Source organism: Rissa tridactyla, chromosome 3 (assembly GCF_028500815.1).
Source record: "Rissa tridactyla isolate bRisTri1 chromosome 3, bRisTri1.patW.cur.20221130, whole genome shotgun sequence".
Lineage (NCBI taxonomy): Eukaryota > Metazoa > Chordata > Aves > Charadriiformes > Laridae > Rissa > Rissa tridactyla.
Window position 1 is genome coordinate 78,668,759 of NC_071468.1, and position 122,212 is coordinate 78,790,970.

At 40.3% G+C, this 122,212-nt stretch overlaps 1 protein-coding gene across 2 annotated transcripts; it reads left to right on the plus strand.

The window, feature by feature from the left end:
- The first annotated feature begins 2,619 nt into the window (after positions 1–2,619).
- Positions 2,620–98,627, plus strand: PREP (prolyl endopeptidase). Of its 2 annotated transcripts, XM_054194061.1 has the most exons (15): positions 2,620–2,848; positions 4,148–4,222; positions 10,981–11,114; positions 14,091–14,221; positions 17,411–17,620; positions 18,730–18,851; positions 31,003–31,108; positions 48,321–48,512; positions 56,989–57,186; positions 60,834–60,937; positions 81,202–81,338; positions 87,350–87,444; positions 90,303–90,434; positions 95,026–95,182; positions 97,543–98,627. In XM_054194061.1, exons 1-15 carry the CDS (start codon positions 2,642–2,644, stop codon positions 97,835–97,837), a joined length of 2,295 nt encoding a protein of 764 aa, XP_054050036.1. In that variant the 5' UTR covers positions 2,620–2,641; the 3' UTR covers positions 97,838–98,627. The 2 variants fall into 2 exon arrangements, with proteins under 2 accessions (XP_054050036.1, XP_054050037.1); XM_054194062.1 differs by lacking the exons at positions 2,620–2,848; positions 4,148–4,222 and adding an exon at positions 10,107–10,128.
- The last annotated feature ends 23,585 nt before the right edge of the window (positions 98,628–122,212 follow it).

Sequence of the window (122,212 nt, forward strand, 5' to 3'; positions counted from 1 at the left end):
TAGGCCCAAGAAAACGCAAAATTTTAATAAAATTTTCTTGTTGCTACAACACTAAGTAATTAAGATAGGCTTCAAATTTTCAGTTACAGTACAGTCCTAACACTAAGCACTTTTAACTTTGTGTTAAACAACCATACTGAAAAAGGGAGAAGATTGCTACACCTTTCATAAAAAGTATTTCTGTTAACAGCCTGCACGCTGCACTCCCTTTCATTTGTACGGAGGCTGCATGGTCCCTGGTAAGAAAAACATGTTTTGGGCAGTGTTTTAGACACGATGTAATCTGTATTAACTGCTTTTCTGATAAGAAAAGTTCAGACAGCTTAGATTTGTTTCTTTTGCTGTTGTGCACATGTGATCCTTGCCTCCCCCCCCATCCCCGCCCCCCGCCATCCTCCTAAAGAAACAAAGGAGAAATTTACAGTGAAGAGAAAATTCACTTTCTGTCCCTGTTGCTCACCTTTGAAAGAAAATTACTGCTTGTAAAATATAGGCCCAAAGATCTTATCTTGGACAACCATGTACTTGGGTTTCTTTGTATATTCCCGCCTTCTCTGTATCCAGGATGAATTGGAAGGTATTGTAATGGATAATTACTGTGATTACTGGATGCTTGCCAGCCCATTCAGGAATTACAGTTCCCTGGATTGACAAGGTTGCCGAAGCCTGAAAAAATACGCGCGCCTGCAACCGTGGCGTGCAGTCAGGCTGCCCTCTCCCGGCAGATCACATCTCTTCGTAAAGCACATCGGCTCCAAACTTCCAGTACCCTTCAGCTTGGCTGCCTTTACAGCGGGAACCTGATCTGTGGAGAGGCTGCAGAAATGCCCAGGAAATATCTAGATGTACAGCTGCTCAGTCAAAGCTGCTTCCAAGTCTGACCGAGCTGCTAAACGTTCAGAAATTCTGCATAAATGTAAAATACATTCACCCCGGGCAACATCTTCAGGCTGAAAAAGAAGACATCTTCTTCCAGCAAACTGCAGCTCTGAATGAGAGGCAAGGCCTCTGCTGTGTATGAGATGAATTTGCAGTTGAGACTACTCCAAAGTCTCAGACATACAGTGCACATACAGCATGTTTGTGTAGCACAAAGCCACGTCAAATGCTTTACAGACATATTGAGCTGATTCTCCATATGATACCAATTCAGGTACACATGTACTTCTGTCCGGGAAGCTCTAGACAGAAATGTGGCAGCCTTTGCCTGCCAGTATTTACCTGAGCAAGTTGCTCAGATAATTAGCAAGCTTTTATCAGCATCGAGCATGTCAAGGCATTGCCATTAACCACCTTGCTGGTTCCAAGTTCTTGAATGCTGTAACAAAAGGTGTAGTGGGCAGCTGTGCTCCAGCCTTGCAAAGGGAGATTAATAGAGAAACAAGGTGAGAAGGAAAAATGACCAAAAGAGAAAGGACGAGAGACAAGAGGCTGTGTGGGTGTTGTTTAGCATGTAAATGAAGCTGAAGAACGCAGTTATGTCACTTAGTAACAGTGATCATTATGGGGTTGGCCTATTTCCTCATATGCATACAAGCCTCAACCTCCCCACAGGATGCCCAATTAGAAATGGCAACTCTTTTCATTAAGCATAAGCAATCAAGGCACATTTCTGAGCTGGTAACTATAAATGTTTGATGCCATTTCTGAAATGTTTTAGATCATTGTCATTCCAGGTGGTTACTTTATTTGCACCTGTGAACCCTCTTCGGGCTGATCAAACCTTTAAACACCGCTGTATGCAGGCTTCCTTATCTCCAGCTGGTGCCACACACCAGATGTACACACTGATTTACCTTGTATAAGCAGTGGTGACGTCCTCCCCAGGCTTGTGACAACGTGATGAGGGCTGCCGGTGGCAACGCTGAAGCAACAACCGCGTGGAAGAAAAGCAGTTCATCCACGTTGCTAGCCAAAGGACAACCCGTCCTCTGCACAGTGCCAGGATTTTCGTGATACAGGGGCCTACTGGGTCACTACCTGGAAGGAAAAATGGTTGTAAGATTTTCTGACCCAGACAACCCTATTGTAAAATAAAGGCCTGGCCTCACTCTAAAATAAAGCCTGAAGTCACCCACCTGAAACACCTCCAGTGGGTGCACTTTCATCCAACCCGGCTGTGCGGGTGGGGCGGGACTGGAGCCTGTGAGGCCGGCAGTGAGGGGGAAGAGTGCCAGCCAGGTGGGCCGGTGCACTGGAATGGCTGACCTCACCGGGCCTCATCGGCCAACATGGCCTTCGCTTTTCGGGTGTAGGGCAGCCTCCGGCAGCTTGTGGAGAGGCGTGTTTGACGGAAATTGCACTAAAGGTCTGGGTGGGCCCGGCCCCGACCCACGCAACAGCAGCTGTTTTCCAGTCAGGGCTGAGGGGAGCTCGGGCCGGAGCTCCTCCCCACACCCCGTGGGCGGGGGAGTCGAGAGGGGAAAAAAAATAATAATAAAACCCCACGATTTTTTTTTCTTTTAATGTTTTCCAATAAGACCCCTCCGCCGGAGGAGGGTGCGCCAAGAGGGGCGAGCGGAGCCGCCGGCCCGCCTCACCCGTCCCGTCCAGCCGGCGCCTGTGCCGGCGGCTCCCGGCAGGGGGCGCGGTGGGGCTGGTCCCGCCGCCGCCGGGCCGCTCTTGACTGTGGGCGGGTCGTATGGCGGCGCCGCTCCGCCTGGGCCGCGCCGCACGCCTGCTGCTGGTTGCCGCTACGGCCCCGGCCCCAGCTCCAGCCTTGCGGTTGCCTCTGCGTCTCGCTTCATCATCCTCCTCCTCCTTTTCTTCTTCTTCTTCCCGCCGCTCTCCACCGACGCCCGGCATGCAGGCCTTCCAGTACCCCGAGGTGTACCGCGACGAGACCGCTGTGAGTACGGCCCTCGCCGGGAGCGGCCCCGCCGGCGTGTGGCGGCCGCCGGGCCCCGCCGTGGCGGCGGCGGCGGCCTCTCTCGCCACGCTCTCGGTGCTGCGGGGGTGGTGGTGTGTGTGTTAGCGCTTTCTCGGGTTTCGGGGCTTTGTTTGGCTTCAGCCGTTAAAAGTGCAACGTTCTCCGTTTAAAGGTTGTGAACGTCCCGTGGGCCGCGGCGCGTGCTGGGGGCTTGTTAGAAGCCGGGTTTTTGGCCGTTGTGTCTGTGGGGGGGCCAGCACCGAGGGCCGGGGCCGGGCTGCTGCCGCCCGGCTGAGGCGGGGGGCCGCCGCGGGGAGCGGGTCTCGCCGCCGGGCCGGGCTGGGAGTGCGAAGCCCGGAGCTGCCGGTACTGCGGCGGGAAATGCAGGCCTCCACCGGGCTGGGGCGGCACAGGGGAACAAGCAGTCTTATTTTTTTGTGGCAGCACATCTGTGAGATCGGCTGTTTCCTTGCCTTCCAACCCGAACTCGGTAGGCAAGGGTTGCAGCGTAAGTTTGGCTGAAACGGGTGCGGTTTGCTTCTCCTTCCGCAAAGGACTGCACTTTAGGCGCCAGCCCAGGAGTTATTTACAGAACTAACATCGCTTTTAAACCAAAACGTTTGCCGACCTGAGCCAACACTGGAAAAAGTAAAGTATTTGCTTTTATAGTAAAATGAAAGGCTGAACTACGCAACTCCTAACAGCAGGTAGTCTTATTTTGCGTACCGGAGGAAGGAAGCAGATAAATTCAACCACGTGCGTTAGTCTTTTGTGTGTTTGTTGTTTTTTTGGTTTTTTTTTTTTTTTTTTTTTTAAATTTATATATGTACTATAAGCATGTGTTTGTGAGCAGCAATAGTAGGGAGGGCTAAACCAGAGACGGTTGTGTAGCCAAAAATTACATTTTGGGTGCGTCCAGTAATTGGGTTTTGTGATTTGACTTGAACACCTGGGTTTGGGGTTGTTTGCTTTTTGGGGGGTATTGTTTGTTGTTTGTGGGTTTTCTTATTATTATTTTACTAATCCGTTTTGTGGAAGGAATTTATGTTCATGTTCTGCATTTCTCTGGTGCTTTGTGTTTTTTCTGAGGGCAGCTCTGCTGCCTTGGTGCCATCACCAAAGAATGGTAATATTAGCAACTCACCTGGGAGCAAGGTGCTGCTTTTCTCTTTCTTTGCTTTTTAGCACTGATAACTATCATTCTTTAATAAATAGAGTTTGCTTGTGTGCATCTCTCTCTTTTTTTTTTTAATAAAGTATTTTCTTCTATAAATTCAGGTGTTGGATTACCATGGGTGTAAAATAAGCGACCCGTACTGCTGGCTTGAAGATCCCGATAGTGAACAGACAAAGGTAACCTTTCTTTGTACAGGAATGGCTGTTCTGACATGGTTCTGTTTTATAGACTAGGTGCATGGGTGCCCTGTTTTTGAAGGACCTGCCAATACTTTTTGAATACTTACATAGTGAGTGTAGGTGTAGTTCACATGATATCTTATGGCGCCAGCAGCAATGCTGTTATTTTGTACCTTTGTGTTACTGGGGGGAAGACCAGAAAACTTAGTATAACTTAGATCACAGAATTTGGAAAACTAAGGCCTTGTTTATTTTGCACACATTTTTCCTGGAGAATTTGAATGCTCAAGGAGGTGGTGTCACACTGAAGAGAAACACTCTGATTTTGGAGCACTGTATCTGTTGTCCTAAGTACATCTGAAATTGCCATAATAAAACAGTTAAGGGTAGAAAGAAAACTCATTTGGCTTGCTTTCTTTGTACAGTGACAAAGTGAGTGAATGCATCTTTGGGGGGGGGGGAAGACCCTTTTTTTTAAAAAAAAAAAACCAAACATTTTCCTCCTGAGGTTAGCCTTTGTTATTGGCTCTTGTTACAGATTGCAGATGTTGCAGGGTTTTCAGCCTGCAGTGTGGTATAACTAGACTGTTCTGCTGGAACCAGTCTCTTGCTGAGAGAGAATCCTGAAAAATAACGAAGTATGACTTGTGAGCTGCTTCCTCTGATATTCATGGCATAGGGAGTTGTGGGGGTGATGGCCAGAAAGTGGTAGGTGGCAGTGTGGAGGGGGGTTCCTCTGTAATGGATAATAACTTTGTGATAACTGTAATTCCAGATCTAAAACAGTGGTGTCTATGTAGACACCAGATTGTGTGACTGTGTCAGAAAAACGATGGAGGGCAGGGTCTCCATTTAAAAATAATCTTGCAGGGTGGCTTTCCATTCCTGAGATTCCTTCAAGGTTCTCTCATGTATGTGCCTATATAATACATCTTGATGAGCTAGAGGATGGTTGAATAGAACTTACTGTAATTGTCAAGAGCAAGATAAAACATGTACAGTTAGGATCCCATTCTCTAATTACAAATCTATGGGCATGTATAAAGGTACATGTGGATTAAAAAGGTTCATTTCAGATCAGGTTTTAATGAAAAACTCTGCCATGGGTGTTAACATTGAAAATTAGATATTTAGTAAATTGGGAGTATTTTTTTTTTCTTGATTCTGGCATCCTTAAGAAACGGTACACATAGGATAGTTTTGTGCCAAATTCAGAGGGATATATGCGTGGGGAGATACGGTTATGTCTTTCTTTTATAGAGGCCTTACAAATACCTATTAAAGTGGTTTTAAGGATCCTGTGGAAGAGCGGGGATTGAGGAAAATGCCAGGACTTGACCTTTTTGTTTCCCTGTGTTGAATGTTCTTGCCACATACTGTGAACAGGTTGGGTAAGAGCAATTGAAGGTGGGTGAATTTCATTCTCCAGAGGTTGTAGGCAAAATCAGGAATGTGGAATTAAAACATCCTCATAAAAATGCAGCAGCCCAGACACAAGATGTCACATTGGTGTAATGAAAATGCTGTTCAGTCTTGCCTACACTCTAAAAAACGCATGCCTTGGCAGAATTTTGCAGTGCAGTAGTAGTATGATGCAAAGAGTGTAGAGAGTTCCTGTGCATGTAAGTATGTGAGTATGCCATCTTTTTCCAAAGTTCCAGGGGTTACTGAACAAAGGGAATTAAAAATATTTTGCGGTTCTACCTGTTTCATAGAAGAGGTCAGAAAAAATTGGTCTTGAAGTGCTAAACTCCTTTCATCTGCTTTATCATTCAGTTTTTTGCTCTGCAGCAGAGGTTGCTGATGGCTGCTCTTTCTTGCTAGCTTTTCTTAATAGTTTTATCTCCAAGTTCTTGAGATAGTGTGCAGGACTCACGCAGAATAGCCATTCTGCACCAACTAGATCAAAGAATAACCAGACAGTGGTATAGAGGCGATTGAATGACTGTGCATGCTTCAGCGAGAATTTGGAGCGTGCTTTGTAGACTTTTCAAGCGTTCAAGTCACTGATCTTGAGACCTGTGTCCTTCCCATTCTTCCTCCAAGTTGCTCGCTCTCTATGTACTCCTTAATATCCCAAACCTCCATTTGTTTTGGGGAAAAAGTAAAAATATCCCATGTGCATCTCCAACAACAGGCTACCTTTAATTTTCTACGTATTAAGTACAGAACTAGAAGAATTCCTTGGGCACCCATGCTCATCTGAAGTGTAAGAGCCACTCTTCAGTTCCTGTTTACAACATGCTTAATCTAGGTCACCCCAAGGCCACATGATAGTTGAATCTAAGATGGTTCAAGAATGAAATCTTTCCTTTTCTAGCAGCCCATAGCCTAGTTTTAATTAGGTGAAAGTCAAATAGGTCTAGAAATTTTTCAGTTGGTTCACCAAGATGATCTTATTCCATATGCAGTGTATATATCTGCTGTAAAAAGGAGGTTATTGAAATCTGCAGGTGACTGAGCAGGACTGTTTCTTGTCAGATGTGCAGTCTTAGAGATGATTAAGCCCATCATCAAGCCCCATCCTCAGTCTCTCATGGAAAAGCAGTTGTTCAAGAAGTGTGCACTTCCATGTTCATGATCTATGTGCTTTACTATATGACTTTTTTCCCTGTGTGTGCTTGGAGAAGTCGTGCACAGCTATAAGCAAACGAAACTCCCTTCTCCAGGTACAAAAGTAAAAACTGAGCCTCTGGTCAGATGGGGAAGTTCCTACCTCATTTTGGAGAGAGAAAGTGCAGAAGCTGGGTCCCTGCTCTGCTACTGTTTGGCTGTTGACCTTTAAGACAGACTGAGGAAGCATCCCTGGCATAATTGAAATGTGCTACACCAGTGAAATGCTTCTGGTGATGACATAGGCCACAACTGCAAAACCACACTTCTACTGGCGTCATGGGCTTGGCATGGTTGGACTCCTCAGCTTCTTGGTTTGTTTTTACACCTTGTGGGAAATAAGCTCTTTTTTAGACTACAGGAAAGGCTTTTGCTACTGTAAGTCAGTCAGTATGTCAGTCATACGCGGTACCTTAACTCACTGGGAGTGCAGGCAGTAACGTGTAGCTTGTTGCAGACATGAGTGATGGACAAGGGATGAAAGACCAGGGATCATTTACGATACGCAGTTGAGTTGTGGTGTTAGGAATAGATGTATGTTTGGATTAAGGCTAGAACTGAAACTCTCAACTGCAATTAAGTGGATTTGTAGTTATAATAGATCAGTGTTTCATTCACATGTTTTGATAAATTTCCAATTGCACTTTGAATTTTTCTTTGATAAATATTAAGGTAAATGTTAAGAGGTAAGCCACCAGTTGTCTGCTCAGTTTTATTTTGTAATACTTAAAAATAATTAAAAAAAGCATGTGCCCTCTTACAGGAGTTGCACTGAACTACATTTTACTGAGAAGATATGTATGAAGATTTTGGGGGTAGCTATTAAACAAACTGTAAATACTTTACAGATTAATAACAAAGACTGGTAATGTTGAAACCATTTCTGTCCTAGGACTTCTTGGAAAGTATACTGTGAGTGGAAATCATTATCTTGAGAGAATAGCTTAGCGGCATGTAGAAAGCTGCTGTAACAAAGCATGGTTAAAAAATGTTGTGGCATGTGTGTTTTAGGTGAAACTTAGTTATACTTTTTTTTTTTTTAAATAGCAATTGGCCTGCTCAAATAATGGTCAGACACTTCAGCCTCAAGTAGAACGTCTCTAGTCTTAGTATAACACTTTAGAAATTCTTTTGCTTTTCAAATTACTGTATTTTTCTGAGATACCCATAAGCATGTGCCTTACTTGGGCCCTTATTCTATCTTTTCTTCTGCTAGCAAATTCTGGTCTGGTTCAAGGCTTATGATAGATTGTCACATGTACATTTCTACAGGTAAAATAAGAATCTTTCTTTATAGTCTCATCAAGACGTACAGAGTGGCATCTGTTCAGCTCAGTGTGGCGGATGGAGTTGTTTACCATGAGAGTTTCTGTTGACATCTGTTCCTGTACTTTACCTAGAGCAATATTTCAATTATTTATTGCTTTTTGAACATGAGTGCAACCTTGTGCTCAAAAGTTTAAGAACAGAGAGTTTCCAAACTGGACTGGATTCTTCTCGGTGGAACTCTTTCAAAAACCTGTAATTCCTACCTGCTTTTTCAGATAGCAGATAGGCATTCCCTTTTACAAATAGTCTTGGAATTTTTGGTGCATACTAAGTGGAAACGGGAAAGATATATTAAGTTCCCGCAAAAGCAAAATATTAGTGATTCAGCTGTGAGTGCAAGTTAGTATGTAAGCATCCTCTTGTGCAACTAATGCTTGTAAATAAAACTTTGTGTCTCCTCTTTGAATACCAGTAATGAAAGCAGATGTGGTAAGATGTGACTGCGCCGTTAAAAGTGAGTAATGCACAGTTCTAGTATACCCTCACTGCAACGTTACCATTTTGGCTGTGTTATTGATAGCTAAAACAAAGACGCGTGACAGTTTCTGTCCACTAAATGCAACTGAAAAGTGCTTTTGCCCATATAATACAATGGATTGTTTTATACATGTTTTTATAAGACATCTTTTCTCTGAAAATGTCACAGCACTTTGAGTAGTTAGTTTATTTGCATAGCATGTGCTGTCTAGATTTTTCTGTATGTGGTCTTTGAAATTCATGTATTTCCATTTAGAGAAAACAAAATTCAGATACACATAATTCTTGGGAAGATTTGATTTAAATTCTTTTCATCATTTGATGAGGGGGAACGATTATAGCGGTATGATGTGAAGGCTGCGTGGCATTTTGACTTGCCACTGGGATGTGCTGTGCTGCTGTGCTGGATGTTAAAGCTATCTGTGCCAGTATGATTCTCAAAGGGGGAACAGAAGCAAAAAATGGCCTTCCCTTGGCAATGCCTTCACCTCTTTCCCTTTTTTCATGGGATTGTTTCATGACTATGTATTCTTGGTGGTACATAGAGTCTAAAATTTTGAGTAAAGGTCCAGAAGTCGTCATTGTTAGCCTTCTGTATCTGTTCCTTTTTGGTGCTGTAGTGCTTGCTTTCTTGTGTCATCTTTGAGTGGTGACTTGTGTGTAACCAGCCCATGTGTTCTTAAACTAGTATGTTTCAGGACTTAGCGAAGTGTTCTTAGAGCATTACTAATTTTGCACTCAGATGTTTAAAGCTTATCAGTTTCTGCATGGTTTGTTAGGCATGAACAAATATTTCTTAAGTGGAGACTGACCATAATTAATGCTTTTTCTCCTTTACCTTTTGGCCTGACAAGTCTCTGAAAACACATTTTGGCAGGTAATGCAGCTCTTGGCTATGCACTGCTGTGTCAGCGACGCAAATGGGAGAGAGTGTGTGTCTCTACTTGCCCCATGTGCTCACTTCTCACCATGTGAAATGTCTGTAAAATGCTGCTGAAAGAGTTTTATGTTCTATTCTTTCCTCTTTTTCTGCTGAAGAATTAATAAATGAGTAAACATTGATAGCACTTGGTAAATGTGTGCCAGGTACTCTGTACAGCATCTGACTTTTCTGAAGAATTGTGAACAAGTTGCAAAATAGGGATTGTAGCCCTGCTTTTCCTGTGCATTGTGCCGTGTGGTGAAGTGTAGATGTTACCATGAGTCAATCTGTTTGCTGTGTGACAGATTCTGGACAGGTAGAAACAATAGCCTCTTTCAAAGCAACTGGGAAAGAGACCTGTGCAAGCAAGAGATGAGTGGACAGAGTTTCAAGCTGGAGGCGAGAGACTGGGGTCCGAGAGTGATACTGCAGCCATCGCTGCCGCATCTGGCTGTGAATTATGGCCACATACACTGTGTCCTGTCCGTCCTACTCCGTGTTAGAGACAGAAGAGCCTGCATGTCTGCTTTTTAGCAGCTGTGATTCATCTTAAGATGCTTAGGTATTAATTTTATGTTAATGTACTGTGCTATAAATAGGGATGGTGAAACACCAACAGAGCACCATTTTTTCCACGCATGCCGTGGCAGCGGCAGCCTCTGACAAACAGCTGGAGTGGTAATGGTTTTGGCCACTGTCCTTAAGTGTTTGTGACTGGGAGGTGGAGTGTTTTAAAGAAAACAGACTCCTCAAAGTTCTCTTCTCAGAGATTAGGTATTCTTGCCCTTTGTAACTAAGAACTGATCTGTGGACAGTTCTTTGTCCTTTCCAAGAAATACTGTCTGGGACTAATCCTGTGTGTTATGTTAATAGGATGAACAGATGGTGCACATGACGTTTTGTATCATCTTCCAGCCCTTCGCAGCGCCTGAAATGATAGTGCTGTCTGTGGGCAAAAGGGACTCTGTTCTTTATCCATTTCCTAATTTATTTATCATAGAGTACTGGAGTATCATGTAGGGAAGAAAGGGAAGATGGTATTTCCTAGGTATGTACTGTAAGTTAGCTTTTCTATGCCATTTAAGCAAGTATAAGGAGAGTTTTTAAAAGCATGAGGTTTGGGTTGTTTTTTTTTTAAGGGGAATGGCAGGAATCTGACTTGTCTTTGGCCAAACGGCAGGTTATCCCAACGTGTGCCCTGGAGAGACTTTATTCAAGAGATAATGTCAGTTTTTCTACAGTATTGTGGCATAATGCAAATAAGTATGTAAGACTCTTCAGGTGTGACACTACACAACCTGTATAGGGGGAAAGATGTTTGTGATGCATTGCTTCAGAAAATAGTGCTTCCTTTAGGAAATATGCATTCCTGATTGAGTTCATGTCTTTTTTGGGGGGTATTGTTTTCTTTCAGGCATTTGTGGAGGCCCAGAACAAGCTTACAGTACCCTTTCTCGAGCAGTGTCCAGTCAGAGGATTATTCAAAGAACGAATGACTGAACTCTACGATTATCCTAAGTACAGTTGCCACTTCAAGAAAGGAAAAAGGTATGTGTGGAATGCTGTTGTAGGTTGTGATGAATGTGAAGCAGGTCAAAAGCAACTACTAGTTAGGAAAATGAATTATAAATTATATTTGCATTTACTCCTTTATAGCTGGGAAGTAGGAAGGGTAAGCCAATGTTAATATGTATGGTTACATGATGCAGAGCACAAGGTGCTTGACTGTTTCCAGTTCCCATTCACATTATCTTCTTGTTCTTTTGTCTTTTCTTTTTGTAGGAAAAACTGTGAGTTTATCGAAACTCAGACAACTTTTGCAGAATAACTGTTGTAAAAGTAAAATTTTGAGAACATTCTTTCAGGCTTGGTCACTGTCAGTGTAGTTAAAGGCACCTCAGCCTGAAAATAGCACAAGTCTCTCCTGCATGTTGTTCTAAGTATTTGCTAAAATACTGCTCCTATGTTGGTTATACTTTGAGCACCTGGTAGGATTTTTGTTTAGTCATAGTCAGTGAAAAGCAGTGGGAATTCCCATGTGAAAAATGGTTCCTGTATATGCAGGGGATTGGGGAAAAATTATTTGGTGGACTTAAAGCAACTGATGCAAAAAGATATGTCTTCTAAGAAATAAAGAAATCCTGCTGTATGCTAATACCTAGCCTACTAGTATCCCTGTTTTAATTCTGTGGCTAGTAAAGAGGTGGTGCTTCTGTAGCTTACCCAATGTCTGGAGACTGCAGCTGCTACTCACTTCTATGTGACCTCTTTCAGAAATACAATCAATCCCCTAGAAAAAGGGAGTGAAGGGATGAAACTGCTGGTTAACTTAGTAACATCTAAAGATTAGTTTAGTAGTTGAAAAAGAGGTAGTGCAAACAACCACCCATTTTTAATCATGGGAAACGCAAATAGTCGTCTTCGGTATTTTCAATTTGTTTGGTCCTTATTGAGCAGGCACCCAGATATACCAGATATGTTTTTCACTGTCATCCACAGGAAAGAACAGAAGATGTCTCATTGCCTTAAGATTTCTGCACAGATATTGAGGGACATCTGCTACTCTTTAGTTATCTGTCTTGTGCTGTGAGGAGGGTGTGGATACTTGTTACTAAGAGGGGGAAAGTCTGTACTATGTGGGTTTTTGCAGAAGTATATTGTTGGGTGTGAACCCAAGCTGATGCTGATGTTGTCACTGATGTGGTACAGCACGTCATTGTATAGAGGCATGATGTTTAAGCCCAGAAGTAGTGGAGCTGTTTAGGATAGTGCTGCATCTGGGGAAATAAGACTTGTTGAGCAATTCAGGCAAAGCTTATTGGTTTGTATGTGATTCAGCTGTGCTGAATCTTATTCTGGAGCAGGCCTGGTCAGTGACTGCTCCGGATTCTCTGGTCCATTCTCCCTGTGCAGTGTATACTTGCCTGGTTGTGGTTATTTTCAATGCTGGTAAGGCTTGATGTTGCAGAAGTGCTTGTAGCACTCAGTCTCCACTAGAGATAAAAAGACTTGATTTGATGCAGCTGACTGTTCTCCAGGAAGAATATTTAAAGCTTAATGTGCTTTAAGTTATGACACTTTACTTTGATTTTTGATAGATGTCTTTTTAGTTTTTTCTGAGTGTTAACACTATTCCTTGGCATGTGCAGAACTTAAATCACAGTGGTTTAAAAATCATACCCCTCCCCCCCCATTTATTATGGCATTTGAGGAGAGCAGGAGGGCTCTACGAAGTAACACTTAGTAAAGAATGTGGGGTGCGGAAGCTCTTCTATTTGAAGAACTATCTAAACTTCCCATGACACTTAGAAATTCTTCAATTTCATTACTCCAGTTTTCTGCCGAAGAATAGCTGCTAAAGGACAGTGTCTGAAGAGCTGTTCTGTAGAATCTGCAGAAAGGAAGAGTGCCCAGGGAGGTGGTCTGCCACATTATTTGACCTTTGCTTCCCAGTTTATTGCCCAGCATTGCAGAGGTGAAATTGGCTAGAAAATGCATAGTCAAACGGAAAATTACAAATTTTTTTCTCCTGTTCCTTTGAATCGTTCGATTTTTGTCACTTACTGAATATTATCACAGTTTTTGAACATATTGCTACTTCAGATTGTTAGCCAGACCTTTGTGAGTATAGTTCGCTGTTCTGGGTTTACCAGGTTCCCATGCTTGTGTCCAAGTACTGGACAGCCTTAGGGAATATATGAACTTATGTTTAGGTTGAACATTACCCCATTAATTCCCCTGCCCCTCCAGGTGAAGCTGCTGTTTGATTTTTATAAGTCACGGGTTTGTGTAGTAAAACTTAGAAGTCCTGTGAAGGCTTATGAATTGCATAGAACAGAGTTATTAATTTCTTTGAGCTCTGTAGTGTCTTACGATGTGAAGAGTATCCCTTGCTAATGAGAATTCTGTAACTCCGTGTTCCTACATTTTCAAAACACACACAGTTTTAGGGACATTGTGAAATACAGTTGAACCTATTTCAGTTCTGTTTCATTTGAACATCTGTCTACCACCCGATACAGATTAAAAGCAGCTATGTGAATGACAAAGCTTGGAACATAAAGGATGAGAACCTGTGCCGATACTTGTAACAGAAAAATGCTAAGGCTGCCAGAGCTGTTTAACATAGACAGTTATGTAGAGTTTATAGTATACTTAGCTTTGCTTGAAATGCGCTGTGGCAAATGAAGCTTTTAGGTTTAAGAGATGTTTTGGATGCATTCTACAGTCTCTTCATTAAAATTTATATGATAGTGGGATGAGATTCCTCTCATTTCAGAGGCCTGGAAGTTTGTATCTGGGCTTGCTATGTATTAAGGGGGAGAGAATGGCACCTACAGAGGATAGTTAAGTCCCTGATGGCCACAGAGGAAGCCATGATTCCTACTCTAATGTGAAGCTTGTGTTTCCCTTACGTGTTTGTCTTTTATTCACTTCATGGCAGTCTCATACACGTTCTTTTTGCTTGTCTAACTGCAAATCTGAGTTCTTCCTACTTGTTTTTCCCTCTTGTGTGTGTTTTAGGTATTTTCACTTCTACAATACAGGACTGCAGAACCAGCGAGTTTTATATGTACAAGACTCCTTGGATGCTGATGCCAAAGTTTTTCTTGATCCAAATAAGCTTTCTGATGATGGCACCGTGGCTTTACGAGGTTAGTGAGACAGTAGTTCCTGCTCAATAAGTCTGGGTTTTCAGCAGAAGTTTAGAAGTGGTTTCCACTTTTCACCAGTAAAAGTATGGCTAGAGTGGCTTGTTTTAATCAAAGTCACAATAGCCATATGTGGATTTATATAGTGTTTCAGAAGAACACTTCTGAATCTACATTGTATTCACAATTAACTTGGTTCAGTTTCTCAGCATCTTTTTTCACAGCTCTGTAACAGGTTTCCACTGAAACATGAAGAGATCTTGAGGCTGTCCATAGCAACGAAAAAAAGTTTATGTATTTATATTCACTAATTATCTTAAAATTTTATTTTGCATCTTTAACACAAGCCAGCAAGTTAGAGACTGTGAAGAACATAGTTTTAACTTTTATGAGAAGCACAAAATTACTTCTGTTCACTAGGGCTTTAACTTGTGTTAGCTGTCCATTTTCCCACTCCATGTTGGCTTATTGTAGAAGTAAGACTCTTGGACCTCTAAGTCCTTTAACTCTGTTCAAGGCCAGTTAATAAAAACAGAGGACAGAATTAGTGGATGCTTCTTTAAATGTGACCTAGTCGAAAAGAATCGCTATGGCTTTTTTTAGTGAGAAGTCCTGCCTTAAACCGTGGATAAAAGCGATTTGGTTCATATAACCTCTCTGTATTTCTAAAAAACTTATGACAAAGTCTCTTTCCAAATGCACTTACAAAAACAGCAGCCATGGAACAAGAGGGGAAACACCTGATGTTGATAATTAGTTTAAAGGCAGGGACAGGAAATCACCAGTAGCATTCTGTGTGGGACTATGCTAGGACTTGCACTGCACAGTGTGTTCAGTACATTAGAAAAAGGAGTGAGCATTGAGGTAGCAGAGTTTGGTGACAGTACAAAGTTATTCCAGGTAAAGGCTGAAGAATGGCTGAAGAGCTGCAGGAAGACCTTGTTGATAGTGAGTGGGCAATAATTTAATGGATAAAAGTCTCTGTGCAGGTAAATTAAGTGATGCACAGGGGACAAACACTCCTAACCTCATTTGTAGAGGAATGGATGGAATGGTCTCTGAGCTAACCATGACCACTTGGGAGCAATTCTTAGGCTGTAATAGATAGTTCCAAGAAAACATCAGCGTGGTTCTTGGTAGCAGCCAAACAAGCACATTGAATATCTGAAACGATTAAGAAGAAAATAGAGAACTAAACAGAAAAACACCATTACATTACCAACCCAGGGGTTTATACAGTAGCATTGAATACTAAATATAGTTCCAGTACCCTCAGCTCAAAAGGGTCTCTGAAATATAGTTCAGAGGAGGGCAGTAGGAACAATGAGGGTTATGGAGCAAATGTCAGAAACAATTGAGTGTGCCCAGATCAATCAGCTTGGAAAATGGACAATTTAGCAGGGGTATAATAAAGGTCTACAGAATCATTTGTGGCATGCAGTCGCATGGAGAGAGCGAATAGGGGTTGGTTAGTCATCATTTTTTCTATTACAAGAATGAGGGGATATCAAATGAAGGCAGTGGGAGTTGAGTCCAAAGCAAACAAAAGAAGGTGATGGTTCATCCGTTAAGAAGTAGATTTGTAGAACCCCTTACCAGTGGATGTTGGTGGTGAAAAAAACTTACTGTTCAAAGGCGAGCTGGACGAGATTAAGGAGGAGGGAGGCATTGAAGATTATTAATGAACTACTTAATGGAAAAGAAGTCTCCTAAGCTAAAAATGGTCAGAGGTTGTAAGAATACTTGAAGGAACTGTTACATGTGCTTGTATTGTTCTTCTCCCTGTTGGCATCTTGTTGTGATTACTCCTGAGGACAGCTAGATGTAATCTTGTTCTGAATCAGAATGGCCACTCTTATGTTCTTATTGGGGAGACTATGTTAGGGTAGCATAGTGGTGCCTCTCACAGAATCACAGAATGGTAGGGGTTGGAAGGGACCTCTGGAGATCATCTAGTCTAACCCCCCTGCCAGAGCAGGGTCACCTAGAGCAGGTTGCACAGGAACGCGTCCAGGCAGGTTTTGAATGGGTCCAGAGATGGAGACTCCACCACCTCTCTGGGCAGCCTGTGCCAGTGCTCTGCCACCCTCAGAGTAAAGAAACTCCTTGTCCTGCTTAGGTGGAACTTCCTATGCTCAAGTTTGTGCCCGTTACCTCTTGTCTGATCACTGGGCACCACTGAAAAGAGCCTGGCCCCATCCTCCTGACACCCACCCTTTAAGTATTTATAAGTGTTGATAAGGTCCCCCCTCAGCCGTCTTTTTTCCAGACTGAAGAGACCCAAATCCCTCAGTCTTTCCTCATAAGAGAGATGTTCCAGTCCCCTAATCATCTTGGTAGTCCTTACCAAACCTGCAATTTCTACGAAATGCGACTTTTTTGTGTGTTTTTTTTCAGTAATTACTTTCAGGCCTATGATAATTCAGTCTATTCCTTGAGTTGACTTGCAAGAGTGAAATTGATCCTTATCAACTATGATGGAAGCTCTTCTGAATTTTTTTCAGAAGCATGTTTTCCTCACAGTTTGGGTAGAGTGACATAAATATCCAAGGTCTTAGCTGAGAGTGCTGGTGACTGATCCATTTGCATGATAGTGGGAAATTTTTCCTGTTACTTCAGTTTTCATGGCTTTGCAGGATCTAGTTTCAGTGACTCCAATGTTGAAATGGTGCTTGCTTTATTTCAGGATGCATTACTTGCATCTCAGTTTCTGTTGACTTCTTTGGTACTCTTTCTTTCTTAAAATCTCACTTTTAAGTTCTCTACCTGTGTGCATTGTCAGTCTCCACCTCTTCCCTCCAAACTTAGGGAAGTAGAAGAATTATTACTCAATTCATAATTCAGATGTTGAGCATAAGCAATGTTACTGAACATACTTCCTGAGTATACGTGCCTAAACTCAGATCTGTGAACTACTTGAGAAATCCACAGAGACTGGAGAAGTGCCGTGAATCCCAAATGATAGCAGGTGTTGTTGCTTGCACTGTCTTTTAGAAAATAAACCCTCTTCTCAGTGTTTAGCGAACATGGTTTTTCTAACTGCTTTCACAATTTCACCTCTCTTTTGGTGGGGCTTGACTAGTGTGTAGTAGATAATAAAAATCTGCATGGACAAATAACAAACACTGCTTTTGAAAATATTGATTCCTTGTGCTGGTTCTTACTTCATCTTGTTTGATTCCAATGTCCTAGGTTATGCATTCAGTGAAGATGGTGAATACTTTGCGTATGGCCTGAGTTCTAGTGGCTCTGATTGGGTTACTATCAAGTTTATGAAAGTAGAAGGTCCTGAAGATCTTCCAGATACACTGGAGAGAGTTAAATTCAGTTGCATGGCATGGACCCATGATGGAAAAGGCATGTTCTATAACTGCTATCCAAAACAGGATGGGAAAAGTGATGGTAAGTATAGCTGTACTAATTGCATGCTATGTGGAAGCAAAACAAGTAATTAGCTCTATTAGTTTATACTGAAATAACTAGCTATATTAGTTTATACAAACAGATACCAGATTATGTCTTGTATGATCAAAACCTATACTCAGTGTGAGTATCCTCATGTCCGCGTGTCCCTGTCTTTCTCTTAAAGGTTTGTTGCTCCTTTTCCTTATTTCTGCAATGATTTACTTAGCTTTCATACAGGGTGTTATTGGGTGAAATTTGGTGTCTGGTGACAGCTTACTTAGATCTCTTCCGCTTATGCATTTGTGTGGGCGTAGGTGAACTGGCTTGGGAGGCTGACCTGATGGATAGCAATCTGGGGCATATGTTTTTTGTTATTCAACCAGATTAATTCATCTGTGGTTCACAGCACAGCAACACAAAATGTTTATGCTAGCAAAACACAAGGAACAGCACACAAAGTGGAATAAATTGCTCAGGAGCGTCAGTAGGGAAGGAATTGAGCAGCTCTCAGTATAAGGCAGTGCCACTGAGAAGTTTCTTCTGGAGCTGTGCTCTTTGTTAAACCTTGGAAGGAGCCTGAATTTTGCCTCTGTATTTGCTTTTGCAGCCTGTCATTTTGCCAGACTTGCAAGTTAGATACCCACCTTGTGTTTTTTACTTTTAAACATGTTGGCAGTTCAGAAGCTGAAGTTTGGAAAATGTTGCAAGAAGAAAATTTTTTAAAAAATAAAAATCAAGTGGCACCTCATGCAGTCCTTTAAAATACTTTTTTTTTTTTTTTTCAGCAAATGGAAGTATGAAGGTTTCTAGGAATGATAATTAGCAATAAATCTCCCCTTAGTTGTCTGGGGTGAAACAGGAGTAAAAACATCATTAGAGGGTAGCAGGGATTGTTGCTTTTCTTTGCTTGCTTAGTATTTCTAGGAAGCAAAGCTTGAAAAGATAAATCTTCACATTTGAAGAATGTATTATTGACAATAAAAGAAAACGGTGAATTATTCTTCTCCCTTACATGCAAAGGGATACAGAAGTTTCTAAGGGTTTTAGTTAGTTGTTGTTGGATTTCTTTGAGATCTTAATTGGTTTAAATATCTGCATTTCACTAGGTACTGAGACCTCCACTAATCTGCACCAAAAACTGCATTATCATATATTAGGAACTAACCAGTCAGAAGATATCCTATGTGCTGAATTTCCCGATGAACCAAAATGGATGGGTGGAGCTGAGGTATGGTAAATATGGTAAACACCCTGAAGCTTGCCATCGTTATGTTCAGTTTTTCAGATTCTAACAACTGGTAGTAGGTATAAAGTGGAAAACATTTTGTTAAAAGAATGCTTTTTATTAGTGTTGCAGAGTTGACCATTGAACTAAGAATCATTGTTTAGGAATCACTGAAAGTAAGACTGTTTGCTTTGCTTTAAATCAGTCTTCAAGCCATAATGACACAATCACGTACCCTTTTTCTTCATTGAGGCCATTCTGCCTGATAAACATTCCAGGGCAGAGAAGGCTCATTTGATGGACAACGTGTCACTGTTCTTGTTTCTTCTTAGTTTTGAGCCCCAGCCTTCACTTCCTGTTGAAAAAGCTTATTCCGATAATCAGCATGTCTGGATATTCCCTGCCATGTATATATTTTGTTTATATTTATTTTCATGATGTCTTTCCTGAACATAAAATATGTCCATTCTATTTGAAGAATGGAGACATACAGGTTAAAATCTGTTAATGCTGTGTGCACAGTTGGAGACTCTTAAGTTTCCCTGCAACAAGTTTTATCAGAACAAGTATGGCCTGAACTGTGTTATTGGAGATGGAACAATTGACTGCCAGAATTGCTTTTCTTAAGTTTATTTTGTTGAACAACTACAACTATACTGTGCAAAGTCCCAGTGAACCAAAATGATAGGTAACCATGTTCTGTTCGTCCTTACATGAATGGTTCCGAAGACCCTGAGTTTTGTAATTAATGTGTGTTTTATTTTTCACATTCGATTTAACAGTGCTTGATTGAGTGCATTGTTCTAAGTGCTGTTGGAATGTAGCGGTGGTTGTTCTATCAGGGAACTGATGTTTTTCCAGCAGATAAAAACCTGTTGTAATTCTTTGTACTTTCCTATCTATGTGTTTGATCGGTACATCTTGTTTCTATAGAGAGTCTCTTTTGGTCTGACACTTCTGATAAATACGAAATGTTTTTACCCTGATTTGGGGTATTCAGTTCCTAGAACTACTTTTCCCTGACAGTACCTCTTTTTAAAAATTTGATCATCAGTCCGTGTCACTTCTCAACATCTCGACCCATGAGAATGGTGGGGTTTTGTTTTCTGTGGGCTCCCAGAAAAGAAAGAATCTTTCAAAGAATTTGAACACTGAGATTCAAAATGAGACAGTGAGCGAGAATGTGAAGGGCTCCCCAGCAAAGTGACCACACTGAGCTTTCTTTGTACAAATCAAACTTATCTGTAGGTTCTGTGAATAAACAGAACCTTTTTTACATAATCTTATCTATTCATGAAACATACCTTTAACTGACCTGAATATCAGTGTAAACTTGCAAATAGGGCTTTGGAATTTTTTTTACTGTTCAAAAACTAGTCAGTTCTGTTGAGTTTAACTGGCAATAACACAGAATTTGAAAATTGTTATCCTTATTTTTCCCTAGTTCCGTAAATAAATGGGCTTTCTGTTGGTGACAGATGTCTTGTAGTGATGTATCCACTGATTCACATGAGTGATGCATGTTGTTATTATTGCTTTGCAGTGTCATGAGCTAAACTACGCATGTTGTTGTGAAGGCAAATTCATTTTCCATGAGGGAAGGTGGTTGCAATCTGATTCATTGGACTATACAACATTTTAGGGTAGTGAAAGTTTGCGGTCTCAGATGGTATTAAATCTTGTGGAAATGATACCTTCTGTATTAGGTGTAGAGGTACACTTGTTTTATAGGTAGCAAAACCTTCTTTGAGATAATAGCACACTAACAGACCCTTTTCTTATCTAAATTGAAGAAGCAGGGCTGGAGCGTTTTAAGATCAGAAATACAGAACCGAATATGAGGAGGACCAAGGAAGACAATTCATAGCTCGGTGCTTGTAGCGAGCAGCAAAAAGTTTGCCTGGCCAGGGTGCAGAGAAGCAGCCAGCCTGCGTCTCCTGGCTCTTCTATTGTGAAAGAAAAGTGCGAGGCAGCCTTAAGTGTAAAAGAAGTATCTTTTTTTTCTGATACCAAATGTCTTAGGTATTTTTTGTAATTAAAGAGAATACATAGCTCTTATAGTAAATGATCAAAAGGTCTTTGGGGTGGGAAGAGGGGACTGGTAGTGGTAACTCTTGCTGTAGAATAGGAAAGTAACAGAATGTAGCACAGCTACTAGCTCTGAAACCACAAGAATTGAAACAGCCCCGTAAGTATTGGGAAAGTGGGGAGGGTGGTGAATAGAGAAACACCTCACTGCTGTGAGTTCTTGTTTAATAAATTTATGTGTCTGCTTATGACTTTTTTCTTGACCTCCAGGAGGCATAAACTTCCTAAATGCCTAAATAACAAGAGATGTTGGTATTTAAGAAGAAATGCTATTTTAAGGAGGACTGGTAAAGCAGAGATCCACCTTGGTAAATAATCATGAGCTTATCTACGTGAAAGTACTTTAAAACAGCTGATACTCTGGGGTTGTGCTGTGAGCTCCAGCTCAGAGAGCTGTGTGGCTCTGTCATCCTGATACTAATGAAAAATGGTTTTTAATGATCAGGAAAAAAAATATTCTGCCATTAAAAAACCAAACCAAAACAATGCAGTTGCAAACTGTGGTTTCATCCTTGTGCAATAGGTCAAAAATCTTCTTTTCAGGCCATTCAAACAAGTGTTCTGGGCAATTTTTTTGAGTGTGTGTTTGAGAAAGTGGAAGACCACAAAATAATGGGGGGAAAATTAAAATATCTTTAGTAAAAATCAAATTGTATGGCTTATTAGCACTGTCCTGAGTATTCTTACTTGGTGCTAATGTGCTGCCACAGATTTTATAATGCAGCTTTGCACAACTCAGCGTTTTATGAAAGTTCCCTTTCATGCATTCCTGTCAGAGTAATAAACAAATGTTTTTAATTTACAGGGCCTTGCTGGGGCAAATAGGTAGAGAGATTTGGGTTCTCTGATGTTTTACACAAGCTCCACTGAAGATAGTTGGATTATGGTGTGAGTGGTCCAGTTTCAACTACCAAACCTTCCTCTACAGCTGGGGTAGAGCTTGAACTTCCATACTCAGGTTTAGAGCAGAATTTGCAGGTCTCACAGCCGATGGGTTGAGGGAGAGAAATAACTTGCAAGTGAAAAGCACTGGACACGGAGATCCCTCAGAGACTGCAAAAGTAATAATGTTGCCATGATACCTCAAAAAAATGAGTAATCTTGCGTGCACGGTAGGGAGTCAGTGTGGTGTGTATTTTCAGTGGAGAGAAGAAGCTAGGTCACTCTTTAGGATAAAAGAGGGTTATGTAAAATTTCGTCAGCTTAATACATTTACAAGACAACATGCAAGAAAATAGTTTCAGGGTTTGTTTTTTTTTTCCTCGTTACACATTCAACACCAGCCCCAAGTATGCTTGATTTAAACAAAATCTGTGGTGCTGAAAATGGCGCTGGCATAGAAATATAGATGCATTTCCAACTCCTCACTTGAATGGATTGCTTGTGAGGGGAAAAAAAAAATCTGTTTGTTGTTAGTCAGATATGTAAGTTTTGAAAAAGCGGCTATCTTTTCATTAGTGTAGAGAAAGCATATGTATTTCTGGTACAGATTCAAGGATGGTGGGGGAGAGCAGGGATGGAGTTTATTTGAATAACATCCCAGTAGAGGGCAGCCTGGTATGAAGATTTTTAAAACCTTGGCAATGTCCTAGCTACTCTCGGAAAAGAGGAGCTTCCCATGCTTCTCTGTTTAAATGGCATGTTCTTGCTTCCTCTCAGAGCTTCTCTCTCTCTCTTGCAGCCAGACTGCTATTCTCAAAGTTAAACAATACAGTATATAAGAGCCTTTCAGAGTCGGTAGTGTTAAAAGTCCCTACGGTACCAGCAGGAAAGTAAACAGGACAGAAAGGGAGGGGGTGAGGGAAACCCTCCCATCCCAATTCTGCCGGCAGTAAAACAAGTACAGTTTTTCATGTTGCTGACAAACACTGTGCACAGTCCCCGAACTGACAATTTTTATTTCTTTTTTTAATTTTTTATGTTTAAAGCTGTCAGTTAACGTCAGTGGTTCTCAGCCAGGGAGGCGATCTTGGAAATGAAATTCAGAGCACAGAGGAGTAAGCTGTGCCAGATGTTTGGCTATGGTGTGTTTTCGCTGCAGGAATGTGGAAGTGCAGCATCCACACGGGAAGTGAGCAGCATGAAGGGGAAGGGCTCAAAATGTTGTCAGTTTGTTCAAGTGAGATACGCTGCTGGATAAAATAGGGCTGTGGGAATTTTTCTAAAGCGTTACACTGTCTTTATCAAGGATTAATCTGGAATAGAAGCCTACTATGAATATCTTCCTACAGCCCTGGCAATAGGTCTGGAGAATTTTACTATTAAGAAACAAGCAGGCAATCTTTCTGGCTGCATGTGGGGCTATGGTAGATGGCAGTCTCTTACATAGCCAGGTTCCTGATGCTTTGGTGTTTTTATTGCACTCAAAAGCAAGCTGAAAGCCACAGGAAAAATTGCGTGTGTGATGTTTGTCATGTCAGAAGGCTACTAATTTTACTCTGTGTTAGATTCAGGAAAGAGAAAGCATGTGAATATGCATGTATGTATCACTGTGTTCCTCTCCTGAACAAGGTTATCTGGTGTCCTGTTGCAGTTGAAACAGTTGTAAGGACAATGATCTACAGTCAAAAACCCAGTTCTCTGGCTTTGGTAGGTCTCCTTCAACGCCAGGCTTAGCAGAGGCTCAAAAGGGATATAGTCAGAAATGCTTTTTACATTAGCACATTGTATCTGAAATACAAGAATAAAAACTTGCCTGGAATAAGGAAATTGAATCAATGCCCAAAGCAATTTTTCTAACCTGGGGAATGGGTGGAAAGAACTTATCAGCATGATGTTTACATTTAACCAGCCCATGTCCTGTATACAGTATGTCAGGCCTGCTCCTCAGAATGTACTAAGTGGTTTCTGTTGGACCTGATCCTGAAATTATGCATTCCTGTGATCACCCATCATTAGGGCTTCCAAAATCTAGTTGATTGAACCAGTATGATGCAAATAGAGATCAAAACAAAGCGTTTGCAGCCTTAGAGTACCAGCTTTAGGAGCCTTGGATTGTGCAGACATTCCCAAGAGGTTGCTTAGTGAAATGGAGTTCTTTCCCCAATCCTCAAATTCTCAAAAGACTGCTAGACCATAAAATGTGATAGGAGCTATATGCAAGCTTCAGTGACTTTCTGACACCGCTGCAAAGATAATGTCAGAACATAGCTTTATGTTGCTTTCATTAGAAAAAAATCCCACCCACCTCCCTTAAAAACAACAGCCTTTCACAGTTGTTTTTTCTAATGAAAAAAACTGTTTCCTATTCTAGGAAAGGAAATAGTTTTGCTTTTTCTAATAGATAATAAAAGTGGAATTTGAAAGACTGAGAGATTACAGTGGGGTTCTTGATTTTGTCATTGTGCAAGCAGAACTTTGTGGCACCAGGATCATGCCCACATCTATGATGTTAGAACACTTGAGGCTGTTCAGACAGCGTAATTGCTCTGTTACTAACCAAATGTTTCAGCAAATTCTATATGAACTTTTACTATTTTCTCGGTAGAAGGCATGTGCTTTATTTTTTTTGTGTTAAGTATTTTACTTTACTCGCCTGATAGGAAGCTTTAAAATATTGTAAATAAGGCAAGGCAGGTAATTTCTGCATCAATCTGAAATGTCTCTTGCACACAGATTCCTCTTAGTCAAGTCATATTCAGGTTCAGTGGTGTTATGCAAAACTCTTTGTGTGGCATTTACCTGAAGTTTAGGAAGTAACCGCTGTCATCAGTATGTTTTACTGTAGTGACTGGGTACATTCCTAAATGAATATTTAAAAAAAAAAATAAATCTAGTCATCACTCTGCCTGGTTTTAAACTGTTACATACATAGTATATAGTGAATATTGTAGCAGTGTTAAAATGCAATTTATTGATGCGATAGGCTTTTAATTTCTACTTATTAATGCCATGTGTTGCATGGTTGCATTTTTATTACTGCCCATCTTGCCTTCTCCAGGTGGTTTGATCTTCCCATGACTGGGTACTTGGAGTCCAGTTACTAATTTGACCATTTGGCTTTGTTTGAAAGCTTTGATTCTGTCTGTGATTTTTGTGAGCTTTTTTTTTTTTTGATATGCGATTAATTTCTTCTTGATCCATTGGAAATGCATTGGATAGCAATGGCAGTTGCCTTGTTCCATATGCAAAGGGCACTAGTACGTGAGGAGCAGTAGTTTGTAAAATAACCGCAGATGCAGATCAGGTTGTCAGTTATGATAGTGTTAATATGTGCAGTTAAAGGAGAAGTCTGTTATCTTTTTCTCAACACAGGCATACTATCTAATAACTGAATTTTACTTATTTAATTTTTTTAATATCTTTTTATGCAGAAACAAATTATACTGTGATTAGTGATTAGGGTTTTTCCACCTTGATAACAAAAAGGGCAACGATGCTAAAACTTCTAATTGGTTAGCTTAAAAAGGAAGAGTGTGTATATATAATTGCCTTAATATAATACTATGCATTCAAAGACCCCCTATTTGTGAAATAAAAATAGAGAGCTCTTCCTTCTCCTGAATCTTGCAGTGGTGACTACCCAGGTAGTATTCAAAGAACTAGCATTAATATTTGCTGGGGTTTCTGTCATGCACTTCACTTGGAAGCAAAGCACTTTAATGTCTCTCCTATTGACGTTCAGTTGAGGAGTTATATGTAAAGCCAGGAAGTCTGAAAACCCAACAGCTTTCTCCTGTTCATTCTTTTTCTTTTTTTTTTCTTTCGTTTAATTATGTGTGAATTTTTGGCCTGAAATGTGCTGCTACTAGACAAAATATTTAACTTCACTTTTGCTGTGGATCCTCAAAGATGATTACTGCTATTATAAATGCAGAACACATAACCCTTTGGGGTTCCTTGTGTGGCTTGTACAAAGAATTAACTATATTTTGTAATGAAAGAAAAAAGTTAAGTAGATGGCAAACTCCTTTTACTAATTAGGCTTTAAATAATATTTTTCTTTTGATATCCATTGATTTATTGAAGTTACAGGTAAACCACTTAATCTCTTAAAGTTTTTCTAAGCAATGGTTACTCTTCATCGAACTGGAGAGAACAGGTAACATTGAAATAAAATTTCTAGTAAAAACCAAAAAATACTCCACTGTAAACCAAAACTTCTCTATAAAGATTTTAAATTAAAGAGTTTTATCCTTGGAAAGAATAAATAAAATAGTACTTGGGAGCGCAGCTATCATAATGACACTTCTGTATGTTTGTATCGTGTAAAGATGGCCACAGCAAATATTTCAGAATTAACAGATCTAATAAATTAAAAATTGCCAAGTGACTGAATGGCAGCAGTGAAACTACAAACTATATACCAACATCATCTCTTCGAAGTAATCCTTCCTTTTCTAGCACTGAGTTAGGGATTAGTGCTGTGTTATGCCAATAAAATCATTGTATGCTGAAGGCTTTTAAAAGCTCCAGTTGAAAGGCTACAGGATTTCTTCTGTCCTGCTTTGACAGGACCTAAAATTCATGTTAAGTTGTTCACTTGCTTTGCAACCTCCTTACCTTTTACCAGTGGATGTTGTTTGAAACGATAGAAATTATTTCAGTGAGAGAAATGTGCACTGACTAGCATTCCAGATATCTCAGAAATTCTTGAGATGTGTTTCCTTTTCTGCTTGGATGCGGGAAACCAGGAGAATTTACTTGTGATCCGAGCCATCAGTTCTGATGTTACAGCTGTCTCCCTTATGCTGAACCATGAATGTGTTCTAAAATTTGAGTGAAATACTGGTATAAAATTGCAGTTTGTAAGTTTGTGTGCCAAGAGCGTGGATTGCTGTTCAGCTCATAAAGATGGAGCAGAGTAGGAATAACCCAAATTATAGTTGGGAAATCCTATTTCCTTACGCCATTCTGAAACCCAGACTCTTGTCTGTTTACAGTATAGAAGAGTCGGTGGCATTCAGGCCATGATTATACATTTGTCAGTACTGCCATCTGAGCTGCCTTAAGCAATCTCTGCCCCTGTTATTCATGTTTACAGCTGCTTGGTGCAGTGTCTTAGCTCAACCATTTGTGCAACTGCACAGTGAACTGACCAAGATATTAAACTGGCAGAGGGACTTTTTCTTTTATTCTTTTTCTCTTTTATTGTGTTTTTTCTTTCTTTTTTTTTTCCCCTCCTGGATTCTTCTTTGTTGTTTTTTGTTTTGTTTTGTTTTTTTTCCCGGATTATTAGTCTTTCTTTTCTTTTCGTTTTTGTAATTGTTGTTTCTTTTATTTAATATGCCATTTTTTCAGGTGGATCAGCTCCCCAGTCTGGCTTACCACACAAGTGGTAAATGCTTGTACTGCCATGACTAGGGGAATGCAAACAACCATAGCAGTAGGAAGAGCTAGAGGTGGAGACAGCATAAACTGGTACCACTTCCAATATTTGCTCATCAAACTGTAACTTTGCAATGTCGATGTCTAAATCTGTGGTATAATACTAAGCATTTTAGCATGCTGCAGTCAACAGTGTCTTGTCCTGTTTCTGTCAAATTCCTTTGGGTTATAGAACTTACTGATGTAAGAATAGCTTTAGTGATAGAGACAGACCTAATTGGCATCCCACCAGCAATATGCTTTGGGAATTCCTACTTCAAATTAAGCATAAACTGCTATCAACTCTTCAGTAGTGCAACTGGGAATGGGGAAGGAACAACTCATTAGATGTACTCGGACTTGCTGTCAGCAGACATTCTGAATTGCCCTTGCAACAGCAACATCAGAAATTTGCAAGTAAGTTTTCTTTCTTGGGTAAAGCAAGCAGTCTTCTGTTAACTGTTAACTCGAAGCATCAAAGAATAAACTTATGTGGGTTCTGACTATGACTGAAAAAAATTTGTATGTCATACTCTTGAGTTTAACTGAAATTTTTATTTCTATATACTGCTTGCAATTATTTAACATGTTTTATGAGTTGCTGAGGAAGAGAAGGGAACTCGGTGCTTTTACAAGTATGAAACGGTTGTTTAAGCAGCATATTGCAGTCACCAGTTTAATTAAAACTGACACCTGCAGTTAACGTTTGTCTGAAAACACTGATGATGCTTCTTGCAAAAAAGATCACCTAATCTTGGTTTCCATTTCTGCATATGCTCTGCCATCTTGGAAGAAGGCAAAATGTCTAAATGTCTCAATTTTGCAGGCTGCCCTGTTAAAGCTATCTTAACTGTTTCATATAATGGTTTTTTTTTTGGTTGAGTAGGACTCTTAGGTGTTCTTTCCTATTTGCCTTGTGAGCTTTCAGCTCTATGGACTTTTTTTAGCAGTATAATTAGTTGTTGACAAAATGACAGTAAAAAATACAACTTGGAAACACTTATTTAGTTGGTGGTTTTTTTGTTTTTGGTTTTGAGGGGTCTTTGGCTGTTGGGGATTTTTTGTTAGCTTTCATATACTGAGATTTGGCTCTGTATTCTACTAAGTTCCCTTCTTGTGTCTTCAAAACTGTGGATCTCTGAATAGCAGTATAGTTAGGACCTAATTCTTCAGGAATTTATGTTGCATAACTAATTCTACAGATATTTTGCACAACTACTGTTAGGAATATTAACCAAAGTAAATCTAAGAAGTGATTACAATATATGAATAAGAATTTTCTTTTTAAGATGTGTTTAGGGCCAAGTGGAAAGTTTCCAGAACTCAGATGCGTTATTCTGTGACTAGGGGTTTAAATTTCCATTAGATATTGTCATATAAGAATGTGGACAGGAAAAAGCCTTCTGTATCAGCTGTTAATAAAACATCTAAATCTGGTAATTTTGGAATATGCTCAAAACAGCTCAGTCAGGCGAGGGAAGCTTAAGTTGAGGACTTCCTGTTACTTCCTGCCTTTCTTTGATGGACTTGCACTTTCAAAAGCTTTGCCAGGAAACAGAGTATGTTTGCAAAGCCTGAGTAGAAGGGATTCATTGGTGACTTTATGTCCCAGCAGATGCCATTTTGCAAACTTTATTCTGCGTTTACATGCATGTGCAAAAGCAAACCAAGAAGCTTCATCAGAAAATTTATTGGGTGGTTGTATCTTATAATGGTCATTTAACAGAAGCACTAGATTTTTGTGTGTGTAAACCTCATGAAATTGGCAAAAATGAAAACTCTGTAAGCATCATTTAATTTGCCACAATAAGCAAAAGTACCATTAAAATTACCAACTTGGATGATTTTGAAGAAATTTCATACTGCTTTGTGACAGAAAACACACCTTATTAATTCCATCACTTGAGAACTTGAGGGAAAATTTGCTGTGAATTAAATGACCGTAATTCAGACAGGCTAAGCTGCCAGTCTTTTTCTACCTCTGAGATGGACTTCTGGCAAATACCTTAAGGCAGCCAGAAATCCAAAGCTAACCTCTACCACTTGGGTGTTTTTTTCTGTTGTATGTCATACTGTAAATAACAGTATTAAGTAGGTGAGTATTCAGCCTTCGCTTTAAAATAAAATACGTTGACAGAGCAGCTATGCAGAGCAAGCATATTTGCTGTATGTCAAGTGTCGACTTGATGGTTTTCACTGCCCTGCCATTGTGAGCAACTAAATTTTGCTTTTCCCATTCAAACAACAGGTATTGTTCTGATTAAACTCTACTGCTCCCTGCATACTACTGTGGTGGCCTGCATAAAGGTGTGCATACATCAGTAAAATGATCTTAAAGGGCTTAATTCGCCAAGACAGTGAACCTAGAGTTGTTTGCTGAACCTGGATTTTGTCATATCTAGGATAGTCACAGGCTCAAACACTGACCGTGTTGGAGTTGCTGGAGAGAGGAAGCATGGTGAAGAGCCCTCCTTGTGCAGAGGAGGCGGCAGTCAGTTTACGTAGACTTGCAGGATGCACTGAGGGCCCATTTTAAGAAGCTGGCAAGAAACTTTTTTCTATAGGTTCAGTTTAGCTGACAGGTTACACAGTAAAAAAAGAGAGCTTACACTGGAATCAAAATGAAGACTTGACTTGAGATAAATGCCTCCTTCACTTAAATATTAGCAATTTCAGCAGCACGGTTTTTCCTTTGATTGATGAGCAAGTGCATTCCTGGCACATCTCTGCATCTTTTAAAATACCTGAGTTAATAAGTATATCCCAAATTACTGATTTTCAATGAGATATGTGTCACTGCAGGGCTCCATTTATTTCCATAGGATTTGGTGGAGGGGAGGTAAATTTCCTTTTGCATGGAATTGATATCTTGATAAAGGAACTTGAAAGTTCAGAAGTTTTGATGCCATCTTCACAATAAACTAGTTTAGGGGTTTGGTTTTGTTTTTTTTTTTTTTTTTTTTTTTTGGACAAAAGCCACTGGTCACTCCCTTGTGTATTTACAAGAATGCCTAAGTTAGGAAATACTTTTCTACAATTTAACGTTGGATTTGAATGCCGACATTATAATCGGTGACTAGACAGAAACTGGGCACCTGTATCACCAGATGTATTTTTTGAGAAATTTCTACTGAGCTACATAAAACTATGTTTTCATTGATGTAGGAGGGTTCTTTTTGAGCACTGTAGTTCAGTGAGAGCCTGGCAATCCAGTTGATCACAGGACTAAACAGTGCTTTATATTTAACACGGTGGATTCAGTTAAACTTCTCCATTTTGAAGGCGTTGACTGTGAGATATTTTTAATGTGGCTTGTGATTTTTGTTGGTTTTGTTGGGGTGGGTTTGTTTGTTTGTTTGTTTTTTCTTTCCTTCTTGCCAGCAGGTTGTAGTTTTAGACTGTTTATACTGAGTCCATTCTTAGTTACTGAAATTTCAGGTTAGGGCTGTTACATTAGTTGTTTTATTGTGTTTATGTGGCAAGGTAAACTTTGTTTTTTTAATTCATGGTGGAATTAAACAGATAATGCTGTTCAGTTTTGATCTCCTGAAATGTCAGCAAACTATAGTTATGTTATTTGTTGATGTAAGCAATGAATGTGGGTTCTTGGCGAGTTCTCATATTACATATGCATCTGTTCACTCAACTAACTGTAGCATCAATTTACTTTTTGCTAGGGGTTTAGGGATTAACTTTTCAAGTCGCATTTTTTTTTTTCCAGAGGATGAACTGTCTTTGATTTTTCTGTAACTTCGTACAGGTATCGGATGATGGTCGATATGTCTTGCTGTCTATTCGAGAAGGGTGTGATCCAGTGAACAGACTGTGGTACTGTGATCTACAGACAGAGTCTCAGGGTATATCAGGTATGTGTTCTCTTACTTTGTAAGTTTTGCTTAATTTTAAGATAGTGTAAGACTTGAAATACTATATTTATGCTTAAATATATATTTATTTAAATGTGTATTGATTAACCTCCTCTCTTTTTTTTTTTCTTCTAATGCAGAATTTATGGGATTAATTCTCCTTCCTTGCCTTCTAGTTGGATTAGCCTTTGGCTTTTGTGTGTTTGGCTTTTTAGCCTCAATGATGTGGGCTGAAAGTATGGTACTTTGGTCCATATGGCTGCTGTTAATGGTTGGCATAGTTCGTTGTTTTACTGATCGGTGATTTTTTTATTTCCAGAGTATTGGATTATTGAAATCTCTTCCTCAATGTGTGCTTTGTGTAGAACACCATTTAGCTCTTCTTGATGCTTTGCATCTTCTGTCTTCAAAAACTTCAGAAACAGAATAAATACCGCAGTAGCTCCTTTTTAAATAGTGGATCTCAAGAAACTTGTTCTCTTGCCCATAAACAGAATATTTTAGTTTTATGAGTGTGATGAGAACTGATAGCAGCTCTGCAACATGGGGTATATAGTTCTGTTTCTCCCTGCCCTTGTTACACTATGTGGTTGTGTGGTCTTTTAGTTCATCAACAAGCCTTAGTACAATATTTTGAATTTTGGTGAGTTAAGTGTTAGTGATGACAGTTAACACTTTTATACTCCTTTCTGAGGCATTATTACTTTTGTTTTGTGGACATGTCACTCTCTCCTTTTATAAAGGATGTTGCTTAGTTACTTCTAGACTTGTCTTGGACAACTGAGTAGTTGTTTAATGTTCTCTTGAATGCAGAAAATGGCAGGTCTGGTCAAAATTATTACACATGCTTTCCATGCAACTTTATTACAAACATAAAACTGTGTAGATCGAACTGTTTAGTACAGTGAAGCATTTTCATAAAAGATAAATTGCATTGTCATACAAGTTGACATTTTCCAGCTAGAGATAGAATACATAAAAAGCATAGCTTTCTTCCCATATTCACCCTCCCATTTATAGATACACTGGACAACCTTGAAGAGAATACTAGCATCGAGCCTTGAAAGACCATGGATGAGATAATGAAGCTTCTATTTTGTACTACCTGGTATAAGGTAAACCTACAGTTTAACCTTTTCCGGGCTTGGAAATGCTTCTTTAAAAAACTTTTTTCTCTGAACCAGTCTTTGACTTGCCTTCCTATTTGTTTGTTGTTGGGTGGGAGTTGTTCCATCCCTCCAAATTCTCCCTTTTTGCCTATAAGAGGAAAGATCTAGGTGTAAACATTTGCTTGCACAAATATTTAAAAACTTAGGAACTCTCCATATTTACCTCACTAAGTTGCCAAATGCATTTTTCAGTACAAAGACTCTTATCTTTACCCATGTCTTTCTACCTCCACGTTAATAAGCACAGGCCTAATGGTAAACATCCGGGATGTTTCCTAGTGTTGATCTTCCATGCAAAGATCCATGTAAGCACCCTGAACCACTGGTCCTTCAGCCTTTGGTGGTCAGAGGCAGTAAGTTGAGCAAGCAGTAATAGATGTATAAGCTTAATTCTTGGCTCTATCAGTCTAGACCGTGAGAGGTGTAATTTCAGTTCAACTTCTAATTTTCTGGGACAGCATGTATAGAAGAAGTTGCTTGTGAAGTTAGGACAAATGAATGACAAATTTCATTATTTAAACTATTAGACAAGTAAATATGCAACTTTAGAATAAAAGAGTTTAATGGCAAGTCTGTATCTTGACTTAAGACTTGTATTTGACTGCCAGTTTGTACAGACTGCTCAGTAATAGCTCAAGGTATGTTCAGATGCGTTAAGATTAAGTGATGCTTAGAGAATTATGTATAACAGAAGTACATTCTTAGCAAAACCATGAGATACAAAAATACTGGCTCATGTTATGCTGCCAGTAGAATGCAGTGTCCAGTACAAGGGTCTATGTAAGTATCAAACCATACCACTTGTTAGGAAGTGTTAAGAGAATCAAGTGTCTTGGAAAAGTATTTGTACTTCTGAAATATATTGCATTATCTTTCTGTCTTTTAGAACAGAAGACTTTGTTTCTGAGTAGACCTTACATCTTTGGTGACATCTAAGATACATCTTACTATTTTCCTCCTTCAGAACTATCGAATGTTTAATCTGAGCCTTTTTACTTGACTTGTTTACAATGATCTGTTTGTTCAAAAATCCATTCTAGTGTTCAGAATACCTCGTCTTAGTTTTGAAAAAAATTTAAAGGAAAGTAGGATAGCTAGTGTTTTTCCACTGTCCTAGATGGTACTTGATATAGATAAGTAATTAGATTTTCAGGCACGTTTTTTGTCTTCCTTACTTGCTCTTTTAATCCAGGCTGTCCAAGAATACACTAATTCTTTAGAAATATTTTTTTGTATGCTTTAGATCTTTCAAGTCTCAAATTCTCTGAACTTATTCAGAGGGCATCAAACACAAAAGGTAATGAGGCCTTTTTGAAAGGTAACAGGCAGTAATATCTTACATAGCATCCATTACTTATACCACATATTTTTTCGTGAGGGAGTAAATGCAACAGCTAAGCAAAAATTAATGTATGGGATTCTAATTCTTACGAAGTTTGTGGCAAAACCTTAATTATAGAATGACATGCTTCAACAGATTCTTTTTAAAGCTGTTCTATATCATATTCATATACTGTTTATAAAAATGTTTCAACCATGTAGTTATTGAACTGTGTAATTGTAAACTTCTAATTTTTTAAAATGCTTTGTCGGAAGGTAAACATACCACTACATAGTTTGAAATGCTACATGTGAGTTAACAAATTTTCTGTTACTCTAGAATTGCACAAAAATGCTAAGAACTGATTCTCATCTGTGACTTACTACCCGAAAAACCTATTTCAAAATGTCATATTAAATAACTTAGGGACACATTTCTTGATTTTTGATTCCTAGTAGTGCATTATTTTCCTTTGACAGGGGGAAATAAAATTTCTTAGTTGTTCAAACAATTTTAATTTAAAAAAACACATTCTCATAGTCGAGATATACAAGCACTGAGGAGTGAATTCCTTTTCTGTCTGATGTACTGAGGCCTTATCAAGTGAACTGTAGTTCTGTTACTGTCTCTTGGAGATGATGGTTACAATGATAAAGGCTGCTTGTTTGGCCCCCTTGCTAACAGATGGCCGTGAAGAAGTCATGAAGTTCAGTGTTGCAACCTCAGTACTGACTGCCAAAATGCCAGGTGGTTGTCTGCAGGAAAACTGCAGGGATGTCTGTGAAATGTGCAATTCCTTATGGTTATAGATGAATAGTTTATTCCCAAGATAGAGAAGTGTCGTGGTTTGGCCTCAGACGGCAACAAAGAACCATGTGCCGCTCACTCGGGCCTTCCCAATACGGGAAGAATCAGAAGAAAAAGGCAAAACTCTTGGATTGAGACAAAGGCAGTTTAACAGAACAACAAAGGGAACAAGCAAACAACAACAATAACACCGACAGAAGAATATAGAAGGAACTGCCAACCGCCACTCCCAGACGCCCCCTCCAAACAGCGACTTCCTGCTCCCTCCCCTGGCAGCTCAGGGCAGGCATGGCTCACATGGCATGGAATACCAGGAAAAATTAACCCTATCCCTGCCAGAACCAGGACAAGAAGCTTATCTTTTTGCTGGGAGATAATTATCCATATTTCATGATTTAAGAGAAGTAATGTAGGATAATTTGAGTTTTGAAAAACTAGTGCAATTACTGATTTACACCTGAGTATATTTTGGTGGTTCAAAAGCAAAGAAAATGAGTTATGAAAACTAAAAGTAAATGTTGTTATTAACACTTCCTGCTTCTGGAAAAGCAGAAGGAATTTCTTGGAGATGGGAGGTGTGAAAGCATCTCTCTTTCATGTTAGGAACTGTAATAGCCAAAAGCTAGAAGAGGAGAAAGTCCTGTAGGTTAGATGTAAATTTGTAGAGGAAAGGGTGAAAATAGCAGGGTACATTGAAAGAGTGGGTGTGTATGTATGTGTTCCCTAAAAAAACTTTATCTTCTTTTGTACTTGTGGCAAAGTTTGCATTAGAAAACTCTGCATAATGTGTCTTTCAGTAGAAAGGACGTCAGGACAAGATAACAAAATATGACCAAAAAGTTGCATCAGGCGTAGGTCCAAGTGTGTCCTGATCTACTATATTGAAAAATTGGTGGCTTATTTCTTGCCGCTAATAGAGGCTGGTCATAGGACTGTCCTTTTTCCTGTTAAATTTCTTTGAGATACATGAGAACTTAAATGCTGTTTGAGCAGCGGGTAAAAATAACTGCATGTGCGTGTACGTAAAGACTAAAGCCACGCTGTAGAAGCTCACATGCTCGATGTACTGAATATGTTGCTCTACGGCAGCATCCTGGCTGTAGCAGGGAGGATGAATAGGCAGATCTGACTTCTCTTGTCTAGCCGGGGCAAAAACAAAAGCTAGGCCTTCCCTTAACTACAAAGGGATCAAGGTATTAAACTATTCCTATCCCAAACATTTTATAGGCATATGTTGCTAGCTCTTCTCGTACTGAATAGTAATGTTCTGGTTTCTAGGTTGAGGCCCTTGTGTTAAGTGAAAGACATTTGTGTTGCCATGAAATGATTCATAGTTTGGATCCCTTTGATGGTGTGCTGTACAGCTTATTTAGAAATAGTAATTGTTTTTATCGTTCTCCTATTTTAAGAAGGCCTTAAGAAAAAAATTGGAAAATTCCATGCAACATGGCAGTATTACACTGGATATAATTGGGGGGGGGTGGGGGTGGCAGATTTCATATGAGTATATACAAATTTAAGTTTTCTCTGTCATGTGTAGAATATTTCAAGTCTTGTATCAACTAATTTCCCATACTTCTGAATTTATTTATGGTATAAAGTTATAGTTTAGAAACTTACACTGCAGTTTCTCATTGCAGTAGAGTAAATATGCTGTACTTAGGGAGGATCGTTAGAATTGAAGGTGGCCAGCTCATTTGTGGGATTTGTTTCTAACTTAGTGTATATATGAAATGTGGTATTTTGAATTTTTTTTACCTATACGTTAAGACATCTCCTTGCTCAGAGTAAAGTTTTGTTTTGTTGATCTGAAAGACAAAAAAAAAAAATAATTTTTTCCCTCAAGCAACACAGTATCTGGATGAATTATTTTGCTTAAATTTGCAGGATAGAGTGGAAAAGTAGGGCAGGGGGGATCTATCTGGGGAAAACAAAGAAGGGACAGGAATGCAAAATGAAACAGTATGTTTCATGTGTGGAAGTGAAAAACACTTATCAAATATCTGCCTGACAGAACTCAGAAGATGACTGTGAATTCAGGGATGAGTCAGCTACTGTGGGAATTATTGAGCAACACAATATAGCTCATAACAGGCTTACAGGAGTTCAGATATGTCTTTCCCCAGCAGATGGAAGGAATACGTAGTCTTCCTTTTTTACTTTTATTTACATGTAGAATGTTTTTATGGCAAGAACAAGACTTCCTTTTTAATTTCAAATTAAATTCATTAGTTTCTGGCTGTTTTGAAAAGATCAGTTGAATGGGATAAGCATATCCAATTGAAAAAAGAAAGCTCTAAAACCTTTTTTTGCCTCCTTAAATTCTGACCTCTTTCCATATTTATGCTCAATTACATGCCTATGCTGTTTTTATTGGATATCTTGACAACACAAATAAATAAGTACATCTGCAGCTTTTCCATCTTAGAGTCTGAAAGGGAAGACCCAGATTGTCCCACAGGAATTAGCAAGAACTGGAACAGAATGAAATGAAGTCACAGAATGGTTTGGGTTGGAAGGGACCTTAAAGATCATCTAGTCCCAACCCCCCTGTCATGGGCAGGGACACCTCCCACTAGACCAGGCTGCTCAAAGCCCCATCCAGCCTGGCCTTGAACACTTCGAGGGATGAGGCATCCACAGCTTCCCTGGGCAACCTGTTCCAGTGCCTCACCACCCTCACAGTAAAGAATTTCTTCCTGATATCCAATCTAATTCTCCCCTCTTTTAGTTTGAAGCTGTTACCCCTTGTCCTATCAGTATGCTCCCTGATAAAGAGTCCCTCCCCATCCTTCCTGTAGGCCCCCTTTAGGTACTGGAAGGCTGCTACAAGGTCTCCCCTTTCATGTTCACCCCTTTTTGCTAGCAATCTACAAGTAGTAGGCATAATGCCTTGCTTTCCAAAGCAGCAGTTGCTGTTCCTCTGTCTCTCATCCCAGACAGTGTTGGGATTTTTTTTGTGGCTGCTTTAAGCTTTTCTTTACCCCACTAGTCTTGTTTTCTGACCAAGAGCCTGGTAGGCAGTGATACTAAATCAAAATACCTTGTTGTTTTGAGGTGCCTGACTTAAGTTTTAGCTCACTTATCTTTAGTTATCTTTGTTTTAAATACTTTCCGTTTTTTCACTGATTGTGATGCTTCCATATGCAAGAATGGAAGTCATCTTCAATGATTATGCTAGTGAAGAAGGATTACTGTACTGGGCCTTACAAATAAGGAACATAATGTATATTTCCATGTTGTGTCCCATACTGGATGGATCTGTAATGTGATCTGGACATGACAACACTGAAATATTTCAATGTTTATCTTTCAGATTCTTTGCTACCGCATGGAACCTGCAGTCCTGAACTACATTTCCATTCTGTAAAATTCAAACAGAGACAGGGACCACAGAAAAGAATGCATGATAACCTGCCTACTGAGCTTCTGAAATTAAGAAATAGGCAGTGTTGAGGTGAGAGGGACAAGGTTTTCGAAACTACATGGGGTGTAGGCACTCTGTGTTCAATAGGTAACCACCTCTTGAGGCATCATGAAATATGCAGGGAGGTGGTGTTTTTCCATGATGTCATAGTGTGGAGAACACATACCGTCTGTGCTTTGATTGTGGACGTTGTCTTTTGGGATGAGACTCTGTATTCACTCCATACTTTGCCTTCGGCTGAGCTTTTAACTTAGATATTATATATTTTAATCAAACTAGAATCTAAAAAGTAGGGAAAACATCTGCTGGGATCTCTGTCACTTCTCTGCATTTCAGTACAGTATTCTAGGTGTCAGCCAATCCAAAGTAAATTCCTTTGATGTAGACAGAACCTTTGGCTTAACTTTCTCACAAGTTATCTTTTGTGAAACATGGTTTGACCAGTATTTGCTACTTTATCGTTGCTTTTGTAATGTTGACTTAATGCATTTCATTAACATCCTGCACAGCGTGAGTTGTGGCTTCTCTTTGCCTGTACTCCCTTTAAGTGGTTAAGTGAGGAGATAATGATATTATTAAAAACTCTGTGCAAGCATGACATTTTATTAGTTCTGTTGTACTGAGGGCAGTCGTATCTTGCGCATTCATTGGTTATTGATAGAGTTTCAGTAACTATGGACGAGTGGAAGTTAACTTGCCGGTGCTGGGCAGGAAATCACCTTGACTCTGAGTGGAGATCACAGCTAATAAACGAGAGTGGACTATTTCTAAATGGTTAAGAAATTTAAAGGATTTGACTTGCTTATTTCTAACTTGAAACTTTGTGTCAGCTCTTCCCCCTTGATGTGATTACTCATGATATTTTGTCAACAGCCATAGGTTAATTGAATTTGCAATGCAATCTTCTGTAATAATCCTTGTCAGTTTGTTTTCCCTAGAAGATAATCTACACAGTAGTGTTTCTGTTTCTTTCCATGAACATTAAAGGGAGCATCTGACTATCTCTTCTGCTTCCCAGGTTAGCTAAAATGTTCTTCATGCTTCCCTTCCCCCTTTCACAATCTTTTTACTGTATATACAGACAGAGTCATTTTCTTCCTCAAATATTCAAGTTGTTTGCTAGGTTTTTAAGTGGGCCATTGTGGGCTATTTGTGCCAAGAATGCTTCTTTTTAGAATAGAATGGAATTTCAGTAGCAGAGATGTAGGGCTGTACATTGTGTCAGGAAGGACAGCACTGTGGGTTCATGTCCAGAAGGTCATCCCTCATTCAGGACTCCAGATTTCCCTACTTATCTTGCCAAACTGCAAGTAGGATTTTCAAGCTTTGATTTTTATAACAAATATTTAAAAGTGATCTAATGCTAAGTATTTCTTTAAAAACAAACACACATTTTCCCAATAGCTGAGCATTGTAAGGCACAATGTTTAGTAGCTATTTTATCAAACTCGTCTTCCAGAATACAGACACCACTCAAGTTTGCTTGTATGTTGAACCAGTCAAACAAGAAAACATCTCTTACTAATCTTTTTGCTTAACTGTTGTTCTTCGTGTATGGGAAAATGCCTCATATCAGCAAAATAGCTGGATACGCATTATCCATTTTGTATTAGCAAACCATGTTGTACGCCTTACAAAAAAAAAAAAAACCCACACATAAAAAAACCCCAACACCAAATGAAAAAACAGCAATGTTTTTTCTGTATCATGTCTCTTTCTGTTTCTGTGCCTGGTAATAATTTTGTTTTTTCCATTTCTTGAGAAATGAGATTGTTTCCTTTTGATTGGATTGTCAGCCTTGACTATTTATTCTTTTGAACATGTGGTTTGTTGCAGGGAAGAGGGGATTTAGCACAAATCCATTGGTGTGCAACAAAAAATAAATGAAAGCTCTTTAATCAGCCTTGGCTACGGACTTAAACAACATGACATGGCCAATTGGTCTTGTTGAAGTTGTTCTTAATACTGACCTTTTTCTTTATTTTGTATTATGGTAGCAGCTGGGAAGCCTAATAAGAAAATCAGAGTCCTCTTGTTGTGAGGAGCGTAGAGCTGATTTATGAGTCACTGACTTAGAGCTCTGGGCAGAGCCCCACTTTCCTTTTCCTGGGGGAGCTGAAGTATGAGAAAGGAGGGGAAAAAGGAGGGATATAAAGCAGGATGGGGAGCAGAAGAGGTAGCTGTCATTATAACCTCTGGGCATGTGGAAACTGTGAAAGGTGGCTGTGACTTCTGGAATGCAAAAACTTGAGAGGGATGGCTAGTTAGAAAGCACACCTGGGTTGGAAGGGATTGCACTGACTTGAAGCTACACACAGGTTTGTGTAAGTTGGAAGTACCGAGGAGTATGAGGAGAGAGGACAGTGGTGGGGGCTCTTATGCCTGCGTGCTGGGCTGCTTGGAGACTGGCAGTTTGTGTCTGGTGGGAACAGTGGGAGGTGGTGGGAGGACACATATACAGGAAGAGGAGCTAGTGTAAAATGTTTGAGAACCACTGGCTTGGAAAGATGCAATAGAAATTGAGCAAAAACTGAAGTTCACAGCTTGCTGATTGCTTAGTCATTGTCAGCTGGAAATGCTTTGTACTAGACTGGCAGAGACAGGTTGCAAGAAGGAATTTAAAAGCAGAGTTATCAACCGTAAGAATCTTTATTTTGTTCCTTTGTTGTTCTTTTTTTCCATACACTGAAGAAAGCATGTATGTGACTTGAAGGCAGGTGGAAAAACAAAGGTGGTGTTTGTCCACTTCCTGTAGAAAACAGGATTACCTGGCCTCTTGTATTTTAGTTTACTCTGGCAATTTATAAGGCTCTCTTAAAAAACAAACAAAAAACAAAAAAAAAACCAAACCAAAACAAAAAAACCCCAAACAACAATGAACAGTGCTATATACAGTAACATCAAAGGGATGAGTCAGTATGTGCTGCGTAGCCTGAAAAAGTGAATCAAAACCTTTGTAATGAAAACGAACAAGAGAAAAAGGATTGCAAGGAGACGGTAGACATCAGCAAGACAGTGGAATGTGGTGGGAGGGAGAAAGCTTTCCTTTTCTGAAAGACTTTTCTGTGACTGAAGTAACTTTAAAAGAGAAAAACACTTTCAGATATCAATATTGAAACAAGGACATTATATCCTAGTTCCCTGACAAAGAGGGAGAAAAAAATCAGTTGAGTCTTGGAAAATTTGTGGAAGCCTCAACAATAGAGTGTTTACTTTAAGAAAACAGTTTCATATCCCTTAAATGACAATTCCAAAGAGTTTTTCTTTCAAAGTAATTTTTTTTTTTAATTGGAGGCAAATCATTAGCAATAAAATGAAATAATAAAATAGCTTGCTATTAATTTGAGCAAGGAGATCTTCATGCTGCTACTGTCTGACTGGACATTGCCTTTATAAATAGTATTCACAATTAAGTTATTTTTTAGATTATGTATTTATCCTTTTCTTTGTGTATATCAGAGAAAGCGTCACATGAGAGGGAGATCACCTTTGGTTCCTGTTTTTCTGTTGCTGTGTTCTGCTGCATGAGGACATAAGCTATAACTCTCTCAAAGCATATATATTCTCTTCTCCTGTCTTTTGAGTGATCATCCAAATGGAAGTAAAATAGAAGCCTTGAAACTGATAGAGAAATCTCTGCTCATAAAAGTCCTTTATTTCTTTCTTCTGGGCTAATCTTTGATATATCTTGACGTGTCTGAACTTTTTAACTCAAAGGAATAAATATTGCCTCCTTCCTTTTATTTATTTTTTAAATTGCAAATACATCAGCTTTCCATTATTATTGAGTAGTCATCATCCATCATCTGCAGCATGAGTGGTACTGAGAGCCTTCTCAGTACAAACACAACAAAGTTGTATTCCTTTCAGGGATATCGTAATATCTCCTCTCCAGTATTCCCTCTCTCAGACATTCATAAGTGAAGAGATTAAGAGATCTTACTTTCAAAGAGAGTCCAAATTGTTTGAAAAAACTCTCTTGCCTTTGGAGATTAGAGTGACACTTAAATATTTGTGGCTGTGAAGAAGAAAAAGGGAAAAAAAACCCTGAGTTCTTTTCAGTAGCTGCCTGTCTAAGAGCAAGAGCTTGAGAGCAAGCTGAGTATTGCATGATTCAAAAAGAAATTAGATTCTGATGTGGAAGTAGATGTCTGCGTGAAGGTCTGTGCTCTGCCATTCATTTCCCAGGGCAGGTTATGAACATACCACTGGGGCCCTGAAACAGTCTTTTCCAGTTTGAAGCACGCTGTGTACCATGAGATTATCTGTCTTCTATTGAACATAAAAACTATTGTGGATTAGTACTGTGACAAGCTCCAGAGTAAATGCCTAGTTTTCAAAATCTCTTCTTGTAGAGGGTATTTGAAATTTGGAAGCTCTTGAGTATATGCATTTTCAGCGTCTGAGGAGTCTCTTAAATAGAAGTCCGATGGATCTGACTTTCTTTAGTGAGCCAGTATTCAGCAATGAAAACATGCTTCTCCCATGCTGGTAGTACTGAATGCATTGATCATTCAAGTTTAAGAGGTGGAAGTGTTTATAATTCTAATGTAAAGGATACATAAAAACCATATGCTCTGAAGTTAGTTTTGCACGTAGATACTCATTGTGGGTATTACTATATATATATGGAATCACAAAACCAAAATTACACTGGTTTTTCTGTGAGCAGATTAGATTTAAGGGCATTTTTGTTCTGATTTTTGTTTTTACTTTGTTTAAAAAAATCTTCCATATTGAAATGATCCAGCAAATTATGATCTTAACCTGAAAGGCAAACTGAATTCCAAATAACTGATGAACAGCTACCAAAATTAATTCAATTTAGAAAGTCATACCTGTAGCTAAGTTGGAGGCCTAGTTGTTAAGGCTGAAGATGACTAGCTGGGTTTGTTGGGTTTTTCAGGTCTTGTTAACATTCCAATTATGATTTGGAGACAAACACGTTATGCGCTTATCTTCTAGTACCTCCCTGAAAAATCAATTCGAAGTAAAATCTGAGTTGAAAAATCATGATCTTTCCTTGAGTAGCAGTTTACCTGCTTAATCTCTGTATCATCATGAAATTTGGCATGCCTGTTTCGGGTAGAAAGCCTGTCCCATCATTATGAGACAACCCTCTTGGTTGCTGAGCATTCTCAGCGCTGCCCCATTCCAGAAAAACTGTCTTGCAAAAAAACTTAACTGACAAGTTAGAATGGAATATGAATTTATGGAGATTAACATTTATATCTTCACCTGATAATTTTGACTGCTAGAGAACATGGGAAGAAGCTGAATAAGAGTATTTACGTTGTGCAAACTTTTTTTCACAACATTACATAAAAAAAACCCCTACCATTTATTGATCACTAAGCCCTGTCTCTCCACCCAGCATGGTCAAGAGGTTATTTGCCACAAATGGATTGTTTGGCCTTTCCATGAAACATGAAATATAGAAGGAAATACTGAGCACATTTCGTGAACTGATAAACAGTGACTCCCAGCCACTCTATCCTTTCTGTCTGAAAGAAGGTTGATAACAAGCTTTCAGTGATCATTCTTGCTGTTATCATCAGTTTGTTCAAATTAGCTTTTTCTTCTGCTGTAGTTGTCATTGTTCAGCTAGAAACTTGCTTCATCACACACAGAGCTCTCAGCAGACCAATGAATGTTTTGCTATGTTCAGAGGCCAGGACAACATTGAGGGCTTAATCTGTGATCCTTACTGATATAATTATAATCAAATCCCATAGAATTTGATATTCTATGGATCCAAAAATTCTGTTTAAAAATTCTGTCTGTACATTCTATGTTGCTTTTGTCCTAAACATTGCAGAAGGGCCAGCTCTCTAGGATTATGATTTTCTGTTGTGTGGCATGGCTTTATTGTCCATTGAATAAAGGTTATAAATCCTCTACCTGCAGTTCCTATTGTAATGCAATCACATGATGGTGGATAACTGGCGGGTATAAAGTATATAGGCAAAAGCATCTATAGCTCTTCAACAATGTGTTTTAGTGGAAGGACGGACAGAGGAAAGGATTAGGTTATAGCAGCGGTATACAGTAAGCTATCAAGATCTTCAACCTCATGCTTTTCTCATGTATAATAAATCTGTCTCATTATATTCTTATGTGGAAGTCTTCAGTGGCTCTGGTGTTAAGGATAAGGGATCCTGGACTACAAATGCCACTTCTCAATGGCTTTCCTCAAAGACGCATGTTCTCAGACGGCTGGTTAAATGTGCAAATCTCTATCAAGATCCAGTTATCCGCCCCTGCAGTGCCCTTTTCAGATGCCTGTTGTCGTAGTGAAACCACATAGTTCGTATCTGTATTTCCTTAGCAATATACACTTAAGTAAGGCATCTGCTTTTTTTAACTATGGCTGTATATTCGTTGATGCCGTCACTGACTTTCTCGTGTCCCTTGGGAATGGGTGCATGTGACTTTGTGTTGCAACAAGTTACTTGGGAGGCATTATGTTGTTCCATCTAGGTGGGATATCTTTATTATTCTTCCAGAAGATACAGTGTGGGTCCTTCATGACCAAGTACACTTTCCCATATCTATGCTGCATGCTAAACCACTTTTTTGCTTACCACTGGTCACTGGAACATCCTCTTCTGATGCTTAGACAACAGCTCTCAGCCTGGCTCATTCAGCTTCTGCAAGAGTGTGCTCTGTTACACGTGTACAGAGAACATGCTGCAAGTAAGTGAGCACTGCTTGGGGCCCTCGGTACGTAGTTCCCCATGCTTTTGAACGTCTAACCAGTTACTGCAGAATCATCCATCCTACATTCAGGCCAGGTGAAAGCTGCACGCATATACCTTCCGTAATACTTGGTAGTCATACATGTAAACAAAAGACAGACATGAAGAAACAGAAGAGTTATGCTTAATCTACATACACAGAGTTTGGATTGGAAATGCATGTCCATATGTCTGGCCAGACAGACTTGTAGATGTATTCATCACACTTTCAGGAAGACAGAATCTTTGCCGAGATATGCTTTACTCTTCAAATTGTGTTCATTCAAGCAAACTCTCCTCCTGGTGTAAAGTGCTGTCTTTAATAAAAATCTGCCTTGCCCATTCCCCTGGGCATTTTGAGTACTGGAGGGAGTAGTTTGATGAGACCAGTGGAGCTAGACTAAGCAGCTGCAGTCATGGAAAGGGTAGATGTCCCATCAGATAGGTATCTCATGCTCCTGGATTACCAAACACTGACCCTCCTGTTGGATCAGTCAGCATCTTCGTTTGTCTGACCCTGTGGTTAAGTAATTGTACTCGCTAATTTGTAACGGGGCGGGGGGGATGGTGAGCTTGTAAAATAGGGAGAAACTAGTTTTCTTCTACATTAATTAATTTAAGCAGCTTTACTAGTCACTCAGGCAAATACCAAACCAAGCATGAAGGTGGAGACATGCTGATGGAGGAGGAGGGAGAAATGGGAGGGTGCAGTTTTACTGCGGTCAAGCTTATCTTATGGCTCATTGCTAATGAAAAATGTTGTTGCTCCTCTTAAGCCTCCCTCTCTGCTGCTGCCTTGTACGTAGCGGCACTCCTCTGCCTGCACAGTGAGCTTGTTCAGGCAGTGAAAGAGAAAACCTTATTTTGCAGCACAACTATTTATATTTTTTTAGTCATTTAACTCATTGAACGAGCTTGCAACTAGCAAAACAAGAAGCAACAGGCAAGGAGTAATGTGATGAAGGACGACAAGTCTTTGGTGATGATTAGGTGTTAGCTCAACTCAGCAACAAGGCCAGAGTGCTTGACAAAGGGACCAGTACCACGTTAGTAAGCTGCATGGTCCTCTCCCTCCCTTGTGCTGCCAGTGGTGTGACCTGGGGGAAGATGGTGTGCCCTTCGCCCCGCAATTAGTTTTCAGCTGTAATAGTGCCCAGTGAGCTGTCTGTGCTGGTCACCAGGCTGTTACTGCTATCCCAAAGGAGAGAGCTAAGCAGGGTGATCTAAGGCAGCACTAGAACATCGCTTTCAGTTGTGGGACACAACTGGGTCAGCTGCAGCCAGACATAAAGATGCATCCTCTTATATCTGATATCTGTCTCATTGCAAAGAGTTTCTTCCTCTCCCTGGAAAACTACAGCACATACTCCCTACAGTGGCGAACGCATCTAAGGTAACAGTCTCTTTCAGCTGCCTGTAATTGCCTCGTTACCACCTCTTAACTTAGACTAGATATTGGCCTATTTAACCACTTCAGTGAGACAATGGTTTAGAGGTAATTTCATCTGCAATATTTGTCTTCCAAGGACTATATAACATCCACTTTAACACGATGAATGCTCTTGATTTTGTAGAAACAACTTAGTGTATTCCTGTAGAATATCAACCTTCTTGCTGTTTTACTAGCTGTTCATTTGGGAGTGGATGAATGGGTTGCAAGGCAGCAATGTAAATCCCTAATATCACAAAATTGTCCTTTTTTTCCACGGAATCCAGCTTTTGTTGCAGTCATGGAGACTAGTTATTGTGCACATTTGCCATTTAAAAAAATGGGGTTTTTTTCAACAGTCTGGGGATTTCTTTTTATGAAGTCTTGTTCTTCTTTAGTAGGATGGTTTCATTCTGTCAGATACTAAAATACAAATGTTCCAATATTGTTATGGTGTTATACTGAAGCTAAGTTTTTATTTACTAAAACGCTTGTGCGTGAGATCTTAAAACAGTTTCACTGGTGTATGCCAGAGTTCACTGTAGGCTGGATATTCTTTGTTTTACCGGGCATCAAAACAGGTTTTCTCTATAGAACTCTGAGCAACTGGAGGGACTGAGCAGGATTTTTCTTCAATGTGAAATCCCTTGAGAAGGACAAAACTTTGGACCTCCACGAAAATCAAGATTTTACGTGCCATTGGTTCACTTAGAGACAGGATACTAAGTTGACTGGATTGTCTGGGAAGTCTGTATTACAGCAGTATGAAAGGTAGAATTTAATTGGCTAATCTGTCGCTTTGCTTGAAGAGACAGGGAAGTTTTCCTTAAACGAAAACAGCAATTAAGAGATATGAGCTTTATGAATGTACTAGGCCCAACTATACTCTGTTATTACGTTTAATGGGTTAAAATGACCGTAGCCATCTCACTGCTTTCTCAATTACTCTTTTCTTTTTTTAAACTTACAGTAATAACAGCTTAGCTATGATCTACTTCCATTATTTTGCTCAGCTTTTAATATTATAAAATAAGCTGATGTGCTGTTTTATTTGAACAAACATTCTATTACAGAGTTTCATGAACAAATGTATGCACAGCTTATTTGTTTATACTTAAAAGCAAAGACCCAACCTTTAGTTTTAGGAAAGAGGCAGAGAGCGTGCTAAATTTTTTTTAAGATATAAAAGCTTTTATTTCGCAGATCAGTAAGGATTCTGGTTTTTCAGCATAGCTAATAGAGGATGCTTGTAATAGTAAGTTCAGTTGATACATATAACAAGTATATTACATACCTGATCTAGCCCTGCTGCTTTTTCTCTAAACCTACTGCAAAACGGTAAAATGTGCCTAAAAAAAATATGGAGTCTTTCAGTCCCAGCTCCAAGTTGAGTCAATAATAAGACTGTGGTACAGAGTGAGTAAGCTGAGGCAATTCATGTTTGAGAAGTGCACTGCTATTAGCAAGTGTGATATTCTAGAAGGTTAATAAGGAAAATGCAGTTTTATTCTTCACAAACTCAGAAGTTAACGTTTTAGTTAACTAACTGTCTGTGGTTGTCCTCTGGTGGTGACAAGCTTCTGCAGAGCGACACTTCAGGAATGTTATTTCTGAATTGACAGGGAGATTCCTGATACCGAAGTTTATTGTACTCATTCAAATAGCGTCATTTATATTCTGTGGGAAGTTCCAGGCTTTTAAGGAGCATGGAAAACTTTCCACTTTAAGAAAAAGTAACTTTCTTTGCAAAAAGTGAAAAAACACAAACGACCCAAGAATTTATTTTATAATTAAATAGTAATTAGAAAAAAACACTATTAAAAATAAGATTGAGTTTGAAAGCTTAGCACAGACTCAGCTCTGACTCGCCACTCTAAGAAGTCTGTAGAAGTGGGGGTTTGTGAGCTCCATTGGCAAGAACCTGATGTGCTCGGTAGCGTTGGCTCCACGGCAGTCAGTGTGGTAGAAGCACCTCTGTAACAAACATCTGAGCTTTCCAGCAGCCCCTAAGGAAAGCTAGTGAAACACTAGCCATGGTTCTGTCAGTGTTCTGCATGTATTTTGCTAGAAATTCCTCAAAACCAGTATGTTAAAATGTCCATGAACTTGCATTTTTCCACTGTAGCCTATTAATCTGGAGCATTCTTTATAAAGTCTTGATATTTAGTACATATTCGGCCCTTTCCATAGCTGTACCTCTTGTGGTCACTGCTGTTGTTCAAGGAAGAGCATATAGCAATTGTCAGGAAGACCTTGCACTCAGGTGTTAAAAAATTTTGTTTCAGGAGGTGAAGAATTTACTTTATATGTTTGGTCTTGCAGGAATTCTTAAATGGGTGAAGCTGATAGATAACTTTGAGGCTGAGTACGAGTATGTCACCAATGAAGGAACAGTGTTCACTTTCAAGACAAACCGCCATTCTCCAAATTACCGGTTAATCAACATTGACTTCAGTGACCCAGACGAATCCAAATGGAAAGTTCTCGTCCCTGAACATGAAAGAGATGTTCTAGGTAAGAGTTCATGTCAAGTAAAAGGTTTTCGATTCTTTTTTTTTTTTTAAATTAATTCAGTAATTAGTCTATTGAACGATCTTGTACAGACCTTCTTCATTTCTTCCCGCGCTTAAACTTTGTTTAGGATTTGCAATTGAAAGACTTGAGACTCAAGAGATCCAGGATACATTTCTCTCTCTCTCTCTCTCTCTCTCTCTCTCTCTCTCTCTCTCTCTCTCGTTCTCTCGTTCTAACGTCCTGTGTGGCCGTAGTGAAGTTGCTTCGTCTGTCCTCGTTTTAATTCTGTGTTTGTAGGAAATGAGGGGAAAGTATTTTCCTGCTTCATGTCAGTGCAGTAAACATCTACTAGACAGTCAGGGATTACAGCAAGAGGGATTTTGTAATCAGAAAGAAGGGAAAGAGCAAACCTAGCAGTAGTGCAGGCATTGTTATGAACAGAGTTGGTCAGAGTTTGAGATAGGATTTTCTGTTGTTCCTGGGATAAGAAGAGTAGACAACACTTGAAAAAAGCCTCGGGGAAAGTTGAAGGACATGGAAATCTCTTAAGTATAAAAGCGAGTTCAAAACATAAATCTTTGGGTTTGATATAATTACAATAAAGGTGTATTTTTTTAATCCCATCATTTTTGGGAAAGTTCTGTTAAAACTTAGAATTAGTTTCAGGAAATACAGAAAAACCTCCTCTGAGCCGGTTTTTTGACAGGTGCTTTGTGTACATTTGTATAATCGGTTCTCCATACAGTACAAGATACAATTATGATTTATCTGACTAGCATAATTATAGCTATTAAAAAAGACTGCTTTTTTTTTTTATTAATCCATCTTTATACAAATTCATTCATATTTGCTACTTTTCTGGTGAAGAGCTGCTTTGTAGAATGGGGAGAATTCTCTGTGTGTGTGTGATTTGATATGTAAATACAGTAACTTCTGTCTTTCCCCACTAAGCCAAACTTATTTGACTACTGTTTCAAATTCCTCTTAAGATCTTGCTTTTCAAGATACCTAAAATAAAAACTTAATTTCTGTCTGCATTTCACAATGTGCCCCACATGATTTCTGCCACAGTCTAGACAAGGTATGTCACCAGTATGACATAAATGGTGACTTTGAGCACGCCCAGAATTGTAGTGATGGTGCAAAGGACCGGGGTCTAGAATATTGCAAGAATTTTGGTAAACAAATTTCTACAAAAGTAGAAAATCAGAGCTTGGTGAGACACAAATCTTTTTCTTAAGATTGGGAACTCTTTGAATCATCGTAAATGCATCTTATATGAAGTACCTTTTAAGTCCTAAGCAGGCAATAAATAATAGGTGTAAGTGAAAAATGGCTTGCAAGGCTTAATTTCTGATTGTGTGCAAATTTGCTGACAGCCTGTGAAGCCATGCTTAAGTTACGAAGAACTGCAGTTTATAAAGTGGGACCAAGTTGAAGAATTGACTTAGAGGTGGTGAATGTTCAAATAGAACGGGACAGAAACATGTGATTGACATGAAATGTGGTTACCATGTATGGATTTACCTCAGATGTGGTCTAGGCAGCCAAAGGAGCTTTGACCAGTGGCAATATAGGCACTGGCTATATATTCCTTCCCATTAAGATAAAGGCCACATCTGCTCTTCACTACATTGCAGTATTTAGCTCAACTCTATTTTGGTTTCATTTTAAAGGCAAAGTTGTGCTAAGTTTATGTTTGTGCACGTAAAAAAAAAATAATTGATGCATGGAACACTCCTTTAATGGCTTATACATGACAGCGTTGACTATACAAACATAACAAGAACTGCATTTAGAAAACTGAAAGTTCAGATAAATGGGTTTGCTGTGGGCACTGGCCTTCAGACTGTAAACACAACAGGCATTCAGCTCCTAAGCACTTAAAGGCAAACCTAATTTGTCATAGGAAACCATCAGAGTAACTTTCAGGAGTCTGTTGTGTGTCATTAGGCTTCTACTGTATTTGAATGTGACGCCAGAGTAGGCAATCGTATGTCCACTTCTCTCTCTAGCTCTTTGGAGAGGTATGTGGATGAATTGGATTAAATTAACAAATGAAAGTGTTTCCATAAGGTGAGTTACAAGTAGATCTTAGTGCTACAGTAAAGTAAGTTTGAATTGTTCCATTGCTTCTTTGTGTCAGCCGCTTTCAAATTAATGTTGCATCATCAGTGCTAAGATAAGGGAGTTTTATCAGGAGATTGTAGCCTGGAATAAATAAAAAAAACACTCCTTCATTTGATGAAGCCAGCAAACAAGCCAGTCTCTATGTCATGTTGTTTTAATCATTCCAAGATTTGGTTTAGAAAGACATAAATATAGCAGAAGGTAATTAATAATTCATTGTCTTGAAAACCTTGCAGTCAAGTGAATTTGATTTTATGTGATCCAGAGATGACAATGTAATGAAAAGCCTTCTGCAGAAGCTAGGACAGCAGTGATTCAAAGGGTAAATGAATATTGTTGCTTGTCCAATTTTACATATGTGTGGGAGAGACTCTTTATCAAGATGTAATTAGCTGTATTAGAATTTCTTTATAAACATTATAGTCAGTGATGCTCTAGGTCACAAATGTGTTTTACTGGCATATATAGATACTCAGCTCAAAAGTCTCCCGCTCTGGTGTGATCTGCCTGGTAGCCATAGCCCTCTTTATTTCTATATGTTAACTTAGATTCAGTTTCATAAAAGCCGCACCATGCACATATAGAAATAGATTTATTTATGAATAATAAATTCAAGATTAAGAATTATGAAGCTCTGCCAGTGTCCATCAATGGCAAAAAGAGAAATTCCACAAAGTATCACAATGCATTCTTAGGGAAGACGCTGTAGCTAATATAATATAACCAAGAAATAAACACATATGCCTACAAGGCGGTGTGAATGTCATTTGGTTTCTTCAACATATTCTTCAAGATAGACTTTTTTATTGGCTTTGACTTTTTTGTTTTCAGAACTGTTTATAAATAAGCCAATTTGGGAAATACAGGGCAAAAAAACCCAAGCATGTTCCTGCAATGAGATTGTACACACACCACATTTTACAACTCTCAGCAGGGGTTTCACACAGAGTTGAGGTAAATTTAGATCTCTGCTCTGTGAGCTGAGAGGAAGAAATAAATGACAGCTATTTTAAAACTAAATTTAAGGGGGGGCCTCAGAACATATTGAAGTGTGATGAGACTCATTTCCTCCCCTTTGGAGTTTGTTTATAAAGTGTTACTTTTAATTTTCAGGGAGTCTTAAAATAGAACCACAGGGGAGATTCACATCTTAATGTTGAACTAGTGCTTTAAATGACCACATGGCTGCAAGTAGGTGTGCTGAATTAGTTAAAAGGCAGCCTAGTTCTAAGGCATAGGATAAACTTGCTGTCTTTGGAAGGTTAAATAATTAATTTTGAGTACTGTGACACTCCCCACCCCCGAAAGTGCCCAATACTGGTAGAGCAGGGCGTCTTGAGAGTAGCAGTTATATCCAGCCCTGTACACGTGACAACAAAAAGAAAAACAGAATAGATCTCGTGAGTAAGGAGGGCTGAGAAATAAAACATATTGCTGAATGTGTCATAGATGAGGTGAGTGTTCTTGAGCAGTTTCTTGAATCTCAGTTGGACATTTAACAAGCAGGGGCAAAGCTTCTGTACCTTGTACACATCTGCACACCTAAACTCAGTGCTTGTAAAATGTTTCCTTTCCCTCAGCTGGAATGTGCGCTCCAAGTCAAAAATAGTGTTTTTCTTCATACCTTTAACCTGCTAGCTTATTCATAAACGCTTCAGAGTTTGGGGAGGGGAGTTACTGCAACCGAAATGTATCCTTTGGCACTGTAGTCAAATCAGGAGGGAAAGTCTGGAATGAGTACCAGGAAATTGTTGATCCTGAATGACAAGGATGTGCATGGCTGTGAGTAATCCCTCATGTTCATCTCGGCTGTCAGGAAGCTTGTGCACTCCGTTACACTGTGGTGTTTTTTAGAGTACCCACAGCTTTACGCATTTGGGAGTTCCGCTTGCAGAGCGGGTGCCTGAAGGATTGTGTGACTCTTCTGAGGAGCTGTCGTGTGACCTTGTGTGTATAGCCCAGAGGAGGTGCCCTGCAGAGATGGCTACTACAGAAGTGTGGCAGAGAGGAGGAAATTGGCTGCAATGCAAATGACCAGATTGATAAGCTTCTACTGTGAAACTGGGGGGGGGGGGGGGCAAAAAAACCCAACAAACAACAAACCAGCTGGGATGTGGCTTAGCTCCAGTGTTTCCCAGCAACAAAAAGCACCCCCTAAGATCTGGGCAAGGCAGATACAGTCCCTCAGTCACTGGGGATGTGGGGAGAGGATATGGTCCAGATGCGTGTCCCTGACTGAAAGTTTTATTGTGCTCCCCTGGAAGGGCTTTTGTGGCTCTGTTTAACTCTGTTTAGCATGGAAAACCTGCATCAGTCATAGGTGACTAAAGCCTGTAGCTTACTTAGGGAAGCGTTACTCCTGATGTTTGCAGCTTCAGAAGAGCTTTGCCTCCCACACGCTCTGTCTCTTGTTTGTATGTCTCGTGCTGATAGGATGTGGGGTATAAAATTCTTGTCTTGTTGAGATTGATTGGAGCTTTTCCATTAACTTAAACATGGCAGGCTGTGACTGAGGATGGTGTCCCAGAGAGAAGACATATGCGTTTTCATATGTTGTGAGGGCTCATCAGTGTTTACTCACATGTTTCAGAATGATTCATGTTTTATTCTGTAAATTTCTCATGCTTTGCTTGCAAGTCTACCCATAAGTAGCCTTGAGTAGTAGTTACGGGTCATTTTAATTGAGATCAGTGTTAATACCTGTTAATCTGCAGACACTGAAATTTACGGTTGCTGTTTGTGATGACCAAAGAAACCAAAATGACCTTCCAGGTCTATTTTCCAGCTAAAGGTTTGACAGTCCATTAAAATGTACTCGTTATTTGTTGAGTGGACGCACAAGCACATTGTACAGCAAGTAAGTCAGCAGTTTCTGCTGAAGACGTATGGCTGCCTGCCTCTCCTAGCTCAGTGTGTTCTCCATTGACATTTCAGCATGCATCTGTCAAAGCATGTTTGTACAGTTGGACACAACATGCTGTAGCTACTGCTGCAGAAATGAAATGTCAGGACTGTCATAAGTAATTAAGGTTAGTGGCACAGATGTTTGGTGTGAGGATTCAACCTTTTTTTCCTGAAGCTATTTCAAAAGTTGTTCATAGCAACGTTGCTGGTGCCAAGTTAGTGGCATGCCTTTGCTAGTAATGAAAGCTGTCAAAACAAAAGAGTTTTTGAAAAGTAGTAGTATATGAATTTCTAAAAGGTTGAACTAGAACTTCTGGAGGTGGTTGAGCGCAGTTTTCTAGGCCTCATTAAGTATAATTCCTGTAGCCCAAATCTAGGTATTGAAGAATTGTGTGTAAACTATTGTAGTCAATAAGGTGGTCACTGTCATCTTCAGAGGGAAATGGGCAGTACCAAGGATAATTCTTCATGCCTGCTTTCAGTACCTGCAGGTGTCTCCAAGTGTGTTCGTCCCTCTCTGATGCCTGAGCCAAGAGGCTCAGGTTGGAAAAGGCAACGTCTGTTTATTGTTTAGTAAAATCAATCCTTTGACTGATGGGTATTGTAAGTCAGTGGACTGTAAGTATGCTGGAGGACAATTCATAAATTTAGGTGTAACTGTGAGAATAGCTGCTCTGTTCATTGGTATTAACTGAAAATAAACTGACCCTATACAATGGAGAGGTCTCGGATGGTTAACTTGTAAAAAAACACTTGTGTGAGTAAAACTGCTCAGCAAGCAATTTACAGTCTCCCAGAACATGGTATCCAAAATAATTGGGTGAACTGCATTCTAAAGGTGCTTATTTCTGCCCGTTGTCTATAAAGGGAGCCTACAGCAATGGTGTCAGGCTTAAAAGCTTGCAGGAAGTAGAGAGGCATGCAGGATGTGTTCTGCAAAGCATGAGCAAACCCAAGGAGGCTGACTGCTAATGCAACAAGCTCAACAGTATCTGCAGTTCTCAGTGCTGAGCATGGGAGTAACAGAGACTCAGTTTGTAGCTTGCAGTCAAAAAATAGCTCTTGTTAATAATTCAGCATTGGTTTTAGCTTGCTATGCGTATGCGTGTTGGCTCTTGATGTCTTTTTTTTTTTCTTACGCTCTTTCAAGTCTACTTCAATGTTTTGCTCAGTTTTGATTTTTGTATTTCTTTGTAGCTTCCATTACTGTAAGTTTTGGAGGCAGTTAGCGATGCACCAAAACCAGTTATAATACAGGTATTATACACAGAAGCTATGTTCCTAAATCTCATGGAATGTTTTAAAGATACCTTGCATTGTCTTCACATCTTTTATCCTCACCTTGCTGAGAGCATCTAATTTGTAAACTAAAGAGGTGATGGAAAGTTAATATTGCTGCTTCCTAGGCAAGTTCTTCAATAGCAGGAAGCCCCACATAAGTCTTACCCCGGGCAATTGAATCTTTTTAATAAAAGAGTAATATTTCTTCATAATATGTAAGTTGAAGTAATAATGTACTTTGGCTTTTGATGAAAGCATCCATTAAACTGCAGTGCTTTATCAAATGATTAGCGAGGAATTGAGTCATCACAATTTAATTTTAAAATAAAGATTGCTTAAGTAGTATTGTTGCTGAGGCAAAGCTACATATTATATACATTTGAAGTTGACCTGAGAGTGTCCGTAATCCATTTTGTGAAACTTTACGTGTCAGGAAGCTTCGAGAGTAAAACTGGACATTTTAGTTACAGATGTTTCTGGGAATATCAGTGGAGTTCATGGGATCTCATTGCAGAGCAGTTAATTCTGCAGGCAAAAATAGTATGGTACTATAGGGATGCTATTTTTTGATTCATATTTTGTGTTAATAAACCAGTTATACTTGTGAATGTTGGCAGACTTGTGCAATGACAATGTAATAAATATTTTCACAGAATCACAGAGTGATAGGGGTTGGAAGGGACCTCTGGAGATCATCTAGTCCAACCCCCCTGCCAGAGCAGGGTCACCTAGAGCAGGTTGCACAGGGACGCCTCCAGAGACGGAGACTCCACCACCTCTCTGGGCAGCCTGTGCCAGTGCTCTGCTGCCCTCAGGGTAAAGAAGTTCCTTCTCATGTTTAGGTGGAACTTCCTATGTTCAAGTTTGTGCCCGTTACCTCTTGTCCTGTTGTCAGGCACCACTGAAAAGAGCCTGGCCCCATCCTCCCGAAATGCAGTCATTTTAAATAACTGCATATTCTCATTGTTCATAGAATCGTAGAATAATCTGGGTTGGAAGAGATCTTTAAAGGTCATTTAGTCCCGCCTCCCCTGCAATGAGCAGGGACATCTTCAGCTAGATCAGATTGCTCAGAGCCCCGTTCAACCTGACCTTCCCTGAAGAGTTTCTACATTTCACAGGACATAAAGATGGGGATTGAAGTGAGATGGTCAGTAGAACTGCAGGGATTTTTGTAGAAATTGCCAGCCCAGACATTTTTTTTTTAAACAGTTGGATTTTCCAAAGTCCAATTAAAAAAAATATCATTCCATGAAAAAGTTCACATATTTCTGGTAATTCTTCTGAGGAACAAACTGAGAACGTGAAAGGTTCTGTGAAGCAGAAGTTCTTGTTCCTGCACAGCTGCGCAACCGAGGTGGGCAGCTCTGGAGGGGCCCAGGGCTGCCAGGAGGGGCATAAAGGAAATGAACCTCTGCAGAGCCCTTGGTTCCCGGATCCTTTTGCCAGATTGAGTTCACTGTGCTGCATCCTGTTCCTACTACCTTACAGTCTCAGGAAGGCTGCTTAACAACATTAGCATCTTGAATAAAAAATATTTTTTTGAAAACGGTGTGTCGAGGGTATCACCGCAGAATAGCCCTTCTCTTACACCTGCTAGAGCTTGCTTACGAGAATAGCCTCCTGAACGCTTAGGCGATTAAAACATGATGAATAATAACCTCTAACATACTTTAATGTGCAATACAGGATCACATGTTTTTTTGTTCTTATTAGTTTAGCTTGAGACTAAATCATAATGATTGTTTTGATTTTCATGCATTTCCATAAGTATTGCTGGCAAAGATAAGTGTTTGTTTGGGCTTTGCATTGAAATATGTGACATTTAAGAGCAGTATTGCTTTATAAGCACCCCAAGTGCATAAGCATCTTGGTTAAGCAATTCTTTTTTTCCTGTATCTGCATAGATTAGCTTCAGGCAGCAGGGTTATTGTGTTTCCAAAGAGTGTCAGCCTTTACTTCTGGGTTCACTTTATACTTTCAGAAGGCAGGTGACCTCTAAATAGCTAAGAGTTAAATTCAATGCATGTCAGAAATTTTGGTGCATTTATTTAGGTATGTTAAAGAATTTTAGAACCAGATTATGTCTGATTGTTTTCTTTCTTACAATTTTTTTTACTGTATTTTCTGTGGCTTTTTTTTTCTTTTCCACACTCTGCAGAATGGGTTGCTTGTGTGAGGTCCAACTTTCTGGTTTTGTGCTATCTGCACGACGTGAAGAACATCCTGCAACTTCATGACCTAGCTACTGGTGCACATCTCAAGACCTTCCCTCTAGAGGTTGGCAGTATTGTGGGATATAGTGGCCAGAAGAAGGACACCGAAATATTCTATCAGTTTACTTCCTTTTTATCTCCAGGTAAGATTGGGGTTTTCCCGTAGTTATTGTTCCTTTTCCTGGTAGCAATAACTTTCTCATTTTCTGTTGTTTAGTAGTTATTAGGTATATCTAAGATGCAGGTGAAATTGTTTCCTCCCCCATGTAGTAAGTAGAGGTTGTACACTTCAAAATGCACCGGTCCTTGATGCACGAAGCCTAAATAATGTGCGTGCTAATATTTGAGACACCTGCATTGACAAATTACACAAGACTGGCTTGTAGCATTCTCACAGCTCTTGCTTCATACAGCAAGGTATAAGTTTACAAATCCTGTTGAAGAATATTGATAATGTGGTTAAAGAATGTGATTTTCATCACCATTTTGAAGAACATTAATAAAAGTCACAAAAATTCTTTCTCTGGCAGCTCTGTCATTCATTTTTGCATAGTCTCCTTGGACAATCCTTACTGTCTGTGCTGACAGCACTTGGTGGTGTTGGATTGCTGTGGGAATCCTCTTTCTACAATCCTGCAAAGCCAGAGCTGTCCACAGCGTTACATAATACGTGTGTGGGACACCAATAAGTGTTCAGGATTTTGAACAAGAAGGAAGTTTTTATGCAATTGTCAAGCTAGTATATGGCAAGAAAACGTATTTGCTGTTCTGTCCCCTTTCTTTGCTTCCTTTCTTTCCCAAATGATCAATAGATAATACAGGACAGGATTCAAATATGGAGAGGGGAGACAGGCATCAGAATCTTTATCTTCTTCCAGGATTGTGAGTGATCATGAATCATAAGATGATCAAAAATGTTCTTATAGCATCCCATGTATATTTTTGTTCTGTTTCAGTTAGAGCACAGCCACATTGCAAAATGGCTGTAGAATAGTTTTCTAGGTTTGCTGGTTTTGCTAGAAAGGATTGTGTCAAATTACCAAAATTATGTTTCAAGCTTAGCAGATAAAAAGTGTGATGAATTTCCTATTTTTATCTTACTGTTTACATAACCAGAAGAAAGATATATTATGTTTCCAGTTCCTCTTTTAAACAAACTTTGAAACAACATTCAGATCCTTGCAACTTTTGCAACTTGGAGAGGAGATGGCGTTTGCATTTACTATTAACTTCATCCCATCTTGATGGTTCAGGTAGTTCGCTTGCTCACATCCCACCTTGTGGGCCAGAAGTTGCCAGTTTTATAAGCCCACACCGTCTTAGAATCTCTGCAGCTGCTAAACATATGGAGGGGAAGAGCCCAGAGCTCTGTTTTAGCCCATGGCTTGCCAGCCAGTCACCAGTGGCTGCTCTCACTGCGTGCTGCTTGCTTAGACAGATTTTTTTTCTCCTTTTCATCCATGTGCTTAGCATCTACAGAGAATTTGCCGTGACATAGCTCTGTTAACTGGGGCAGAGCAACCTGGAATCTAGAAGAAAGAGGAAGGGAAGGACTGGAGGTAGACTGTATGGGCATAAGGAGAGGGTGGGGAAGGCAGACCAGAGAGGTAATTTTTAGGTAGATGTGTGGATATTTTTTAATTTGCATGCAGCTTCCATTTGCCCTATCAGTGGAATAATCAGACAACAGGTATGGGGCTGGTCCTTGATTAAACTCGTTCTTCCTATTTTACTATTAGAAATCAATATAATTTGCACTTGTATTAAGTTGCACTTTTTTTTTTCCTAATGAGAAACAAATTAACATACTGGTGTTTAATACCTACAATAAAAGTAAAAGTAAACATATATATGAAATAATGAATAAAGCAGTTCTAAAACCATAGATGCCAAAAAGTCTTTTTTGCTATTCCCTGAAAAATATGGTTATCCCTGCTGTCCACTCCAGTCAGACACTGACGTGAGCACTCTTGTGTTTTGTATTTATTTAGCACCCAGCAAAACAGTGCAGCCCCCAACATTATTATGTTTTTGGATATTAGCTGCCATGCTGCTAAAAATACAACAGAACAAGAGATGCAGCACCAGGGGTTCAATTGCACGTTACTGTAATGTTAGGTTGATTGACTTCCGAAATGCAGTCTATGACTGTGCTTATACTTCATCATATGGTTCCCTAATATGTAGCTATTCTGCCTGCTCTGTGTGTAATGTTTGCCAATACATTATCCAGCTTGGGCAGCTGTATGTATGTCAAATGACTGACTGCTCTGCCTGTTACCGCCTGGTGTGCTTTCCTTTGTGCTTTCGCATCACTTTCTGGATCCTAATCTTTAAGGGAAATGTTGCTTTAATGCTTGTTTGTATCTGTCACCCTGCATTAGGCTTGCTAGTCACTTTGTGACAAATGAAGAAAAAAAAATTCCCAGCAGATTAGAGTACTCCTACTTTTATTCCCCTATTAATTCACCATTACGGAAAGAGGCTTTGTCAGTTATTAGAAGTGTTGTTTTTCATCTGTGTTCCTTTGCCACTCTGTATCTTTTTGATTTTCCACAGTCTATAAAAGTGATTTAATGAGGCAATTCCCTTGTATCAGATATGTTTCTTCATTATTTCACCTTTCAATATAATTTTTTATAGCTATAACCTCTGTAATAATTGCTGGTGGTTTCCTGAAAGTACCTAAAATATACACAATGCAGCAGTATTTCAATCAAGTCCTGTCCACCTTGGTTAACTTTATTACATTGAGGATCTCTGTAGAGGGCTTGTTGCCTTAACTTTTAGTGTTTTTTTTTTCCTAATGTATATTTAAAATTTTACAGAGACCAGATAGTTGTAAAGCAGAAAAACAAAGACTGATTAAAACTGTGATTAGTTTTATGTATCATATGTGTCTGTAGTATCTCCATGAATATTAGGATTTTGTGGTGTGGTAACCAATGTGCAAACACAACGGTAGTCACACTTTATGGCACATGCTCAAGTGTTATTAGGGTTGAATGACAGGAAATGTGATTTATAGTCTAAATGCAAAATTCTTCTTGGCTAATTAGACATCTCTGTAGTGTCTAGATTGCTAGATTGTCTCTGATTGTGCCTCTGCTGCAACCTAGAAGTTTTATACTGCTTATAGACATAAATTTTCTCATGTGCATAATCCTTTGGAAATCGTAGGTGCAACTCAAGCAAGCAAAGTTGCCTTCAAACCTGCAGGATCCGGTTGTAAAATAAATTATACGAGACCAAATTCTGTTCAGTTACGTAGGTATCCTGTGCTAGTCCACCACAGTTTCAAGTGGATGCTCAGCTCTTTCCATTAGTGGGGGTCTGTTTAAATTGTAATTTCAGAATATTTTATCATAAAAAGAAAAATGTTGACCAGAGTGAAATTCTTGATATATTTATTCTCAGACCAGTGGCTCCAGACGAGGTATTTTAAAATTGACTTCATACTTCTTTTTTCTAACATAACCATTCTCAACAAGTGCTATGTAACGTTATGAAAAAAAGTCTTTTTTCCATTTTGGTTAACCCACTTTGAATACCTGGCTTTGTACGGGTGGTGAGACTTATTCTTTCTGTACAGAAAGCTTTTGCACCCTTCTTGATGAAGTGCACGTATGTATGTGTTAAATTATATATTAACCGAAAGAATGTGTCTGGAACTACTGTTTTTCTCCCTGCTGAGTTACCGTTGCCCTTCATTACTCCGTCACAGTACCTAAACTGGCATCCTTTTAATGATGAGTATGCACTAAGCTGACAAACTTGCACTCTATTTTAGGTATTATATATCACTGTGATCTGACCAAAGAGGAACTGGAGCCAAGAGTTTTCCGGGAGGTGACTGTGAAAGGATTTGATCCTTCGGTTTACCAGACAATTCAGGTAGTAAACATGAGTCCTGCTGCCTTGCTGTAATCACTTATGTAAGAGTTTAATAAAATTGCACTTGGCTAAGGGCAAGAGTGCTTTGATTGGCTCCTGGGTTGCAGGTCTGTGTGCACTCTGAAGGAATTCCACCAAGTCTTGTTAGAGACATCGGAAGCTGCCACTGCAGGTAACCGGGGCAGACTCAGTCCTCAGTTGTCTTACATTGTGAGGCAGTATGTTCTCTAATTTTTTCCTGTGTTACGGTATTCTTTGATATTTGTTTTAACATCAAGCTGCTGCTTTTCCATGTTGATGTATTTCTTCCACCAGGGCAACGTGGCATAGCTTCCATAGGCCAGTGTCTGATAGGGCAGTGGAGAAACAGAGGAAACTTGGAATAGTCTTCCCAGCACTTCCACAGCATTCCGGGGACCACTGTGGGAAGTGTCAACAACAGATAAACACTTCTGTCCCCACCACTCTTGTATAAAAGTAGTGATGATTTTTGCCACAAGTTCATAGTGTGGATCTCTATTAAGACTTCAGTAAGAAATTGGAAGGAAAGAAGGAAATGCGTTCATTCATTTGTAACCGGGATCAAATATGAAATCTGCCACAAAACTATGGAAAGTCTTAACCATGATTATTTGGAAGGAAAGAAGGAAAATATCTAGTGATGTGAACAGAAAAATCATGTTCATTCATGCTGTATAAGAATTTCCCATTCTGTCCAGGTTTCTGAGAAGTGCCATAGTATATTGTGTTCATTAACACATCAGTGCAGTTACACTTGGAGCAACTCACTTTGATTTTCATAAGCGCAGGATTAGACCCTTTGCTTGCAGTGCTGGAACAACTAGAACAAGGAGCAAAAGGTAAAAGCAAATTAAAATACAGACACATGTGTAACTAACGTTTGTAATGTTAAAAGTGAAGGCGCATAAGAATTAGCTAAGTTTAAGGCTTACAAAGTTAAGAGAAATTACTCCTGTGGAAAACAGTGTAAGTTACAGATGATATGAAACAGGTTTGGGAAAATACAGGGCTTTTTGTAGACAATTGCTTTGACCTCATAACAAGTATTGTGACTAAAAATATTATGCAAAATATACATTTTAAGTAGTAAGGGATCTTTCCACTAAACACAGCTTTGGCAAGCCCTTGATAAAATACTATGCCCTGGTGAGGACTTTAAGGAAGATATGGAGCTTCTAGAGAGAGTTCACAGGAATTTGTTTAAATAATTAGGGGTCTGGAAAAACAGTCATTGTATTGTGATGCTTAGCATATTTAATACCTGCAGTTTATAGAAGAAATACTGGAGGGTGGATTAAGTATTTTATATGTAGCATTTTGCATTTGTAGTGTAAGAGTGGAATAGAGGATTTTTCTTTCTATATACCAAGGTATAACATGATCCATGCCTAACATGGAACTTAAATAAGCTTAGCCTGGAAAAAGGTTAAATGACCTAGGAGATATAATTAAGCAATAGTGTGACAGCATGGCTTGGAGTCTTTGAAAGGAGATGAAATATTTCTCTTAATCTCAAATTTTTAATTTTGCCTCTGGCGCATATATGGGACAGATTCTCTAGAAGCATAAAGACGGTAGTGTGTGTCCATGAGGTGGTTGTAAACAGCCCCATCTGTTTGTCTTTGCATCTCTGGACAGAACTAAGTGTCGTAGAGGACAGTTTGCTGGAAATGTTCTCACAGAGAATGTGTTTTTACTGTTTCATTCAAATTCATTAAGGGACTTCCACAGGATAACTTTGGGGCACAGTGAGCTGAAAAAGAGAAAGAAAACAGCGTTCTCTTTAGGAAACAACTTAGTACAATTATAATACTGCCATGAAATTCAGAAGGGTAATCATGGAACGCAAATACCCATGTAATTAAAAAGGGTTTAGAAGGGGTTGCCATAAATTAGAAATAATGCATTTTTCTAGTAAATCAAATTTTATGAAATAAATGTCTGGAAAAACAAAATCTCATTTTACATTTAAATCAATTACATGCTAAATTAAGGTAAAGTAGAACAGTAATACAAATAATTTCAAGGAGGAAGCACACTGTTGCTGTGCCCTTGCAAACCTTCTCTTTGTAAATCCCTGGCAGAGTTTCACCACTAGGCTCTAATGGGGTGGAAGTCAGTATCACTGTTTCTGGTTTTCTCCTTTCTCCAGACCACTGTCTCTGGTTCTCGCTCATGCTCAGTACCAGCTCTAGGGAAATGTGACCTCTGTAGTTAGGCTGGGAAGAGCACCCTTGGCTCACCACTCATACAGTTTTGCCTTTTGTCAGCAAATGATCTCAATGTGATGACGTCTTGGAAGTTAGTTTTTCCCCGTATCTCTCAGATCCATGGAGAAGTCTCAGCTGAGCTGTGAAAAAGGCTGTTTGTTAGGCCAGGTCTGGGACTGCTCGGGTCACTTTTGTAGTAAGTCAGGCTGCCAGTGCTGCACACTTCTGCCAGGCTCCAGTCCTTGTTTCCATTTGTGAGGTCCCACTTGGACCCTTGGTGATGCTTCTGCTTGGAGGAGGGGAAGGGAAGATGGCAGCTTATCAAAGCAGTTTATAAATGACTCTCAACCTAGATGATAGCCTTGCATAGCTATTGCAAAACTCAGGCAACATCGTAGGGAACTTTGAAAGAAACTCAAAATTAAGAATGCAAAAAATATACTGAGAATAGGCAAAGACTGCTGATTACAGGAGAATGAACACCACTGTGGAATTTATTTCATAATTTGAATTTCCGTCAGAATTACAAAGTAGTAAAGAAAAATGTTGCTGGCTCTATCCTGATCCATGTCCTTAATGAAAGGCAGGTCTCCTGCCAAGGCTCTTCCTTTATTCTTATATACCTGAAGAAACACCTACTAAGACTAGCAATCTTCCTAGCTTTGTCTGTGTAGCATATATGAAACTTTAATGAGCTGTTGTTCTTTAGCAGTCTTTGAACATGAGTGACTTAAGAAGATTTGAACTGAAGTGTAAAGTGTCATGCGTATATAAAACCTGAATTAATGGCAACTGGAAAATGCCACAGAGCCTGGTTTTTGCTCTTTTGGATCCACGTTACAGTATTTCATAGGTGCTGTGCAGTGCGAGTGAGGCTCAGTGATAAAGTTTACTACACTAAGTAAATTGATGGTAGAGCAGCTGCCTTGTAGTACCTGAGGTTCTTACCCTTTGGCAGCCCAAAGTAAGAACAAATTTGCCAACTTACCTTGCACTGAAAGGAGAGCTGTTTCAACGTACCTGACATTTACACCAGGGTAAGAGCATGCCCGTAAGTTGTTGGCTCTATGTGACACCCTGCAAGTACATAATTCAACTTACTGGGCAGTAGCTTGTGCGTATGCCCTTACCTTGAAAGACTCCGTGTGACCTTCATGAAAAAGTCAGACTGATTAAAATGCTTGCCACACATCAAAAATTAATGCTGGCTACTTTTGTTAAATGATACGTTAAGTTGCATTAATAACTATTCCTCCTCCAAATGCTTCTAGAAATTTGCCTTTGCTTCCCTGCACGTTTCCATCCATCACAATGACAGACTTTTTCAGGAAACAGCCTGGGGTGGTTTTTACAGGAGGAAAAAACACTTTTGCAGGAATTTACAAACGGCACTTGCCCTAAGCTGTTTACTGCGTAAATAACTCAAATTCTGCTTTAAATAAAGAGCCTTTATTTTATCTTTACAAAGTTGCCAACTAAGTTCTTATATGCTTCTCCATATTAACACCTCACAGCGACACTTAATCATGGATAAGCAGTCTTCTGGCCTGGCTCGCAGCTCGCCTACTTTTAGGCTGATATGCAGGATTATAAGTGTTGAAATTGCAACAATAAAAATGTTATTTGGCTCCTTTTGCCATTCTTTGAATACCTTCCAGTACTGTCCTTAAAATAGTTTGAGATGAACCAAAAATAGATGTTGCTATTGACAGATGGACTTTGGATTAGCTCTTGCAGAAGGATGGTGAAATTCATAACACAACTTAGTTTTACAACTTAATTTGATTAAAAGCAGATGCTGTTTAGATATTGTTGCAGAGATGAAAGAAGGACAAGTCTTAAGGGTATTTTTTTTTCTTGGGGCTGGGATGAATTTCCTCCTCTTGCAGAAATTATTTTTATAGATGAAGTAATTTTCATGAGAAGTTTATTGTTTTATTGTTCACTCTTTCACCCCCATATTCAAGCCCGTACAGCACTGATTTCAAATCATGAGTCATTGATAGGGAAAATTTGTCTACAGTCATTCTAATTCCTAGCGGAACTTTGCACCGTATAGTTTGGCACAGATGTTAATCTCTGTTTCAGGAAAATACAATGCTGAGAGAAGATGAGTCAGGCTTGAGGTTGATTGGCAGAGTTGTGGGAGAAACTTCTGTACAGCACCTGCCCACGCTATTCCTGGATCTCGCCATCGCTGGTGTTGTCATTCCATGAGCATCAGATTCCCTCATTAAAATAAAAAATAACAGAGGAAAGCAGCATCCTGGGAAAGCTGTAGTAAGCTCAACCTGCTCTGCAGTGCAAGAGCTGATACTATCACTGTTTTTTCAGTGTGGATATAGAGATGGTTTTACTGTCGTTTCTTTCTCTTATCTACATATCTGTGAATAGATCACTGGAATTTGGAGAGAAATTCAGTAGCTCGGAATTTATCCCTGTTGAGAAAAAGCACTCTCATACCAGAGAAGAGAGGCATGTACTTTTTACATTGATTCTGAGCAGAGGCAAAGAATTCTTCCCTTTTCTTCGGGGCAGAAAGTTGTTTTGGCATCCTTTTCTTCCCCCTCCTGAGAATCCCGCACAGCCAAAAGGGGATTGATTTTTGAAGAGCTGTATTTTCTTGCTTCTAACAGTATTTGGGGTTTGAATCCTGCCTCGACCTCATGGGATGGGAGGGTAGAATTAATACTTGGTGGAAACAAGTTTCATGCTGTTTTTTGTTTCTATTTTGTTCCTTTTATTTCCTTGTGGTTCCATATTACAGTGAGGAAGAAATTGAAGAAATATTGGCGGGGGGGCAGAATATGAAGAAAGGCACCAATGGACCATTTTTAGTGCTTGTCACAGTGTGGCAGAAACCTGCCCTCTTACAGGGGGAGAATGAGCTTTGAGCTGCTTCTATCAGAGCTCCCATGAAGAAGGCTGAAGTCTTCAGCTCTGATCTATGCCAGTGTTTTGGCAATAGCTGTGGTTTTGGCACCAAGACAACAGTCTCACTGTGGAGGATATCAACAAAATCACACTGACAACTGTGGCAGTACTGGCTGTTTGCCGATGTGAATTTAGCATCTTACACCCTTGGCGTGTGGCTGTTACAAATACCACTTTAATCTGCCATTACCTCTTCTAATCGCAGGTCAGTGAAGAAACACTTACCTCTAGTTTTAAGGTCCTGTATTTCTTGAAAGCAAAGAGATTGTGTATTAAATATGTTAGATATTTGCAGACACAGTACACTCCATTTTGAGGGGGTAAATTGTCGGTGTGAAGGACTTTCTGTCTAGAAGAGTATCAAGTGAAGGATCTCCCATAATGACCTTACGTGCTCTTGAACTTTGAAATCCTTATGCCTGAGCAGAGAAGTAGCAGCAGTTGGCTCTGCACCCATGATGTTTAAACAGCCCCATGCAGTGCACTTCAGATAATTCACACGAGTAATTCTGGCACACCATTATATTCCCTAAGTGTCTGGAGTAGGAACCAGATCTCCATATTCCAAGTAAGAGGATGAAGTGGTAGGATTTTTGCATTGCTTTCTTTGCTGATCCAGTTCCAATTCTCTTTTAAGATCTAAATGTCTGGGGTTGCTTTATGCCCTTATTGCATACCACAGAGGATTGCTGCATAGTTTAGGATGTTGGGAGCTTTTGTTCAGCAGAATGCAGAACAATGAAAATGTGGTTTGGGATGGAGGAGTACAGAACTGCTCTTAGGAAGAATTAGCACAATACCAGACCACACAGTGTGGAGGGATAATATAAAAATACTGGTCTCTGTGTTCATATGAATCATCATAGAGGCTTTGTGATTCACTGGTTCCAAGCTTTTAATACTAGATTGTTTCTTTTTCTGCTAAGCGTGCAGGGAATTGAAGAGCTTCTTAAAACGTTAGAGAGAGTCTGTAGAACCTTCATGCTCAAGATGTTATAAAAACATTCATTCGTTTTAAGTGTGCAAGCGAAGCGATTGCTTAGTAGTTTAACTAAAATTCATTGTGAAATAGTCTTCTTATGCCTTACTCAGTAGTACTTTTGTTTGAATTGGTAGTGGTTTTTTTTCCACTTCTCTAGTGCATGGAGATATTAGTGGGTGTACTTGATCCCAGGCTGCATTCTGTGCTCCATTTCTTGCTCAAAATGTCTTCACACAAGGTGAAATAACATGGATTTAAACATAGCTGTAACCATTCAACATAGTGTAGAGAATCCCTTTTTACACACAGGAGTTCTAAACAAGAGCTTAAAGGATTGTTTAACAGCCTCCCATGTCTTAAACGATTGCATTGTTAGTTCTGAATAAAAAATAGTTTTGATTTTTACTATAAATGGCTAAATACATTTTACCATCAGGAGAAAGATTAAAAATGTCATTCACATGGACACCTTAAATGAACATGTGTTTTTAAACCTTCAGGAATCTCGGTAGGTAGATTCTTTGTTGATAGAGAGATTAAAATGAGAATATTGTTGGAGTGAAAAATGCTCGTTTATTGTCCTCTTTCTAAACAAATCACTGAAGATTTTTTCCCTTCTCTTTTTTTCTCCGGTTTTCATATTCACTCCTGTGATTGATCTCACCTCCAGTAATTAACCATGAACCCATTACTATTTTAATTAACTCCCTTACAAGATAAGTAAGAGCTCTATTTAATGATTCTCAGTGGGAATCTTCTTTCAACTTTTCGTTTCCCTTTTGTATGAGCATATCAGTGTTATTAGCTTCATTCTACAGGAGCAGAAACATTCGGAATTAAATTTGTCCGTGGTTGAACATTGATGAGGTGTTGCGCTGGGCATTCATTTTGATGGTTTGCTGTTCTAATGGCAGTGGTTTGCTACTCCTCTTTTTGACGATCCTCAGAGCTGAGTCTTCAGATGTGGTTTGACAGCTTAATCAAGCCAGTTATTAAAGTCTTACAAAAGTAGCAGTTCATAAAACTTCAATATCAATAAAAAGCTCACAATATTTTTAATAGTATTAAATACTGACAAAACCCTGTCTTTTGATTATTATGGTGTTTGTGTGTCTTGCTTAGGGCAGATGGAACAGCCAATTCCATCAGTGGTAGAGGATCAAACACACAGGATGCTTCCACAAAAAAAAAAAAATGGCTCTGAAGCTTCTTTGTGGCTGTTCAATTCTTGCTCAGACCAAGCAGACATAAAAATGGAAAATTTCAGCACACTAAGGACTAGATGTATAGTCCTCTGCTGAAAGAAAGAAGTGGTAGCTACCACGTTTTTTTTCTCTGTCCCTTTGTTGAGGCTAAATGTCAAACTTCGGAGTGCCAGCACTGTTCAGAATGAGAGCTCTTCTCTGCAAGTGTGGGAATTTTTCTGTCCATCTGCCCACCCATTCACTTTGCCTCATGGAGCCTACCCAGGAGGTGTTAAATTCTGATGATAATGCTGCATTGAAGACAGATCCCTCTGGGACCAGAGTCATTGGTTTTATTCACACAGCTGGCAAAAGATCATTAGATGATTGCAGTTGTCAGTCATCCCTGGTGCGGGACAGCATTTGAGCCATTGATCTAGCAGGGAAACACACTGAATTCCTTTACCAGGCCACCGAGAAAACCAGACTCTTCTGATTGTCTCTTTCAGTAGTGCTAGCTGTATCGTGTAAGTCTGTTGAGTAGCCATTAGGATTGCAAAGGAAGGGCCTTACATTTAATGAGAGTTATACACAGGCATACAACTATGTCTGCCACGGGATGGTTTTTAAATTTGAGCACGTTTGCAGAACAATAGTAATTATAGTTGTTTACTGTAGTGAAGCCCATGCTACTTGAGAATAAAATACTCTGCACTTTGTTTATAGGTGTTTACACATCCGTAATATATATGTGGGCAAGTCTTAAAATATTTAATTTCAATTTTTACATTTACATTTTTAATATTTAAAAATTTAACTAGTACAGATTCTCAGTGCAAGTGGATTTTTGAATGAATCTCTGTTCTCACCAGTTGTTCCTGTAGATTTTATTATATATGTGAAGTCCCTGGATGGCCTTTGCATCTCTCAAACAATTATGGTTTTGTGAAAGGGAGAATGGAGGCACTTGTTCTCTTTCATTCCCTTCGTCTTCTCCACTTCTACTTTTGAAGCCTCGCTTCTTGAAATCGTATGAAACATGGGCAAGAGCAGTCTCAAAAGATTGTCTAATCCGTTGCAGTCCAAGAGGTAGGATACTGGCTTTTCCTGCAAGAAGAGAGAAACCAGCTGTTACTGCCCAGCAGGCGATGTTGCAGTTGTGAACAGAAAAACCTGTGGCAGAGCTGCTGTAATACCCAAGGGACAGAAAAGCTGGGAAGGGCGAGAACTGTAGTGCCTGAACATAGTTGGAGGTAGTGGCAGCGTGGTCAGGTACCCGTGTCCTAGAGCTGGCCACCGTGGCTACCAAGGCTAGAGCATGCTGATCTGTCCTGGGCTCTGTGGCAGGTCACTTCTGCCTCTACCAGGCTTTTGTCTGCCTTGTGCTTAAAAGCCTTCAGTATCCCTAGGCAATCTGTCCCAATGTCTCACTGTATTTACTGTTTAAAAGCTTTTGCAGGAAGGCAGGGAGTGGGGTGTCTGCCGCAAGGTCTCACCTAAATTCCCTTGCTGCAGTTGAAATGCATTGCTTTGTGTCCCTCAGACATGGAAGAGAGGTAATTCTCTTTCTAGTTACAGCAAACTTCTGCATATTTAGGGACTGTCACCATGTGTCCCTGCATTATTTTTTTTTCCTTTAGACAGAAAAAACCACAAAAATCTGCACTCTGTTCAGTTTTTCTAGTGAATTATATTTTCTGGGCCTCCTGTTACTCTTGTTTTCTTTCCCTGGAGTCTCTTTAGATGGGCAGCATACGATGTGCCATGGTTTAAACCGAACGCAGCACTCTAGCTGAGGCTTTGCAAATGCTGAATACAGCAGAAAGCATTACTTCCTAGCTCTTGTGGGTGAGACTTTAGCTTATATGTCCCAGTATAGAGTTTGCCTTTTCCCTAACAATTCATTGTTTGTTCAAGGTCGTTTTGTTGTGTGCTCTAACTCGAAGATACTTTTCTGAATCATATTTTTTTGGTCAGTTGTTCCCTATCCTGTAGGTGACTGTGCCTGCCAGAGTATAGTATGTTGCATTTCTGGCCTTATTGGATTGCATTTTGCTTTTTCAGGTAGTTTTGCCGTCTGTTTTTTTCTCCTTCCGAAAAGCACTCCCTTGTCCCCTCTTTTCTGCAACGTCTCAGTGTTTCCTGTTAGCAATTAAGCTTCCCCGCAGTTCCATATTCTATTTAAATACTTTACAGCGGATGCATCTCTCATTCTGAATGGTATCCCTGTGGGCTACCAAGGAACTGGGGTGTTTTCGGAATAGAAATGGCTCTGGCAGAGCTGGGAGGTTTGTGTTTCAGAGCTGCAGGCCTCCAAAGCGCACACGAGTTGGTAACTAGTTTATGCAGTCTTTTATTAGGCTTGGCATACAACCGAATCAAAGAGGTTTAAGGTAGTACAGCAGCCTGTAGAGAACAAAATAGAAGGTTGTTACTCCTTTATTCACTTGTGTTGTCGCAACGCTTGGGAGCTTTAGTCACACTCACCGGTGTGCTGGGCGATGTACAAATGCAGACCGTCGCAGGGCCCTTACCAGCCACAGCTTAAAAGCGGGGCAGAGAAATAAATTATACATTTGGAAGATTAATAATGATAACTATGCATTAACTACATACAGGAGACAAAAACAAATAATAATTGGTAATATTTAAAACTAATGAAAAATGCAGATCAGCTTTTAATATATATCACAGCAGCCCAATGAAATTCTACTTGCTCTCTTCACCCAGGGTCAAAACTGCTTGGTGGATTAGGATTTTTTGTTGTTGTCGTTAATTAACATTCATCGCTATGGTGGAGAACAGGTTACTAGAGTTGAGAGTGGCGAATATCAATGGAAAATGGTAATTTCAAATGTTGGTGAGATCTTACATAGACTTGATTCAGGCTTAGTGTAACTAAGTTGTTGGTAACTCTGCAGCCTCTGCAAAGTAAATGAGACTGTGTGGCCGCTGCTTGGAGCAGATTCTGCAATTTTAAGGAAAAAAGGTAAGCAAATTATAGCATATCTGGTAAACTAAAACTATGACTCTTGCTTTCACTGTGAATGCGATTACCTTATAAATGATGTATATTGATCAAGGTGGTCGTATAATAGTATGAGCAGTTCAGTTTGTACTGAAAAAATAATTTTTACTAAATAGAAATAAGGGGGTTTTGGAGAACCTCTCAAAGGCTTATCTTTTATCAGTGTTCTGTGGCACAGTCAAAACTCTTAATAATTTGTTGGTATTTCTGGATGCTTTCAAACGGCATAGTCTCTGTTTATATCAAACACAGAAAAAATTTGCGCTTGTAACATGTAAGGCAGAGCTGAAAAAGCTTCTTAGTCAATAGCTTTTTGTTGAGACAGATTTGGCATTTTGTTGTGGGTTTTTTTCTGAAATTGTCATTCACTGGTGAAGAGATAGGGCAAACTAAACACAAAGTGCTTCAATAATTGTCCAGGGATGTAGTTCTCAACTTGTGTATGAGGAGCATTCACATCATTGGGATTGTTCAGGAGACTTCTGTCTTGTCCCTCAGTATAAGATCAGAAGTAATAAAAATTTACAAGTTACAAAATCTTGGGGCATTCTGAAAGAATGTTTTTGCCAAGGAAAAGGAAGGGAGGCAGCAGTTCAGTTTCCACCCAGAAACATTTCAGTCACTAATTATGTGAGTTTTTTTTCTGTGGGCTTTTGTCTGCCTGTGATCCAGTACAGATTCATCAGTGCACAATTTTATTAAGGGTAATCTAGTTTGCATCTTCATTCAGTGGTTGATTTGATTGTATCAACACTGCCCAGAGGTACTGATAGAATATCTTCTTTCCTTAGATTAATTATTTCTGCTCTGTCCTTGAGACATCTCCCAGGAAATTTATAGGACAAGGGAAGCCTCCTAGAAATGTCGTTGTTATTCATAGTAACTAGTTTTTCAACTGTGTAGATGAATGATATAAAGAAATAGATGATTTCCTTAGTTCTGGCGTGCTGTTTTCACAGACAGGGAAAAATTGATACATAAATTCTCCCTGACAGCTCCCTGAACTGCTTGCTTTTCAGCCAATTTGTCAATTATTTTTGAAAGTAAGAGTGCACAGTGATCACTGCTAAGGGCTGAAAATAACGAGATGCAGAAAAGCTTCAAAGCAAGTAGTGGAATGCCTAGAATCAGGGACTCTTTTGCCAGTAGGAACATCCTTGACTTTTTCCTTCTACTTACTGGTGGTTTTTGAACTGAAGTTGACTTGACATTGTTAGGCATTTGATCTGTTTATTTAGTAGTAGTTAATTATTAGTAGTTGAATTCCTCCTGACTGATAACGTTTGTTGAATTTTGCTGTTTTCTTTTCATTTTGCCCAAGAAAGAAAAGATTACTGCAAGCTGTCCTTAGTCATGGCTTTAAAAAAAAGCCATTCCTCTTTTGTCGTTCATTTTCTTCCTCCTTGTTCCAAAAGTATTATAGGGATGCATCAGCACACTTTTTGGTGTTCTTGTTGCAAAGTACCTTAAAGTCTTGGTTATGACGTCTGTCTGTAAATTAGGCCATTCTGATTTTTTTTGCTGGGTTGCTTTATACTAGTTTTGGTTTAATTTTTTTCCCTAAGTATTGTCACGACAGTGTCACAAAAACTTATTCTCATAATTCTCTTCTTATTACTCCCTGGGTGATTTTTCTTTATTGTACGATGACTACTGCAAATCTGAAAAGAATAGATGAGCCTGAAGTACTGTCTCCACAGCAAGGAGGTGGTCACCGAGACACAACTGTTGAAATCAATAGCATCTGATCCTTAGAATTATTTTATTTTAAGCTAGCACCCTAAATATTTTCTAGGACTTTAGTTTATCCTTGACTGTTCTCAAGGGATTTTTCTTTTTTCTTCTACTGCCATTTTGGTATTTTTAATCAAATAGGTACAATGGGAAACTTTAAATTCAAGCTTAAATCTCAGAAATTAAATTATTTGTAGCTGTAATTTGAGTGAGGAACTGCACATAGAAGTGCTTCACAATACTTTTAAGTGATGTGTTTATTTCAGTAAGTTTTTCAGTATAAATATTCATAGGATAAGTGATCTGGAACTGATTTTGAAACATGCATTGTCCTGTGTAGATGATCTCTGTTTCTTTTCAAACCAAAAATTTGGAATGGAGAGTATCAGCTATGTTTTCAATATTGTACTAGCCACATGCAGAATTTTTGTAGGTGTTCAGTGATTTATAGCACCTCTGGTTTTGGGTAGCCAACTTGACATCTATAAACATGATGTGATTTCTCTAAGGAGGAGAGAGCAGAGTGCTCTGAAATTATCCAGCTATTGAAAGTCATAAATAATGCTTCTTGGCAATGTAAGTGGAATATGTGGGTCCTCTTGGGACTTTGACACAAGCTGGGCACTTGACGTCACCGCTGTCAAGACTCAATTTGTTCTGTGCAAGAAATTTTGGATACAGCTTTACAGGTAAAGTTTGAGTACCCTGAACTGTGTAGATGCCCCAGCCTTAGAGAGAAAAACCAACAGGGGTCGTGTCGTCTTCTTTTAAAAGCTCAACAGCGGGCCTGTGTTGAGATAACCAAGCAAGTTTTGAGCAAGGTGGAGTCAGAAACAGAAAAGCTGAATTAGCCAGTTACTGTTTGAGTGACTATATCTCTTTCTCAGCGTGTTGAACTAGGTGCGTGCGCCTAACACAGTGTAAAAGCATAAATAAGAATAGTTATTGTGGAGTAGCTTGCATAAGTAAGTTCTCCCCCTTGCTTACCCCATGGTAAGTTGGCTGCAACATTTTTATTCTTGAAGTGAACTTGAACTGATTTCCAGCATGGTAAAGATGAGTGCTGTTTCCTTTCTAGTGCCTACACACTATTATTATAGTGAGTTACCTCACGCCAGAGCAGTTTTCTCAATGAAATAAAGCTTGATTTAATGAAAGAAATTGCACTAGCCAGCAGCTGTTACTTATGTTTTTATTTATAAGCGTGCTATTTCCATTGAGACAGCCCTTTGTTTATCTCATGCTATACCACTTCATAGTAGTATATTTCTTGAATGTGTAAGCACAGAGGTAATTCAAGAAAGAGACTGTAACTTTGTCGCTGGGACTTTTTTCACTTTAACGTAACTACAGTGTATATTTAACTCAAAAGGTAAATGTTACCTGTCTGATACCTGTCTCTATGCTGTAGACTAAGTTTTCTTTAAGGCAAACTGGTGGAAGAAAAAATGAATAACTGTACATGGCAGATGCTAATTATTCTGCTGCAGGAAGCTCTGAAATCACACTGAAAGGGGCAGAGGATAAACATTTAGAGAAGAGACAAGAAGTCCTTCAGGTTGCAAAAGTGGAGTAGAGGGGTCTTGTTGGATCCTATTTGCTGCTAAGGTTTTCTGTAAAGGGAATGCTGCCTTTTAACTAATCTAGAGAAGCGTGATTTAAAAGCGATTCCTGCCATGCTGGTCCTGCACTATTTTTGAACTTTCAGCCGTATTTTTTCTCTTGCCTTCCCATCCCTCCTCCCACCACCCCGTGAGATACCTCCGTGCAGTCATTTGCAGATAGGCAGCTGAACTTAGTAAGGAGGCATTTCTTCTAAAAGACCATCTCCTGGCACTTTGCCTCTCTCAGCATGAGGCTGCTTTTTGTCCCGGTGGGTGGGTGGTGAAACAATTTCTTCTGAAAGGTTTCCTGATTATTTTCGTAGTGCTTTTGCAAGTGTCTGTAGTGGGTGTTCTTCTTTCTGGGCTTTACCTGCATGAATTTTCACCCTACTGGGTTACTTTGGCCGCTGTCCAGTTCTGTATTAAGCAAGCTTTGCAACCCGCACAGAATTGCTTTGAAGCTCATTTAAGAGGCTTAAAGAAGATTGATGAGGATTCCCCTCTGAAGAAAGGAAACCTCAGGCGCCATGGATTTGCTGTGTAGTGGTAGTAGTTCTCTATGACTTCTCCTGGCTTCTGGTTCATCCTGTGTATAGGAATACAAAACCAGTGGTTTGTAAGAGCTGCTCTTACAGTGGCCGTTGGCTTGCTGCCAGAGCTGTCCATGGGTCCACTGGTGGGCTTATACTTGGGTCCATGCCACTTCTGCAATAAGTAAGGCATTTTGGATGTGATGTGCTACATAATCTTTAGCCCCAGACTAGTATCAGGTTTTTCGTAAGGTCAGAGGCGATCATGGATTGCACGGGCTGTGGGGAGGTGGTGTGCAGGGCAACACATGATTCTGTTTGAATCGGTGAGATTTGTGCCCTGGCATCTCCAGGAGAGGATTTCTCCCTGCCTGATGATGCTGAAGTGTTCAGACTCGCTGGTGTGAAGGAAGGGTCTTTGTGACTTGCCTTTCTGGAGCACTGAATAGCAGCTATTATTAGGACTTGTCAGTGGGAGGTCTTGCTGTGTAGCGTTGTTCAGCCTCAGGCGCCATTATCTCTGTACCTAAATACAGGTTTGAACACCCTGATGCCACCATCTGTGTAAGAAAAATTTCCCCAGGGACTACTCCATTAAGCTTACTCTTCCAGTCATCTTTTGAAGATAGTTGTGAGGGATTTTTAAACTGATGAGCCTTTCACAAAGCATTTGTGATGTTTGGGAAAACGTGCGCGACGCTCACTAATTTACTATGAATTCCTTATGCTTTTCTTCCCCAAATCTCAAAACACAAATGTTGGTGGTGATAAGAAGTCTTCATTTCACACTTAATATAAGGAAATACTTTACGTGAAACTGGATGCTTGAAATGCAGTTCCAGGACATAAAAACCAAAGTAGTCATTCCTTTTGGTCAACCGCTCAATGCCGCCATGCGTGCTTCACTCCTACCTTGTCTGCTCGGACTCACGGGGGAACTGTGCTTATCCAGCGCTGCCTGTAGCTTTGGGGTGGCCACCAGTGGAATCACAGCAGCCACGTGTGAGGGCAGCTGCTCTTACCTAGAGGCAGAAAACAATTGCTAAATTTCACAAGACTGCTACATCCTGTATTTGTTTCAAATGAAAAGGAGTTGTGTCATTAAACTAGTAAAGAAGCCATTGGAACAAAACTCATTTTAAAGGCATTGTCTTGGTGTTATTTAACCTAAAGTATCGAACACACATTTTCAATAAGGAGTATTCTGGCATGACTTACGTATTTTTTTAGTTGCTCTTTGTAAAATTCTTTGGCATGTCACACAATGGATGTCAGTCTAATGACAAGTGTAACTCTTACCTGGTTTTGATCAAGCACACAAAGACATGGAAAGAATTGATATCTCTGGTATGTAGTACCTAATCTTGACAGAGAGGTTGAGAGAGATGTTTTTGGAATCACTAGTGGCTTTCTAAGAATAATTAGCCTACTGTGACTTAGGGGGTGTTGTTGAGTCCCAGAAGTCAAAGTTTCTTTTTATATGTAAAATTCATGTATTATCTGCAGGAAATAATTCTTTCTGAAAAGCCAAACTAAATACTTTTTAATTGGATTCTAGTGAGTGAGTCTTAAAAAATTATAAAAGGTTTTTAGGTATTCAGATACTGTTCACAGCTTTAAAATACATGCATTAGACCTATTTGGATAAGATTATTTTTTATTCTGTGTTTTACAGCAGTATGTCAAAACCCATGTTGAATTGTACCTTTATAAGGTTAATTTTAAATCTGTACAAGTTCGGGGTTGTTTTTTGCTTAGAAGGACTTCTGGTTTTCTAAAAGTAAGATGATTTCAGGTCTACATGCACTTTTTTTGCCCCAAACAATTGTAATTACATACATCTTTTAATCTCTCCATATATAAACAGAGAAGACATTTCTGAAAGGGAGAAAAAGTGAAACTGAATATTCACAAATTGCCAAGTTAAAATGGAAGTTTCTTTCAATTTCACTAGTTCTAGGTATTTTTAATTATGTGGCATAGTGTGAGTATTCAGGCAGGTTAGTTTTATTTATTTGTTGTGATGATTGTATCACCTCCTTTAATATTCAAAGATACTGATTCCATATTTACTCACAAGATAAGTGCATAGTGGGTTGTTGCCAAAATTATTTTTAGTTCTGTGTGTAAGCCTCAATGTCTGGCTATATTATCTCTATAGACAAATGAAAGGAAAACTTTGTCTTCAACCCCTCTTTTTCAAATCCTCTTAGCTTTTCAAAAGCTAAAATACTTAGTTTTGCCTCCTGGTGACTTGAGATAGGGAGGATGCTTCTTGTCACTGCAGAGGCAGAAGTGGATAATCTTAGAGTCTTTCTGAATTTAGGTCTGTGTCTACAATGTTGGCTGACTGTTCATCTCTTCCCTAAGTGAAGATTCACCTAACATAAACACTGCACGTTTAAAGCTAATTGTAATTAGGAGGACAAAGACCTCCCCAGAAGTGAATGTACAGAAGTTTTTTTTACCCTACTTAACTCCTAAGTAAATTTACAAATCCTATCACGCAGCCATTTGGTTCTGTAAAAGTAAGATGACTTCAGGTCTACATGCACATGTTTTTCAGGTGTACATGTTTTTACTTGTAAAACTTACTCGATAAGCTGTCTTGGAAGTAAACTTCCATTGTCATTTTATGTGAAAATGGAGTGTAAATTGCTTTCAAATGCTAAGTTTAAAACAAACAAACAAACAAAACCCCTCAACACTGTATAAATATATATGTATGCACTAAAGAAGAATGGCTAAGATTATGTAGCTTATATAGCTTAATCTTCGCATAGTTTATAGTAATGAGTAATTGTGTGAACAGTGTTGCTTTCTCCCTGGGTCATAATAATAAGAATAGGGGCTATAAATTTATGCCTTAGATTCCAGCATCTGAATTGAAAGTGATTCTTTCTGGCACTGAGACCCCTCTGCCATGTGACAGATAGGGACGTTAGTGTGAGCTACAACTATTTCAGGGCTGCTGTACTGCCCCAGCAGTATGGTCCTAGAATAGCACAAAGGACTGCATGCAGCAGGAGTGCCCTGTCAGCCACACAGCATCGCTGGTGCATTCCTGGAGGCTCAAAATATTTATTTTTAGCATGTCTCTCCTTGAACGATGAGTTTCATCATTCATAACAGTATGTCTGAAGCATTGTCCCCAATCCTTTTCCCTCCAAAATCACTACAATGATTTGTCCTCTTCTTACCATGTGCTAATGGCTGTAGAGACATGGGAGTCTTTGTTTGAAAATATATGAGCAATGAGTAATACAATGTGGCCAATACAAGTGGATCACTCCTAGCTGCGATAAAGCAGAAAACAGTAGTACCCTTTTATGAGCATTTACTCACGTAAAAGCTGACAGCGTCTAAAATTAGGCATGAAATACCATCATGGGAAATTCTTCTATTTAGGGCTTGCCCTTTCCAGTTTACCTTAATCTTTGAGATAGAAGCATGTCCCTTTATTGGTTACGTGAATAAACCATTGGACTTGCTTCAGAGATAACACCTTATTTAAAGGTGAGATTGAATCAGTTGTTGAAAATAGTCTATTTGGAGAAGCTTAAATAGCTTCACGTATCTCTGTGTCTCACTGAATTGATTTCCACCCCCCGCCCCCTCTTTGTTTGTTCATCTTGGAGGGATTGGTAATCGTTATTTTAGCAAAGATAGGAGTGAAAACTTAAATTGCAAATGTCACCTTGACATGCATTTTTTTTTGTTGAGTTTTCATTTAATGGTATGTTATTTAATCTTAACTGATGATGATAAAAGCCCTACTGAAGACAGTTTTCAGAGAGTTGTTTAAAAAAAAATAATCCCCTTGTGCAGAAAGAAGCAGGAAAATTAGTGGCATCCTTTAATCATCAAGAAAGGACTGGCCAACAGCAGTAAGTGACTGGAAATACAGGAGGGCCAGGTGCTCGCCTTGTGTGAATTGCCAGCAGCAACTGGAGTTGATGGATAGCATTTTAGAGAGGAGTCTCTCTGCAACTCATTATCTATTAATAATAATAATATTATTATTATTCTGTCCATCAGATATTTTATTTGTTTATAATATTCAGCTAAATATTAAAAATTAAAATCCTTCATATTCTACTGCAATGAGTCGTGATGACTGCTTTGTCAGTTAAGATATAGTTGTGGCAGTAGTTGGAAACTGATTTCATCCGTGTAAAAATGCCTTCAGGCATTTGTTCTGAATTTCCCTATCTGCTGGGAACTGTGAAATACTGAATTTTATCTGGAATATGTCTACAGGTTTTGGTGAAGCCTTCGGAAGTAGATGTTGTTTCATTTGAAATTTCTCATGTTTCTGTAGCAGTGATTAAACTAAAATGAAATGTGATTATTTTGTTTTCAACATGCCACGTGGATTTGCATGTTTCACATTACAGGCAATGCTCAGAATAAATATATTGCACAGGTTCATATTACTGTTGAGGTTCGTGTGCTATAAAAATAGATCCTGTTGATCGTGTGCTTTATAAAGCGTGGTACGTCTTATTTCCTTGAAAAGGCTAGAGGTTGTAAACAAACAAAAAAATAGTAAGAATGTAATTCTTCATTTATTCTTCTTTGTTCTAATTAGACTAGAACCTGCAAATAATGATGCTAAAACCAAAGCAATGAAAAGTAGTCAACCAGAACTTTATGACAAGCAGTAGACTGCATTCACACCCACATGTTTTTGCTTGACTGGCAAAATAAGAAATGCTGGATCCTAAATTAGAGCATGCAGGCAGATACATGCATCAAAACAACAAGATATGGGAACTGTGTTAAGCAATTACAGCCTATGTTTGCGTATATGTAATTTAGCTTTTAAGTTCACATAGTGCTGTGGCAGTAATAGAAGGACATATCAAAGCATGTGCTACGCGGGTTGTTGGTGTTTTGGGAGCTGATTTCCTGAAAGCCAGCGGGTAGTTCAGTTTTGCTGGATGGGTTTGGGGGTTCTGCAGCGTTAGGGTTCCTGGTTCCAGCTGCTAGATAATGCCTGAAAACACAGAGTGCTCTGAAAGTTTCTGTCGTGGCTTATGTTACCACCCTGATGAGGTGAATTAGTCATTGAGACAAGCTGGAAAGACTGACCAATGCTTTAGTCCACTCTTGCTGGATACCGACTTGCTTTGGTGAATTCATGTTGCGTGTTTAAGTGTTGAGTAGCCAGCTTTTTGCTGTTTTCACGAGGCTTAGTAAGAAACACTGTCTTCAGCTATTCAAAGTTTACTCTTTTGACTTGAATCTGGTGTGTGGAGTGACTCTGTTGAGAAATGTTATTAATGCCAATGTAGTAATACTAAAACCAAAATACTGTGGCTTTTTAAATATCTTTGGCCTCTTTCTTGTCGTTAAATTTGTTTTTACAAGCAAAGACTGCTGCGTCAACTGATACAAAGGAATTCTCTGTGATTTCAGCTGTACAAGAGCAGATCTTCAGAGAGTTTCACATATTTATTTGGTAGTAACATAGCTTTCTGTTATCCAAAACAATGTAATGTTTAGTGGGGTCTCACTAAGTCACCACCCTACCGTGAGTTTCTTTCTTCACTGTTCTTTAGTGTCTGAAATGTTGAATTTTTAAAAATGAGAAATTTTTAGAAATTATAAATTTAGATTGGAAATCTCATTTTAGTCTGTTCATTCTCCTTGCCAGCTCAGTCTTTGGTGCTTTCATATATGATAGACCATGCAGTTCTTGTGTTTTCATGTCAGTCTTCCCTTGCAGAGAATTGTATTGGTTTTGTAGCATTTGTCTTAAACCCCCTTGTATGTAGAATTGATGGATGAGATACGTAAAAATGATACTGTCATACCCTTTGTATTGTCTCATTTTCATACATTTTCCAGAGCTATTAAGCAACCAAGCAGGTGATGGTCATTACTGAATCTGACCTGTGCAATTCATGCAGATCACTCAGAAAGTTTCCTGCATTGGACACTATGGAAGTGATCACATCTGATTCTTGTTAACAGAAGTTGTGGAGAGTTACAACAATACTAACATTTTGGATTTCTTTTTCTCTTGTCTTAGGTTTTCTACCCTAGCAAAGATGGTACTAAAATCCCAATGTTTATTATTCACAAAAAAGGAATTAAATTGGATGGTTCTCATCCTGCCTTCTTATATGGATATGGAGGCTTCAACATATCGATTACACCAAGCTACAGGTAAGGAGGGTAACTTATACCTTCTTCTGAAGTATGTGGTATTAACAGCTGTGACAGACTGAGAGCAAGATGGGGTCCGTAAGGACGGCACATCAGTGTCCAGGCATCATTTGTCTGCTTTGTTAGTTCTGAATTCAAGGGTTTTGCCCAAGGTCACAGAAGAAATCTGTGTCAGAGCAGAGAAGTGCTGTGCTCTTCTGAGGCACCCTGCCCTTTGGAGTACACCTTATCTTCTTCCTGCTCTGTCATTGACCTCAACAGAAAAGCATATGGACATGTATTAAGCAAGTATTTGAGCCCTTTGCTGAACTAATAACATAGGAAGTTTTCTTTTATCCAAGTTATACAATTACCTATGTCAAAATGTCATAGAAAATCAAATATTTGCTTAAATCAATGTAAATAATTAAAATTTGGCTGTATTTTCGTATTATACTTTTGAGCAGATTACATCAGAAGCAAAATCCTACTGTGTTCCTATATGATCAGGAAAGAGGAAAGAAGATTCTGTCTTGAGATGCACATGATACAGGCTCTGCATATGCAAAGCAACCCATTGTAGACCAAAAATGCTGTGTGCAAAACAGGATTTGTAGCCCTCAAAAGCCATAAGCTTTATTGAATAGATGATCTCTTTAAAGAAAAGGCTTATTTCTTCAGCAAGGGAGTTTGAATAGGCTTACCAAGAGGCCGTGATTGTCTGTAATACGTAAGAAATGCTCCTAGGTGAGGCAGGGGAAAACAGAAATGCAAAGAACTGAATAGAGAGCAATTTTTCGGATAGTAGAAGAGCCAGCTCACCAAAAATAATAAAACACAAAAATAATCTAGTATGAAACTATCCTGTTCAATTTAGGTGCTACCGGTCTTGCTTTAGAGTCAGCACATTTCAAGAAATCCTTTGTAGTGCTTTCTTTTCCAGGTCACTGTGATTGTATTTCTAAATAGAATTTACAGTTTCTCTTCCTTTCTAGCAAATACATTGCCTAACAATGGACCTCCCATCTTGTGTTCTATGATTATTTGAAAGCTTTTTATCTGCCTTGTAAACCTACGTTTTTAATTTCCTGTGGTTTTTGAGAGACACAATTATATAACCAGGATAGTTTTTTAATTCATTTTAGATTAGGCTCAAGCACTGATTTATTACGGTTTATTGTAGATGCTGAAAACTGTGATAAAACCTATAATGTTTTCTTTTTTAAAGTAAATATTATGTATCTATTGATTTAAGGTAAAATTTCACATACTGCAGAGCTGACTTGAGCTGGCTGCTGGCAAAAGGAGAAGGTATCTCACAGTGCTTCCTTCCACCTCCCATCCATTGGCCCTGGTGCTTGCTGGAACCTTTGCTAAGCTGATTTACCTCGCAAGAATGGCAGAAAACTATCCCAACAAAACGGAGTGGGTGGGTTTCTGCCATTTTGGCAAAAATTGACTCTCGTAGGAGTCCAGGAGACAGGAGCAAGACAGTGCAGCTGACAGTCAGAAATGAGAAAGATGGGAGGTGGGAGCAGTGACCTATGTCTTCCTGAACCCTATGAAATCTTTATTACACAATTCATAAAAGAAGAGTATGAATCTGTACCAGTCCCTTAAATGTACATGCACAGAGAACTATCAGTCACCTCCAGATCAAAATACATTATCCCACTGACAACTTAAATAAAACATGATTGGCCACACCTCCCTCCTCTTTCTCTCCCTGTAATATCAACATATCCCTTCTCAACCTTTCTCCTTCTAAAAGAAAAATAAGAAAAGTCAGAGTCTTCAAATGCATCTTTATGGTTAGTAACCTAAGAATTGAGTACCCGGTGAGGAAGCATGTTCCAAAACTAGGCAGGCAAGAAGGGAAAGAAAATTGTAATAGAGAATTCATGCCAGAAAGGCAGGATGTCCAGTTCTCCCTTTACCTGGCAGATTCAAGTAATGTTTGACTACATCCCTGTTACTGTGTACTGCAATATTCCACAAAGAGTTCCCAGGTCCAGGAGTTGTTCCAGCCACAACGCCACACCACAATTTGGTCATTTTTTTGTAGATAATCACAGGCACAAGTGCTAGAAAGCAGTCACAGGGTGGTCAAGGCTGAGGCTTGCCACATCGTTCACCTGATCCTGAGATGAGACATAGCTATGGAAATGCAACTGAGCATTAGCCTGCTTGTCTTTAAAAAAACAATCAAAAGAGTTCCTGGATAAATATTCCTTATTTTTTAGTTGAACTGAAGGCTCTTAAAACTTTTCACAAAGCACTCCATCTTCTCCTTTTCAGTGGTTCATTTCTGTCCTGTATTTCTTCAAGCCAGTACAGTGTTTTCTCACTGGTATTTCTCACCCATTAACGTGAGCCAGCTCTCTGGCTTGGGGAGCTTATTTCTGCTTAATTCAGAAACTGCTGTTGCATTTCATTTTTCATCCAACACAAAAAATGAAAATAAAATCTTTTTCACTGAAAGCAATAGAAACGAACCAACAGGTTAGAGGATCCAGAAATAACTATGAGAATGATAGGCCAAAGTCATTAAGTCAGTTACAGTAGTGGTTTATTTTGAAATGCAAACATGCATCTTTTATACGCTTCTCTGAACTCAAGAGCTGCATTTGGTAGCGTTTTGAGTATGGTGCCCACTAGAGCACTGTCATTAATTATGCAGCCTGCATAGCGAGTGCAAGTGAAAACTGATGGAACCGACACCAGTGGTTTGGCAGAGGTGCTGGGGAAATGCCGTCAGAAACCCACCACTAATGCCTCATAGTCGGCTAATTACCCTGCAGGAACCAACGTGTTTCCCTTCACTGTTCTGTACGTGCCCTGTGTGGGTACAGGAGAAGCAATTTCTAAAGCATCCTGGAATGCAGATGATGGTGAAGCAGACTGTGAAATTGCATTTCACTGCTACAGGGCCAGGTTTTACCAAGCCTATAAGCAAAGAGGTGGTGCAGGGAGAGGCTGTAAGCCCGGAGAAAGGTCAGGCAAGACAGCAGCCATGGGTGCAGAGTGCAAGATTACTTTTTTTGGCTACGACTCCCTCCTGTTCCACAAAAGCCAAGAAAGCAACCAAATCCAGTGACTCGGGATTTTTTCCTCATCACTGGTGCCCTAGCCTGCATTTCCCTGTCAGCTGTAATACCTGACAGCAGATCAATAATTCTGAAAAAACACTCTTGCTCCTTGAAGCACTGCTTTTCATGTTGTCCTGTACTGTAAAAAACAGTACCTGTTTCCTTATTTTTTGTGTTGCGCTCCTTAAGAGTGATAGGGTCTGAAAGGAGCTCCCCAGGGAAGGAACTATCTTCTGCTCCCTCCACTGGCTCCTTCCTCACCCTTTTGCCCTTTCCTTTACTCTTTCTCTTTACCCTGCTCCCAGGAGAGAAGGAAAAACGGGGATAATGAGCAAAAGGACTGTTCGGGGAAGAGCAGAGAGCCAGACTTTCCCCTGCAGAACAAGGCATTTTATAGGCATCCAGGGCGACTGGGCGGTTTGCTGTGACTCAGACACCAGGTTGACTTGAAATCAAATCTGGGAGCAAGAACGCATCTGGAAGAGCACAGAAAGCAGTAGCAGGGTTGTATATGAAATTTGAATTTTGTGCTGTCTGATCACTTGGAATTTTCACTTTTTAAAGAAGCTAGTGAGTATTGATTATATACTTATAAAAACTGGTTCCTTGAACTTAAAAGTCACTTTGAGAAAGCTTGGTATAAGCTGTAGGCACATCTGCCTCAAAGTATTGGTCAAGTTGACCATACCAGAGTGAGTATTAAGTAAAAGTCATTGGCAGTGACATTACTAGATGTATATTTTGAGGTATATGGGGTACTGTTTTCTGAAGTGCCTAAATCCCAGTATATTGCTGAGAGTGAGCACAGATATACTGAACCTGACTTATAATTTGGGCAATATAATGATTGTTACCAAACTCTGGACTTTATCCCATTGAGGGTATGACAGAAAAAATGTTTGCTTGTGGAAATGGGGACTAGCTTCCTATAATAAGAATACTGCATATCCCACGGGATCCTAAGTCACTTAGACCCCCCCCTCAAAATTATCATCAGGGTACCGTCTGTGTTAGAGGAGTCCACGGACAGGATAGGACGCACTCAGTACTTTGGTTTTGTGTTGCTCACAGATTCCTTGTGGGTTAAATATGCTGATCCCTCAGACGGGCAGTTCCTTTCAGTAGATGGAAGAGACTGGACTCTGTTCCGAAGTTTTTTATTTTTTAAATGTCGTCAGGCAATATATTTAGGTAGCAAGCTCTTACCTTGCCTGCAGTTCCTATACTTCCTACCTTTGATTACTAGGAGATCAAATAAGTTTGGACCAAAAAGTTTCTATTGATTTTGTTTGGGACAGACAGGGGAAAGAAGTACCAGGGAGGTTTTGTGGCTTTAACATACCAAAATCTAAGAAGCCACAATCTCATGAGGCAACCCACTGTCAGGCTACTCCACACCATCTGTGTAGCAACCTGTCGAAATTAGGCATCCTGGAGTTTGACAGAATAATGCGCTCTCACCTTTGCACAGCGTGCTTATAGAATATCAGTCTTGTGACCGATCAGCATGTCACAGCAATCTAAGAAAAATACAATTCACAGTGATGGACTTCAGAATTGATTTTACAGAAGCAGAGATAATTCATGCCTCCTGAGCCATCTGATGGCCACAGATAACCAGCCTAGGTGGAAAGTTTTTCCTTTGATAGATTATGAAAATACAGAAATCTCTTATCAGTTACCCTTCTGTTTTTCTTTTTGTTTCCTTAATCCTTGATATATACTCTAAAGAACAAGTGCCAATACCTTGATAATTGCTTTGTGAGGTATGAAAAATTTACCTGTTTTGATACTACATCCACATGAGACACACTGTAGAACTTGTGTCTTTCAAGACATTTCTGATAAGCAGTAGGGGGACTTAAAAGTAAAAAGTCCCAGTCCTTGCACTTGTGGTTGAATAGGATTAATTTCTGCAGGCAGTGGTTTCTTCAAGGAGCAAAGATTTCAAGTAAATAAGAAATTAAAACCTCATAGAGGGGAAAAAAAAAAAAGACTTGTTGGGATTAAATTTTAGTATTTTACTGGTCTCCTTGGAATATGTACGGTTTGCCATCTGCAGCTTCTGCTATGTTAAGCTACTGCCTCAACAGATCAGAGATCTATTTCTCTTCTTAATTGTTAAATATAATTTAAATTACTTCAGTCCCTTTTAAAAAGATAGCAATAACTTTGATAATTTTGCAATTTGGCATTCTTATTTTTTTTAAATGCTACTTTAGCTTTCAGCCAGGTTCTAGAGATACTAGGGAAAGCAGAACTTGTAATTTTATTTTTTACTATTTGTTTTCTATTTAGCAATGCAAGTGGAAAATAAATAAGAAGGGGATTGGCCAGATCTTGACAGCAACCCTGGCACAAAACAATGGTAGAAGCAGAGTTTTTATTTGCAAACACAATTTTATAGAGGTCCAAAAAGGTACCTTAAGCAGAAATTGAAAGTACCCGCTCATAAATAAAGGTCAAGTGCTGATCTTAAGTCTTAATTCTTTGCTATCTTCATTTGGGCTAAGCCTTCCGTTCCTTTCTGAAAAAGTGGAGGACCCATGGAAGAGGAACAGTTCAGAAGCTATGGGTACTACATATGTGACACTGCAAAGCTCTAGTCCCCACACTGATGGCTTTGAAGATAATAAAAAATGGTGATGTCCTGGGGAGACATCTGTTAGGCAGAACCACTGGCCACTCTCCTAAGTGCAGAACTAAAGGAGGAAGAATGGACCATCACTGGTTCCTTCCTCTCCCAAGGCTACAGAGGGTTTCATTTCCATGGGTAACCATTGAAAAAAGCCTGGCTACTTAAGTTTGCCATCAAGGGTGACTTCATTCACAATTTCATCATTGATTTTGGGAGAGATGTTTCCCTCCACATATTTTTGTAAAAGTGGTAGGGATATAAAAATGGGAAATTAAAAATAATCCTCTATCTGTTTGCTTTTTCAGTGTGTCAAGACTTATTTTTGTGCGACACCTAGGAGGTGTTCTAGCGGTGGCGAACATCAGGGGTGGTGGTGAATATGGAGAGACCTGGCACAAAGGTAAATCAGTCCAAGTACAGGAACAAAACTGCAGGCTTAGCAATGAGAATTGCAACATTTTCTCTTCTTTCTTCCATACTCACATCTCTCTTTGCCTTTTACTTATTCTATAGAAAAATAATTTTTTTCCTTACTTGTATGTTAGATCTGTACGTTGTCCAGCATTATGTGATGTTTTTCATTAGATTGTTTTAATTTTTGCAACCTACTTAAAAATAGTTTTGCACAAACACAGTATTTTCTAAGACAATTACTGCATTTTTTAAAGCAAGATCAAGTTCCCTAGACTTAAGGATTTGAAAATACAACTATTTATCTTGAACTGATTTTCAAAAAAATGTCTGTCTATATTTCAGGAGACCATACCTCTTTCATCATTTGCAGGTGCATGTGGCCCCACAATTCTAGATCCCCAAGATCTAGATCTGACTTATTTAGACTCTCTTGGTATCACACAAGAAAAAAAACCCATTTGCAGAACCTTACAGAAGGTGTGAACTTTTGAGTTCAGAATGTAGTTCTTCCAGATTGTTTTTGCGTAATTTATGAATAGACTCCTTTTTTTATATTTAGTGAATGTGATTGAAGTTCATATGAAAACAATCAGCTCCATAAGTGCAGTGAGTTGTCATCCCCTCCACACACTCCTATTTCTTGTAGGCAGGAATTTGACCTTTTGGGGTTTTTTTTAAGCTGAGTTTTTTGCTGCAGGGAAACCAGGTCACTACAAAACCCTCTCAAATCTCTTTTCCCCTTTTCTTAATACCTTTCATGTATTTCTCTCTGTGTTTTTCCCATCCAATCCTTGTCTTAATCCTTTGATTGTCTTTGTCCACTTGCCTTATTTTTGACAATTTTCTGCATCACTTCACCAGAGGAAGAAGTTGGAAAAAGTCCTAGTCATCTCTGTAACATACCCGTCATTATTTAATGGTGACACCTTATTCATATCCCAAGAATCTGGTGGCTAAGTTGCTGGACATGTTGTCAGCAAGGCAAATGCGCCAAAACAACAATGTTTATGATGAAGCAATTTGCCATGGGAGTAATACATAATAACTTTTTATCAAGCAAAAAGGTATTCCCGGATAATTACATCTTGGTTTCACTTTATCATCTGCGGTAACTTTTTGTCTGGGTTATTTCCTCACAATTGAGTTAAATATGTAATAGTTTCATAAATAGAAGCTATATATGCTTGCAGATACAGGATATTATTGCTAAAGATGAAGTATCCTTCATTAATTTTAATTTACCGATTGATTTGTAATAGGTTTTAATAAAATTTATCTTAATATGATAATGCTTCTTTGGTCCACCTATTTCCTGCTGAATTTTGACCGAAGTCTTTTATTGCAGTTGCATAAGAAGATATGTGTCTGTTCTTTGTTAATTCCACAATCAATTGCAGAAGTCTGTTTACTTAGGTTTAATTGTATAGATAGGATTTTGACCGTACACCAGACCAGAACTTTGAGCAAAGAATAAGATTTATTTCTCCTTTATTGCCACATATTTGAAGACTTTTTTTTGTTGTCCCAGTATTTCTATCTTCAATAGTCTCGTTAACGTGAGAATGATGTATATTTGTTAAAAAATAAAAATTTTAAAATTTACTGGTCCCTGTTCTACAAGACCTGTATATCAGAGTTATCTTACCAAACTTTTGCAACATAGAAATGGAGCATCCAGTGTAAACGGGGTGTCTAAGATCACTGGAGTTAATGGAGATAAAGAGACACCTCCAGATCAAAGCTCATCTCTCTTATTTTAGGGTAGAATTAATTGTCCTGGAGGTTTCTGGACCATAGTGGGAACCTTAGGCACTTAGCTTAGAATAAGCATCCAGCTTTTAAACAAAGTAGAAGGAACTGGAGTTACACTTCTGCATCCACTGAGCCCCTTTTACCTGGCTGGCCCACAGCCTTTGCTACGGGAGTTTGAGGATTTTCTTCCTAGTCCCCATTTCTTACTAGCATTTAATTGCCTGAGAAAGAACATACCAGGTCTTAAAGTAAGATAACCTTTGAGGAGAAGCCAGTTTTAGTCTCTTGCCAAACAAGCACCTAAAGCAGGTATTCTGCTCAAGTAGTTGAAAGATAGTAGGGCAAACCCATCCTTTTCCTTCCCTATCCTACCCTGCACAATTTTTTGTTTTGAGAACTGGAAATCTTGCCAGTGATGTCATCTGGACCTGTATTTTCAGTCATGATTTATTTCTCATACATCTGATCACATTTGGAATTTTGTTCAACAGGATAGCAGCATCTTAAGCATTTACATATTGATAGTTGATGAATAAAATTTCAAACCAAGGTGCAACTCTGAAGTCCCTTTTTGACCACAGCTATATATCATCTGACTTGAAAACAACTAATAGAAAAAAGTAAATTACCAGCCACGTATCCTATGTCCAGGAAATTAGAAATGCTTATTTTATATAGCTTATAAGTTGAAGCTTTATTGCCTTAAGAAACTGTCACCGAGTTTAATGCTGTTAAAGTCCCATTAGATCAAACCTCAATTAGGCTGTATGTGGTCATTTTGTATATATTTTGCAATGCAAAGCTTTTAGCTTTAATTTTACTGGTTAGGAACATTACCCAGCACTCACTCCACAGTGTAGGTATGTATTATTCAGAGTTTCCGAAAGCATTAGAGTTATCGACAGAACCATCTTATACCCTCTCTGTGTTGAAAGAATCTTTCATTTTTGCTGTCTTTCTAAGCTGCATCAATTATTAAAATGTTCATGAAACTGGAATTGTTCCGAGGTATTTTTGCACACATGTTTTTCTGAAGAGATGGTATCAAATGGATTTTATAGCATCAACTGATTTGTTTTATTTGTGTGCTAGGTGGCATCTTGGCCAACAAACAAAATTGCTTTGATGATTTTCAGTGTGCTGCCAAATACCTCATCAAGGAAGGCTACACATCCCCGAAGAAGTTGACTATTAATGGAGGCTCAAATGGGGGCCTCTTAGTTGGTAAGAACTGCTCATATATTTCCTGGGTTTAGCAAAGTAACCAGCCAAAAATTTATGAGATCCTCTTTTCAAAAGTTACCAGAATGTCAATGCATTAATACATACCAGGTGTTAAATATATACAATTGTACTTCATTTGCTGTTTACATAGGATGTCTTTCTTAAGGCTAACCATTACAAAATAATTACTGAATAACCAGAAATCTGTTATGTAGCATCAAGAAACTTTGTGTCATCTGTAGTGTAAGCCAGAACCCCATGTCCTGCAATCCTTCATCAGAGTTCCTCATTCACTCTTTCTCTAGTCATGCATTCTTGTTCTTAAACGGCAAATGAAAACGTGACAGTTCTGCCTTTAAAGCCTTTGTACAGGGACACGTAACAATTTGACTGTACTTTCATTGTGTAGTTAAAACATGACCACAAATAAAATCATGAACATCTCTGGTGAGAAATGCAAAATTACAAGTACAACTACTTGAAAAAGTCATGAGCTTTTGAGGGACTGGGTAAATGTAGCACTTTGTTGCAAATGCATCTTGTTCACGTATAGTTCACTGCTGTGTTCTTAAATTCAAGGAAATTAGTAGCCTCCTCTTAAACAGAAAAGCTTGTCACAAAAATGTCTCGTAGTCTAAGCAGTATTTAAAGAGCTACAAAATTTATTTCTTATTAATTCCCTGCATCTGAATGTGGTAGAAGAAGAAGGGAGGTGATTTTGTTCGGTTTTGAAAGGAGAAGGAAACACAACTGAATAATATTGGGATTGGTTTGGATTTTTTTAAACATCGTGAAAGGCATGTGACAGTATGACAGAGTTGAACTACTCATATGAGAAGAAAAAAAAAGCATTTCAAGTTCATAAACCACTGATGTGTAGAACATGAGCAGATTTACTAGGCCCACTCTTTGTTTGCTCTTCTTTTTATACTTCTCCCCATTTGCTGCTGACTACTGGCTCTATTGATTTTATTTTTTCAGTGAACTAGCATCCAATATAAGAAACAGGATTTGAAGTTATATAGATCTTTGGTCCAAGTCATCTTGGCTATTCCTGCATTCTTATTTTTGAAAAGTGGTTGTTTTAAAGATAAATAACAAGTACATGTAAAGTTACGTTTTTGCTTTCTGCTTATATGCTTCTCAGTTACAGGTGGCAGGAGGTGTTTGTGCATTGTAGATAGAGCACCAGTAGAAGTGGATGAATATGGTAAAAGATCAAAGGGTTTGCACAGCATTGGGACTGCAAGCATTTCACAAGTCAATTTATGTGAGCATAAATATTTATTTGGAAATGCAGTTAAACTTTCAACCTGTTATATAGCTTCTGAAAATACTATTTTACAGTTACATGGACTTCAGTTTCAGTCAAGATGAGATTCATCCTACCCAGGTTTAGTCATCAAAAAGCCTGTATTTTTGGCTGAACAAGTCAACTGGGCTCCTTGTTTAGGTAAGGGGAAGTGAGTGACATCTGCAGAGTGTACGTCATTCCGGTAGGAGACAGCTGTTAGGAATCTAGACCTCCCTGCTCTGAAAAATCTGTTGTTAGAAACCATCCCTTGCACATGCAGATGGATTACAATCCAGCTGGATTTCCACGCTCTTGGTGAGCCAGCTAGGGATTTTCCTTGGCTGGGTAGCTTTAGGTGGATTTAGGAAATTCTTGTAAGTGCTTTTTCATCAAAGCAGAACTAAATTTTGCAATAGCTTTGCATGCAACACGAGAGAGCGTAACTCGTACTTCAGGTGCAAGGACCCGCTGCCAGATTTTCTTAGTTGTCATTTATTGAAGAAAAAACTGACAAGGAAGAGCATTGTCGCTCTTCCAAAATACTGTTTCCTTTCAGTCAGACTAACAGGAGGTGTCTCTGAGGAGCGCAGAGCCCTGAGCTCTTGCCTCATTCAGCTGCAAAACAAGATTTCCTTGTCCCGCAGCGTGATTCCCAAGCTGAGCAGAGCCCCACAGCTGTGAGCTGAAAACCTCTTTCATGCAAACACAGTGTTTGACCTCTCATGTTTGCTTAGACAAACAGTTCTGAGGTTTTGAGATCTTACTTTTGCACTGAATTTTAAAGTTCAAGTATGTGTAGAGGAGTAAAATTCACGAATAAATTGGTGTTCCAGGTTACAGCTTATTAGTGTATATAATTAAGTATTATGGCTAATTGAAGGGATGTAGTGGGAATGGATGAGTGTCTACGTAAGTGATTTCTTACTGAAGTAACTATTTAGGGAACTAGGAGCAGCAATTTTTTATAAAATCCTGAGCAAGACACAGTGCTTCAAGAGACACTCTGCAATAAAGAGTAATAAAATTAAATGTTATGATAGTTGGTTTGGCTTTTTTTCCTACTAGAATGTAATTTATGCTCATAAAAGGAAATAACACGAAGGGGAGGGATCTGATCAAAAACTTGAACTTAAAAGAATAAAGAGCTTTTACATAGCAGCTGTTTAAGGCATTATATATACCTTATGAAAATGGCTCAGAAAGGACCCAGGAAGAGTTAGCACAGTTACGTATCAGAGATGACCAGAAGTAAAATAGCATCCTTCAGAGAATAGAAATCGCATTCAAATGAAGAAAATAGGATGTAGGATAAACTCTGACGGACCACAGGAGACTGATGAGTAAATTGCTTCCAGGATAAAGATTAGCAATGAAAGCTTTCTATGCACATCAGAAGCGGGAACCTGGCCAGAGGGTCTATGGGTCTTACGGGTTAGTGAGGTGTAAAAGGAGCACTAAAGAAAGATAATGGCAGAGCAGAACTAAATGGTCTATTTGTATTGATGTTCTCTCCTGAGGAGCATGGGGAGTTCCCCGCAGCAGAGTCTGTCTTCATGGGGAATACTCTGAGAAGCTGACTCAAGCTGAAGCATCAGCAGAAGAGGTTTTGGAATAAATCAAATCAAATGAAAAGTAGTGTGTTGCCAGGACCAGATGGTGCACACACGAGATCCTGAGTGAACTCCGATATGAAATTGTAGGCTACTAAGCCTGAATATCTGAGGAACAGAAGGGGGCAAGTGTAATGCCAATTTTTAAATGGTTCATGGTGATCCACAAGCTGCAGACGAGTAAATCTGACTTCTCCAACGGGCAAACCAATTGCAACCAATAAATAGTAGCTGACATATAAAGAAGAATTTTGCAGGCTGAGGTTACATCTTGCAACTCTATTGGAGCTATTTAAATGAGTCAGGGAGCTTTTGAGAAGGTCCCTCACATAAGGCTATGCAAGAAAGTTCTTGCTGAGCTGGAAGCAAGGTCGTGTCATAGCAATATCCTGGTTAGCAGGAGGCAAAGAGTGCGAATAAACAATCCTTTTTCACAGTGGACAAAAATGAGGAGATAAAAGAATTTGGGAAACAGTATACCTAGGATGGATGCACAGTGATTAGCTCTGAATTAAGAAAGGGATTCTGGTATTCATTGTGGTAGTTACATGAAAATCTCAGTGCTCTTATTTCTTAAAATTCGAAAAAGTAGTGGAATTTGTAAAATCACCAGGCAACAGATTTAAATCAAGCAACAGAAATTGCAATTGAAGAACTTACTGGTACAGGATATGATGAACACTAGATGAATAAACATTAAGAAAGGAAATAGCTGTATTTACGGAGGATATGTGTTTTGATGGCTGGGGATAACTCCCAACTCAGGGAAAACTAAACTAATTCAAAAGCTGATACTAGGAAGTATCTCCCAGTATTTGCTAAACGCCTTTTCCGTGAGCATCTGCCAGTTGCTTAGTCTTGTAAATTGAACACTGAGCTAGATGGGTCTGCTGTGGTTATTTTTAAAATATTTGAGGCAAGCTTTATTCTTAAAGAAATTATCCCTTCTAGTAGTAGGAAGATGGACATCATAAAAAAAAGAAAATACGTCAGTAATTTGTTTTCTTAAATTATGCTATTCCGCTGATTTTGTAGTAGTCTGCTTTTATCAAAACTCTTTTCATATGGGTTTACATAGTAATTATGGAAGAAAACTTTCATCAGTAAATGGAGAGGTTTTGCTCCTGGATGTCCTTTTGTTTGTTGATACTAATATTAAAAGTTTAGACAGTGAATGGTTTAGGAAACTTCACTTCATTAGTCCAAAAGCTGTCATATTTTAAAAGTGCATTCCTCCTTTAAACCCATTTTGCTAATTTGGAAGGCCGTTTTCAAAAAATAGTATGTTTGGTGCCTGAAGAACGGGGAAATAGTTTTTAAGCTCTTTTGAAAATACTGTCTTTGGGACTTACAATTTTTAGCCATTCGTGCATTTGCTTTCAGTTTTGCTTAAAATATATTTGACTTCATATTCACTGGCAGTCTTCTCCCAGTGCAGTTGGGTTTATATCAGATATTTTATACTCAAGCTTTTCGGCTTCAGATATTATATCGTAATCTATGTTTCTTCTCACATTGTTTTAACTTAAGTGTTTTACGTTTTGTTTTTTTTAAAAAAAAGAAACTTGGAGTTTATGAAAGACAGCTTTTTGGGAGTTGGTTTTTCATGAACTTGGCAGTGGACCTTTCACTGCTGAGCTTAATTCTTTAAGATACAAATACTAATAGACTTGTTTTCTTGTTGAAGCTGCCTGTGCTAATCAGCGCCCCGACCTCTTTGGTTGTGCCATTGCCCAAGTGGGAGTGATGGACATGCTCAAGTTCCACAAGTACACCATTGGCCATGCTTGGACCACTGACTACGGTTGCTCCGACTGTAAAGAGCAGTTTGAATGGCTGTGCAAGTAAGTGCCTTTCAGTACTTCTCTGATTGTTAAAATGCATGGTCTGCTCAACAGTTCCAGGTTGTCATGATCAACAGCTATTCTAAGAATTATTTCATCCTTTCCCACATTGGATTTGGGGGGTTCAGCGGTTCCTTACAAGTCAGCTTTGCATGAAAGACTGTCTTCAAAGCCCTCTTGAGTCAACTGGTCATATTGTCAAGGACCTTGTTCTGCTAGCAGCTTTAACAGCTCATCAAGGTTTTCTTTCTGCATGATGTCTCCTTTAGGCTGTTACAACAGAATATTCTCAAGTGAACCACTACATAAATTATATTTTTTATGATGGGGAAGAGACAGTCACCATTGTGAATTATATTATACAATGTGGATGAGATTTATTTGTTGAATACCAGTAGACCATAACAGGATATTAATTAATTTCTTAACTCCTTGCTAAGAGGTAGGGAAAGATTATTTAAAAAAAAAAAAAGAAAGAAAAAGAGATGAGAGAGGCAGCTGTGTGAGAATAGAAATGATCTGCACATTGGATATGGCTAATAATGAGTGTGATAGAATAAGTGCCATTGTTTTACAATATTTTTTTGTAACCTCATCTTCTGTTACTGCATTTGTATTCCTTTAATAATGAAGATTCACATTCCAGGAGAATGCTTGAGACACACTAAACAATTTGTCTGGTCTGAAATTTGAGTGTTTAGATATTAAAAAGTAAATGTGCTTAGAAGTACACTGAGATCTAACTTACCTATAGCAGTTATTAAAAACCAAAGAATCAATGTCAAGTTCAACTACTAGATGATCAGTTGGGCCCATTGTAATTAGGTTGTTTCAAAACCTCCAGTTGTCTAATTTAAGCTTTCAGTGGCAAACACATTTTTGTAAATATAGTGCACAATACAGTTAACAAATTTCATAATTCATCTTTTGTCAATAGATAACTCAGGTCTTAGATAAAACATTAACTGTTATAAAAATGATCCAAATAATCCTCATGATTTTGGACACTGAAACTTGCCTGCACATCTGTGAATTCAGGTATTCTGAAGAGGTGAAGTAGAAGCAAAGTTTTAAATTCATTCTGTGATTAGGAGAAATGCATCTGTAGGAAGGAGTTAGTCAGTACCTACTTAAACACATGCTTACTCACAAAATCTCAATGCATAATCTTAGAGGTACCTTATATGGCAATACCTGAAATGTTTCTTTGCCTCCTTTTCAACAGCTGGCAATTGCTTCTCAAATGTGGGAAGATACATAGGTAATGTTGCTTAGATGTTGCCATTGCAGATACCCAAAAAATACATAAGACAAATAGAGTGCCGTGTAGTGACTATCATTTGAATTCTTTTCAAAGCAAATCATAGTCTGCAAATTCACTTACATTGTTCCTTGGATGAAAATGAATGAGCCAGGAATCCTATAGGTTAGACATTCAAATATTGTCATGTGTTCTTAAAAATAATACAGATTTACTTAATGGGTACTCCTCCAAGTGGGAAATTCATTCAAAAACAAAGCAAAATTTCCTTCTGTATTTTCTGCCATGAAACGGGGGTGGGAGGAAGGAATAGTATCCTACTCTTGATTTAAGGAATGTAACATTCTTCCTAGGTGTAGCTTTCTCTAAATGAAGTATGAAATGGTTAGATGTAACTCTTTGTGACTTACATTTAATTTCTAATGCTAGGGAGTACTTTGTGTTGAGATATGTAGATGTACCTTTTATGTTATGTTACAGTAGCTAAAAGATGTAAATTCTCCTGCAAAGAAAACAAATTTTGAAAGTTATTCATTGCTCAAAAAATAGGAATCGAGGTCATCTATCAAAAGCAGGAAAACTTACAGTTCTCCTTTCAGTTTCCTGCATGGTGTTCCCTCAGGGTACATGTATGTTCAAAGATGGCCTAAATATTGGAGGGAGCAAATTTAATAACTGCACAGAACATGACATCAGAGACTGTTTCCGAATTTGCACGGGAAGAAACCATCCACGTGCAGACCTGGACTACATATGTATGCCAGGAAAAAGTCTCAATTTCCCTATTTCCTAGCAGGATGGATCCTGCAATGGACTTGACAGTTTCCCTGCTGCCCGTTCCTGATAATTCTGGGATTTCTGTGAGATGTATGCATATGCCTTTCTGAAATGAAAGAAATGTACATGCTTCACATTTGAGGGACAGACATCTGTGGCCATTACCACGTATCAGTTGCCAGTAGTGCAATTCTGATTTAGGCAACCTAGAACTCTAGTATTCTGTGTGCTATCAAATGCCACTGTGACAATTTCAGTACGAGAAGACTTTCTTGTTGGGTCTCGAGGAAGAAATACGTAAACGTTTGCATGCTCTTCTCAGGTACTCTCCGCTTCACAATATCAAACTACCAGAAGAAGATGGCATCCAGTATCCCTCTACGCTGCTTCTCACAGCGGACCATGACGATCGCGTGGTCCCTCTACATTCACTGAAGTTTATCGCTACTCTGCAATATGTTGTGGGCCGAAGCCGTAAACAAACCAATCCACTTCTCATCCACGTTGACACCAAGGCTGGGCACGGAGCAGGAAAGCCAACTGCTAAAGTTATAGAAGAAGTGTCAGATATGTTTGCTTTTATAGCACGATGCCTAAATCTTGATTGGATTGAATAGGCAAAATGCTTATTACTGTCTCCTTTAGAAAACAAGGGCTTTAACACCATTAAAAACCAACCAGACTACTACTTGGTGTAGTACTTACATTTAAGAACTGCAGTTTAATATTTTATTGATTCAACGTGCTATGGAGTTTTGATCTTCTGTGCTTCCCTCTTTTTGGTGTTTCTTTGAATTTCTTTTCTACTGCGTTCCAAAGTACATTTTGAAACGCTTGTTAAAATAAATAGCTGAGCTACTGTCGGTGCTGTTGTGAGCATTTAGGTTCCAGCGTTAGTGCTAGTTGAGCTTATTTCCTGTAAACGATTTTAATGTATTTTGCACCTATAAACATATCCAGATCATCTGTAATTAAATGTAAGTACTGTCCACATACAAGAACTCTGAGCATACTTTATTTACACAGTAACTTATTTAAGAATGTAAATTGAAGGTGTTCAGTGATAACCATGAAATACTGATGAGACAGTAATCTGGATAATTAAATATATTAAAAATCTCATATTACATGCTGTTCATTAGTGTGTCACAGTCTATAATAATGATGTTGCCAAATTGTTCTTTCTTTACAAAGAGACTTCAAAATGTCACCAGTTTTCTCTTCTGTCATTTATTTCCACACAGAAGAGAAAATTGGAGGTCAGAAAACTTGAAGAATTCTTAGATTCTCATTGTAATCTCAGTCAAGATCTACAAATATGCTTCAAAAACCTGTCTGCTCTTAGCTCTTTAACTGTTTCTGGAGAGTAGACCAGACACTAGTTTGAAAAAAAAAAAAAAAACCCAACACAAAAAACAACACAGAACCACAGCTTTGTCCAGATTGTTCAAGTTCTGTTTTTCCTGGTGCCTTTGACAGAATGTTCTCTATCAAGCCAAAATCTGAACGTAAGTATATAACCTAGATCTGGCTCAGTACAAGAGCTCGTAGTCAGGCTCCCTCATGATTTGACACAGACACGGTATTTGAACTGCCATTTCGTCTTTTTCCTATCTAGGCTGTAGAGCTATAAAGTAGATGTGAGTATTTGCCTACTAGCTCTCCAAACTCTGACGCACTGCAGCAATTAGGGTTTGATTTTGCAGAGCAAAGAAGTATATTCTACCAATTATTATTAGTCTTGTTGCCCCTCCAGAAAACACTGCTGCTTCTCAATTTTGGATAAACTGATAAATTCTTGCAGAATCATGCCTGTCATTGTATTCATACTTAGACCCTAAGGCCTGTATTTTAACTCTAGACTCAGAAGTTTCATCTCTAAGCAAACTGTGTCTCAGCTCAGGAAGGGGAGGAAGTGGTATTTAAAAGAGGAGTAGGCTGCTGTAAACAGCAGCAAAATTAAAAATAAATTTGCACCAGATTCACTCTGTTTCCCTCATGCTGTGGGGCTTCTGCTGATTCCCTCTGCAATCCAGGAAGGATCATCCCTACCAGGCCCTTATGCGTAATTTGATTTTGGCGGGGGGGGGAATATTTCTGCTTTCCTATGAATTACCACGCCTAAAACCTCTATGTGATCTGGGGTTTATTTGTGATCCAGGGGCATTACGGTTTTGCCAGATGCTTTACGGACTGATGCATTCTGATCACAGCATTGAATTAAACAATCAGAATAGGGAGTTGAGGGAGGGTTTGGGGGTATTTTTTCCCTCCCGGCTGTGAAAACAGAGTTCAGGTTCAGCACAGCCCCCCCTTTTCCCAGAGGTATGTGAACTGCTTTCCGTGATCATCTGGGAATTTTCACAGAATTATAGAATGGTTTGAGTTGGAAGGGACCTTAAAGATCATCTAGTTCCAGCTCAGGTTGCTCAAAGCCCCATCCAGCCTGGTCTTGAACACTTCCAGGGATGGGGCATCCACAGCTTCCCTGGGCAACCTGTTCCAGTGTCTCACCACCCTCACAGGAAAGAATTTCTCCCTGACATCTAATCTAAATCTCCCCTCTTTCAGTTTAAAACTATTACCCCTCATCCGATCGCTACACTCCCTGATAAAGAGTCCCTCCCCATCTCTCCTGTAAGGCCCCCTTTAGGTACTGGAAGGCCACTATAAGGTCTCCCTGGAGCTTTCTCTTCTCCAGGCTGAACAACCCCAGCCTTTTTTCAGCCAACTCTCTCAGCCTGTCTTCACAGGAGAGGTGCTCCAGCCCTCCGATCATCTTCGTGGCCCTCCGCTGGACCCGTTCCAGCAGGTCCGTGTCCTTCTTTTCAACAGCTTCCCTGCGCAGCAGAAACAGAGCACTTAAAGCAGTGCCATCTCCATTTGTAACATCTCCCAGTTGCTGCATCTGGCCTGTTACTGAATATTACAGTATCAAGAGGGCAGAGCTTCACCTCTGAGAGGAGAGCTTTGGAGGATAAGGCGTGTGGAAAACAGGCCTCAGGTGTTCATGAAATAGAGCTGAATTGTGTTGGTGCACTGAATTGCAAAGGTTTGGGCACAGCCACCTCAGTCATCTCTTTAGGTCTTTGTCCCTAAAAATGCTCTTCCTTGTTCTCCAGCTGCTCAAACACAAAACCTCTGGCACAGGTTAAAAATCATTCATTTTCCTCCTGAAGCTTCTGCTGAAGCTGAGTTCCCTGACTGGTCAGTATCGGGGCAGATGACCCGTAATGTGGGGAGTTTGGAAACAAGCATTTCCCTTTGAGTGGCAATCAATAGTATTGAAGGTGGGGCTGGCTTGCTGCAGACACCACTCACAAAATAAGCGTTCAAGAGTATCCCTCGTAGAACGCTGGTATCTCTGTTGGGAAGGCATTGTGTTTCTGTAATAGGGTCTTAGTATCGACATTTTAATTGATTTTAATCAGGTATGCCAAGTACAGGAGTCAGGTGCCAAAAAAGTGATGTTGCAGGGCTGTCCTGTTAGCTGACTTGCTCCTTTTGGTGCAGAAAGGCTCCTTTTGGTGCCTCCAACTGGAATCCCTAATTAACTCCAAGCGAGTAATGCTCTTGTAATACAGTGGGATTTAAACCTTCAGGGTTTGGATTAAATGGACTTGGAGCCGAACCATTCCTACTGAATAATGAAAACTAGTTTTAAGGTTAACTTCTTTTCTCTACAGGGCAAATGCAGTTTCATGGAGAGGCGTTTTATTTTGTGCCTTTTATTTCCAATGCATGAAGCAAAATTCACTAGGTGGGCAAGGTAGCCTCCTCATAACTATCTGCTTTTTCAAAATCGTGTTTCTTAGAAAAGTAAATATCAATATTTTGTGCCAAGATCAAAGCCAGAAAAATCTTTAAAGTCCTGTAAGAGTCTTATGCTACATGAACCCAAATCTGTTTTTAAGTGGAAATAAATTAACTTTTTACATACTGCTCCTTCTGAAGCTCTTCACAGCTAATGTAAAGATATCTTCGTTGTCTTTGCTCCCATGAGAATACATTTGCATCAGTGTTGATTTATGTGAAAAAGGTCAGAAGTATTTTTAAAAGCTGAGAGCCTTCATATTCTTCACAGAAAGAGATACTTGAATTCCCTTGCCTCTGAGTTAATTTACCTTTTAGTAGCTGCAAGAGTAAAAAAAAATAAAAAAATACTGATTTTACTGATGTTAGATGGGTGCTGCACCCTCCCCAGTGATACAACCACCAAGGTCTGAGGGTGGAAGAAAGGCAGCTGGTCTGGGGATATGTAAGAATAAAGGCCGCTCGAGGCAGAGTTTGGAGGCACCTGTTCCTGGCACCCAGGACTTCTCCTGTTTCACCAGGATTTGCTTGACCTGACTCTACTTTGCCATCTGTCTGTAGGAAGGCAGAAACTTGAGCAGCAGTGCTTTGACTTTGATAGGGCATGCAACAGCTCTCAGACGTCAGTGTTGTCAGGTCATTTATTTATTTTTAGCCTGAGGTAGCCCCTCAGTGTTGCCTAAAGATCTGCTTATAGACTCTTCCTGACTGCCTCTCCTGTGAAAGGGTTTTCCGAGCTGAGCAGGATTTAGGGGGGAGGGCCGAGGGAGGGACTTGGAAGCCAAGCTAATAAACAACCACCCAAATTTCTGCCAAGCTCTTCTACTTTGCAAATCTTTAGTGGACAGCTTTTGTGCAATTGCCTCTCTGTGCAGACCTCTCAGGATTTGGATAGGCCTTGCTGTTTGAAGAGCCAGGTTTGGCAACTTTGTTCATTTCTCCGTATGTTCTTTTAATTACTTCTGCCTTACTATTACTGCAATGCCAGGAAAAGAAAAAGCATCCCTCTGGCTTTTTTTTCTCCTTGCCCTGGCAGGGAGGGGAGGTGGAGTAGCATTCCAATTCTCACGTCTCTGAAGATAACCCAGGTGTGTCCTCAAGATAACATTATTCCTGAATAGCCATTTCTGAATAGGCTCATGTCTTGTGTTTATTCATGGCAGAGAAATCACAGTGATGGACTCCCTCAGTGGAAGCTGGACTAGCTGCTGGCATCTGCAGAAATGAACTGAAAATCTGAACTAGGAGAAGGACTCTGATTTGGCTATTTCTCCTAATTTTCCATAGGAAAATTAACTGAAAATTCAACATAGAAAACCAAAGCTGAGCAATAACATGTCAGTGAGAATCTGTTCTGTAGGTGTCCCTCTGCCTTGCTAGCAGGAGTAATAGGCAAGGAACAAACGTGGTGCTCGTGCCCTTACCCATAGCGGGGTAAGTTTAATGTTGGAAGTCTGAATGGCAAGAGTCAATTCGTGGTGATTTTCACTAAAGGTTTCCAGCTGCCACGGCAGATGCAGCACGAGAGCTGGAGTCAATGGATGGGTGATGTCTCTGCAAATGTGACATTTCTAGGCTGCCACGTGCTGCTCACAAAACTACAGTTTGTGCACGTGTACTACTTTCAATGCCTCTTAGGCCTTCTGTGGGCAAAAAGGAAGGAGACGTTATTCTTGAACCCCTTAAAGCAGGGGCGTGCATGCCGTTGTAACTAATATCAGTACTAGGTAGGCATCTGATAGTGCTGACTGAAACACTAAATTAGACATTTGTCTATAATCTAAACAGGGCAATATCAGGCCCAAATATTATCTATAATTTTCATCTTAGCATCGCTGTCAGAATATAGGGGAAATAATCAGAAGAAAAGCAATAGAAAGGGCTCAATTCTGTAGTATTTATATTGATCGGACCCTTTCAGTACTTCAGGAGGCTGGCTGGACATTCACTGTACGGGTTCCAAGAAAAGCATCCTGGTTTTGCAGCATCCCTCCAGAGAAGGGGGGGAGAGGCAGAATTTCCTAGTTTTAGGAAACAAGATTGTATTTGAAATGTAAGATTGCGCACAGTGAAGCTACAGACGAGCTGTAGGTTGAGCTGCATGCAATACCTTAATTCAGCAGGGGCACCTGGACTCATAGGAGGTAATTCCATTTACTTCTTAGCACCATCGTTTTCATGCTGCTCTTCTTTCCGTGCAAAGAGCTGTACTTAACCTCTGACGTCTCCTCAGTAGAAGGACAGATGAACATTAAGATATATTGCATTTCAGTGATGCCACCGAATATATTCTCTTCTCCTGTGGGAGTTTGAAAAGTGTCAGAAGACAAGAGCAACAGCAAAAAAATTAATATTTGCTTTGCCACTGAGCAGTTATTGAACAACTGTGGGTGGACTAAGTAACAGAGGACTTTATTTATTAGTTATACACCAGTTAAAGCAATTTTTTAGAACTTTGGATGAGAATGCTTAGCTGGTGAAAAACTGCTTTCTGTGCTGCTTTATGCTTTTAGGCTGTTTCCTGGTGTGCAACAACAGCATGTCGTTTTGACAGCAAGTGACAAAGCGCTGTAACGTGGACTGTTTCCTTCCTGGGGAAAAACAAAATGAAGGAGGAGTTCGGGCCATTTCACTATTCAGAATCCTTTGGAGCTGTGATAGGAGCAGATAAGCAATACTTCGTGTCTTCTGATTATTTCAAATGAAACAGTGTCATTTCTCAAGAGAATATGATGTTTTCTGGTAGCGATGCGTGGCAGAGGAAGCTCTGCTGTAGCAGAACAAGCTTTGGAATGTAGGTATGTGCAGGTAGCTATTTCAATAGCTTCACCATGCTGTTATGCACTTCCAATTTCATATATTTAGTGTTAATAATTAACATTCTGCTGCTGAAATTGCTTTTCAGTTTCAGTTTAAACCTTCTCATTATGTGAAATGTGTTTTCATCATAAATATAGAACTGGTATAAAGCTGTAGACCTAAGGCCATTCATCGGGACCCAAGCTTCAGCTCTTGTACGCTTTACCTTTCATCTTGGGTTTCGCTAGGTAGCCACAGGTACTATGAAAACTTGGCATTACAGCAAAAGAAGTGAAATAAACATTCATGATTACTGCCCCTAAATTGCAGAGCTTGGGAGGCATCTATTGTTGACTGTACATAAACAAACCTCCAGCTGTATTTTGAAATTAAAGGGATTTGGAATTTTGGAATTAAAGGGATTACTTTTTCTCATTAGAGATGCTCAGACCTCCTTGAGCTTCCAGATCCAAATCTGACCTTTGCAAGAGCACCCACCACTCAAAATGCCTAAAAGCAAGAGTTCTTGAAATTCCCCGTATTCGCAGTGTGGTTATCCTCCAGCAAAGCTTCGGCTGCCAAGGACAAACTGGAAAACATCCTCCTCTCACAGATGACAGTCACTCGCACAACAACCCAGTCATTAAACAGTTTTCTGCCGTGGGCCTGCTGCCCATCCTTCCTGCCTGGTGGAGCCTTCCGGGGCCTTTGCACTTGCCAGGGGAAGTTGATGGAGGGGGAAGGGTACCAAAGTTACAAAATCACTTCCAGCTAACGAATTTGAAAGCTTTTTGAGACCATTTCGTTAGAGGTTTTGGACAGCTTTTGTTATTTTCGATGCTTGTTGCCTCTGGTGAGAATTAGGCAGCCTGTTCTGCCAACCGGGGACAGCAACGCTGGGTGAGAGAAAGGATCACCCTGACGGTGGACATCACCTGGAGAGACATTCAGTTGGAGGGACGTGGCTTTCTGTTCATCGGAGCTTAACACCAACGTGCGCCGATTCCTGGTTTGCTGATCTAATTAGGTGCACGGCAATACCCAGCACAGCATTAACTGCAGAGGGGTGCCGCGGCCTCTTCAGTCCCCCAGAGTGGTTGTGGGGGGGCAAGACGCCCATTGTAGCAGGACCTGTCAGAAACACGGGGAGCGATCACCAGCCAAATACAGACATGTCCAGCTGCCAGGGGCTGGGTTTCAGACGTGCTGACTGTAGTGCACCCCAAGCTCCTGCACCAGCCATGGGGCTAGTGCTTAGCTGTAGTCACCGAACCGTGAAAGTTCTCTATTTGGCTGGTATTTTGGGAGCCGAGGATAAAGTACCAGTGACTTCAGCAGGGATGTGATGGATTGAATCATTTAACCACTCAGCCACTTCACCCTGCTCTGCAGGCCTTGAGACAGATAGGCTTTTTGGGTTGCCTCCAGCGCAGGATGCCACAGGGCGGCCTTCACTAGTGGCTGAGGGCAGCAGAGTTGAAATGGAGGGCAGATTTTGGTCAGGAGAGCTGGTCCTCTCTAGCCAGCTGGAAAGGCATGGCAGCCTCTAGCTGAGCCTCCCTTTTCACCACCACCAAATGGCTGACAGGGATCTAAACCCCTGCAATGGGAGAAACCTCCAAGATTGGGACAGTGCCCAGGTGCCACCCCATCTCAGGCTCCCCTGAGGGTTGTAGGTCCTCTGTTTAGCAGCTCCCTTGTCCTGCCTGTCAGCTGCAGCCTGTGCCAGGTGATGTGGCCACCAAGTGTGGCAGCTGGCAGCGGCCTCAGCTGTCAGCTGAGGGAGCTGGGAGCGAGGGGGACATCAGCACAGACCACGTCCTTGCCAACAGGTGCAGTCCCACAGGGTCGGACCACGATGGGCAGATGTGGGAGTTGGTGATGGGGCCTATCAACAGCCCCTGACACGGCAAGCAATGTACCGGGTCCAGAGTCCAGCCATGGGCTCCAGACAGGAGCAAAAGGAGACGGGGCCAGAGACAGGGCTGGAGAGAAGATACGGTGCCCATCCAAGAGGTCTACGGAGGAGACAGGCTGCCCGCAGCACAGATACGGTAACTGGGGCTACCCAGCACTTGAGATGAACACTTTCAGGCTTAGTTTAAAGAAAAAAAAAGATTTATTTCCCAGGCACTGGATAAATAGAGGCTCCTCCTTTCCAGGACCAGATCCCTTCCTAGGGAGAAAATGGGGTATTTGGACATCCGCGTAGATGGCAGTGTTGGCGCCCTGGGTGCTGCAGGACTTCAGACCCTCAGGTGCCTTGTGATGTAAATGTAAAATACTAGGGCAAGGCAAATTCCAGGGATCTCCCATTTCCCAGTAAATACCATACTACAGAGGGGGGTCAAACTTTTTCTTTTTCTTTTTTTTTTTCCTTCTGGGTCCTGAAATGCTACATTTGCCTCAGACCAGAGGCAACTACTTCTTTGAGTAATGGGGAAGCAAGCCTTTCGGGGGAGAGGAGCACACACGTAGGTGGGTTTGTTCAGCCAGGCAGCTACAGGTTGTGCCCCGCAGCTCCTGGCTTGGGCCTGTCTTTAGCAAACGTGGCCCGTTATGAAAAGTTTTGTACCTCTTTAAACAAATAAATCCCGCTTCGTCAAGACAGCTTCCAGCGTTGCAGACATCTGCTCAGACTCAAACAGCTGGTGATAAATCATTCTGGAAAAAAAAAAAAAAACATGTCTTTTCTTGCTGTATTTTGTGCCCAGATATGATATTCTTCCAGCTGACACCAGCCTCAAGGCGGAAGTCCGGTGTTAATCATTTTTGGCTGCCTGCCATGGTAAAATTCAGAGGGTCCTGCAGGTGCAGGGGGGGTGCAGCCCCACGCCAGCGCCGCGCGTGTCCCCCCTGCATCAGGCAGCCCGGTGACACCGCACCAGCAAACCTCTGAACAGGGGAAAACACTGCATGAGGTGGAAGTGCTGGGGGGCTCGTGCCTGCCTCTGCAACGCAGAACCGAGGAGGACTTCTCGGCGTGGGGCTGCTGGCGCCATGGCCCCATCTGCCAGGGCTGGAAGGACAGCTGCTGCTGCTGCTGCTGTATTTAATACCTCTGTCATCGTCCAGACTAATGCACCGGCTCGCGGAAAGGCTGTGCTGTCTGTACGCGTGCCAGAGCAATGCCGACGCTTGACGTGGGTCTTGGCTGCGGAGGAAAACGGGCTTGCTTGGGAAATATTTTTGGAGCATGAAGTCTCTAAGACCACCTGCCCTACGTCTGCAGAAGGCCTGAATGCTATCAAATTACAGGGGCAACCTTTCTCTTCCTTTAAGTATAAACATCTCCTGCACTCAAAGCTTTTTTTCCCCAAGTTTATTAGCATACTCATCTCATTTGTGGGTTTTCTCTGCTATTCAGAATGACAACAGATGTCTAGGGAAGCTAATCACTCTTACATTCAAGCCCTAGAAGACTGCAAGCCCTTTGGGAAAGCATGTCATCCTTATCCCCAGCACAAATTTTGTTAAAAATGCCAGTTTAGCCTGGAAGACAGCTTCCCAGGAGTTTTGCTCTTTACAATCAAAACATGGAGCTGATCTCCTTGGTTTGCCAACCCAAGTCCCACACAGACCTATAGATAACTGAAGGGAGATGCAGTGAGCAAGAAGACCCCTCGAACCGGCAATAGCAGCCAAGGCAAGGGAGCTGGGGAGCCTCAGCCTCTCCAGGACTTACCAAAATCCTACAGCCGGCTCGTTTGTTTAAGCTGTCCTGCTGCGCTGTAAAGCATGAGGCCAGCAGGAGAAAAGGCCCGCGGGAGCCAGACCCTGCCATCGAATCACCAAGGCCTGTCGTTCAGTGCAAAGGAGAAGTCCAGCTCAGGTCAGGGCTTGGGCACAATGGAGACCTCTAGCTACCGAGGGAGCTTTCTAGCCTGCATGAGAGACATTTCTGGAGGGAAGCAATGAATTGATAGGGGTTTCTGAACCACAGTTTCAGACTTAAATGCCTAGAGCCTGTCTGCCATAAATCCTCCTGTTGACTCTGAGCCCATATCTTACAGCAGCGGCAGCAGCACCCTCATTCTCCCCTCCCATCTCTCTGTGCTGTATTACACATTACGAGAATATCTTGTTTTCTTTACCTGCTTTGAGCTCCACAAGGGGCTCTCATCTTTGCTAATCACATTATGCCTGCTCATTTTTCATTCTTCGACCTTCTTGCCGTTTTAACCTTGTCTGCTCCTTGAATTACCTAGAGCTTCAGCATGCAGGAATCACTACAAAGCTTATGGCAAAACCAAACAAGCTGCAGGCTCACACACATGCAGAGACCTTTCCTTTGGGGCTTTGCTTAATTTCCTCTCTGCTTTGCTCCAGATCACTTATTATAAATTCAGAAATCCCTTGAGCCAATTTCCGAAGACTAGCTGTTCTCCTTGGGTGACATAGGGTTCCCACATACGTGGCCCTCCAAAGACAATGCTTCACTCAAATCTTATTTCTGGGATGCAACGGGGACTTGAGATAGCATGCTTGTTTTCCACGGATGCCTGAATCTCACCCATCGGGAATGTTTGGTACCAGCGTTACAGTTCCCGTTCTGCCCTCTGGTTTTAATCCCTACTTTCACTGTGCTTTCACCATCTGCTGCTAACTCCAGCTGTCGTCTTTTAAGGAAACACTTCTTGAACATTTGTCATGGCTCTGACAAACCTTCTCTCCAGGTGCTTCTGCGAGAATTGGATGTCCCTGGCTAACAAACAGCCAGCACCACCCGACACCCAAGACATACCGCTGCTCCGAATGTCACCCTGCTCTGTTTAATTAGCTCCTCTAGCTGGAACTCACTGTGGTTTAGCTTCTGTTGTTTTTCTCCTTTCCTTCATTATTTCACCAGGGCAAGCTGTCCCTACAGACTGCTGCCACCTCTTGTGCATCTCCTTCATCTCATTGCTTGGAGCTGCCAACAAAAGTGCTTTGTAGAAGTTTTGCTTTCCATGCTGGAAGATGTGCAGCTTGCAGAGCTTTCATCCCTGATGGTGGTTTCGCCTCTACAGCAGCCGCTTGTCCCAGTAATTGTCTCAGAGGCACAGGTCCCCTGAGACAACGGGACCTTCTCCTGCAAACTCCGTGCCATTTTCATTACTGCATCTTTTGCGGAGACACAAATAATAAGTCTGGCACTACATTTCCCTATTCTCATTTCAGGTAAACACAGCCAGCAAGGTCTAAACCAAACAAAATCGAACAGAATGGAGGAGTTCGGGGATCCTTCAAAGTGAACAACCGTCCCCCCCACCCTGAGGTTTTCAGTACTGGAAGCCGAAAACCGACTGGCAGCAGAAGTCAGTCCTCATTCGAAACACAAAAATCGGTGTGAATCTCCCATTTCGGCAATGAACTTTCAGATCAGACCCCAAAATAGCAGGGAAATCTTCATACAAAAGTATGAAGTTGCAGCGTAGATGGTGCAAAAGGACCCTCAAATACCTTTTGAGGTATTTCAATATATCTTACTAGGGCAGCTCTGCCACTGCTAATTTTGTGCTTTTATTTAACCATGTCCTTGAACAATCCTGGGAACTGCAGGCCATTAATTAGCACAGCTAACCTCAGTGACGGGGTGGGTGATGGCACACACGAGGGGATGGCTGGAGGAGGGTCTGCGCTGTGGGGAGGAGGCTGGGCAGCTGTGACCTGTCCCCAGGAATGCTCCCCAGCTGTTCCCATGCCAGCAGCTCGCCCTGGGGAGTCCCGCGGGCTTCCCAAAAATAGCGGCTCCCTCCCAGCCCTACCCCTGGGGGAGGCTCAGCGTTAGAAAAGTGGCAGCCTGGCACCCTGCTGCGCCTGGGAAATCCTAACTTAACCTGTGCACTATCCAGTAAAAACATATCTGCAAATACATTTAGAATTAAACAAACAAACAAACGAACAAAAAAACCCAAAAAATCAACCCCCTGAAACCTCAGCACTGATAAAGAAGAGGAAAGACAGTGAAGATATTAAGCCTCCTCTGAAATTTGGCATTGAACTGCATTGATTCTATGTTGAAAAGATGGAGCAGAAGTAGGAAAACACATATGAAAACAAGTCAGTCAGAGACGCCTGTTAGGAGAAACTGAAATACTAGGAATTTTTCATTCAGAAAAAAGTGAAATGGGAGGGCATGAAAGATGTGTTGACAATAAACACTGTAGAGATGGTAAATTGGATTCTGAAATCTGCACTTTTTCTAGAAACAAAAAGATGTTAAAATAAAGAGGCACAGATTTTCCAAACAGGGAAGGGGAACAGTTTTGCACAACGCATGATTAATCTGCAGTACTGCCCGACACAAGATGTTACTGAGGTTGAGTGCTTAGCAGAATTTGAAGAAAGAAAAAAAAAAAAAAGAGGCATATTACATGCTAATAAAAACATGCAATCATCTGTGATAGCTGAAACTTAGGGGAAAAAAATCTGAAGAATCTGTAGAAGAAAGCATAGAAGGTAGATGACAGTGCATGGGTCCATGGAGAAGTGTGGACAAGCACCTCTGAACTAGAGCTGATCAGTTTTATGTACAATTTGCTGTTGAAATATACATATTAAAAAAAAGTATGAGTATTCTCAAGTCTCCATGTTGCACCCTGAGGAATATTCAGGATCGAGAGATGGTGGGAGAAAATTGAAAAGGTTGTAAAAAGGAAACTTCATTCTTAAAACCCTTTTCAGCCCTCGCAATCCCTGCAGGATAAAAGAGCCATAGCAGAAAATGACTGAAGCCATTTAACATTTTAAAAGGAATAAGATTATAAGGAGTAAGGTCAAGATTATTTTGAATGTGACGTCCCACCACTGATGAGATTTTTCAACCAAAGGACTTGCACTTCTATGCTCAGTCCTTGTGTTTGTTCATCCCCTGTCACAGTCCGAGGTAGCTTTGCCGGCCTGTGGGAAGGTTGCGCAGCACAGCATTCTGAAAGAGAGAAACAGGTAATGGTTTTAGAGACGGTTTTCAGAGATGGTTTTTTGCAAAGGGTTATGTACATATCTATGCATTACTGCTATCTTACCTCTTGGATATCCACCCATAGGAGGGCTGGAGCACCTCTCCTATGAAGACAGGCTGAGAGAGTTGGGGTTGTTCAGCCTGGAGAAGAGAAGGCTTCCGGGAGACCTTCCAGTATCTGAAGGGGGCTTCAAGAAAGCTGGAGACGGACTTTTGACAAGGGCATGTAGTGATAGGATGAGGGGTAACGGCTTCAAACTGAAAGAGGGGAGATTTAGATTAGATATCGGGAAGAAATTCTTTCCTGTGAGGGTGGTGAGGCACTGGCACAGGTTGCCCAGGGAAGCTGTGGATGCCCCATCCCTGGAAGTGTTCAAGGCCAGGCTGGATGGGGCTTTGAGCAGCCTGGTCTAGTGGGAGGTGTCCCTGCCCATGGCAGGGGGGCTGGAACTAGATGATCTTTAAGGTCCCTTCCAACCCAAACCACTCTGTGATTCTAAGATTCATGCAAGGGTCTATCAAGGAGTTCCCTGAGTTCTTTGCTTTCTGAACAAGACAGAACTAAGCTTTTGATGCCAGCTCATGTTACTAGAAATGCCTTTAAACACCTACACATCTTTTGCTCTAGTCACACTTAATTATGAGCTCATTTGACAACTGACACCTAATTAACCTGATTTCCTTCCATTCTTTTTCCTCCTCTGTTCTACCTTTACTGACTGCACTATAGATGCTAACACTGATGCCAGTGCAGTCTTGGTCTCTGCCTTTTCACTTCCATTTTCCATCCCTGCTGCTTGTGCAAAAGACTGGTTTTCAGGCTTCTGGCCAAACCCAGAAATAATAGGTTCAATGTCTTTTTTGTTTTTTTTCCTCACTGAAATGTGTGTCCCCAAATTCATTTTTCATTGAAGAATGTGTCCAGAAAAAAAAAATAATTAAACACATCTATCCCAAAAGAGAAACAATTTGAAAATGAAATGACTTGACTCTGCCAGCATTTTGTAAGATCCTTTTCCAACAATTCACTGAATTTGTCACGAACACTTCACTGTGTGGTCCTAAAATATGGGGTCTTGTTTGCTCCTATTGTTGCTCTTCCACAGTGCTTCATGCACTGAACAATCCTACATTACCATAAGACTTCCAAGCTTTTATATAGCATTTTTAAGTTTGTGAGAGATATTTTTTGTACGTTTCCACCTTTACTTGTATAAAGCTTCCTCAAAGGAGAGGTCTGCTTCTGGTCCTCTGTTTTTTCCTACCAGATTGCTGCTAAAAACATATAAGCTCTCAGCAGGACCTAGCGCACAATATCATTAATCAGTGCCACCCACCGAATTCTTGCCACTATCTCAAAGTAGCACCTGGGGGAATATTTCTCAGCCTCCGCTCATAATCAGTGACCTCTTGCTTATTATTTTTACTGCAGTGACAGTTTTGCTGGATCAAAAGACTTCTCCGTGTGTCCTTTGTTAGATTTGCAGCAGGTACATTTTAGTCTTCCTAAATTCATATTTGGCTGCAAGTTTCTTCCCTGTTGTAAGTCTCATCTTCAAATGCTTCTGCCCGGAGGTTGAAAACTGGCTTTGACCTCTCTGCAGCTACTTTGTGCAATGGGTCTACATCACGGGAGCAACACGCTTTCTTCTTTTCCCCCTTCTGCATGCTTTGGTTTCCCTTTCCCTTATGGTCTCAGACAGAGGCAGCAGGTAGAACTCCGATCTTCCCGGCGAAGTCGAAAAGGTAGTGAGAAATTGTGGGTTTCAGCTTCCTTCATCATTTTGATTTTTCAGAAAACAAGACCTGACTCACAGCTACGCAGCGGCAGCGGCGCAGGAGTCGCCAGCCTCCCAGGGCTCCGCAGTCCCACCACGGCAGCCAAGCCTTGCCGTGCTTAGGCATGATGTCCAGTTCCTGGGTACGTCACCTCCCACCAGCGACACTTTCCAACAGTGGTCCCCCGACCTCGTCAAGGAAGGGACACCTTTGCTACCAGAAAGCACAGTGACACTGTGAAGACACGGGGTAAAGGCAGGACTAATTCCAGCAGTAAAAGGAACAGTGGGATGCTGGCAGGGGCCGCTGTTACTGCCACACTGCACTTCCCAGTAACGTTACTGGAAGCCACGTGTTCACCCAGCTTAGTTTAAAGACGCTCAGGACAAAGTTACCAGGATCCTATTGGAACATTTCTCTTAAGCCTTTCAGACAATTCAGGTTCTACCACCCCATTTTTAGTTCGCTCTTTCCCACTTACCATAGCACTGCAATGAATCTCACGGACACATCTTTAGAGCGAAATGGAAAATATCTTTTCGTTTGCCAGCAGCAAAAAAAAAAAAAAAAAGTTAAGATTAACTGCTGTTGTCAGCTCTGTTAACAATGTCTTTTGCAGATTTGTCCAATCTTAGTTAGTGTTGTTTTCACGCATAGTGAAGTATAGCTATTGTCTCTGTCATACGCAAAAAATTCCATTTCTTTAGCAATGTGCTAAAACCCGAAAAAGAAAAATTGTCTTTCATAATTCCTGACAAGATTCCATTATACTGAAAGGGAAAAGCGATCTTGTATTTTACGTACCCAAAAGTGATGTCTTAAAGGCTGTGGTGCCTTTGTTACATGAAGAATATTTTTCCACATCGGTGCAGTTGCTCTTAGATATCACATCCATTACTGCCCTCCAAGTCTTTCTTTCATATAATATGGGAGGGTGTTCTCTGGAAGACACATGGCAACTTTCATGTCACATCAGAATTAACCAAAATATCACAAGGAAAATACAATTTTTTTCTCGAAACCTTTAAACCTAATAAATTCTCAACAGAAGTCTGTGGTTTATAATAAACAGATAATTCTTAACTGTCTGAATAAATTACATGATACAGTTTCGGCATAGTTTTGCACCTCTGGGGTATTACGGCAAAGAAAGCTGGAGGAATCCATCACAGCTGAAGATTAAAAGACAAAGTCCTTCCCTAATATAAATTCTCCTAACTTCATCAAATTCAAGCAAGCTACAATGATTTACACTTCTCCAGAGGGTTTTCTGCACTGTTTTTTTCATAAATAGAAGGGTAAAAGTGGGAGTAAGAAAAGGTAAAATTATGGATAAATAAAACAGAGAATGGAGACTGCATGAAGTCTACCTAGGGACCTCTGTTCAGATGTAATTCAGCTAGGAAGTGCATGTGCTTTATAGCTCTATGTCGTACAGGAAAAATAAAGATACATTTTTAAAAGATCTTCAGAAAAATAACCTATTGTGTCTCACACAGCTCTGTGTCAGATGATCTCATCTGTGATTGCTAAGAAATACCAGCTCAATGGTGTGTCATAAGGGGAGCAGTTCCCTTACCCACACATGGGTGTCCAGTGGCATTTGAGATGCTCTCGGGCATCCCCTCAGCCTCCAGATGCTCTCCCAAAGGTTGCAGGTATCCCAGGTCCTTGGGTGGTATGTGCCAGGCCTGCGCAGGCATCTCAGACATTCTTGGGCATCTCAAATTGAACAGCTTTCTTATGTCTGGGCACCTGAAACCTGCCCCTGGCAGGGAGCCAGTTCTAGAGTAAGACATCTAAATTTAGATACCTACATGTAAGCCACCTAAGGTGCTCAGGGGTGCCTGAGGGTCCACACAGGGCTGGTGGACAGGGCCCAGGCTCTGTGGGAGATCCACAGCCTGCTGGAGAGGCAGCTGGACCTGGCCAGGATACCCCTGGGCATCTCGGATGGCTGTAAGTGCTCATATTTGGGCACCTGGATGCAGCCCTATGTCTCCACTGACCGTAGTAAGAGCTTGGCTTCAGCTCACGTAAGCGCACTACGTGTACACCCACAACATGGACAGTAAGGCTGAAAGACTTCTGCAAGAAAAGCCTTGAGCTGCCTGGGTATCAGCTGCCCCAAGAAAAGCTTAGTTATTTTTACCTCCTTTGCCAGAGCAGAGTTTGAAAGCGGGTGCCCAGTCACACCTCTGCCACCCAATAGCCCTGTTCTGAGGAGATTACTCATAACTTTACAATCCAAGTGTCTAAAGATGTTTTAATACTACCCTGATGCCACAAATACAGAATTTATACTCTACTTACTCCCTTAACTTCAAAAATTGAAACCATCCAACAACTACAAATATAAATATAGTCTTCATCAGATGGCATTTTGCTATTTTCAAGTGGCTTTTGTCCTGAGATGACAACGAATTAAACTTATATACCAAGTTAACTCTTTTCAAGAGTGAGTTCTCAGCAGCTGAAGCTTTGTAGTGCAAAGCTTTTTCATTACCAATGTGAGTATGGAATTCAGGGTGGGTTTGGAGTTGCTTCAAAAATTGCCAGCTTAGTTCATCCATTCAAATGCTGACTCTTTGCTGTTGGAATTTATTTCATATGCCCATTTTTCAATAGAAACCATTTATGAACACTCTGCCAAGCTGAAAAGTGAAGTTGTTGTGTATTGACTCCCAGTGATACTGGCTTGGTTTTTTGAACTCGTGTTTTCTACATTCATCTCTTCAATAAAGAAAATATTTTCCACTGGTTCAGAAGTGGAGATCTCATCCTAAGCCTGGTTAAAAGTCTCCTGCACTCACTCCACACCTGCTTTGCTGTGCCCCAAACGGAGAGAGCTGCAAAAAGGATTTGGTCATGAAGCTATCACTGCCCAGTCTCTGCAGACCCCCGAGTCCAATGCTTAGACATAGACTCGGGAAATTTTTACTTGGATGATTTTCAGTTCTATCATACAAGCTTCTAGACGTAAGTGCCTGAATTTCTTAAATGCCATCTTTTGGATATACAAGCACACATTCTGACTGAGTTTAGCAATAAGGTATCCAGCCCACACTTAAACTTCATAGGGTCCTACAAGCCAGACGCTCAATACCTTGCATGTAGAACCCATCTGGGACATTGGTACCAAAGCGCACACCCACCACATCCCAGGTATAGCATGGGTGAAGGCAGCAGTGCCTTCCTTCCAGGCATTCCCTGGGAAGGGCTGGCCAGGCTTGATGAGCTCTGAGCAAGCTGATCTAGTTGAAGATGTCCCTGCTCACTGCAGGGGGGTTGGACTAGGTGACCTTTAAAGGTCCCTTCCAACTCAACACATTCTATGGTTCTATGATTCTATGATAAGGGCTGGGGTGGTGTCCCTGCCCCGCTGACTGATACCAGAGTAAGCAGTAGACTAAAAAGTCATGGTCACTCGCTCACCAGTCCAATAAATAACAGTCTTGGCTTCAAGTGGAGAAAGGGTGGGCTACACCTCTTCTTCCTACAGGCTACCCCAAAGTCCATGAGTGAAGGAAGGACTGAATTCATGTCCAGCCGTATCTCACAAGGGCAGGTGAACAAGGGCCAATGGGTGAGAAGAGGACCGATGTCACCTCCTCACCTGGCTGTGAGGGAAATGCCCCTGTGGTGAGAAGGGGCAAGCTCTGGTGCTTATCACAGCCTCATGGCAAGGCAACCCAGCCACAATCAGATGCCTATTTGGAGCCCTACATCCACACAGGTCTCAAGGAAGGACGTGGCATCTCTGTTAGCGTTTCTCAGACAGCTCCATCAGCTCCCCAGGCAGTGCGCCGGGCTTTGCTGGTGGCTTTGCCGGGTGTCTGTACAGACAGTGGGGACCCACAGAGTCAGTTCCAGTCCCAGATCCTAAAAAGTCATGAACCTCGGTGGTTTGCTATTTGGAATTGCTGCCCTATACAGTTATTCTTCTGCTGGTATATGCGACAGTGATCTAAAAGAAGGCTTTTTTGTCTAAGAGATTATTTCACAGAGGAATGATGGCTCTATTTAACAAACAGTGCAAAGAGCATCTGGTCTATACAGAAGAAAACAACAAGCTAATTATAAACAATTCTGTCTATACCTCCTATTGCCTATTTTTTAATTCCTTCTCTGATTTAATTTCATTTTAGTATTGTTTCAGGGAAATAGGATCTTTTGCTTTAAGACTTCATCTGCTCTCACTTGTCATAATTTAGAAGCTAATAATCCTCTTCATGACATCACACACACTCACTAAAACCCATTATGCCAAGGACAAAGTATGACAGTCTCAGGCGTGGGGAATAAGAACAACAGATGAGAGACAGCAACAGATGCAAATTAACTGCTAAAGACAAAGAATTATATTGTCCCCTTCCACAAGAAAACTCCGGGAGGAAGGAAAACAGCCCAGCAGTGCTGTTTGTACCCCGGGGATGCTTTCTAAAATCCCTTGCCCATCGTTAGCAGCAACGGAATTGATCAGAGCAAAGCTTCTCTTCTTCACAAAGGAAATGTAGCGGGCTAGCAAATGGCAGCTAAAACACGGTGTTAAACACAGCCTAGCACTTAGCGTAACCAACTCATGGTTAGCCTTAGGTTGCTTTTAGTATTAAGTAAAAGCGTGGCTTTACTCCAATTCATAGTCTTATCGCTTTTCCCATCCAGTTTGAAATGATGTTGAGTATTTTTTAAACAACTGTATTTTCTTTTATCGTTTCCAAAGGAGGGATAGTGCCGTGAGCTGAGCTGGGTAGGAGTGATAAAGACGATTGGGATGTTTTGATAGCCCCCAAGCCTATTCAGTCTCACTTTTTATGTGGTTTTGGCTGAAGGCGTCCCACGTTCACTGAAAAACCTCATGCTGTTAATAACATTGCAGTGTACTACAGCAGAGCCGTGGAAATGTGTTCAGAGACCGTAGTGGTCACAAACACAGCTTTTACCCAAACAAGGGGCTCCCCATGAGTGCTCTCAGATCTTCAGACAAGGAAGGATGGTGAGCTGGGAGAGCGCAACGCCAGGCTCAATTGTAAAAGGAAAAAAAATTAGCATGTCTGACTTTTCACTGTAGGTTTCTGTTTCCAAATTGCAGATCAGGAACCACTTATCCTTGGCCAAAAAAAAAGTTCTGCTTTTTTTTTGAGTTTAAACCAGCTTTTTAAAATGTAAGAGCAGAAAGATTCTTTAAGGCGGTGCCTTGTCTCCAGCAGTGACTGCAAGCTGGTGTACACCATGTACAGGAACACGGCAAATATGCATGGTCCTGCTACCAAGTACATTCCCAGCATTCTGTAATCCTCAGCAAAGCTCTTTTCCATGAGCTTCTCCTGTGCCCTTTGAGTCCATGCAAACTTTGAGCATCCATGATGTCTGCGAGCAGGAGTTCACAGCCCAAGGACAGCCCGACGGTAGAACAACCTCCTGTGCTGTCAGCAGAACCTACCACCTACTACCTTCATCTGACAGTGCCCCATTCCTCTACCAGGAGCGTGCTGTTGATCCCCTCTTTCAATTCCTTTAGTTATTTCATCAACTTCTATGAAGCCCCCCCACCATTTAATTGTCTCTTTTTCAGACTGTTTTGTTCCCTCTCTCTTTGTTCCTCACACAGAAGCAGTTCCATATTCATGATCATCCTTGTTATCCTTTTCTGAAATTTTTTCAGCCTTTCTACACCTTTTTGAGAAAGAAAGACCAGAACTGCATGCAGTATTGAAGGGATGAGCAAATCATGGACTTCTATAGTAGTATGATGACAACATCCAGTTTTCTCTCTCCTTCTTTCCTGGCAACTGTTAATACTTGCTTTGCCTCTTAGACTGCGTCCTGATAGCAAGCATGAATAGTTTTCATGGAGCTATCTATCCTAACTCAGAGCTTTTGCTGCTGAGGAAAGCAATCAGCCCGTCTTTTTATATGTGAAATTAGGATTGTTTTTCCCCCACCTTCATATTTGTCTGCATAAAATTTCATCTGTCATTTTATTGCACACTCAAATCTAGCAAGCTCCTTCTGCAACTCTGCAGAATCATCTTTGCTATCCTGAATAAACAATCACCCTTGCATCATCAGCAAACCCCACTTCTCACCCCCTTTTCCATGTCATATATGGCTGTGCTAAACAGCACAAGTCCCAGTATACATTTTCTTGCAGGATTCCCCTTACAATCTCACTTCATCGTGAAGAACGACCATTTGCTCCCACCTTCTTTCTTCCCCACCACCAGGTTCCTTTCTTTTAATAAATTATTTATCCATGCACGAACCACCCCTCTTGCCACACGGCTGCTTTTCTTCCTTAAAAGTTTTTGGTGAAGGACCTTACTGAAAGCCTTTTGGAAATTCAAGTAGACAGCATAGCCAGCTTTTTCTTATTCAATTGCTGTTGACGTTTTCAAAGAACTCAAGGTCTGAGAAGGTGATGTTCATCTATAAAAGCTATAACGATTATTCCCTAGCAAAAGGGATTGCTATTACCCCAGCCAGGAAAACTTCCCCAGTGAAATGACAATGCAGGGAATCCAGCACCGGTAAAATGAGTAATTTTCCATAAGACATATTACCCAGCACTCATTTCCAGAGGAAATCACCTAGGTCAAGAAGTCAGCAGGATTCAAAAGACAGGTGGGCAACCACGCTCAGCGTTCTCCTGGCTTGTTTTCCACTAATGTTGGAAGGGATATTAAAACTCATGAATCGGGGCTTAAATGATTGTCTCAATATAAAAAGTCAGGATGAACTCTAATGAAGCTTAGTAGATGATCCCTTTATTTTCTGAATGCTCCTTCATTTGAACCTGACCTGACAAAAAGAGGCATAAAACTTAAAGGGTGCTTTAGCAGGAGAATCAGAGACGGGGCTGCAGGCTACGGAGCCGGCAAGAGGAACTGCCTTCCGGCTGCTCGCCAGCTGCAGCACCGCTTGCTTGGCCTGCACGTGAGGATAAAGGCCGAGACGAAATTGTCTGGGAAGCTTTTCAACAACTTATTGATCTTCATTTTAATGCTGACATTTGGGTTGTAATATAAGCTGTCTGAGATCTCAAAATCTTTATTTAAATGACAAAATATCCCATCTATAATCCCCATATAATAACTTGTAGCACTCTACAACCAGCCTAATGTTCGTGCTTGGTATGTTTCTCATATTGGTTTGCCCTTCCCTTCCCTTCCCTTCCCTTCCCTTCCCTTCCCTTCCCTTCCCTTCCCTTCCCTTCCCTTCCCTTCCCTTCCCTTCCCTTCCCCTCCCCTCCCTTCCCTTCCCCTCCCTTCCCTTCCCTTCCCTTCCCTTCCCTTCCCTTCCCTTCCCTTCCCTTCCCTTCCCCTCCCCTCCCTTCCCTTCCCTTCCCTTCCCCTCCCCTCCCTTCCCTTCCCTTCCCCTCCCTTCCCTTCCCTTCCCTTCCCAGCAATTTGCAGCAACCAAAGATTCTCAGACTATTTAAACTGGATATTTTGATATTGGATGTATTGCAGCCAGTGCTACAGCATTTCTTAATGATAAACATAAGAGCTGATCAGCACATTGGGAAATATTTTGGAGCTCTGCAGACATAACAATCTCGTTTGTTTTTTTCTTGGTTGTTTCTTTACTCCACAGACCATATGGTAAAAGGCAGTATGGTAAATGATGTTTCTGCTTTTTTTTCTTCTGTGTAATACTTTGCCTCCGGTGCAAATAATAACCAAAAGTAAAATATTAACCCTCTAGGTTCCACCTTGCTTCTTGAAAACTTCTGGTGATGATTTCTGGTGCATCTATGTGCCTCCAGGACTGAGCTAGCGCAGACAGCTCGGAGTTAGCTTCACACTAACTGGATACCTCCACTTCCCAACTGTTGCACAGAAACACCCCTAGCACAGTAGATTAGCGTGCTCAGAGGGCTGTGGTTTGAAAATTAGCTTGGATAGCTCTCTGATACGTATCTGTCCACATGTTTACTTCAGAAAGGTATCTACTCATTAGCACAGAAGCAGGAAAAACAAAATAGCACAAGGTATTTTTTATTTACCCCCCCTTTGATTTCCATACGCAGCCCATCACTGTAGTATCTAAGCATGTCATCCATGTTCAGATGCTCTAGACATAATTTTCTGTGCGTGTCACAAATGCAAAAGCAGTGCAATTCTTAGTATCATCTATTCATTATTTGTGTGCAGTGATACCTAGTCTATCGGAATTATGGCAGGCAATCTGCATTAATAAGCAGAATGACCTTCCCGAATTTCCAGTCTTCAAGAACAGAATTCAATTGTCATTTTCATAAGTACTTCCAAACAGCTTCATTTTTGAGAGCAATCCCATTGATGCTGCATTTTAGCCTATGTGTCTGCAATTAGATCTGTCCATGTTATTCTTTTGGCTGAATGTGTTTAGCCAAAACATGCACAGCAAATTGTAAAGATAATGCCAGGAGAGACAAAAGAAAAAAATCTTTTTAGTCGCTATACATAATTGCAGGCAAACATGCCTGAAAACAGATTATGAAAAGAGTAATTGAGGTACTCTCTTAAAGTAATTAAGAAACTAGGAGAGTTAACTCAATTGAAAGACAATATCCTTATTAAGGGAGAATAAGATAAAGGAATATGTTGAAGTGGATGACACTTTCCAGAAAGAATATGCTATTTCTGAAGCCATTAAGTTGAATTTCAATTGCTATCCATTTTCTTATCTAAGCTTGTATACGTGTGCCGGTATGAGTACATGTTTTCTGAACTCCATCGTCCCTTAATGTATTGATTTTCCCTCCCATTGGGCTGGTTCCGTAATATATTTGTACTGCTAATACACAGCAAAAGTGCCTCATGTACACGCTGTTTGGTGAGAACAGCATCATGTTCCCGTGTGGGGAAAAGAAGTCCCCAAGCCCTGACATACCCATACTCGCTAATCTTTCATACTCTGTTGCACTTGCACCCTCCCGCTGATTTCCATGGCATAGAAATATGCTTTCGTGGCCATGAGGGAGCTCCTTAACCCAGTAATTGCTTCTTTGCTGGCTTCTTCCCTTGGTCAGCCTGGTCCTGTGTTTGGGCAGAGAGTGGGCGAGCATCTGGAGGTGAGGAGGAGGAGGAGGGAGAGACCTGCAGGGATGGTTCAGGAGCCAGATGCTCTCTGGTGCCAGGGAAGCTTCAGGTGAGGGTTTTGGAGGAAAAGGCAGCCGGCCTGATGCTGTACCACACAGCCAGTGCGCTAGCACTCCATTGCTTGTACTTTTTTCACCTGTGCCTGAATGAATGAGGAAGGCACAAGTGAATTCACGTGTCAGGAAGCTGGTCACGGCTGCTACTTCAGGCTAATAAGCCTGGATAGCCAGAGGCTTCTTGGCAGTAACAGGGAAAAATGGATTTTGCCAAAAGTGGCTGTGCAGCTCTCACAAGGACCCCTCTGCCCAAACATCCCAGGGAGCCGGTGCCAAGTCAGGGCCTGGCTCCGGGAGGCGATGGCCACCTCCCCGCAGCGAGCACCTCTGCCCTCCCAGACAGGCCGACTCCAGCAGCCTGCGAAGAGGGAGCGAGGGAGGTCATGGTCTTCCCGGCAGCCTTTTTGTGTGTTTCCCCTCCTTCCCTGCCCCACAGCCCACAGGAGCTGCTCCCCCTTCACGTGGTAGAACTTGGAGGCACTCATCATCCTGGCCTCCTTCTGTCGGCCACCCGCG

Excerpts from the sequence above, each read along its gene's own strand:
- PREP (XM_054194061.1), top strand. The coding sequence starts at position 2,642 with ATGGCGGCGCCGCTCCGCCTGGGCCGCGCCGCACGCCTGCTGCTGGTT. Across the intron at positions 2,849-4,147 it reads TGTACCGCGACGAGACCGCT|GTGTTGGATTACCATGGGTG; the intron begins GTGAGTACGGCC and ends CTATAAATTCAG. Across the intron at positions 95,183-97,542 it reads CAGTTTGAATGGCTGTGCAA|GTACTCTCCGCTTCACAATA; the intron begins GTAAGTGCCTTT and ends TGCTCTTCTCAG.